At 45.8% G+C, this 144,179-nt stretch overlaps 1 protein-coding gene across 2 annotated transcripts; it reads left to right on the top strand.

Moving 5' to 3' along the window:
* Window positions 1-31,634: 31,634 nt before the first annotated feature.
* Kctd1 (potassium channel tetramerization domain containing 1) lies at window positions 31,635-135,377 on the top strand. 2 transcript variants are annotated; one of them, XM_036204643.1, is made up of 5 exons: window positions 31,635-32,300; window positions 85,612-85,790; window positions 112,702-112,846; window positions 129,851-130,156; window positions 134,792-135,377. In XM_036204643.1, the coding sequence occupies exons 2-5, from the start codon at window positions 85,627-85,629 to the stop codon at window positions 134,948-134,950; spliced, it is 774 nt and encodes a 257-aa protein (XP_036060536.1). In that variant the 5' UTR covers window positions 31,635-32,300; window positions 85,612-85,626; the 3' UTR covers window positions 134,951-135,377. The 2 variants fall into 2 exon arrangements, with proteins under 2 accessions (XP_036060536.1, XP_036060535.1); XM_036204642.1 differs by lacking the exon at window positions 31,635-32,300 and adding an exon at window positions 32,327-34,438.
* The last annotated feature ends 8,802 nt before the right edge of the window (window positions 135,378-144,179 follow it).

Raw genomic sequence — 144,179 nt, 5'->3', positions numbered from 1 at the left:
CTGCAAGCCCCGCTCCCCTAAGCCCCTTCTGCATTCCCAGACTTGCCTAACCTCTGCCATCATTTGCATCCTGGTGCTCAGGACAGCTGATCCCACACCATAAATTAATGAATTTCTGGTGGTTCCTACTGGACTTGGTGTGAGAACTAGGTCTCCTTTACTCACTGCTTGGTGTCTGGAACTCGGCTGGACATCAGGTGGGTTGGAAGTGTGATTCATTTCTTCCCACATCAATGACCTGTCTTTAGACTGGTGGAGCCTGAACACTCATAAATGTAGAGAGCCTCACTAAAGATGAAGTGTACCGAAAGGTTGACAGGCAACTTACAAAACCCTCTCTCAAATTTCTAAAAGGTTTAAAAGTTAAAAAGCTGAGAGTGGTGGTGCATGCCTTTAATCCCAGCACTTGAGAGGCAGAGCCAGGTGGATCTCTTATAAGTTCGAGGCCAGCCTGGTCTGCATAGTAAGTTCCAGGAGAGCCAGACCCACAGGGTGAGACCCGGTCTCAAAACAAAGGAACAAACAAAACCAAACAAGTAGCAACTCAGGAGCAGAGCCCTGCACAGCATGCTTGAGGGCCTGGAACCATCATTGCCAGCACGTAAATCAACAGCAACAAAACTGTAACAAAACAGGGCTGGGGATACAGCCCAGTCTGTAAAAATCCTTGCTTTGCAAGTGTGAGGATCTAAGTTTGATCCCTAGGACCCATCTGGATAAAGCTCATACCCGCAATCCCAGAACTAGGAGGCACTGAGGAGACAAGTGGATCCCTAGGGCACCTGGCCAACCAATCTAGTCTATTTGGTGAGTTCCTTGGCCAGTGAGAAATCATGGGTGTTTGTTTGTTTGTTTGTTTTGTTTTGTTTTTAAATGGCTCAGTGATATAAGTGCAGGAGAACTGGCCCCCTCCCTCGCCAGCAGCTGCAATAGGAGAGTTGACCCCAGCTGACCCCACTCCTCACTTTGCTGCACCAGGAGAGCTGGTCCTAACCCTCACCTGAGGGGTATTCTACTGGAGATCTGGACTGACTACCTCAGCTACTACCCAGACCCCTATCCAGGGCTTTGAGTTGGCCCACCCTAACATCTCCTCTGTCAATGACCTGCTGGAGCAGTGAAGGGCCTGGTCCCAGGGAAACATAGCCACAGGATCTCCATGACTGCGGCAACAGCTGGATATCTGAGAGAAGTTTCAGTGAGGGTCCAGTGATGTGCACGCACGCACACACACACAGAGGCACAGATACAAAAAAAGGCAAATAAATTAATGAATAACATCTTATTTATTTATTTATTTGTTTGTTTGTTTGTTTTCAAGATAGGGTTTCTCTGTGTAGTCCTAGCTGTTCTGAAACTCACTCTATAAATCAGGCTGGCCTCAAACCCAGACATCCACCTGCCTCTGCTTCCTGAGTGCTGTAATTAAAGGTGTGCACCACCACACCCAACAATACATAGTATTTTAAACACGGACTCAAAGAAACCACACAAAGACCGAGTTACTGTTCGCCACCTGTCCACATGGCCAAGTAGACAGAAGGTGCAGGTAAATGCTCACATTCATCATTGACCCACTTGCTTCTGTGACTCAAGAGGTAAACAGATCCCTGCTGGAGCATGGAAACCCATTAGCAAAGGAAATTGCCCAACAGGAGAAAAACTAAACCAAACAAAAGCTAACTACCCAGTCCATCACATTATCCTTGGCCAATCCTACACTATCTCATTATTGTTCATGTTTCTTCATGCTAACAGGAAAGAAATGGGAAAATCAGGACTTTCCACAGAATTTACATACAGCTGACCTTTTATTCCTCGGATATTTCTTCTGTCTATGTGTGAGTGTGTGTGTGGTGCGTAAGCATGTGTATGTGCACATCCATGAATAGGCCAGAGAAGGACATCATGTGTCCTGCTCTGTCACTTATTGTGGGTTTGGGGTCAGGTCCTCTCACTGAACCTGAAGCTAGGCTATTGCCAGCTCCAGCAGTCCTCCTGTCTCCTCCTCCCACAGTTCTGGATCACAGGCTTGAGCCACACCCAGCTGTTTGTTTTTACACAGCTTCTAGGGACCCGAACTTGGGTCCTCACACCCAGGGAAGCATCTGCTCTTACCCACTGAGCCATGTCCCTAACCCTTCCCCAAACATTTCTGTGTAATGTTTTCATTTGTAGAGAACATTACTAATATGTATACTTTAAGACAATACTACTAAATTCTCAAAAGGCAGCCAGGCATCTTAGGAGATACAGTACAAAGTCCAAGCTAACCTGAATTGACCTAATCACCTTGATTGGAAATCTGTTTCTCTCCAACACAACACTTCATGTAGCCCAAGTTAGCCTCCAACTTGTTGCATAGCTGAAGATGACTTTGAACTTCTAACCCTCCTGCCTCATCTCCCAGTGCTGAGATTCCAGAAGCTTGTTTCCAGGTCTAGTTTATGTAGTGTTGAAGCAGGTAGAGACCAACCGAGCTACATCCTCAGCCTCTGACTTGTATCCTCTACAGATATATATCTTGATATCTCTATAGAGGATCTGCCAAGCAACTGCACAATCAGTTTAAAATATCACACAAAATAACCCAAGTGACTAACCCTCAAGTATATTTTGATTGCCAAGTATGTAAGGTAACATTTCAGGACACTGACTGGGACAGGGGAAATAATACGGGTGAGGCTGGACCAGACAGAAGAGGTATGTTTGATTCGGTCCTGACCTACAGGGCAGTTCCAGTGCAGGACGGGAGGAAAGCAGACTGTTAACCTGGGAAAGAGGCTCTTTGGCATGCAGCCACACTGTCATACAGAACCTTGATCTTACCCATCAAGAAATCAGGAAAAGATCGTTCATCACTAAAGTAAATACGAGCTCTAAAGCTTTTTGTAAACTTAACCACTACACCAGCACATTCAAACCTCTGGATGAATTTGTGTGTGTGACAGCAAGAAAGAGCTCGTGTTATATAAAATTAGCTTTCTTTTTACTGGAAGTGTTTCAAAGATCCCCCAGGTCTGATCCAGGCCCACGTGAGTGTTAAAAGGACAACCGGGAGAGATGAACAGAGAGTCTGCAGTCTAGTGTGTTTCCTACTTCCTAAGCCTACTTCTCCCGTGTGTGTTCAGTATCTGGTAGAGCGGGGGAGAAACAGGCAAGAACACATCCTGTGGGAGCTACATGGGCCACAGAAAATAAGCCTGGCTTTGTTGAAAAGCAGCATTCTTATTTCCTATGCAATTGGCATATGGTAATTATATTTGCGTTTTCATTCCTAATGAGCACCTCTTAAGTAATTGGCACCTTGTCCGTTTTCCTGTACACTGAAAATTACACTGGATTGCTTCCACGGAAGTGTGTGTGTGTGTGTGTGTGTGTGTGTGTGTGTGTGTGTGTGTGAATTACACTGGATTGCTTCCACGGAAGTGTGTGTGTGTGTGTGTGTGTGAATTACACTGGATTGCTTCCACGGAAGTGTGTGTGTGTGTGTGTGTGTGTGTGTGTGAGAGAGAGAGAGAGAGAGAGAGAGAGAGAGAGAGAGAGAGAGAGATCTGATGAATGGGAAGGGGAAGCACCCATGATAATTGAAATCAGTTTCCTTGGTACATTTAATATTGGCATACCAAGAAAGGGAAAGGAAGTCGTAAAACTGTGATTAAGGGAGTTTCTCAGCATCTCAAGGGCTACTTCATGTAGTTATCTATAGACGAAAGGGGAAAAACATGACACTCTCATGACCTGAAGCCCAGAAGTCAGCATTGTAGAACCAACAGGAATTGTCAAGGTGGGTTCAGGGGAGGCTAGCTAACCCAACCTAACACCACACACAGTGAGAAAAGAACCAGTTAAAAACAAAGAAAAACGGTTAAGACGTAGCCCCAGCAGATCTTTATGAACCTTTTCATAGCTCACTACAGTTGGGAGGAGAAATAAGTGACAAGTTCAGTTGCTTGACAGACACCACACCTAGTGGTACAGCCTGTAATCTCAGGAGGATTGTGAGCTCACAGCTGGCTTGGGATATAGAGCAAGTTCAATGCCATTCTGACAACTTAGCAAGACCCTTCATCAAAAAAAAAAAAAAGGGTGGGGGAGCTATGGATGCAGCTCATGGTAGAGATCTTAGTGATCGCCAGTTGCTGAGGGGGGTGGGGAATAAAACAAATAAACAAAACAAAATATTGACTTCCTGGAGTGTTCTGTGATGGTTTATTGCATTTGTTGAGAGAGAGAGAGAGAGAGAGAGAGAGAGAGAGAGAGTGTGTGTGTGTGTGTGTGTGAGTGTGAGTGTGTGTGAGTGAGTGTGTGTGTGTGTGTGTGTGTGTGTGTGTGTGTGTGTAGGTCAGAGGATAACCCGCAGTAGTTGCTTCTCTCCTGCCTTGTGGATCCCAAGGACTGAACTCCGGTAGGAAGGCTTGAGGGCCAGTTCCTTGACCAGCTGAGTCATTGCCAGCCCCCTTCAGAGAGTTTCAATTTCAATTGTAGAAGTATTTCTGTTAAAGCTAGTTTGGATCTTTTACAAACAACAAACACTCCCTGTATTTGTTTATTGGACTATGAAGTCATTGTTCATAAAGAAGTCCCTTGAGGGTGGGCTGCAGTGATAACATTGAAAAAATCATCTCCGATGGCTTCTTCCCAGGTCAAACCAATTCAAGCCACAGATATTGTTGATTTTTATGGGAAAGCAGAGTTTCTACAAAAAAAAAAAAAAAAAAAAAAAAAGCTCATTAACTTTCCTGAAAGGATCACATTCAGAAGAAATCAGGGACCCAGTTAAAATGGCAGTCTACACTCATGAATTTATCCCTGTGACTCCCTGAAGCCTGTATAACAAACACATCCTAGGATGAATGAACCCCAGGACAGATGTTATTTGCAGACAAGAAATCTCAAAAGAGCCAGGCGTGGTAGCTTATGCTTGTAATCCCAGCTGAGTCAGGAGGATTACCATGAGTTTGAGGTCAGCTTGTACTACTGAAGAAGACCTTACCTCAGAAACAAATAGAAGGAGAGGGCAGGACTGAGGGGAGGAAGGAGGGGAGACAGATGTGAGGGAGGGAAGGAAGGACAAATTCTGAAACCCATAAGCAGAGGCATGGCAGAGAAGAAATGGAAACTGCTAACGGCCGGATGTAAGCATCATAAACCGTGACAGTGATAAATGAGAGAGAGAAATGTGGAGGCTGGAGGGAGCTTGGCTGCTCTACCATCTGCAAGGCACCCAGCAGGGTACTAGGGGCTGCTAAGGTTGATGGAACCACATAGAATGCTAAGTGCTTCGCATAATGTTGCCAATGTAACCACCAAAATAGCTAAACAGCACAGCAGAAAGTCAGGAGAGAGACGGGTAGAAAGAGAATGGGATTAAAAACACCAAATTCTCAACTCTGCAAGGACCTGACAGAGCCTGTCTAATGTTGACACATTAAGAAACAATGTAAGACTGGAGAGCCGTCTCAGGGGTTTGCCCAGCACCCATGTTAGGTGGTTCACAACTGCTGCAACTAGCTCCCTACCATCTGACACCCTCTCTGGCCTCTTCTGTTTTTTTCTCGCCCGCTGGCGTGTGCCATACACTCTCTCACACACACATACACTTCTTTCTTTCTTTTTTTAAGAAATAGTTTGAACTTGTGGGGATAACTACTCAGCCTATTAAAAGTAAGTATAGCCAGTATATTGGCTCATGCCTATAATCCCAGCACTTGGCAGACTGAAGCAGGAAGGTTGCCCTAAGATGAGGATCGAGACCAGCCCCAGGTACATGAGTTCCAGGTCAGTCTAGACCGTATGTAAGACTCTCTCAAACAAGTAAACAAAGTATGTAGGAGTCTAAGCATTTACCTCTGAGGTTTGAATGAACATGGAACAATAAGTGGGGCAATTTTATATCTTATTTCATAATGATGACATTAGAATAGATAAGTAGATAAACAAATATCAGAATGAATAAGTATTCTGAACTTGTATATATGAAGAATAGTTTAAATGTTGTTTGAAAAACGAAGGATGGAATATACCTTAAACGTCATAATAATAATATTTTTTAAAAATATTTGGCTGATATATTAAACACATGTTTATAAAGGTAAAGAAAAGGCTTTTATGTTAGTTTTTCTGTAGAGAAACCTCATGGAACTTGTGGACAGAGATTTGGAGAAACTATTTTTCCTCTAAGTGTTCTTCTTGTTGTTCAAAATAGTTGCCAGGAGCTCCTGTGACTCTCGAAGGTGTAAACACAGTTTATAACAACTAATAAGCCAGTGGTGAGATGGCTCAGTGGGTAATGGCCTGCCACCAAGCCTGGTGATCTGAGATCTACCCGAGAAGAGGAGAGAAAGGACCCCTGACAGTGTCCTCTAGTCTGCTCAAGCACTATGGCATGGATGTGACCCTCCCCCCTTCCCCCCAGTAAATACATAGACAGATCTTAGTAGTGAAGATAAAGAAATAAAGAGATTGGCAAAACACATGAAAATATCAATACACATAAACACACATGGATACCCATTCATTTACTTCTCAAGCATATTGGACTCCTCCATCTCTCCCATGATGCGCTGTACTCAACAGAGGAGTAATGGCCATAAATGATGTCATCCATGACTTTGAGGAGTTCTGACACTATGATAAATGATCTGATAGGTGTAGGCATAGAATAGTGGCAAATAAATAAATAAGAAAGAAAGAAAGAAAGAAAGAAAGAAAGCAAGCAAGCTAAATGTGATAGCACACACCTGTAAGCCCAGCACATGGGACTTGGGAGCAGGGGGATCAGTTCAAGGCCAGCCGGACAGTAGTGTTGTCCAAAGAGTTCCAGAGAAAGCCATGTGGAGGGATATATAGGGCATGTCGTTCTGTAGGGGTGTAACTGAATATGCCTGTGTATCTAGGGTGTACAAGCATTCGGATGACACAAAAGTGTGCTAAACAATAGCAAGGGAATGTCAAACCTTGTCACAGCTGATGATTAGAGCCTCCGTCTTTGGCTCTGCGCCACAAATGCCAATAATAAAACGAAGCTGGTCCACTGAGAGCCCAAGGGGAAAGCCAAGACGATCTTGTCAAGTTCCCAGGCACGCAAACTTCCAGGGAGGTTTGAGGAGCATCTTAAACACTGAGCTCCTAAAGGATGATCAAACATCCAAATAATCACGACAGGGATTCTCCAAGGTCTACCTAGCTAACCCAGGGCTGAGCAAGCCATCTCCCAGGACACAGTGACAGTGAACACTCGCACAAACACAGTACGCAGAGTCTGACCGAAGGGACCCTGAAGAAAGTTAACAAGGTTCTACCCAGGAGGCCGCCGTGGGTGGGGGGAGCCAGCCCTGCATCCCAGCCAGGTCCCCACGCACGCACACACCGCGCTGCACGTGGCCTTGGGGGATGCAGGCCTTGGCACTGGCTGGACCAGTTCAAGTCTACACGAGTCACCGCAGCCCGGCAGAACCTTCCTGGCAGGTTCGTTATGCCCTGCAGTACTTTCGGTTGGATTTTATGGTCTTTTAAAGCCACCGTGAAAGTCAGTGGGCCTGGAATTCAAACTTCTGACATCTTTCCCCTCCATTGGCAGGATTGGAGTGGCCCAACCTGTTTCTTTTTGCAGCAGGAGCCTTAGCGTTTAAGACAAGATAAATGTGATGGGACAATAGCAGAGGAAGCTGTGGTTTATGTCTCCAGGCGGGCTAATTTCCAAATTACACTGGAGAAAACTGCTCAGGATAACTTCACAGATTTCCTCCCTAGTTCACAGTAGCTGGGCTGTTGCACCTGCAAATTTTAATTACACATTTGTTTTTTTTCCCTGCTGCCAAGATATCACCGTAATTGGAGGTTGCTTGTGTTAGCTGGGCTTGCTTCTTGGGGGAACCTAGGAGAAGCAGTTCCATCCTGAGGTTGAATGATGATGACGCAGGACTATCTAGTGTAATTATGCTGCAGAATTCAGGTGACTTCACTTTATCTCCAATGAAATCACTGGTTCAGCTACAGGAAGAGTTTTGATGTTCCATGACACCCATCTGTGTCTCCCACTGAACAGAAGACATACTCTAACTCTTGAAGCTGTGTGTCTGGAAGCATTGGCACTTGGATGTTTTGGTTAACTTAAAGAATTTTTTTAATGTATGTATTTTGCTTGTATGCGTGTATGTGTACCACCAGGGTGCTGGTACACACAGAGGCCAGAACGAGCATGTCCCTCCGATCCCCTGGAACTGCATTGACAGGAATTTGTGAGCCCCATGTGGATCCTGGAAACCCAAGTTGGAACCTCTGCAAGAGCAGCAAGTGCTCTTAACTGCTGGGCCATTTCTCCAGCCCTTGATTAGTTTAATATCAGCAGTTACTATAAATAGCTCATGTGGACAAATTGAATTCATTTCGACAGATACATTGAAAAGAGTGCCCTTTATGTATCTCGAGAAGTTCTCAGATACAGAAAGCCCATCCCCACAGCACCTGCACTCTGGGGAATGTATGTGTGCCTATCTAAATACCAGTGTTGGGTGTGTTTCCTGGGACTGATTTTGAATGTGCCTTAGTCTCTGTCAACAAAAATAGAAACTTGTCACATACATCAAGACTTCTTAAATTCTTTTATACTTGTGACCCATTGTCACCTAAGAATTTTTTACATGATCTCGGGATAGACAGGTCTTTAAGACCAGTATAGAAATCAAATGTCTAATGTTGATGAATCATATAGAAATTTACTTTAAAACAAGTCTCTGATATCTAAAACTTTACCCATTTATTAAAGAAGAAAGCAAATTTGCATACTAATGAGATGAACACTTGTTTTATTTTTACACAAAGAAGCAAATTTTTACTGAGCATTTGATGCTGGGAGTCATGGAGCAGCTTCAGTGTCCTTTAGAATTTAATGATATTTCACTATTATAATCCTCAATTCTGGGAATTCTGCTTCACATAAATACATAGCATATGACAGTAGAAGTATGTCTAGTGCTGTTTCAGAGTTTGTTATGGCCATGCCAGAAATTTTGTCCTCATCCCCAGCCAAAATTCATTTAATGATTTTTTTAATGAGCAACTCAAATAAGAGTTTTAAAAACAAACATTCTAACACAATATAATCTGAAGATATATTGCTGTAATAGTTACATGCTGAGGAGTGATAGAAAACTTTTCAAATATTTGATTTCTATAATTTATTGTGTTTTATAGAGACAGAAAATGTTGTGTATACAGTATATGTTTTTTGCAATTCGTACAGTAGTCTCAATTCCTAGTTAAGGTGTTGGGGATAGCTTGTTGGTATGGTTTGGTAGGATGGCATGCACAATGAAAAGTGTGTGTGTTGTGTGTGCAGAACCAAGGCTACCATCACTTTGTGTGGTACAACACAGGTGAGTACACCCGAAGCAGGAGTCATGTCCGTTTAATTTGTGAATTATTTTTTGGTTTTCGTGCATTCACCTTTTACTATTGATTCCCTTTCCTTCGGTAGCATGATTGCACATGAAGTTCTTGCCCAAATTAAGAAACTGGTCCAATTTATTTAGGAGTATACCACCATGACACCACTCCTGGATAAATAATGGTTGGTTCGTTGAAAGATATATTAATGAGAAGGAGCCTGGTGTGGCTGGGAACCAAGCCATGAGGTTTGTCCACATTCCATTTAATGGTTTCTCCATCTGGAAGAACCCAAGCTTTGCACCCAGAGTCTGAGCACCTCACAGTGATCAGCTCTGATGGGTTGGTTATAGAGCACCTCATACTGATCAGTTCTGATGGGTTGGTTATAGAGCACCTCACACTGATCAGTTCTGATGGGTTGGTTATATTGCCGACAGTCATCACAAAGTTCAGACACATTAGCATTGCCCCATCTCTGGCCCCAACAGAGCTCTCCTAAAGCCAACAGAAAGAATTGAGTAAGGGAAGGTATAGGTCGGTTGGTAGAATGTGTGTCTTACACACAAAAAAACCTGTGAGTCCAGCATTTGAAAGAGGAGAGGATTGGTAGTTCAAGGTTGTCTTGGATCCATAGCAAGCTCCAGGCTTGGGATACATGAGACCCTGACTTAAAAAAAAAAAAAAAAAAAAAAAGTGCCAGTGGATACGATCTGATCCATGTGCTGCTTAGCACCAAGCCTGTGATGGTTGGTTTACTTCCCTTGAATTATCTGAAATGATTTTCTTACACTGAGAGAAATCTTATTTGTCATTCCATAGCAGTGCAGGCTATGAATAAAAAATTTTACCACTAGCATGAGGCCGATTTAAAAAAAAAAAAAAGAACCTGAATTAAATGTCATCAGTCCTTTTCATCCCCAGTTCACTTGGTTCCATTTGTTCCTCTGCAGCTTTTCTTAAGCACATTGATCTGAAATGGGACTGTTGGGCAATGTGGACAATTGTCACACCTGAGTCCAAAATGCCTATAAATAGTCAGATGTGGGCATGTTTTAAAACTGTAATTCTGCAGTGTTCTTAAATAGTTCTTATCTTTTCTTTATTGTTCTTAGGATTTTGTCACCTTCCCAAAGAGAACCAAAGTGCAGCCATCCTCTGCTCACTGACCCATCTATCCATTCCCTGGCATGGACTGTCCAGGTCCAATAAAAAACAGTCCTGACTCCACCTAATGCAATAAAGGATGGAGACTCAGTTCTGGTCCTCCAGCTTGTGAGAACACATTCCCACATTTTATGTTTACTTGGAAATAATATTAGTAAGTCCTTAGAGTCCTAAACAAAAACGGAGGGAGTTTAGATGTAATGGCTATGTACCAGCAAAACTACGTTATAATTAGTGGTAACAATAGAAGTGAGGAGTTTGGAAATGGTGTGTGCTAATATGTGCTTGGAATACAAGCAAGACGTCTTTGCAGAGAGACGGCACTATCTATGACCTGGGCTTTCTTGGGGAGCTATGGAGTTCTCTTCAGAGTACATGAGGAGGGTGCTCAGCAAAAGAATTATAATGATAGAAAAACTGGAACATTCCAGGACAGATATTGAGTTGTGTTTAGCGTATGACTTGACCATCCTTGGACATTATGGAATCATAAATCTCTGAAGATTATCTTCATATTAAATTTCTTTATTCTTTATTTTCAGTAAACTGAAGCACGATTTCCCTGTCCCTAAATTTTGAATCATGGGACTCATGGAATTCTTTAATATTCAAGAAAGAAGGCAATTTGGTTGTCTTCAAAAGATGAGGCTGAAATCTAGAAAGATCAATTAGCCTGAAGTCATAAGTCTCACCAGGAAAGTGTTCAAACAGAGCCCAAGGCCTCTAATGAGGATTTCTACATTGGATTCCGAGCCAACCACAAGTTGTAGAAGAAGCTTGTTACAGTGGCCCTTAGGTCAGGCCTATCTTCAAACTCACTCTGCTAGGCATCCTTCTCTGAATATCCCTGCATGCTCACAACATAAACAGTCTCAAAACACAGCTCTCTCTGTGTCTTTAGTATCTCCTGGACTTGATATTGACAGTGGCCTAACCAATGCTGCAGGAGACCCCTCCTATATCCACACAGCACCTTGCATTATTCCAGTCATTCAGCTCTCCCTGTTTGGAACTTAGTTGTCTTACTTAGAGTGTGATTGACAGCATGATTATGTTGGCTTTTAAAGTCTTTGCTCAATATTGAAGCCAAGGATCTTCAGTGACAACCAGGTTCCAAACCAATTGGTTGTTCAACTGGTGAACTTGCCCTTTACATCCCCTGTGCCCTTGGTCTGCGGGTGGCGTAGATGAGCCTTGGTGCCCACATTAGGTGTCTTTTAACTAACAGGCTGTTGCTGTCTAATTTACTCACACTCTTGGACAGTATTGCATTATCGTTATACATTTTATGTGCTATGTGCCTTTCTATCTAAAATAAATTTCCAGGAGATGGTGTTCTGTTTGAAGGTGAAGAGTTTTTAAAACGTCTTTCTGACCCTAGGTAAACTTGAAGCTACATGTTCTTTAAGAATAACCCTCACCCTGCTTCCCCCTCAACAATTAATCCAACAGCTCCGTTGCTGTCACTGTCATAAAAATCCAGGCAACGTGTGCCTCCCTCCTTCCCACATGAGTCCCAAATGCTTTCTGCAAGAAGACTCTGACAGCCTGAATAGGAGAGTGTTGCTGGGGGTGGGAGGAAGGCAGAGGAGAGGGAGGAAGTGTTTCTTTTCCATGACATTTGAGCTGGGAGTTGTCAGGAAGGGAGGGCTCTGAGTGGGCTTTCATTCCATACTTAGTGAGGCTCTAAGAGGAGCAGAGCAGCGAGCTGATCCAGCCTCCTGTAGCGCTCGTGTGGAGCTTGGCGGCTGCAGTAGCACAGTGATGGGGCACAGCGTTGGGAATCCGAAGCCAGGGCTAAGTCTTTCACCCTGCACATTAAAACCAAATCCACAATAATCTTCATATTACATTTGTTAATGTAATCATGTGCAAGACCGTGTGTGTGTGTGTGTGTGTGTGTGTGTGTGTGTGTGTGTGTGTGTGTATACATGCCACGATGTGTGTGTAGAGGTTTGAGGACAGCTTTTGTGAATCAGTTCTCTTCCCCACCACGTCTGTTCTGGGGACAGAACTCTGGTGGTGAGACCTGACGGCAAGCACCTTTACCCACTGAGCCATCTTGCCAGCTTTCTCACCCTGCATAAGACCTGGGTCTTCCGTAGCACATTGCTGATGTGCCTCAGTTCGAATCAAGTCGAGGCTAACAGAAGAACTTCCTCACTGTGTGTTGTGAAGTGTAGTTAAGTAATACATGCAAAGTGCTTTGTAAACTGTACTCCACTGCACAAAACTCAATTCCACGTTAGTATTTGAGGTGTTTTCGCGCAATCCTGTGTTAAATATTACTTCGGCAATGGAGATGGAGTCAGTTAACAGGCCAAGCATCTTTAAGAATATTCAGGAGTAACTCCTATCTCTTCCCTCCAATTCAAATCAAATATTTACACCCAAAATTGAAAAAGAAGAGAAGGTGGATGGGGGGCGGGGCGGCGGTGAATGGTTTCTTTTTCACAAGGAAAATATATGTGAATGCAGCTTTAGAATTGTTTACTTTAAAACAGGTCTCTTGTAGCCCATGCTGCCCTCAAACTCATTATGCTTATGTAGCCAAGGATGACCCCTTCCTCTGCTTTCTAAGTGGCTGGGATTACAGGCACCCACCTCTGTGCCTGGTGTCCTGGTGGTTTTATTTGTTTGTTTGTTTGTTTGTTTGTTTTTCCAGAGCTGAAATAGAACCCAGGGCTTTAAGCATGCTAGGCAAATGTTCTACCAGCTAAGCTACATTTCTTTTTCTTATAATATTTAAAGATTAAATATAATATTTTAAGGTGTTTTACCTGCATGTCTGTCTATGTACTTGTTTCATGCCTGGCACCCTCAGAAGCCAAGAGTGGGCATCAGATCCCCATGGTTGTGAGCTGCCATGTGGGTGCTGGGAATCAAACCTGGGTTGTCTAGAAGGGCAACTATGCTTTTAACCACAGAGACATTTCCCCAGCCCCTCAATCTTTAATAGTACCTACCTACAAAGGTCGCTTTAACATAAGGCAGCATTGGTGCAGAATGGAGACCATCAGAGTTTCCTTCCTGTCTTCAGAGCTGGGTATCAAAAGCCTACCAGTAGGGGATCAGCTACAAATCAGCTAGGAACAGAAAGTCAGCCCTGAATGAGCTCGAAATGGATCACACTAATTCGATTTTTTTTTTTAACTTATATTATTCTAGGGTGTATTCAGTAGCTGCAAGGTGATGTAAAAGATTGTCTTTACGGCCTATCACAGGTTGTTTGGGGTTTGCTTTTTGTTGTTGTTTTAATGTCAAAAGTAAAAAGTATTTAAGTGTGATGACTGAACCAGCCACTAAAGGTGGAGTGCTTGCTTAGCATGTGGGAAGCCACAAAAAGGGCCGGATGCAGCCTGAGCTGGTGGGTCCACCACTGTCTGCTACTTAGTCTGTCTTTCACTTGGATGATTTACTTCCTTCTTTTGCCGTATGTGGACTTTCTTTAACATCACCTTCTGGAATACCACCACTATGCTTCATTAAGCACATAGAAAACACATTTTCTGTTGCCTGTAGAAGAAAAGGCTCTCAAACATTCTCACTTAAAACCCCGCAAATGTTTAAGAAAACAGGCCTTTGATCATCTTGGTTTTGATTGCATAGATAATATTCCTCTGAAAATGTATGATTCTACTGCTGTTTGCTGCTGACAGAGAGGCCGTTCTAGGTGGAAAAGCTGCCTAGGAAAAGCTGGAGAGGCTTTGAAAGGAATTGAAGGGAAATCTCAGGCACCAGCTTCAAAGCTTGTGTCTATTTCTTGTTTTGATCACCAAGTCTCAGGCCTCTTGTTTCTGCATGAGAACAGGCCCTAGAATTCCAGGCTCCCCTCAGAAAGGGACCTCATCCAGAGCTACAGAGATGAATGTATCCTTACTCTGAAGAAGTCACAAGTAAATGCCATAGCCATTATTACATAATTTTTATGTAAGTAACTTTCCGCTGAATTGCTAGCACATTGCCTGACGCTCTGAGACATGCCTGGGGTTTCTTATCCCAACATAAGGATTAGCAGAAGCTTTGCAATCCCCTGTTTAGGGAAAAATACTAAGATAGACTTGAGTGGCGTTTGCCTGGATCTGTTGGCAATATGATTTATGGCAGATTAGGTAGCTAGTATCAAAAGAAGGATGATGGGGATGTGAGTTCCAGGAGGAGGTGAATTTGACCCTTTAAATTATTTCCTCTCATTCCTCCCCTACCAGAGTCCCCTGCAGCCAGGGAAAATGTGTCCTGCTCTTGTATCAGTGAGCGGCCCCAAGTGGCACTGACCTCCACACTGATACCTCCACCAGCCTGGGGACACCAGGGACAATTCTGGAAGAAAAAAATTAACAATTAGACAAACCCTTCCCTTTCTTCTTTAAGATCCCACTTCCCAGACAGAGATTTGGGGACTGTAGCCTAAGGTTCTGGGAAGCAGCAGAGAAAATGCCTGTTGTCTGGGCTGTGACCGGAATGAGACCACAGGGCCTGTAGAGTCAAGTTGAACTCCCAGTGCCAGACTCTGGGATCTCATGGCACACAGGCTGCTCCACATAATGTTCCAGCAGATGCTCTGTGAACAACCACTCTCCCAGGTTGCAAGTTCAGACTCCCTGTCAAGTTGGAAAAGACTCATGGAGCCCCATCATCACCCTTGGTGGGCATAGACTCACTCTCTGTGAATTGTTAACTAGCTCCGAGATCCTGGTGGTGTGGTGGGAAGGGCAAGTTCTAGCAGTTTGTTTGGGGACAGAAAGAGCTTGATGGAATTGGCCTGGTGCCTCTGAGGTGCAGGTGTGAGGCTGGCAGTGCAGGAGGCACAGCCAGGGAAAACACAAGGCAGAAGGCTGGGCAGACATCACTGTCCTTGTGGAACCCAGCTCCCTACCCTGTCCATGCCAGGGTCACAGATAAAGAACCCAGGGGCCCTGGGCAGATCATGAAACTTAGAAAAGTCAAATCCCTGTGCCCAGGAAGTAATTCAATGGTAGGACACATGCCTGGCATGTTTAATACCCAGAAGAGAAGGAGCGGGGAGAGAAAATGAGCAGGAAGAGAGGACCGGGAGAGGAAGAAGAGGAGGAGAAGAAATAGTAATACTAGTGGTAATAAATAATAATAATAATAATAATAATAATAATAATAATAATAATGGTTTAAAATGCCCAAATCTTGCTTGAAATAGTTTAGAAGAAAACAAGATTTAATTACAGCATTGAAATGGCAAGCCATTGGATTTAGTATAGTTCACAAAATGGTTCTTGACCATTATGCACTTGGCTCTGTGTGAGGCACTAGGTATAAGACAACAGAACCAACCACAGGACTCACACTGGACCGGACACAGGTTACAACAGAACAGACCACAGGACTCACACTGGACCGGACACAGTTCACAACAGAACAGACCACAGGACTCACACTGGACCGGACACAGTTCACAACAGAACAGACCACAGGACTCACACTGGACTGGACACAGTTCACAACAGAACAGACCACAGGACTCACACTGGACCGGACACAGTTCACAACAGAACAGACCACAGGACTCACACTGGACCGGACACAGGTATTATCTTGGGTAAGAAATCTAAAGAATACTTGTGAAGAAATTTTTTTTTTCTTTTCCTTAAGGGAAACTTAACATCATAAATCCAGAGAGAACATGATCCAAGCATAAGAACATCTCTGAATGGGTAGTTTCCCAACAATAATAATGAAAAATAGCAATGATGCATGTACTTAGCACAGATCTTTCCCCCCCTTTCATCTACTGATTTCAAAGACTTTAGCAGACACGTCTGAGTTAATCCTCTGGTACTAAAGCTGGCTCTTCCATGCTTCTTTAGAAGAACAAAAGAATTAGCATGCGTATATCCACATCCTACAGGGAAGAAAATTCTGGAGACAATGTGTGCTCACCCTATATGAGAAGCATCGAGCAGCTAATTTAAGGGTCCTATTAATTCATCCAGAAAAGCAAGGTGGGACTCAAAAAAAAAAAAAAATCAACCCCAATGCCCACAAAATGCAAGCTACTCAGAAGAGAGGTGGGTGGTGTGTAGGAAGCTATTTTTAATGCACCTTTGGGCCTTCTGATTTTTTTTTTTTCTTCAGAGCTAGGCCTTGAACTCAGGGCCTTCCACATGCTAGGCAAGCATTCTGCCACTACGCTGCATCCTCAGCTCCCTTAGGCACTCTTGCTGGGCTTTCCATATACCTCAGAGACTTCCCAGGTATTTTCTGGGAAGGCTTGTTTTGGGAAATAGAAGTGTGCTGGGGTTTTAGCTCTCTGGACAGAGTGCTTGACATACAACTGTGCAGACCGAAGTTCGGACCCTCAGCACCAATGTGAGAGCCATCCCCAGCAGAGTGTGGAGACAGAAGCTCACTAGCCAGCCAGTCTAGCTGAAACTTGGTGCCCATGCCGGTCACTTTCTCAAAAACTTAAGAGAAACAATTGATAAAAACAACCTGGCCTGCAAACACACCTGCATGGGCAAGAGCAGCTCCATATGCATGTGCATATGTGCATTACTATACATCCCTCACCACACACACACACACACACATGAAGAGAAAATCAAGATTGCATTTCCACAGTATGACCGATAGAGACAGTAAGACAATTTGATGGCTGACTCTATCCAAACCCTTTGGTGGATCTCCTTAGGAACCTAGCCATATGAAGAGGAAAATTACAAATGCAAGAATTAAAGGGTTTGCAGAATTGAAGTGACCAGGATCCCTAATTATGTAGCAAACATACCTCCTTAGCATTCTTGCCCACATTTCCATCTTCAGATTCTCCCTCTCACTGATAATGGGATGCTACACCTCCTTCCCTCTCCTCTTCTCCTGGACAGCTGTGACTCAGAGGAAAGTCGGTTGAACTTCAGGCTTGACTCACTCAGTCCTGTCATCCGAGGAAACAGTTACAAGTAGCTGCTGGCTAGCCGGGCGGTGGTGGCGCACGCCTGTAATCCCAGCACTTGGGAGGCAGAGGCAGGTGGATCTCTGTGAGTTCAAGGCCACCCTGGTCTACAGAGTGAGTTCCAGGTCAGGCACCAAAGCTACACAGAGAAACCCTGTCTTAAAAAACAAAAAACAAAAAACAAGTAGCTACTGGCTTTTGGCTCTGGGGTGTCTCCTTGTGCCTGGTTTTCAAGAAATAGTGTATCATCCATGGCTTTGCAAAATTCCTTTGAATACTCCCTGCCCGCCCCCCCCCCAACTCCACAACTTCTCTGCAGAGATACAGTTATAGAATAATACACAAGCATTGCTATTGCACATAGAGTAGAGATGAGGACTGGTGATGTAGGTCAGTTGGTGAAATGCTTGCCCAGAGGGCTCAAAGCCCTGGATTCCATCTCCTCCATGGCACACAGCAGCTAGGTGGCCCAGACCTGCAATCCCAGCAAAAGACAAGAGGATTACTAGTTCAGGGTTATTCTTAACTGTATATCAAGTATGAAATTAGCCTGGTTTAGGCCCAGCCTCAGAAACAGAACTACAAAGTCAAGTATTAGAGGTGGTTTTGTGAAGCCATCGGGGTCTTCACAGGTAATTAAGAACATGTCAACTATTCCAGACAGTAAAGCATCCAAGGCAGAGTGAGGATACTTGAACAAAGGTTCCTGACATTAGCATTAGCAGACACAGACGGCCCAGTTCATACAGTCGCTGCAATGAGCCCAGTCTGAGTGTATCAGTGGAGTTCCTTGAATTGAGACTAGAAACGTGACTTGAAAGTTACACAGCCAAGAAGTAGTGATTGATTTTAGCAAGGCGGTTGGCTCTGGGTCCAAGTAACTTGCTAGCCCTCTGTCCCTCCTTATACAGAGAGAAAGATAGAAACAGGAGCTCATGGGCTACATGAACGAGTTAAGGTCACAGCTATACACATGGATACAAATCTGTTGAGTATTTTCTACATGCCAGTCACTGTGCCAGGCAAGCTCAGCACCAATACAAAGTAACAGCTCAAGGCAAAGGACACCAAGGCATCCATGGCCATCCAAAGACAAGAAGAGGAACAAAGCCCGGGCACAGTGGGAAGCAGTGTGCTCTCCTGGGGAGGGCACCCTGCTGCTGTTTGTCTTTCCTCTGCCCCAGGATTAGTGACAGTCGTGCTATTGAACAGGAGAGCATGAAGTGAATGGGACAGATTTGGCATGGATGCAATAGGACAAAGAAAACTTCCAGGTTCCTGGTTTGGAGGCATGTGAAGCAGGGAGTATAGGAGGAGATGGTCTGGGGGGACTTAAGTAAGCACCCCATCCCAACCAATTTGTGCCTTGGGAGTGACAAGCCCCAGTGTGACTCTGTTTAGGTATACAGTCTTTAAGAAAGTAACTATGATAAAATGAGGTCTTGAAGGTAGGACCCTAGTCTGGTAGAGCTGGGGTCTTTGGAACAAGAAAGACAGAAAAAGATACTAGAGATCTCTCTACACCCTTTCAACCAGAGAAGAGTCAGCCAGCGCCTACTGGCACTTTTATTTTGTGCTTTTGGCCTCAGAAAGATGAGAAAATAAAAGTCTGTCATTTAAGCCACCCAGTCTCAAGTATTCTGTGACGGCAGTTAAAGTGGATGGACACAGTGGGAACCACAGTTAATGATGAAGTAATGACACTTATTGATGAAGGCCCACTATGGACTGAAGGCAAGCCATGGGCTAGGCAGGGCTTGGTTCTCCTGTGAAGGTGAGAGACTGAGAGGGACCAGGCAGAGGAGCAGAGGTTGTTTAAAACCTTAGATAAATGACTTGTGGTGGCTTTCCTTGAATCTGAGGTGCAGCCCAGACCTGGGCTGAGGGTAAAGCAAGAATTAGCATTTCTTTTTTGTTTTTGTTTTTTGAGGCATGGTTTCTCTATAGCTTTGGAGCCTGTCTTGGACTAACTCTGTAGACCAGGCTGGCCTCAAACTCACAGAGATCCACCTGCCTCTGCCTCCCAAGTGCTGGGATTACAGGCGTGAGCCACCACTGCCTGGCTAAGAATTAGCATTTCTTAAGCAAAAGGAATTTAAGTCAGGCGAGATTCACAGTACAGGTGTCATGGATCTATAATGGAAGTAGAGGATTACTGAAACCCAAGGTCAGAATTCTAGAGTGTATCATCTTGAAGGCTAGCCTTAAAGTTTCTGAAACAGAATGTCCCCAGCACTGTCAGCTAGAGTACACATCACAGGCAGTATGGCTAGACTCCTTCATGGCCCCACTGTTCTTCCTTCTCTCTATTCCTAAGAGACAGGCTCAAGTTTCTGGTTGTCCTAGGGACTGGTTATCTCAGACACCCATCCTCGGCCATATGACAGACCCTGCGCCATCACCAATGGCTATGAGTGAGGTGTGGGGTTGACAGGCACTTTCACAGAATCACTTCTGGTGGAGAGTAGGACACTAAGATCATTAGTTTGAGTTTTAGTCTTGCTTGATTTAAATGATGTTTAATTGAGAACACAGGACTTTGGGAAAATCCAGCAAGTATTTGAAGATGTGGACTACTCAGCTGAGCAGGGAAAGCCATGGAGACAGGTTGGAGGGGGTGATAAACACCCATCTCCAATTAATGAAGCAAGAAGAGACCTCATTTCTGGGATAAAAAATTAAAACAATACCAAAACATAGTTTCTGGGAAATTAAAGTCTTTCAGTATTTGTTGAAAGGGAGGTCACGCCCCACCCCGAATCGGTACAGCACATACTCAGCACCAAATTCTTAGCACAAAGGAGATTTATTAGTGGGAGAGGATGAGTAGGGGATGAAGAAGAGGCTGCAAAGGCAACAGCAGCAAGAAAGGAAGGAAGGAAGGAAGGAAGGAAGGAAGGAAGGAAGGAAGGAAGGAAGGAAAGAAGGAAGGAAGGAAGGAAGGAAGAAAGAAAGGAAGGAAGAAGAGAGAGGAGAGCTAGAGAGAGAGAAGAGAGAGAGGAGAGAGAGGGGGAGGGAGAGAGAGGGAGAGAGAGGGGAGGTTCTGCAGGAGTGGATTTTTAAGGAGAAAAGGGGAAGTCTGGGCTAGGTTGAGCTGGTAAATCCTGATTGGACATGTTCACCAAATAATGAATGTTGATTGTTGAGCTTTGGTGTTTTGTCTCAGGAATGAGTCGGTGGCCAAATAAGGGAACAGACCTTGGGAGCTAGCTTTAGGAATGGAACCGTTTTCAGCAAGGGAGAGAAAAGGGGGAAAGGGAAGACCTGTCGCAGTGTTTGCCAGGCTTGGGCTGCTAGAGCGCCTCCACCTGCCTTCTCTCAGGGTCACCACTGTAAATGGTCACGCTTTATCCCCCCTCCCACGTTCACATCTGCAAAATTTGTCCTTATCCTTTTAGTTCAGTTTTTTCATCAAAAGTCTTAGAGGCAGGTGCACTCAATACCTACAAACCTATGTTACTCCCTCCGCAGTTGGCATTCTGTTGAATGGATCAGACATTATTCACTATCCACTTCCAAAATTAGATTCAGTCCAGCTATTCTGAATTAGAAGCTGTGCTTCAACAGCATTCTGGAACATGTCTGAATACAGCCCAGAGTCTTCGAAATAAGTTGCTGGGTTGAAAGAGTTACACATTTTGCCACTGGCTTCACTTGCCATCCATCCTCTATAACAGTGGTTCTCCCCCTTCCTAATGCTGTGATCCTCATGCTGTGGTGACCCCTAACCAGAAAATTACTTTCGTTGCTACTTCATAATTATAACTTTGCTACTGTTATAAGTCATAATGTAAATATTTGATACGCAGGATATGTGATATGTGATCCCTGTGAAAGGGTCATTTGATCCCAAAAAGGGTCATGACCCACAGGTTGAGAACCACTGCTCTATAAGGTGGGACCAATATACACTGCTAGCAGTTAAGGAGGATATATGGTTATTATCCCACATCTGGACTTCTTAAGCTATTTTGGGTCATTGACGCCTTTAAAATTTTGTGGATCTCTGTTCTAGGAAAATATGCAGTTATATCATATACATGCTGCAAATAGTTTCCGTGGGTTTTTAGCCACCTGGGAGCTTGCCCCTTAAACTCTGAATACACACATGTGAATGGGTCTCCATCTTTAACTGCTTACAAGAATCACCTGCAGAGCTTGCGCAAGCCCCCAGGCCAGACCACTAACCAGAGCAGGTCCATCAAGCTTCCTAGGACAGAGCTCATGGTCAGCAGATTCTGCGGTCTATACATGGGGTTTAACTCATAACCAGACTCTGTTGTCGAGGAGAGGCTGAGGGAACTAAAGAATTAAGTGGGACGGTGCCACGGCTCAGCCGGTAAATGTGCTGGCTGCTGAGCCCGATAGTCTGCATTTTCTCCTTGAGACCTGCATAGTGGAAAAAGAACTGGCCCTACAGGTTCTTCTTTTGACCTCCATATGTATACCCTGGCATGCATTCACGTGACCCACCCCTAACACTAAATAAACACAATTAAAACTTTTTTTTTTTTTTTTTTTTTTTTTTTTTTAAGAATGAAGACAGGCCTGAGGAGATGGCTCAGCAGGTCAGGAACACTGATTATTCTTCCAAAGGACCCAGGTTCAATTCCCAACACTCACATGGCAGTTCACAACTGTCTGTAACTCCAGTTCCAGGGGTTCCAACACCCTCTTCTGACCTCCATGAACCCTAAGCACTCACATGGTACATAGACATACATACAAGCAGAACACCCACTCATATAAAATAAATAATAAAAATGTAAAAATAAATCAATAAAAGAACAAAGGCAATGTGGGTCAGCACAGGAGAAATGAGAAAGAAAACTGGTGTTTTAGGGCAGGGCCAACTCAGATTTCGGCATTCTCCCAGCTTCTCCCACACTGGCTGAGCCATGGATGTGGCCTGAAAGACACTTTAATGCAGTCCTGCCATGCCAACCTGAGCAGGCTTCGCGCCCCTGACCCTTACCCCATTGCCCTCCTTCGCTGAGCCAGGAAGGAGGTGTTGTCTCAGCCCATTATCTGCTGCCGTTACAAAATACCGAAGTCATCAAGAAGATGACTTCAAGGAGAGACATTTATTTTGGCTCATGACCCTGTAGGCTGGGAATCCCACAAACAGGGTGATGGCATGGGCCTACTTCAACTCATGATAGAGAGCAGAAAGGCAAGCAGGTTGGTGCAGAAGGGAGACATACACACACACACATACACACACACACACACACACACACACACACACACACACACACACACACACGGTGGCCTCACTCTGTAACAACCCAATCTTGGAGAAACTAATCTAGTCCCTGGAGAAAGGTATTAATGTCCCATGGGCTCATGGAAGGTAAGCACTCACTACCGAGTTACATCCCCAGACCTTATGGTAGTCCCTCCGGATGATAAAGTCATCAAGGCTCCACCTTCCAACACCATTGCAACAACAATCAAATATCCCCAAGTGCTTCAGAGGGGACACATGACATTCACACCAGAGCAGCTATGTGTACCTACCTTCTCCTTGGCCTGTGGTTCTCAAGAACGAAATGGGGAGCTGGCAGCCGTCCCTAGGAGTGTGAACCCCCTTGTCCACCTGGGTCTGGTTCCATCAGACACCTGGAGAAGGCCCAGCACTCTCAGTTCCCATCGGCCTCCTGACAGGGAGGCCCAGGCAAGGGCCAGGATCAGTCGGAACTGCCAGGCAGGAGTTGGCCCAGTATGTGGACTTTCTAGCATTTTTTCTTCAGAGTTCTCTTACACAGGGGAGACGAGTGTCAGGGAAATCCCACAGAGGATGCCGAGTGAATAGACTAGGGTTAAATCCTGGAGAAGTTAGGCTTGGATTTAAAGCAACATGCTAACATTTGGGCCAGGGCAAGACGTACTACAGTGCTGTTGAAAATCAGGGCTTAGGCAGCCTTGACCCCAGCCCTTCCCACTTCCCTTAAATGATTGACAGGTCACATTGGTTCAGCATGTGGATCTTCTAAAGAAGAGGTTTCATAATTTTCATCCGATTTTCCAGGGGATTCACAGTCCCAATGTGGTTAGTTACCATTGCGCGAAAGGAAATTGCTTTCTGGTTTAATAAATTCTATTAGCTTTAGAAGCAGTGTTCCTTGTGGTGGGGTCAGACTGGTATTAAAATTGTCTGTGCTGAGTGTAGCATGCACATCCTTGAGCCACATTCCTGACCTCTGGAGTTGACATCTGAGAATCTGCATTTTTAAATAAGTTCTCCAGGTGAATGTGGACTGCTGCAGCCTTGGGCTCCAAATCTAAAAGCCAGCAATGCTAGGGCTGGGAGATAGCTCAGTTGGTAGAATGCTTGCCTTGCATGTTCAATTCCCAGAACCCAAAGAAAAAAGACAGATGAGGTGTAACCTACTTATAGCTAATTCTAGCAGTGAAGAGGTAGAACCCTGTGCATGCCTGGGATGCCCCAACCCGTCACCTAACCTATTTTGTGAATTCCTGGCCAGTGAGACACCCCTTTTCAAAAGACAAAGTGAACAGGACCTAATGAATGACACCTAAATCTGACCTCTGGCCTGAATACACACACACACACACACACACACACACACACACACACACACACGGTGGGGGGGGGAGTTCTAAGAAAGCTAAATTAACTATGAATTTAGAATACACATTAGTCAGCAAAAACATGGTGCTAAGGTCTAAAAAGCCCTTGCTATCAATCCCCTAAATGCTACCAACACCAGGCTCCTCCTTCCTAGCCCTCTCTCTACATGAGCCTGGCTTGGATATTGTCTTCAAACCCCAGTAGCTCAAAACAGCTTCTCAGGATGGGAGACCTTCAAAGGCACGCTGAAAGAGGATAGCAGGAAGAAAGGCCTAAGAAAAAACTATTAATAAACACACCAGCCTACCTAAGCCACATCCTCTCTAGTGCCAGGTGATGTGTGTTTCCTGGAACACCTCCCCTTCCTACCTGCTTTACCATGTGCTTGTTACATTTTACCAAAAATCCATCATCATAGTTCGTTTCCTCTCACGGAACCTCACAGAACAGGCCATTGATGAAGGAACAAGATTTGTTTCTCGCAGTTCTGGAAGCTGGGAAGTTTAAGAGCAATGACAAGGACAAACTAGTGAGCAGCTTTTAACTGGTGAGGCCGATGCGGAAGCCTGAAGCGGCACAGGGTGTCTGATGCAAGAGAGGGTAACCGTGCCAGAGAGAGCAGGCTTCTATGACAAAGCCACTCCTGCCATCACCCATTAAGCCATTAATCCCTAAGTGAGTTAATAGGTCCATGAGGGCCAAGCCCTGGTGACCCAGTCAGCTCCTAAAGGTCTCACCTCTCAAGTGTCACTAACATATCACTTTAGGGATTAAGTCTCTAGCACATAAAATTTGGAAGATTCATTCAAACTGTAGTATCCACTAATGGCATATTGTGACTTCTGAAAGTTTAAACATCTAATACATAGAACTTAAAGAGTAAACTCTACGGAGTTGAATCTGTGGGAATATACAGGAATACACGCTCCCACCCCCACCCCCCCACAGACACCGGAAAAACAGAAAAAGGATCAAAAGAGACTGGCCTAGAGAATTGTTTAGAAAGTGTGTGTGCTCTGGAGTTGGACTAGCTGGCTGGGAAGGTGTGGGAGGAGTTATTTAATTCCTTCAGGTTTCCACTCATGTATAACACAGGGACCAGCTTTACATGTATTTGTAAGAAAGAACTTAGTGCTCCAAGCTTCAGGGAAGGAGGCGAAGGACAGAAATGATAGCAAAGTGGATGCCGTCAGTACTAGAGGAGTCTGGTTCTGTTTGGAGAGCCACATGTGATCCTGGGTTGTGTCAGTCAGAAGACAGACTGTAGAAAGAGTGATTGTGAACAGCTAAGACTCTTTCTTCCTCCGTAGTAACGCTGCCCCCTCTCTGCACATGTGGCTCACAGGACAGAGAGGCTGGACACAGTGTTTCTGGATTCCCTACCCGTCTCTACTGATGTCCTCTCTGGCAGGTGTGAAGCATCCCCAGCATGAAGTTGAAGAAATGGAACAAACTCATCCCAGGGCTTCTTTAAATATTCAGATAGACCCATGTGCCCCTATTGGTTAAATTAAGCCTTTCTAAGAAAAAAGTAAGTCAATTAGTTCAAAATGTGGGTTAGTGCTTCTGGGTATTTAAAAGGGGATTTTTTTTTCTTTTTTAGTTCATTAGAAACACAGCCACAGGGCAGATACATACCAACTCCTCCTCACATTCTGTGAGGAGCCATCAAACACCTTGATATCAGTTTCTGCTATCTGGAGCTTCAAATGCTGGACCTTAAACTGTCTCAGAGCTTTGAACATATCATTAATATTTAGCCCTTTTATTTAATATCTTCAGTTTTATTATCAATAGTCACCAGGAGGAGCCTGACAAGGCTACTGAGAAAGTATGTTTTCATCTTCATTTAGGAATACTTTTTGAACTTTTGTCAAAGAAGCCAGGCCTCTGAGACATCATGAAAAATCACTGTGGAATACACTTTGAACATAAACTTCAGAATCGGTTAGTCCAAATGGCCTAAACACAATAAACCAAATGAAACTAACTAGAAATAAAAGAAGATATTTCTTAAGAAAATGGCCTTCTGGAAGTGATTTCTTGGCCAAAGACTATGAACATTTTCATGACTTGTGGTCACCTTTCTTAAAAGGCTGTCCTACCTTGATAATGACAAAGAACATGAAAAAAATTTATATCAATATATTGTTTGTAATTTTCTTCATTTTGTTTTGATTTCCCTAGCTCAATAAGCTATTTGAATAAAGCAAATAGCTTCAGAAATATTTTATATACTGAAACCATTATAAAGAACCCCATTACTCAAAAACATTTATTACATGACATTAATGAATAGCATTAGCTCTTCTTCCGATTTCACTAGTATTGTGATGAATGAAAACATGTATCACTTAACAACAGTACCGATGGATGCTTCAGTCGACTCTAAAGAGGCAGAAGGTAAGGAAGTGGTGCTCCTTGTTAATAGCAGGTTTGACTCTCTTTACACTTGAATTCTTTATAGGTCAAGTGACATTTTATTGTCCAGATATTATAATAAAGGGAGACAGCACATTTTCAGATTTCACAAACACACAATTTGCTTATGGAAAACCATATTCCTTTTGTACGTTATTCATTTAAAAAACACCCGGGAAACTGGTAGATAAGTACTTAGCTGGAAAGGTCCAGAGCTACAGTCACCTGGTAGTAATTAGAATCTAAACATTCCACTCCTGTCAATCACTATGTTAAGTTTACTGTGACCTGTTTTTCTGGCATAGAATCAAAGACAAAACCATGCAATATTCTACCTTGCCCCCCAAAGACACACACAGAAGAGCCCAGGACTTGAGTAGATTGTTTTGCAGGCTAATCTGGTTGGGTGAGTGAGCATTCCTTTTGTCTCCAAATTCCTCTATAACACAAATGTGTCTTTACTTCCAATAAGCTAGGAAAATAGAACCACTGTCTGGCAAAGATTATGCTGTGCTTAGACTGTTTCTACAATACTCAAAGTCCAGGACCTCAGCCTAGCAGCATCCTGCCTCCCCAAATCCCTAAGTCACAGGCACAGAAATCTGAGTGGCAGGGAATCATTTCCTTAAGAGTGAGTGCTGTGTATGTGTGTGTGTGGGGGGGGAGATAGTGTGTGTGTGTCTGTGTGTGAGAGTGTGTGAGTGAGAGAATGTATGTATGAGTGTGTGTGTGTGTGAGAAAGACTGTGTGTCAGAAAGTATGTGTGTGTGTGTGTGTGTGTGTGTGTGTGTGTGTGAGAGAGAGAGAGAGAGAGAGAGAGAGAGAGAGAGAGGTGCTATGCAACCAGTTTACCTATGCTAGTGAGGTCTGGAAGATCTGGGCCACATGGTTTAACTTTTTAACTTTTATTTTCAATGTTTCTGCAATGCTGGGGATCAAACTGAGGGCTTCTTGCCTGCCAAGCTGGTTTTCCTTCACTAACCATACACCACAGCCTTGGTTTTCTTGTGTATAAAGGAATGTGGGAAATATTGGAGTTTTAATAGCTGATAGCCTTGTGCAGTTCAGCATGTCTGGCATTCCAGCACTTGGGAGGCTGAGGCAGGAGGATCTTGAGTTTGGGGCCAATCTGAGCTACAACATGATTCCCTGTCTCAAAACTCAAAACAACAACAAAAATAAAACAAAAAAATGAGCCAACGGTTAAATGTTTACTAGTGTTTCAGAGACCATGTTAAATGCTTGGATGCATACTAACCTATTTTATTTTCAAAACAACCAAAAGTTGTGTCCTAGAACATAGAATAAGGAGGTCGAGGCATTAAGAAAAGCAGCTGTAAGGTAAAATGGGGTCCCCACCCCCCCAGACAACCTGGGTTCAGACAAAAGGCTTCAGCAGTTCTGCTCCACAGCCTGCAATTAGCCTCTCTTTCCCTACACATGAGCACGTGCACTATTACTGTGTTTACTACAGGCCAGCCACCTTGCTAAAATATTTGGGGAAAGTAAGCGTGGTTACAGTCACAAGACAGATTTGTCCTTTCGGAGTTATTTCTCGACCACTTTGCAGAGTTACATTACGTGAGTTCAAACTTCATATGAGTTCAAGAACATTACTCAAGATGATCTTCAATTGAATGCAACAGAATTAATAGTGAAACTGAAAAAAAAGACATGTCAAAATAGCTTTGATTTGAATTCATATTTAGCCTCAAAATCACTTTATGAATCCTTAAGTAATCAAATCAAGAGAGCATGGTTTTCTCTTTTGATTTGTTTCTTTAAAGTGATCAACTAAATGCTTTTTCTGGCCTCTGCCCAAGAGCCCACAAAATCCTGTGGGTTTACCAGTGTAAATCCTCTCCAACTCACCTCTCATAACACACACACACCTCAATTCCAATGGCTCTCTCTCTAAAGAGTCCATAATAAGCAACTCCACTGGGTTGGGGAGGTGGTCCCTTCCTCTTCTGCTGTAATCACTTTCTACAGAACGTTCCACCAGAGAAAAAATTTGATGATGGACATATTAACCCAAAGCAGTCACTGAATTCTCTTTAACTCCCAGGGACTGGTGGTGTCAAATCATTCATTTTTGTCCTGATTTTGAATTGTAGAATATGATTCATTAGCTTTTTCAAATTAAAAAATTCTAATAAATATAGAATTTAACCAAATGCTACCCTGATTGTTCATGTGTTCATTCCTTTGTAATAAAGGGCTGGAGAGTCCCCCCTGCTCTGGGCAGCATGCTGGGACACTCAGGTGTATTGGGTTAGTAGAGGAAGCATGGCAGCTAAAGGCACTTAGACAAAGTTCCTAGCAGATGAGCCTCAGAAGGCTGGAAGCAATATCTCAGTAGGAGTGTGAACGTTTTGATGGCTTTTGGAAGAGTTTGCCTGGTGGTTTTTTTTAAAAGCTATCCAAATTGATATTGACAACCAAAATGAGAATCTGGAATGGGAATCCATGGTTTATAAAGCACGTGTGTGAGGGGAGTCGGATGATCCCCTCCCCCAAATAACCTTGTCTCTACTTTCTGAGATAGGGAAAGAGATACATAAGTGGTATTTTTTGATGATGTTGGTAGCTTATGTGCACAAAGCATCTTGTGGAAGCTGCTCAGATCTTCGGGTGGCTTATGGTGAAGAATCTAAAATTGGATGGTTGCAGCAAAAGTTCCACATTGAACTGGATTGCTTTTTGTAATAAAGAAACCACATCTCTCACACAGTTGTAAGTGGTAAGCAGAATAGTCTCCATGATGTGAAGGACTTAGAAAACAGATAGGCTAAACAAATAATATTGCCTCTACAAAAATAATAAGAGAGCATTTTAAATTTTTTTTCGGTTTCAAATTGAGTATATGTAAAAGATCATTTAATAAACCTGGAATTGAACTCTTTTATGAGTTCAACTGTAATTTTATGTTACTGGGTTTTAACAATTTATTTGATGGGAGCAGTGGAGAAAGAGCACATATTTCTCGTGTTTGTTTGGTTTTGCTTGGCAGTTCTGCCTGGTAACTATGTTGGTTACTAACATGACGAGGTCTTTTCAGTATCTGATGAAGTATACTTATACATATAAAATTTTGGTTGCGGAGCAGAAGCTGATGCGATGCTAGGAGGTGGAATAAACAAGTGACAAGCAAGCCAATTCATACCTTCCAAGGTGTGTTTTTCATCCCTATTTTAAGTTCGGGTCCTGCCCGTTGTTCCCAAAACGTCGAGGCAGTTCCTGAAACTGCTATTTCTCCAAGTCCGTTAAAAAGTGATTCGTGCCTGGGTGGCATTTCCCCCTCTTCAGCTCTGCTATGCCCACCTCCACTGCCTGGCTTTTGCCAGTAGGGACTTGCCCTGGGGGGTATTTTGTCCTGGGAACACAAAACTGTTTTCTTTTCTGGAAATACGTTGACGTCAACTGGGAGCTGTTTTTGGTTGCTTTGTTTCCCGGAGCGTCCAATCCAGCATACAGCCTCAGGCAAACTGCAAGCAATTGGAAGCAGCTCCCTCAGAGGGGAATGGAGTCGGTGTTGGAGAGTGGTTGCAGCCGGTCTGCTGCAAAAAAAAAAGGGGAGATCTAGAGAGCTACTCCCTCCCGGGCCCAAGTGTGGAGCTGGATCCCCTGGCAAAGTCCGGGGCGCAGCTCCGAGCTAGGGTGGACCCTTGGTTCATGGCAAGTCTAGAGATCAAAGCCACTAATACTAAGGTGACTTGCCCGGGGCCCAACTGAGGTCTCAGCACCCGAGCAATTCTCAGAGATTCCAACATCTGACAGCATCCCGGGACCAAAGGTCCACTCTCCAGAAGAGGCCGCGTGCGACTAGCAAGTGCAGGCTCCTGAGCTGAGCTCCGGGCCATGTGCGTCCGTCCACTTATCTGCCCACGGCTCCAAGGTCTAGGAAGGTAGTGCATCTCACAACATGTTTCCAGGGGCTAAGACAGCGAACAGAACGCTGTGACAAATCCGACCACTTCTCTAGTAGGACCTGCGAAAGTAGTCCCTAGAAGTCCAACCCCAAAGACCCTTTTCTCCTCCTCCTCCTCAGACGGATACAGTTTGTTTGTGATGAGAGGGCGCGTGGGCGCCTGTGCGTGCATGTGCGTGCGTATGCGTGTGCGTGTGTGTGTGTTTCCCCCAGGAGCTTGAGGAAACCTGAGAGGCAGGAACTTGTTACAACTTGTTTCACACCTGGCGTGCCTTCCCCAAGGCTCTGTGGTGTCCAGGGCTGAGGAGGCTCTCAGAGGAGGACAGAAGATGGCTGCAGAGAAGCCACTGTCATCTCCCTCTCAGATGCCCACGCTGCCCGGACTTAGCTTTTCTTTCTTCTTACTTAACATTCCTTGTAAATTACAATGTGATGGCTGGTTTCTATTGAGGCACAAAATGATAAACGCCCGAAAAACAAACAAACAAGATAGGCAACAGGAAAAGAGGGAACAAATAGTTGAAACAGGACTCCCCACAGCCGAATTGAGACTTAGAGGCAAATTCCAATGACGCCATGCAAGGACCTAGTGAGGCTGCCTCCAGGGAGGCCCGGCCTGGCACATGGGTACACTACTGAGATCTGGCTCCATTGGTTTTCCATGGCCTTGAGTCTCAGACCTCGCTGGAGAGTCTGGGGACAGTTGGGCATCCTGGGGAGCTGGAGAAAGTTAGGATGCAGCTCATCTCTGGAGACCGCCCTGGCTATTGCCACCAAAGAACAGTTAAGGTCCGGTTGGCACTAGGGCACTGCCCCCCAGGGCCGGGAGAGAACGGGAGGTGGTGACGCGAAGACGTGCCCAGAGCCTGGGCGCGCCGAGGGCGGGGGTTTGGCTGGAAGTGGGACAGTATCTCCTATGGGAAAGCGGGACCCAGCGAGCTCTTTGGCTGTCTTTCCAGTTTCCGAGGTGCCCGCCCCCACATGCCGGAGGCAGCGCAGCCCCGAGGGCGAATGCAGGCCAGTTGGCAAACTTAAAAGTGAGAGCGCACTCGAGATCCACATTGCCGGAATTGTGGCTAGAGCGGGGGCGACCCAAGCCCAAGTTCACTTTTTCCAACAGCCGGCTCTCCCGTTTGTCCTTTAGGGATCCGCGCTGCTTCAGTGCCAACCTTGGCATTCCTTGCCCCGGGGTGTTGTGCCATTTTGCTCTGAGGCAAGGAGGACGGCGGCCCGAGTAGGTGGCGAGTGGGTCCCTGGGGTCCCGGAAAGCTCCTCTTCCCACGTCTCCCCTCCCACCAACCCCTCCCAGTCTTTCTTGCACTTTCCCGGGGCTGGCTAGACCGGCGCGGACTTGCCCCAGACCTTTGGGGAGCGCCCCAGGTCTTTAATGACAGCTTAAAAGTGGCAGTTGGAAAAGTCTAAACAGATGAGGCTGACGTGGGGCGTGTTCCGCTCCTTAGCAAAAGTCGGGATGGGAGCTGGGAGCCGCGCTGCTGGCCCCAGGCCCCCGCGCCTCGCCGCCAGCAAGTAGGTGGGGGAGCCGCTGCTGCCGCCAGCCCCATCCCGCTCCCAAGCCTCGCCCGCTGCGCCCTGGCCGCGGGCGCAGAGAGGGTGCAGGGCCTCCTGGAGCCTCCTCCACCCAGCTCATTAACCTGCCTGCTCCGGGCGGTCCCGGACACCGGCTCCTCGCAGCAGCACCCGCGGCTGGCACACTGCAGCAGCGGCCCGGATCCCCCGGCTCCGGGGGGCGATGAGGGGGCGGTGGAGGGGGCACTGCTCCTCCGGCATTACCTAGAGAAGCGACACCGCCCCGCCCTCCCGCCGGCCCTCCCTCGCGCCCGCCTGGGCCCGCGCGCCGGCTCAGCTAGAGGGTAAGTTGGGAGTGTTTCGCCCCCACCGACAGCTCTCCCTCCCCTTCCTATGTTTTCCCCCCAAAGTTTTCCTAGAAGTGGGGATAGGGCTGGGGAGAGGACGAAGGTCCCGCTGGGCTCCCTCTTTTACCCTCTCCAGGCCACAGTTACCCTCACTTCCCCTCCCTGGCATCCCCTCGCCCCTCCCGAGTGGCGCTCGGGAATGACAATTGGAGCGCGGCTCCTTTAAGAGCCCGGCTTTGCCTCCCGGTAGCTGAAGGTCATTAAACACAAAAGCTCTCAGCGCTGCGGTCCAATATAGCGCATGCGCCCTGCCCGAGGACTGGCAGGGAGACGGCAATATGGCGAGAATGCCTGGCAGCGGGGACTGTAACACCAGCGCGGGCGGCAGCGCCGCCGCAGCGGCGGAGAACAATGGGGAGCGGGGTGAGGGCGAGCGCGGGGCCGGGGGCCGCGGACGCCTCCACGGCCGCCCGCACTACTGCAGCGCGGGCGAGGAGGAGGAGGAAGAGGAGGAGGAGGACGAGATCCAGGAGGTGCAGATAACGGGGGACGAGGAGGAGGACGGAGGTGGGGGGCTGGAGGACGAGGAGGAGGAGGAAGAAGAGGAGGAGATGGGGATGGACTGGGAAGAGCCCCTGGAGCCGGAGGACTCGGCCGGGGAGGAGCTGGAGCCCGAGCCGGTCCATATGATCCATATGGACCAGAGCGCCGCGCTGGAGCCCGAGGCGCCGCCGCGTCTGCTAGCTCCCCGGGCCCGCGCGGGGCCGCCGGGGGACAGCGCGGAGCTGGACCCCGACGTGCTGCAGCGCCCCGAGCGGGCCCGGCTGAGCGAGAACACCCGGCTGGCTACCCGCTACGCGGTGCGCATCTTCCGGGAGTACCTGAGCGAAAAGGCTCAGAGCCCGGACTTCGAGACCATGGACAAGGGGGCGCTGTGCCGCGTGCTGCGCTCCTTCTACGCCGAGGCCCGTTCCAAGAGCGGCCAGCTCTACAGCAAGTCCTCGCTCATCAGCATCCGCAGCTCCCTCAACCGCTACCTCAACGAGCCCCCGTACTGTCGCACGCTCGACCTCACCAAGGACCCCGAGCTGCGCAGCGCCAACCTGACGCTAGCCGCAGTCATCCGCAAGCTCGAGGAACAGGGCGCGGGGCCCGTGGTGCAGAAGCAAGCCATCACGCGCGCGGACCTGCGCAAGCTCTACACCTCCAGCGTCTTCAGCACCAACACGCCCTTTGGGCTGCTCAACAAGGTCTGGTTCGAGACCTGCATGTACTTCTGCACGCGCGGCCGCGAGAACCAGCGCGAGCTGGAGGAGGACTCCTTCGGGCTGGCCATGGACGAGGACGGTCGCAAGTTCGTCTACTTCAAATCGCTCGGGCCCTACCACAAGTCGCGCTCCTCGTCCTGGAGTAAGAAGCGGGCGGAAAGCAGCGACGAAGAGAACTTGCCGCGCATGTACGAGACGGGCACTGAGTTCTGTCCCTATGCCAGCTTTGTCAAGTACCTGTCAAAGCGCAATCCCCTCTGTAAGGCATTCTTCCAGCGGCCCCGGGACCACTGCAGCGAGGGCGATGTGACCTGGTACGAGAACAAAGCCATAGGCAAGAACTTGCTGGGCACCAGGATGCAGATGCTCTCCAAGGCAGCCAAGCTGTCCAAGACCTATACTAACCACTGCATCGGCGCGGTGTCCATCGCCACGCTCAATAGCATCGCGGGCATCGGGACCAAGCTAGGCTCCCCGGCCCCGCAGGGCTGCTATACCGAGGCTCTGAACGGGTCAGCTCGTCACCACTCCCACCATCCCCCGACCCATCCTTCCCACCACCACCGCTCCCAGCCGCCCTCGCTGGGGAACACGTATATCCTCCCCAAAGACAGCCAAGTCGGGCCCGACGTGAAATCCGAGGCTGCGCCCAAGCGCGCACTGTACGAGTCCGTGTTCGGGTCCGGGGAAATCTGCGGCCCTTCTTCCCCCAAAAGACTTTGTATCCGTCCTTCCTCGGAACCTGTGGATGCGGTGGTGGTGGTTTCCGTGAAACATGACCCCTTGCCTCTTCTTCCAGAAGTCAATGGGCACCGAAGCTCCAATTCTCCCACCATAGTTTCACCTGCTATTGTTTCCCCTACCCAGGTAACCAAACCAACGTCTATGCATGGAAATATTTGGCTGGTACTACTTCGGGACTAACTTTTGTGCTCCTGTCGGTCGGGGTTGGGGTGGGGGCGGGGGATTTTCTTTTTTTTTTTTTTTTCTTTTTTCTTTTTTCTTTCTTTCTTTTTTTTTTTTTTTTTATATAAGTGGTTGTTATACCGCACCGGATTTGATACAGTTCCTAGAACTGTACTTTGGCGTGCTTTGGCGGAAACTCTACCCCAACCTTAAAAGATGCCAGGGATCCTTAGCTTCCAAGTCTCTGCAGCGAAGTAACGCTAGAAACCTCGAGGTTGTCAGAACAGAAGGTTTAAGCTCGCTCTTGAAGTGCCTCTCCATGATGCCTGAGTTTTATAAGGCAAGGATTGCCAGAGCGCGGAATAGAGGTAGTTATCTTAAATAAATTAGAATGAAGTTACTTTTAAAATGCTTCATTACATACTCGCCACAACTTCTGAAGGTAGAAAAAATACGCTTCTAAATTATTAAAAAGAAAACGTGCCAATTTCACTTCCTGTAGATTGCTTTTGTTGTTGTTGTTACAGAAAAGGGGCGGAGACTGCCGCGTAGGCAATGGAGTGCCAGTTTATTCTTTTAACCTGCAGCGGCGTGTAACATGACCTTTGGGGTGTCATTCCACTAGTGTTTGTTAACATTACTCAGATGAGAAAGTGATGTCTGAGCTACGGACATGATACACAGATGATGTGCAGCTGTGACGTGCCAAGCTGGCTGTGGGCACTGAAACAGGTTTATTCATCCCTAGCCCAGTTGAGGCTCACTACCTGGGGCCCAAACAAGGAAGAGAAAGAAAGTGGGGGGAGGCGTCACTCCAGAGTAAGTAAACAGTCACAGGAGGATTGAACTTGGGCAAATCAGTTCACCTGCCTGGGCTTTAGGTATGGTCATTAAACCAAACGCGAAATTACCAGTAACGGTAGTGAGCATGCAGAGACTAGGGCCAGAAGTGTCGGAGGCTCTTTCCCCTGCTGGGTTGCCTGGAGGAACCTGTTTACCAGCACTGTTGCGGTTATGTTCCTGTCCTGGATGCTTCTCCAGAAGGCAGATATAGGAGGTCTCTTATGGCCCCGTTTTGCTGGCAGGAGCCACAGGAAGTTTTTACCATCTTGACCCCCTCCTCCCTCATCAGCAGAAATAGGAATTCTGCCCCAAGTCTGGAGAAATAATGAAGGCCCATCATTACCTCTGTGCTCTTTCTCCAAAGTGGAAATTCCAGTTTGGGACAAGCTGACCCTTTCAGAGGCTTACTAGCTAATGGGCATGCCTCAAGGCTGCCAGGAAGGGCTGTGAATAGCAGTATAAACACCACTGGCTTCTAAACCCACAGAGCCTGTAGGCTGTGTCCTGTGCTTCTCTCTGTATGTGGTTCATTCTGTAAGGGGTTGTTTAAAAGAATTTTAAGGATGGAGAGTTGGGTTTGTGTTCTTTGAAAGCAAAGCAAAATTGTTCACAGTCTTCTAATAAGTACCCTTAAAATGCCCTGGGTTAGAGGCACGCCTGATTAAGAGCTCTAGCACCTAAGAATGCTGGATAAAAATGAAATGTCCGTTCTGGATATCCGTGTCGAATAGATGTGAGACTGAAGAGTCCATAACAACGTTTTGTTTTTCTCCTTCTTTCCAGACTTTTGTTTTCTGATTGCATTCTCCACCCCATCATGGTGTTTCATTTACCCTAGTGAGCTAAATCAGCCTGTAAAACTTTATGCTGACACTTTTATTATCCTCAAGTCGTTGTCAGGCAACTCCCAAGTTGAATGTAGACCTTGGTATATTTTGCTTATGTGATTACTAACTGTGGCTGTCCAATAACATTTTAGCTGTTCCACTTTTAGCTACAACTACAGAAAAGGCATTCTATTTGTGCTTCTTTTGGGGAGGTGGAGCGATTCCTAAAGATCAAGCCCTGTGCATGATAGGCAGGTGCTGTACTATTTATTGAACTCCACCCCCAGCTTTGCATGTATTTAATAGTCAGCTTATCAGTTAGAATACAGTAGAAAACATTTCTTTTTTAAGAAGCCAGTGGTTTTAACAGCTGGCTTCTGCAGCACCCACTTGAAGGGCCCTGGGCATTCTCCTTACGAAACACATTTGCTTTAAGCAAAAAGATCGACTAAACTTTTACCTTTGGCATATATTAAAAATCTCTGACTTTTCAGATTCATGATGGTCGAGGTTAGTGGTCAGTGGCAACATGGGAGGCATCCATTCTTCCCATCGCCTCAACCCCCTGGAGATGCCTGGCGACTTGAACTCCAGCTTAATGCCACCCTCCCACATAGCACTGAACCAGGGGTGTGCCCTGGTGTTTTCCCTAGACATACACACCTGTCATAAAGTTTGATTTAAATATCAGGCACAATGAGAGATGGACAATAGTATCTCCTGATAAAAATGGAACAAGTACAATATCCTACAAGACACCTTACCTAATGCTTAGGACTTCTTTATTTCTGGAATTTTCCATTTAATATTTTTAGACCATGGTTGACCTTGGAAAGGAGAACTATGAGTAAATGATGGATACTCTCTTTCCAAGGATGTTAACTGGTGTCTTCATCCATGGGAAAGGTAGGAAAATGAATAGGAGTATGGAGTCTGTGAGTTTCGGTGTAGAGTGTCTGTCTGCTTTGCAGGGGTGATGGTAGTTCTAACTGGTGACTGATTCTTGTTAGTGGTGTTGGCAGTCAGAAGTGCTTTATGTTCCTCCCCAACCAGTCACGATGGCCAAGTTTTTGGTAGTAATCGTTCTTTGCATTTTACTTGGTTGTTCATTTCAGTGTCTGGGAACTGAATCCAGGGCTTTGTTTATGTTGAAGACATACCTGCTGTGCTCCATTTAAAAATATGTTAACCCATCAAGCGTGGTGGTACACACTGTAATCCCATCACTGGGTAGGTTGAGGCAGGAGGGTCTTGTATTTGAGGCTAGCCTGTGCTCTATAGTGCAACCCTACCTCAAAAATAAATAAATTTTAAAAAATATTAAGTTGGAAAAATAGGTTTAATACTATATCCTACATCTTTATTCTCTTTACATGAAAATACAGCATTTTACCTATTTAAGTAGATGATAGAGATTTATAATTCATTTGTTAGTTGTACTGTGATAGAACCACAAATGTTCAGTATGTTCAGTAGACCCTAACACTGAGCTGTACCAGGAATTTTATTTTTCATAACCCAAAGGAAGTATTAATAATTTTACGTTCTACTTGCCATAGTTTTTTGTTGATATGTTTGTAGATGATTTGCAACTCTAATGTGAAATAAAAAATGGGCAAGTTAGTGCACTATAAAACACAATTGGGGCTGAATATGTAGCTCAGTGTTAGAGCTTAAAGTTTGCATGCACAGAGCCCTAGGCAGCACCTCCCTCCCCCACCTCTCTCTCATGTATGTGTGTCCCCCTCCCTCTTCACCTACATCCAGAGTACTTGCAACTTGTGACCAAGGTGTCTGGTTACACTTGCTTGACCCTAGCCCAGGTTTATTCTGGAAATACTTTTAAGGAATTCCTAAGTAGAAGTTGAGTAGCGTAAAGGTTCAGATGGGGTGAGTCCCTCTTTCTGTTTGACCTGCCTCACGTGTGTTCTCTCTCTCTCTCTCTCTCTCTCTCTCTCTCTCTCTCTCTCTCTCACACACACACACACACACACACACACACACACACACACACACTCACCTTCTGGAAGAAGTCAGAGGATAACATCACTGTTGCTTTTGGGGAGTGCAGTGACATTGAGAGAAGGTTGTGCTTTGTAGCCCAAGCTGGCCTAGAATTGCTGGTCATCCAGCTTTGCTCCTAAGTGCTGGGATCATGGGGGGGGGGGGGGAGGCTCCAGGGGCCATTCTCCCACGCATGTCCTGCAGTGCTGGAGGAGCTGCTGCAGTGTGCTGTGTATGTATTTAATGGAAAGGAGTGTGCATTTGCTGTGCTGAAACAGTCTCCAGGGCTGTGTGATGGGTTGGAAGACTAGGCAGGAGAAATGCTGTGTTCTGAAGGTGAGAGTTTGCGCAGGCGTCCAAGAGAGTGGAGGAGGCGAGGCTTCTTTCGCTGACTGCTTGGCAGTACCAGGCTTCCTTGCCTCGCTCATGATGGGTGCTTTCCTGTGTGTTAGCATCGGTTTGTGGCTACACTCCTTTTTCTACAGTAAGAGGTTTTGCTCTTTCAGGGGACCTTCAAACTGGCAGAGGAACTCCATGTCTTGTGCATAAGTATGGAACTGTTTTGTTTTGTTTTTCCTATTCAGAGAGTAGTTACTGCGTGTTAACTGTCTCAGCTTTATGCCAGGAATTTATACATTGATCAATTTTCTACTTGGCAAGTAGTCTTGTTGGCAAGATTTCAGCCTCATTTCTTATTAAAACCAGATTAAAATTTTAAAAAGTTAAAAGAAATTGTCCAGGATGGGCTATAAGGCCTCATGTAGCCCAGGCTAGCCTTTGACTCCTAATCCTTCTGTTTCTATCTCCTAAACTCTAAATTACAGGTGTCAGCTGCCTGGATGATAAACTCAGTGTTTTGTAGCTGTTACTGGAAGAAAGTAATCTAGTTTTATATCCTCTTTTGTGTACTCCTACATATTAATATTATTATCAGTATGGGGGGATATTATTATTTTGTTTTTATTACTACTGGAAAAATAGCATCTCACTGTGTTACACAGGTTGGTTCCTATTTTCCTGTCTCAGCCATTTGAGCAGCTAAAATTACAGGGGCATACTACCACACCCAGAACTTTATTATTTCAAATGTATATAAATCAACACCAGGGGCCAGTTCACTATGCATTGAAGCAGATACATGGAATAGAAAAAAAGTACATGCTGAGAAACAAAAGCTTGGGTGTCATCTATGTAAAATTGGAATGTCCAACCTTTGGGGCTTCTCGAGCCTCGTGGTCATCCACCAAGTTCATGGTTAGCCCTCCCAACCTCTAAATCTCATAGTATCTTAAGTAAGTTTATGCTGGACTACATTAACAGGTATCCTGGGCCATCGGCTGGACACTCCTGATGTAAAATTTAAATATTTTTATCACTCTGATTTGAAATCAGATACCCCTAAAGACACCTACTTGTTATGATTAAAGTAGATTTTGAACAGAGAGAAGCTCCATATCCCTCTTGATTTTCTGAGACAGGCCTCATGTAGCCCAAGCTGGCCTTGAATTCATTCTGAAGCTAAGAGTAAACTTGAGGCTCCTGGGTTGGGATTACAGTGATACACTGCTCCACCCAGTTTATGTGACCTACAGCTTGATGCGTTCGAGGCAAGCGCTCTACCAACCGGGCTATATCTCTAGCCTGAGGAACTCTTTTGAGAACTGCTGGTTGGACTGGAGGTCACTTGGGGTTCTGGAGGCAGTGCTGGCCAGTCACAAAGCCACTCGAGCTCTCAAGTTCTTGGTTCAGATTATTTTTTGGTGTGGTACTGCCATTTCAAAAGGTGACAGACGCTGGAGTTCCTGGGTCTACACTACAGCTCTTAGAGCAGGTATGTAAGCCAGCATTCCAATCCGAGCCAGGCTTCATTCCTATCAGCTGTGCGACCTCTCTCCACCTATAGCCCGCTGCACTCTGCTGATTGGTGAAGTGATGGTTTAAAGACTTCTTTGGAGAATATACGTAATTGAATTCAATGTTCTAGACGGAATATTGATTGATAAACTAAAGTGGAAAACACAACAAAACAAAATATGGTTTTAGGTCTTCAAAGTGGCCCACCGCGTGCGTGTGTGTATGTGTGCGTGTGTGTGTGTGTGTGTGTGTGTGTGTGTGTGTGTGTGTGTGTGTGTGTGTTAGGCCAGAGGTTGACTTTGTTTTCCTTGCTTACTCTCCATCTTAATTTTTGAAATCAGGTCTCTCACTGAACCTGGGTTCAGATTTGGCTAGCTGGCCCTCCAATAACATCTAGGGGTTCTGTTGTGACTCCCCCTCCAGTGCTGATGTAGACACACCTGTCCTGGGCCAGGCTTTTCTGTGGGCTCTGGTCCTCATGTTCATGGCAAACACTTCACTCAGCCATCCCTACAGCTGAAGGGCCCCAGTTTTATGTAATCCTTTTATGTTCTACGGTGCTGAATTCGCTGCAGTTGTTGTTAATTTAGCGTCTTGCTGTGTGTTGCAAACACAGTAGAAATGGGTAGGCTCTTCAAGCCTGGCCTCTGGAAACTTCCTTTGGACTTCTGTGCTTAGGTAGCTTTCTCTCGGCCTGCTCTTTTCCACCTTCCAGAGAGAGGTCAGACTGAGCAGTGTGAAGTGGATTCTGTGTGGTCTGTAAATACATGAGCAGTGATGCCCTGTAAGATGCCTCAGGACAGCACAGGCCATGATGGACTCAACACGGATCTGTGGTGGGATCTGCTCATGCCTGTGTCTGTCACTGGGTAGGAAAGCTTGCTGCAGTGAGCTACAGAAGGCCAGAGCCCATGAGGGGCTCTGAAGGTTTTCAGTAATTTCGCCAGTTCCTCTAACCCACACTTTCCAACCTGAGAGAGACCTCTCTGTATTTAACAGTTAACTTAGTGACTTTTTTTCTTCTATCAGAGCTTAAATTTTGCTCAAGTCCTAGGTAATGGCTTTTGTTGTTGTTGTTGATGTAATTAAAAAAGTAGGAGTAGAGTGTGGGCAGCATTGATTAACCTTGATCAACCCCGAGAACCGTGCTTTGTTTTTGCACGGGCCTTTCCTGTTGTTAGTCCCAGGGGACTATTCTTTTTCTGGAGACCCTCTACATTCTGAGGTGTGTAATTTGAGCTCCCCCTCTCTGCTAGGCAATGGGACTCTGGTTGTTTTTAATCCTATGAAGCACAGGACAGTGAGGATGGTGTCAGCCTCTCCTGGTGAACCCTTCAGAGACACCCCAGGAACTGAGAGAACTTGAGTGACCTTGAAAGGAAAAAAGGAGAACAGGCTGGAAGAGCTGTTTCGTCCCTGCCCCAGGCCTTTCAGCCTCCACCTCCAGCTCCCAGCCCATCCCCCTGGGATACTGAGCAGGGCTGGTGCTGTTAGAAACCCCCTTTGCAGGGCAAACCTTGTCTGGGAGCCTCACTCCCACCAGGAACAGCTGCCTTCCGCTGGCTGGCAGTGACCTCTGGAAGACTTGTGATTGGGTCTGAGAGGAGAGGCTCAAGAATGTGCCACAGGAAGGGGCTGACAGATTTAAGATGGCTCGTGGGACTGAGAAGAATAGGCGGCAGCCTGACCCAGGACGGCACTTCCTTTATGAGGTGTTCAGTTACCAAATTAAGATGTCAGGACAGTTTGGGGAGCTTGTAATTGTCAATTTTTAGTTTTACTTCATGCCTGTTATCGAAGTTAATGTAGCTGCTTCAGTGTCTCCCACTTGGTTCTTTCTGGACACATGGAAAGGGAGTCACTATTGTGTTCCCATCTGGAACCTTTCCACTGTGTACCAAGCTAGGAGGCGACATTAAAATGTGTATATTCATCTATTTAACATGATAAATATAGTAAACATTTAAAATCTTGTATTATCTGTAGATTTGTCTACCTTATTCTTTTATAAAAACATTCATCATCTTTACACACTTGCAAATACATTTGGTTGTGTGTGTGTTTGTGACAGGGTTTCATGATGTATAATCCCAAACTGGCCTGGAACTCCCCGCAATGTAGCACAGAGTAGCCTCGAACTTGTGGCTGTTCCTACCTCAGCTTCCCGAGTGCTGGTTACAGGTGTGCATCACCACACCCAGCTTGCATTTGATACTTTAAAAGAATAATCCTTCATTGTGTTATAGTCTGGGAAGTAATTACTTAGGGCAAGCTTCCTGAACATGATTAATTCCGATACCCTTGCTTGCTCCCGTTTCCAACATGTAGTTTTAAGGGCTGTAATGTAGGCATGTGAACTGCTTCCACGTTCGCAGCTGTCATGGGTCACAGAGTAGACGAGCCAACCAGATCTCAGCAGGAGGGGAAATGGGTTCTTGTTTCATTGGGCTGTAGGCTGCAGAGACAAACGGGGCTCCTTCACTGCCATGTCCTGGTATAAGTGCTCACAGCCTTTCATTGAGCATAGTCAGCAATGGCCTGTCAGTCAGCAGTGACCAGGGTTCCACCGGGCAGCATGGAGACACAGTTCAGGAGCTTGTTGGAAATGCAGTGTATTGGTCAGGCTTTGCGGGTGTGTGTGTGACAGAATACCTGAGAAAATAAGGGGAGAAGGACTTCCTCAGCCTGTGGTTTCACGCCCTGGTCTCCATGGTGTGCAAAGCCTCCTGGTGAGGAGCATGCCCTAGCCTGCAGTTGCTCACCTCATGGCAGCTGGGAAGCAAAGACAGACAGGAAGGGGCGGGGTAAGATGTAGTAGCCCCAAGGCCATTTTCCCAGTGACTCAAGTGCAGCCCTACCTCCTGAAATCCCAGCACCTCTGAAAACCAGGCTAAGCATCTGAAGATAAAGCCTTCAGCTGGTGGAGTTGGGAGGGAGGCAGGCATTTCATATCAGACCGTACAGTGTGGATTGCCACCATGCCGGCCTGGTCAGCGTCTTCATTTTGCAGGAGCCAAACTAGTTTACGATCACTGGGGGTTTTGCTGGTCTGAGTACTGAGTACTGAGCTGGTCTCTCATCTGAAGCTCACCGCCCTGAGTCATGGCCCTGCATTACAGTTTACTGTGGGGACAAGGCTAGTAGATGCTGATTTACCTGATGACTTTCAGGTAACTGGGATTTGAACTCACAGATTTGAATATATGGTCTATTGGTACCAAATTTCTTATCAACTGTTCAAATAAAATGATCTGAAAGAAAAGAGAATGGCACATCAAATCACATCTCAGACTTAAGGGGTTTCCCTTGACAGCTTGTTTTTATATAGCATTAAAGAAATAACTACATACAGATGTAGAGAATACAAATATTGCTTCCTGTGGTTGGCAGGTTCGTGTAGTCCTGTGGGACCTCAGCCTTTACTGGATTTGGGGACTGGAACAAACCCTTGAGAGACCAAATCACAGAGCATTTAGGAACAGTCCCCACAGTTAGACCCTGACCAGCCCTCAGCTCTGCCTCCCACTCCCTGAGGATCATCTCCCTCATTAAGCAAATGGGATGCCCATCAGTATTGAATTAGTTACTGTCTGAAAAGTTTTCTGTTAGGTTAGGGATGTGGCTCTGTTGGTAGAATGCTTGCTTAGCATGTGTGAAGCCCTGGGTTCAATTCCTAGCACAGAATAAATTATGTGTGATGGCACATGTTTTATAAAACCAGCACTTGAGAGATGGAGGCAAGAAGATCAGGGGTTCAAAGTCACCCTCAGCCATGTAGTGAGTTCAAAGCCAGTCTGGGCTTGGTCCTTTCCCAAAAACAAAACAAAACACAAAAAAAAGAAAAAGAAAAGGAAAGAAAGGAGAAAAGATTGAAGATTGATCTCAAGACAGCCATTCTAGAAAGAGTTACTGTCATTTTGTAAGCCCAAAGTATTAACGTGTGGTGGGGAAATGCAGTTTTGAGTAAGCCTGGCTGTTCCAGGGGCTGGGTAGGGGCTGGAACGGTTCCCTCTCTATGGACTGGGCCGGGATCACTGGAGACCATGGGCCTCCTAATAGACAGTGTGTTTTGTTGTAGCCTGTGACTCTCTGGTCCTCTCGGACCTCTGCTCTGTTACCTCACAGAGCCCATCTTTTAGCTGGATTGATTCCCAAACTCCATGTTGTCTTTCTCTCTAAGATTTGCCTGGGCAGCCTAAGTGGAGATTCACTCTGCACCTTCTGGGCTTGCTCTGAAGGCCTTTCCTGTTTCTCTTTATAGGATTGGGTGGAGGTGTTAAGGCTGAAGGGGGTTGGGGAACCATGGATGGATATAACTGCTCCAAACTTCAATGATTAAGCAATATGGGCTTAGACAAAAGCTTTTCATAAGACAGAAAATTTTATCTGGAATGCCTTGGGGGATAGAGGTTTATCATACTGGGAGTCTTTAATTTTTTTTTACATTTATTTGTGTGTGAGTGTGCCTGTGTGACTGTGTGCCTGTGTGTGTGTGTGTGTGTGTGTGTGTGTGTGTGTGTGTCCGTGCGCACGCGCAGGTCAGAAGATAACTTGCAGGAATCTGCTCTTTCCTTCTGCCTTGTGGATTCTGAGGCCTGAACAAGTGCCTTTACCCACTGAGCTGCCTCGGCAGCCCCACCGGGGGGTTCTTTGTTTGTTTGTTTGTTTGTTTTTATTTTTTTGTTTGTTTTTCGAGACAGGGGTTCCCTGTGTAGCTTTGCGCCTTTCCTGGAACTCACTTGGTAGCCCAGACTGGCCTTGAACTCACAGAGATCCTCCAGGCTCTGCCTCCCGAGTGCTGGGATTACAGGCATGTGCCACCACCACCCAGGTCCCACCCGGGTGTTCTTAAAACATGGAAAATTGTTTCATCAATCACTTCCATAAATCCTCTACTTTCAGTACTCTAGAAGTGGGGTTTCTGTTGATTTAGATCTCATGGTCTACCGCGTGCATTTCTCAAATGCATAAATGGACTACAGTTTTCTAATTGAATATTAGAACTAAATCCGCATTCCGCCTGGATACAATGTAAATGAGGAAGTTGCAGTTGATGTTTGCTGTGTCCTGGGAGTGTTGTGAATAGACTCCAGAATCAGGGTGAGGGGTTTTAATGGAACACTGCCAACCAATTCGTGACCCCTTGTGACTTATTTTTAGTGTGACCAGATGTGCTTATAAACTAGAAGTGATTAATGTGACAGTGCAGGGGTTTAATGCCTTCAGTTTGCCCTTCAAAAGTCCGTGAAACTAGTGCAGTCCTTGTCGATAAGTTTGTGGGCTTTTAGGTATTAAGTTTTATTAGGAAGATAGCTCATCTAGAATATTAGCTTCTAGTTTTTGGCATCCTTTCTGATAAAACTTATCTTAATAGGTTTTAGATATTTTAGGCATTTTCTTCCATCTTGAATGAAGATCTTATTGTGGATTTCTCCTTCCTCTAGGAGAGAGGGAGGGATGGAGGGATAGAAAGAAGGAGGGAGGGATAAGAGAAATGGAGAGAGAAACATTCATTTTTTAGTGGAGTGAGATAGCAATTCAAAACATGTTGCTGTGGAAACAGACCAAAATAAAAGCCTTGCAGGAACTTTAGAAAGCTGATTATGATCGTATCGTTTTCTCTTCCCTACAACCTGGTGTCTGTGCACATGTTGAAAATTAATGGCAGACCATCTATAGAAGTGTTGATTTCTCTCTCGGATACTTTTTCAGACTGGGGATGACAAAGTTTCAGGAATTTTCCTTAGGTCTCTGTTGTTTTAATGTTTTTGACGTGTATGTGTGTGTGTGTGTGTGTGTGTGTGTGTGTGTGTGTGTGTGTGTGTGTGTCTGAACTCAGGTCCTCAGGTTTGGCAGCGAGTGCCTCTGCCACTGAGCCACCTCCCTGGCCTTTTTCAAAGAGTGGAATCATGAATCCCATCCTGGCCTTGCCAACTGTTTCTGTTGACATTTTCTTGAAATGAGAGCTATTATTGGAGCATAGAGAAGTAAGCAATGGTGACTCTTACTCAGGAAAGCTCTGAAAAGTTGATTTATTATTTTAAGATAGGGTCCCAAGTAGTCCAAGCTAGCCTAGAATTTCCTATGTAGCAAAGGATAGCCCTGAACTTCCAATCCTCATGTCTCCACCTCCTAACCACTGGGATTGCAGGCAAGAGCAACGCCCAGTTTTATTTAGTGTTAGAGATGGAACTGAGGACTTCATGCTGGCCAGACAGGTGCCCTTCCAGCTAAACTGCACCCTCAACCCCTGGATAGTTTACAAATGTGTTTGTTGAACATGTGGTCAGAGTTTCCATTGCTGTGAAGGAGCACCATGACCCAAAAGCAACCTGGGGAGGAGAAGGTTTATTAGGCTCACACTGCATCGCTGCTCATCATCGAAGGAAGTCAGGACAGGAACCCAGAGGCAGGAGCTAATGGAGAGGCCATGGGAGGGAGCGTTTTACTGGTTAGCCTGCTATCTTATAGAACCCAGGATGACAAACCCAGGGATGGCCTCACCACAATGGGCTCTCCCATCAATCACTAATTAAGAAATTGCCTTACAGCAGGATCTTATGGAGATGCTTTCTCAATTAGGCTCTCTCCTTTCAGATACCCTAGTTTGTATGTCATAAGATCAGTTGACATGCGACCAGGCAAAACACTTACTATGTGCAAGGGTTGGAGGAGTTTGGAGTAAGAATTTAGACGTGCTTAAGAGAAGGCACTGGGGCCACAGTGTGCACGTGGAGGAGCCCAGTAGGCTGGTGGGGAGGAAGGCCACCTCTTGTTTCATGACTGACCACAAGTCCTAGAGTAGAGAGCCAACGGTTGGTTTGTGCTAGTCTCCAAGAAACTCTACTGAAGGCGCCTGACAGAGCTGAAAGATTTTGCCATTAGTGTGTATAGTATGTGGAAACTCAGGAAAAAAATAAATAAAATATCTGTAACATCAAACCTGTTCTTTTCAATAACATGTCAGCTTCGTACCACCTGGGTGTCCTTTATCTAGGAAGTTTAGGATGAGAAATATTTCTAGTTTCAGATTTTCATTTTGGCATTTTAGAGTACTTTCATATACATAATAGGATCTCTTGGGGGGATAGTACTCAAATATATACGTGAAATTCACTTATGTTCCATATGTTCCTTATACATACAGCCTAGAGCTGATTCTGTAGTGCTGTTTCATGCCAGTCTTTAGACTGCGATCCAGCACATGAGGTAAGGTGTGGAAGGAGGCACTCAGAACAATTCAGATATTCAGATCAAGGATGCTCAGCCTATATGTACACTAGAATTGAAGTGCTCCGACGCAGAGTAAACTGCCACATTTCACAGAATACCAGTCACTCTAAGTGCTCACCATGTCATTAATCTGTATGTTGTATGGTTGAAAGAAAAATGAAGTCCTCTTTGGAGGACTTAGTCGTGTGTATCCTGGGCAGTAGAAACATAACCAGAGTCGTAAGTCCTGACAGTGTGATGAGCCTGTGGTATTTTGTGAGAGGATTGGTGAGGGAGAGGGTAGACCCATTCAGCAGGTAGAAAGATCTGACTTTGAAGAGTTCAACTTCTCAACTTCCACCACCTGCCAAAAAGCAAGGGGAAAGTTCTAGTTCCTGGTTGAGGTCTTATACAGTGGCACTTTTTTGTTTTTGTTTTTGTTTTTCGAGACAGGGTTTCTCCATGTAGTTTTGGTGCCTGTCCTGGATCTCACTCTGTAGCCCAGGCTGGCCTCGAGCTCACAGAGATCCGCCTGCCTCTGCCTCCTAAGTGCTGGGATTAAAGGCGTGCGCCACTGCTGCCCGGCCTGAACAGTGGCTCTTTTTAAAAAGCACGGTAACTAACATTCTAAACATGGTAGAAGTAGACACGAAGGTGGAGGGAGCTAGACCTGGTGGTGCAGGCCTGTGGTCCCAGCTCCTCTAGAGGCTGAGGCAGGAGGGTCACAGCTCAAGGCTAGCCTGGGCAAATTAGCTAGCTCCTGTCTCAAAAGTTGAAAAGGGAAAGTAAACGCTGCCTATAGCTCAGAGGTCAAGTGTTGGCCGGGCATGTTTGAGAAATGGTTTCATTCTCTAGTACCAAAAATAATGGTGGGAGGGGGGAGGGGAAAGGAGAAAGGGGTGGGGAGAAAAGGATGGACCTCAGGACACACTAGGTATGAAAGCAATTGGATTTTGGAGATTATAGAAAACAAACATTATGGATTAGGATGGAATAGCCCGGTCACACTTCAGCTGTCAGTGACCGGAAACTGGCATCTTAGGTTGATTGGGTGGTTTTGTTTGTTTGTTTGTTTGGTTGGTTGGTTGGTTGGTTTTTTTTTTAGAGACAGGTTTCCCTGTGTAGCTTTACCCCTATCCTGGAACTCACTTGGTAGCCCAGGCTGGCCTCGAACTCACAGAGATCCACCTGCTTCTGCCTCCCGAGTGCTGGGATTACAGGCGTGCGCCACCACCGCCCAGCAATTTTTGTTTTTATACAAAGATGAGCACACACACTCCCAACCCCACCTTTTCGGCAGTGGTGGGTTGCTCACTGGATATTCACTGGGAGTCAGACACTCCTGGTGACCAGGCCAGTTCTATATTGGCAGCTGAGGACTCACTCCCCAAATCCTTTTCTTTTCCATCTCACTCGGAGCATTTAATTAAAAGAAGGTTAAACACACACACACACACACACACACACACACACACACACACACATACACACACACAGAGCTCTGATGCGGAGTTGTAACTAGTAAAAGCACCAATAAAAATGACCATAAAGTGCCTGACAAATAGAAAATGTTTAATAATACCACAGTGCTTTATGGGCAAGAATTTGCCTCCTGGCATGGGATGACAGGCCCTCCCACCAAGGCCTTCCTCATGCCGGCTCTTGGCAGGCAGTACTTGCCCTGCAGGAACAGGCTGGTGAAGGGGTACAGCTCTCTTGGAGTCACCTGACCTGTGACTGCAAGAACATCTCTGGGAAGTGACAACCACAGGCATGTAGTCCTTTCCGTTGTAATGACAGTACACATGGAATAAAGGCCACGTTGGTGACCCATCTTGCTAGAGAAAAGAGAAACCCTGGGTTTTTTCCCTAGTTATTAGCAAAGGATTTCTAACCATCATTTTCCCATCAGGCTGTTTGAGACTAGCCCGTGGAGTCAGTCTTCTCCTCATGCGCAAGGTTCTGCACTCATCAGGCCTCTCTCATCCTAGACAGGCCTATCATGCCACCCAAAAAACTAAATGAGTCACTTGGGGGGTGGGGTGGGGGCATCTTTCTCTCTGAGGTGCTTCTTCCTCAAGTGCTTCTGCTTTCTCTCAGACTCCCGTGAAGGAGAGCATCTGAGGTGTACCTGTGGGATCAGCAGCCGGCAGCATAGGGCTACGTTCCTACTAAATGCTGACTCATAGTGGAGTCATGGGATTAGATTCTGAGAAGGAGAGATTGGCCAGGATGGGTGCTAAGTTCCATCATGCCCTGCCAGGCTGTCAGATGACCACCAACCAGGTAGGAAGCACTGACCAGGCTCATGGGATCAAGAAATGGTATCTGGCCAGGTGATACACATGGAATCTCTCCCTTCCCTGAGAACCTATGATTCTGTCTTGGCAAAATATCTACAAATAAAATGTTTGCAGATTAGGTCAAAACAAATACATGAAAGGAAATTATTTTTTTAAACCTCCGATTCGTTGCTTACTTTGGAAGCTCATATACTAAAGCTCCAATTTGTCTGTCCCTGGTGTGAATTTCAGTATTAGGTTCTTTAATACCAAATATGTCTGTGTGTGCTCTGTGACATGGTGTCTGTTGCTGTTTCTATTGTCATTCGTATGTTGAGAGAAGGGTTTGTTTTTCTTTGTTTGTTTTGTTTTGTTTTGTTTTGAGACAGGGTTTCTCTGTGTAGTTTTGGTGCCTGTCCTGGAACTCACTGTGTAGACCAGGCTGGCCTCGAACTCACAGAGATCTGCCTGACTCTGCCTCCCAAGTGCTGGGATTACAGGCGTGCGCCACCACCGTCTGAACTGAACTTAACATAGTTGAACCAATGGTTGAAATTTTCTAATTATTTTTCATTTGATGTATGCAGAATAGTCCTTAAAAGGAAAGTGGTCAGTGAGCTGGTCTGGTGGTATAAGCCTGTCATCCCAGCTACTTAGGAGGCTGAGACAAGAGGATCTTAACTTTAAGGTCCACTTGGGCTACAGATTCAGCTCCAGACCACCTGTGCAATTTAGTGAAACCTCATCTCATAATAAAAAGTATAATGAGGGCTGGGAGTATAATTAGTGGTGAAGTGCTTGCCTAACATGCACGAGGCTCTGGGTTCAGCCCCAGGAACCATGAAAAGGTTGAATAGTTTTAAGTATCATTTAACGCTAATTCATTATCTCTGCCCATCCCCCAGCTGAAAGCTAAAAGGTCCCCTAAATGTTCCATCCTCTTCTAAAAATATGAAAGCTAGTTCCTTGACTGTGAAGCTTAGAAATAAAAAGCTTTCCTAATGGCACAAAAAATATATTGTTCCTTAAGCATGTGTTGCATACTGCCTGGGTGCCTGGCACAGCTGTCCTCTGATGGACCAGGGGTGAGGACAGATCCTGAGATTTGTCACGTTCAATATTGCATACGTTCGATTGCATTTGTTCTCCTCTTAGTTCTTAATGTAGAACAGAAATCACATACAGCCCAGATACAACACCAGCTATGGAAGTGCTCTCCTGGTTAGAGGATGGCTGGTCGGCAAGTTGTATCTAAGCCTGGATGAAAGCCAGCCGAGATGGATTTGACCAGAGTCACCAAGACTTCCAGTCTCACGGGTGTTTTTTCCTGTATAGAGTCTTTTCATCTCTAGACCTCACACTTTTCCCTTCCTGTTCTTTCCCATAGCCCCCATTTCTCCAACATCCTTTGCTTAACTCCAACCCATAGCAATACAACCAAGAACTCTTTCACAAAAGTAACCATTTTGTCTCACTCAGTCATCCAGTGTGTAGCATTTTCTCTAAGGATAGGCACACAGAGGTACTGGGAATATTTTAGGGAGCCTCTACAACTTCAGCTGGGTCAGTGTTATGATTTTGGTGTGGGAAACACAGCTGTAAGAATTCTATACATGGCTTTAGAATACCAAGGGAATAAGTACCCCCCATGAATCCATTTTTTATTATAACTTGTTCATATTTTGTTATTCATATTTTGTTCATAACTATAGAAATTAAAGTCAGTGTTCTGAAGGTGATTTAATATTTGGAAATTTGTGCTTTGTTCTAGTGTAGCTACAAACAACCTTGGGGAGTCACCTCCCCCACTGTGTGTGTGTGTGTGTGTGTGTGTGTGTGTGTGTGTGTGTGTGTGTAGGTTATTGTATGTTTATGGAGGCCCGAGGACAACATCAGTGTCATCCTCGGGACTACCACACACCACTTTGAGGCAGGGTCTCTCATTGGCCTGGAGCTCACTAATTAGGCTAGCCTGACTGGCTAGCAAGCCCCGGATACCCTCTATTGCCATCTCCAGAATGCTGGTATTACCAGTCTGTGTGTGTAGCCACTCCCATGTACAATAATTTTTGTATGGATTCTGGGGATCAAATTCAGGTCCTCAAACCCGTAAGGCAAGTGCTTTATTGACTGAACTATCCCCCAGTCTTGATATTTCCTTTTTCATGTAAAGAATGACATCTGAGCTGTGGGGATGCCCAAGCCTGTGATCTCAGCACTAGAGAGGTGGAGGCAGGAGGATCAGTTCAGAGTCATCCTCAGCTACTTAGTGACTTTGAGACCAGCTTGGGATGCATGAAAACGTGCCACAGTTCTACTCCTCCATATATAACAAATAATGCTTTCTATTAATATGATATTTAATGGCATTACCATTTATTATATTGCCAACATATTACACTTCTTTTTCTTTATGACATACTCTTTGTTTTCACTTCTGAATGTTCAGAGAGGGAAAAGGCAGGAAAAAGGATCTTGAACCAAAAGACAAGGGTGTCACAAAAGAAAGAGCATGAACATTCCAGAGCAGAGGGCTCTGATCTGAGAACACAGAGACTGATGGGGAACTGGTGAGAGAGAAAGCCGGAGGGTTGGATAAGGGTCCCGTCCTATGTCAAGGTCATGATGTAGACGTTCAGACAGCACAGAAGGCAGGGGCCAAGGAGAGCAACTTGCTCCTCTTCTGGCGGTTTGTGTTTTACAAGTTCTAGCTCACTGACATATGAACTGAGTTGCAGAGAATCAGGTCAAGGGCCCGGGTTAGGCTAGTGGAGAGGTGAGAAGTCGGCAGACCTTAGGTAGATATTGAGGGTTGAAGGGGTGCAGAGTCACAGGTTTCAGGCACGACGAGGCAGGCAGAACAGGAGTCACTTCTAGGAACTGAGCTGTGTCTGGGATACCCACATGGGCACATTGCTAAATGTGTGGCATCAGGTCTGGGGAGGCTGGGCTGGGCGGCCGGGTCTGTAGTCCCTCAGGATGGTTATGAAGCCATCAGCATGGATTGTCCTGCTTGATTAACGACAGGAGGGGAAGAGAGAGCAGAGCAACTAACTGGTCATGCAGGAGCCTGGGCGAGACGAGAAAGGAGGAACCTGACACAGAGCTGCAGCAAGGTAGTGTTAGAAGCAAAGCAAGGGGCCAGTTGCTATGTGCAGCCAGAGTTGTAGGAGGATGAGGCACACAGTGTGTCTTTTGGATTTTCTCAGGGGACCTGTAGTCAGCCATTGTGGCAAGGGAGTTTTAAGGAGGGATAGGTGTGTGAAATAGGGGTTGCTGCAGGGGGAGCCATGGTGTAGTCCAGGGAGGTGAGGCAATACAGGAGGGTTCTGTACCTTGAAGAAGAGGAACTGAAACACTGAATGAGAAATCCGGAGTCAGGACCCAGCAGGATTGTGAGGGTAGGTAGATTGACTGGCTTTGGATTGTCCTACTAACTCTTCAATGTACTTTTCAAAAGTGACAGGCAGAAAAGATTAGCCCAGGCTAGACCTGTACTGCAAGCAGCCCCTCCACCCAGCAGGACTTGTATTCAAGAGGTTGGTGGAGGAGGCAGGGGAAGAGTGGAGTTCTGTCAGTAAAGGATCCTGGCTCCCTATTTGTTAAAGAAAGTTCTCGATTAGCGTGAGTTCATCTGGAATTTGAAATGAGCCAGAGCCAAAGCTGAAGGTCCAGTTCTCCCTTGAAAACAAAACTCAATAAAATGGGAACACTGAAGCTGGCACGATGCCTGTTACCCTGCTACCTAGAAGCTGAGGCAGAGATCTTCCGGAAGAGAGCCGAGAGTTCAAGGCCAGCCTGGGCTACCCAGCGAGACCCTGTTACTACCCAGATATGTAAAGAAACACATAAATACATAATTGTTGGAAAATGTTGCTGAAATAGAGAAAGCCATTAGCTGCCTTCTGGGCAGCACACTGGGCCCGGGCTTTCTCAGAATTAAGATCGGCTTTTGGTCACATTAACTGACTTTAAGGAAGATGCCTATGTGCAAAAAGGGTCATTGTGTAGGTTTCAGGCTGAGCTGGGCATGTGTAAACTTGACATATAAAGGGAAAAAGACAAGCCTCTAGTTACTCCTCAACCTTTTTTTTCTGGGAAAAAAATTACTGTGATTTGCAACAACTGTAGTTTTTTATTTATTTTATTGGCGTTTTGAGACTGGGTTTCTCTGTGTAGCCCTGTCTGTCCTGGAACTCCCTCTATAGACCAGGCTGGCCTCAACCTCAGAGATCCTCCTTTCTCAACCTCCTGAGAGTTGGGATTAAAGGCATGTGCCATCGCTGCCCAGATTATTTGTTTTCTTAATAAACCCTTTTAAGAGCAGCTTTGGGTTCACAGAAAACTGAATAGAGAATTAGAGCTTCCATGGATCTCCTGTCTCTATGCAAGAAGATGCCCCCCCAAGCTAGGTTTGGGGGCCCATGTCTCAGTACTTAAGAGGCAGAAGCATGAAGCTTGAGGATTCAAGGCTTGTTTGGGCTGTATACAAAGTTTCCAGGACAGCCTGGGCTACATAAGGGCATCCTGTCTCCAAAAATAAGATAGGAAACAAAGAGAGAAAGAACAAGAAGAGCCCCCCCCCCCCATCTCCATTTCTGGAGATGTACACTGGTTCCAGCTGAGATGCCAGCCTGGCTGTCACAGTGTCCACAGCCTCCATGAGCGCTCACTCCCATGCATGTCCTAAGTTTGGATGGACGTGTCCACCGAGAGCATCACACTGAATAGCGGCTCTCTTCCGAAAGCCCTCTAGTTCCTCCTGTGCATCCCTCCCCCTCCCATTCACTAATCCATTCATCATCTGCTGTAGCTCTCTTCCATGTAAACATAACAATTTGTTTTCCCATCTCACCGTTCCGGAAGATCCTGTGGTGCAACCTTATTAATAGGTTTGTTTTGGTTTGAGTACACAAAAGAAAAATTTAGTCACTGACCTGGAATTAATGACTTTAAAGCAGCAAGTCCCTTAATTTGTGTAATTGTCCTTATCTAATGCCAGCTTTGTTCTCTTCTCTGTCATTATTCCCACTCCCTTTTTAAAGCTCTCTCTCTGTAGTTAACATTTCAGCAGAAACTTCTTTCTCCTTCTTTGGCCATGAAGGGAAAAAAAAAACTGCCCTTGGCCTGCCCCTCCCCAATGGCTGTAGGCTGGGCACTCCCCCTACCTACCCCACCCTCCTCACCCACCCCGCACCCCCACCAACTCCCCGTCTAGTCTAGGAAGATCCCTTGGCTTTTTGAGAAATCTGCTATAACACAGAGGCAGGCACAGCAACATTAAAGGTTAGCAGAAAGGCGACGTGTGGGGACAGAGGCATTACGGCGCTGTGTTCCTCACTGTGCTTACTGGCGCCTCGCTGTGCACACACACCAGTGCATTGCTTTAGAGCCAGGGGAAATGGCATTGCATCACTGGGTGCTTGGGGGAGGAAACTCAGAATGTGCAAGAGCTGAACTGAGATGCCAGTTTGTCAGGGAAAGGTCTTAAGCTGCTTGATCCCTGAAGCTATGAAATGGAGTCTCTCCCAGGCTTTCTTCTCCACACCTTGAAGCAAAGATGGCGAACGGGGAAACTGGTTCTGGGACCCCAGGAGCACCTCTGGCTTGGCTTTTGCTTTTTCTCATTTTACCACTTGCCTTTTTAGGGAGTATTTCCTTTCTGGTAAGCAATATCAGCAGTTTGGAGGGATATTTAGTTTTCCAGGGCCCCTGAAAACCATGCACAACTATTTGGAAACAATTGGACACCTCCCTGCAGTGTTACTGGGTGTGAATCCTCCCGGGGGCCACCCATCTACATCACAACCTCAGGTGGAAAGGACATGGAGAAGCTTAATTTCATGAATTTGTTGGGAGCCCAGGTAGCTCCTTGTGTGGGTGATGTGGTCTTCTCAAGTTGCTCCAGGGTCCCCAGGAATGAATAACCAGCGCGTTTCATCAAGACTGGGCTGGTTTCTAACTGGTCCCTTTTCTCACATGTAACTGTCACAATTCCATGCAGATTGTCTTTTCTGTCTGTACCTGGCCTCCTGCCTCAGCAGCATAGGATATGTATTCCAGGACAGCAAGAGTCCGGGGCTGTGGTAACTCAGATCAATAATTGGCACATTCTCTCTGCTCCTTATTGAACACCCTCTGTGGGGGCCGGAAATGATAGCTGGCGGCTAGTGACCAGACTCCTGCCCTCTTGGAGCTTGACTCCGAAGAGTTAGATAGAAACAAGGGAGAACTAGGCAGCAATAAGGAAATACAACAAGGCAGTAAGTGTTCCACAGAAAATGAAGAAAGGGCCATGACAGGTGGCTGGCAGAGGAGAGGGCCGTGGAGACCGGCTGTTAGGTGAGGAGTCCCAAGATGATGTAGCATCTGGAGGATAGTCCAACCAGACAGTGGAAATGGCTTGTGGAGGCTAGCCTGAGCCCTGTTTCCGGCAGACTGGGGGAGGTAGGAAAAAGAAAGTGTTTCCAAAGCTGGGGTAATTCAACTCAGTGCCACTGTCCAAGGAGGCCTTTGAAGGCTAGCAGCTGGGATTGGTGTCTAAAAGACAGGGGGTTTGGTTTTGTTGTGGGGGGAAATGAACTTTGATATTCAACCTCTTTGTGGACCGACCCCCCCTTTTAAACACAGCTCACCTGGGCAGGCCATAGATACAATGAGAACAAGTTGGGTTTTGTTTTTGTTTTTGTTTTTCAGAAGAAAAATGACCTTTGCAGCTCTTAACAGCTTAGATGGTTTGCGTCTTGAATTGTTCAAAAATGAAAAGAGCCTTAAGCTTAACGCATATCCATGCTAAAATGTCAAAGTATACCATGGTATGAGCCTGCCCCTGGGCTCTGCCCGCCAGTCCTCATTTTGAACTCTTCACAGATCAATTCCCATCACACATGGTCTCTAAAAGGCAGATTTTATCAGAAGCTAGGGTGTGAGGCCCCTGCTTATAGGTTCAGACCAAACAGAGCACTGTAGAACATACTGGAATGGTGTATATGGTGAGTTTGGAGGTTCATTTAAACCAAAACCACAAACAAAGCATGGTGTGGGATAAAATGGAAATAAATGTACTGTGAAATCGAGCTAATTCTGTCTCAGAGACATAATGTTGGGAAATAAAATGAGACCTTGAGTTTTCTTGTCTTATATGCATGAGAGGAATCATTTGGAGTCCTTTCTTCCTTTTCCTGCAGACTGGAAAGTGAGAAGGGCCTATAAACACTGCCTCAAGGGGCACCTTCACTCAGGCATGTACACACCCAGCAGAGAAATGAAAGCCCAGGCTGCCCCCAGTGCCAGGAAGGCAGGCAGGCAAGGCCTCTGTCCCAGGTTAGACCCTGACCTGGCTGTTCCGGTCAACCCTGCACCTCCTCAACCCTCCGTGGGATGGATGCTCTAGTGGGTGATTGGGCGCTGCTGGCATTAGAAGTCACCAAGTAGCAGCCAAGCGTCCCCTTCCTGCCCTGTTTTCTCCAGGGCCACTGCTGGGAGCGTCCCAAGTAAGTCCTGCTCAGGTGGAAGGGTTCCACAGAACATAGGTTCTAGTTTGTGGTTTGTTCCATGTTAAAGCCATGTTGGCCACAGTGAGCATGCTCAGACCCCAGAGCCCAGGGGTCTGTGGAAATAGTACCCACAAGAGTCGAATGGCTCATGCCTTCAGGGTGTCCCACATGCTGTGTGACATGGCTGGCGGATTTTCCTACTTCATAGGAGAGGAAACAGGAAGAGGTTATAGAAGGCCACCCACAAATTGATGAGGTTTTTTTCCCCTCACAGTACTGCACACAGCTTTTTCAGATTTTCGTGTCTTTACACGCCAGCCCTAGAAGATAGTAGGGGAGAGGTGCTATTATTTTCATTATATTGATGCAAAAAATTGAGACTCAAAATAGTCAAGTCCTGCAACAGTTTCATTGTCTGTGAAAGTTCACCTTAGAGGAGACACTAGCTCTACTATATGTAAGAATTATTTAATTAAGTAGGATTTCAAGGTCAGGTAGGTTTGGGGAATGGTGCCATCCTCTTGGTTACCCAGTATCCATTGTACACCTTACATTGCACACTTGTAGTCCCAGAGCTTGTTAGGTAGGGCAGGATGACCAGGAGTTTGAGGTTGCATAGTGAGTTCAAGGCTAGCCTGGACTACATGAGACCCTGTCTGAGAACAAACAAACAAAACAACCAAAGAAATAGTTAACAAAAAAGAGATACCTCTTTGACTTGTTGGTAATGGGGTGTGGTCGGGTGGTACAGTGTGTGCTTAGCATGCACAAGCCCTGTAGTCAGGTGGTACAGTGTGTGCTTAGCATGCACAAGCCCTATAGTCAGGAGGTACAGTGTTGTGCTTAGCCTGAACAAGCCTGTAGTCAGGTGGTACAGTGTGTGTTTAGCATGCACAAGCCCTGTAGTCAGGTGGTACAGTGTGTGCTTAGCATGCACAAACCCTGTAGTCAGGAGGTACAGTGTGTGCTTAGCCTGAACAAGCCTGTAGTCAGGTGGTACAGTGTGTGTTTAGCATGCACAAGCCCTGTAGTCAGGTGGTACAGTGTGTGCTTAGCATGCACAAGCCCTGTAGTCAGGTGGTACAGTGTGTGCTTAGCATGCATAAGCCCTGTAGTCAGGAGGTACAGTGTGTGCTTAGCCTGAACAAGCCTGTAGTCAGGTGGTACAGTGTGTGTTTAGCATGCACAAGCCCTGTAGTCAGGAGGTACAGTGTGTGTTTAGCATGCACAAGCCTGTAGTCAGGTGGTACAGTGTGTGCTTAGCATGCACAAGCCTGTAGTCAGGTGGTATAGTGTGTGCTTAGCATGAACAAGCCTGTAGTTAGGTTTAACAGTGTGTACTTAGCATGCACAAGTCCTGGCCTCAGTCCTTGGCAGCAAGCAAGAAAGGCACCTGTTTAACTGAGTGCTTTTCAGATTTATTCAATTTTTAACCCTCCCTTGCTCCCACTTGGCAATTCATAGTATCACAACTTCTAACACTGCGAGAAACCCATTATCATAGGGAACATGTAACTTTTCACAAACTTTCAAAGAGTTCTTTAAATTTGTACTGCTTGAAATAATTACAGTAATAATGCAGAAATTCCAAAAGTTCAGAAGGCTGCTTATGAATTTTTTGATTTGGCTGCATTACTTAGTCTATATAAACTTCTTTTGAAAATGATATAGTATCGGTTCATGATACTAGAAAGACAGTCATGGCTTAAGAGCACTGGCTGCTCTTCCACAGGACCCAAGTTCAATTTCCCCACCTCCTCATGAGAACTCATAACCTCTGTGACTCTGCTGCCAGGGGATCTGACACCTTGTCTGGGCTCCATCGGCACTGAATGCACATGGTGCAGAGACATCCAAAAAATACATATAAAAATAAATTCTTTTTAAATTTGGGAAATGACATAGTGTTAATTCACACATTATGCTCATTGACCAGGTTAGATGGGCCAACTTGCACAAAGCCCTTGACCCTGTGTTTAGACAGGAAGTACTCAGAAAGCTCCAGTGTGGATGATGTAGTTCATGAACTCTGAGCAGATAACGAGATTATTTCTGGGCTTCTATAGCAAAGTGCTGTGCTGAGTGGTGTCTACTGCCAGAATTTCTTGTCTCACATGTCTGGGGCTGGGAGCTAGAGACTGAAGTGCTGGCAGGGTGGTTCCTTCTGAGGGTGGTGAGGGTGAATGGCTCTCTCCTGCCCTTTTTTTAAAGAGATGTGGTCTTATTAAGTGTTGTTTAGACTGGACAGCAATTTCTCAGTCTCAGCCTCCCAAGTAGCTGAAGCTACAGACATGCATCACAGCACTGGCTACACCAGTGGCTTTCTGGTATATGTCTTAATTATATACATTTTTTGCACCATCTATGTCCAGATCTTCATTTTTTATAAACTTTATTAGGCCAGGCGGTGGTGGCACATGCCTTTAATCCCAGCACTCGGGAGGCAGAGCCAGGTGGATCTCTGTGAGTTTGAGGCCAGCCTGGGTCTACAGAGCAAGATCCAGGACAGCCACCAAAACTACATAGAGATACCCTGTCTCAAAGAGCCAAAATAATAATAATAATATTAGTTTTATAACTAGTTATTTTATAAACTAATAAACTTTCTCAACTCTGTGAGCAAAGACCTGGCAAGAATCAACTTAAAAGAGAAAGGGTTTATTTGGTTCCTAGTGTGAGGGCATGCACTCAGTCATGGCAGGGAAGGTGTGGTGGTGGATGGCTGCATGCTGCTGGAGACATGAAGCAGAGACTGCTGGGTGGGACCTGGAAGGGCTAGAGCTCACAAGCCCTGTCCCGGTAGACTATGTATTTGGTCCCACGTCCAAGGTTCTCACAACCTTCTAAAATAGTGCCACTGTAGTTAGAGAGCTTCTCTCCAGGTTCTACCAAGCCCCAGCAGTCCCACAACCCATGTATAAAATAATCATACAGACACTTATAATTTAAACTGCTTGGCCATTAGCTCAGGCCTACCATTGTCTAGCTCTTACTCTTGTATTTAGCCCATTTCTGTTAGTCTATACTTTGCCACATGCCTTGTGGCTTACCGGTGTCTTTACATGTTGCTTGTCATGGCGGCGGCTGGCAGTGTCTCTTCCCAGCCTTCCTCTTCCCAGCCTTCTCCTCTTCCTTGTCCCACCTACACTATCCTTCCTGCCTGGCTACTAGCCAATCAGCACTTCATTTATACAGAGTGCTATCCACAGCATGCCACCAACTAGGTCCTCAGTTGTTTAAACACTTGAGCCTGAGGGGCACATGTCATATTCAAACTGTAGCATAAGCTGCTGAATTAGTCTTTAAAAATATGTTTGTGTGTATGTGTATATGCATGTGTGTATGTATGTATATGTGTGTATGTATGTGTGTATGCATGTGTATATGTATGTATTGTGTGTTCCAGTGAAGGTGTGGGTGCAGGAGTCCCACAGTGCACATGTGGAGGTCAGAGAACAGCTTGCTGGAGTGAGTTTTTGCTTTTTACCCTCTTGAGGCCGCCCCTTGTGTTTCTGTCACTAGCTGGCCTGAGAGCCTCGGTGTCACCACGGGAGTGCTGGGATTATAGATGTATTCCACCACGCCCAGCCTTTCGTGTGGGCTCCCTCCGTGGGGCTTGGGTCACGGGACCTGCACGGCGAGTTCTTTGACCAGCTGAGCCATCTTTCCGGCCTACCCTACTCTTACATGACCGAATCGTAACAGTCACATTTACTGCGACTGTTTCCAAAGGTCCCACTCTGAGGTTGGGACTTCAGTGGATGAATCTGAGAGATGTGATGGAAACATCAGCATGGACACTGGTCCCAGAAAGAATGTGCGAGAGAAAAGGGGCTTAGTGGAGGCTGAGTCGTACTTCTTTAAGCTTGTTTTTTTTTCCCCTCTTCAAATCCAGCTCTTTCAAACACTCTTATTAAGGTGTATGCCAGTTAAAATGGACCAGTTTCAGATAAATGCACCAAGTAAACAGCTCAGTGGATTTTTAAAAATAGCCCCATCTCTCTCCTGTTCCCTCCCTCACCCCAGGGCCCGCCCAGCACCTGTTGCTGACCTGTGTCCTGCCATAGGTGAACCGAAGCTGTGCCATCCCCAGAGTTTCACATAGACAAAATTATACCACAAATATTTATTGTTTGGGCTTTTTTGTTTATGTCTGCTCTCTGTGTGTGTGCAGGTGCATAAGCTTTTCTGGGTACAAGTGCACATGTTTGCAACATGGGTGTGGAGGCCAGAGGACAGCATCATTTGTTCCACAGATGCTGTCTGCCTGGTTTTTTAAATGGCCTAGAACTCACTAAGTAGGCTAGGCTGGCTGACCAGGGGGTCTCAGGAATCCAGCTGTCTCTGCCTTCCCAGATCTGGAATTACAAGCAAGTACTACCATTTACTTACTTACTTAGTTTGTTTGTTTATTCTCTTATTCATTTATTTATATTATTTTGTTTTAAGCATGACTTCTTAGAGACCAAACTCTAATCCATGTGCTTACAAAGCACAGAGTTTGCTGACTCAGCTGTATCCCCTGCCTTTAAGGTGACCTGTGTGCGAGTCCACAGGAGTTAGTACCAAAGTTTCTAATCACCATAACCAGCTCTGAGACAATGGTTTCTTCACCCTGCCCATGGCTCTGTACTCAGCACCCATGACCTAGGTCTGCCTGTGAGGAAAGTATTCTTCCCCTCACCTCCCGCTCATGAAAGGAACGTTTGTTTGTTTGTTTGTTTGTTTGTTTGTTTGTTTTGTTTCTGAGTCACAGTCTAGACCCAGACTGGCCTTGAATTTGTGATCCTCCTGCCTCAGCTCCCAAGTGTAGGGGTTATAGACATGTACTTTACAACTGACCAACAATTCAATTTCTTAAAACAGTTAACAGTAAAAGCTCGGAAAATGAGTTTAACTGAGGGAAATTCAGCTCTTTGTCAACATTAGCCTCTTGAGGTATTGGAGAATGCCTGAGGTTGTAATTTTAGTGTGGTGTCACAAGGTCATTGCAGTGATTAAATGAGATATCACGCGGTAATGGCTGAACATGGCTCATAGTACCTCCCAAACACTACCTGTCATAACTGCCACCAGTGGACTCACAGGATGTCACTGTGGAATCCCGGTGATGCTCCCCTCAGGATGTCACTGTGGAGTCCCAGGGATGCTCCCCTCAGGATGTCACTGTGGAGTCCCAGGGATGCTCCCCTCAGGATGTCACTGTGGAGCCCCAGGGATGCTCCCCTCAGGATGTCACTGTGGAGCCCCGGTGATGCTCTCTTCCAGAGTACTTTAGCTGTTAGAATTCTGGCATCCTATTCAGCTCCAGGAAAGGTGGTACTGTCCGCCCTAACTTCATTCCTTATTGGCTATTAAAACAGTACTTTTCCCTTAAAAAGAAGCTCTCAGAAGCTGGGTACATAGCTCAGCAGGAAGAGTGCTCGCCTAACGTTCACAAAGCCTGAGTCTGCCTCCCAGAACCACACAAATTGGTGTGATGGCACTTGCCTGTAGTCCCAGCACTCAAGAGTGGGGACAGGAGGACCAGGGTTGAAGATTTAGTCTGAGGCCAGTTTAGGATCTATGGGTCACTGTCTCAGAGAAGAAGCTAACAAACAAACAAACAAAGACTGAGAAGGTTCTACAGTGAGTCCACGTGGCTAGTGTCCTATCATGCTTCCTGCCCTGATGGGCAGAGCAGTGGGCTGGCAGCAAGTGTCCTCAGCAGCCCTTGAATCTGGCTCCCAGATGATGGCCAGCCCAGCACTGAGATAGTCCATGCCATGCTAATTAAAACAGGGGCTGTCTTACAAGCTCAGCTCTCTAGAACCTGCCAAGCTAGAGTAAACTTTCTAGAAAACACAAACGAAAAGCTGACCATTTTAGTCTAGTGTTTGGGACATATTAAACAATTTAGAACAAATGTGTGAAATTACCTGGCACCATCTTTTTAGTAGTTATTTTTGGGGTGATATTTAAAAAAATTCTCATTTGTTACAACTTTTCCATCTTTTTTCCTTCATATCATTTTAGAAATACGTGTGAATTAAGGTCAATTAGCTTGTGTGTCGACATCCACCTCACTCTAAATCTCTAAATTATCTTGGTATCAATCATGAAGAGGTAGTAATTTCAGCTTAAGTGGCAATTAAAAAGTAGGAATTAAACTTAATAACCTCCAAAGGGCTATCTAAGGTCTTCTGCTCTCAAGCCTTAGCAGGTCTTCTCAGTCAATACTGTGGGTGGGTGTCATCTCCCTCTCATGAAGGGTGACAAGGTTCCATGGGCTCCTCTGCACCATGCAACGGTAGAAAGAAAACACCCAGCATATGAGGCATTGAAACCCAGCACCCCACTTGCCAGGCACTTCTCAGCTGACTTCCCTGAACCTCAGTTTCCCTCTTTTTTTTTTTTTAAGATCTCAACCCTCTCTTTTCCAGCCTCACCCTCACCAGCTATTCATTATCAAAATGTTAATATGCAAATTCTGTGTCAGAGCTGCTAACTCAAATATGGTTCTGTGTTAGGAGCTGAACACGAATGTCGTTAAGTGTATTGTCAGACTTGACGTTGAGGACATACTCATGCTAATTAGAACAGGTACAGTGAATAGACTCCTGCTCAAGCTGTCTCATTAAAATTGAGCAGAATTGATTTTGATGCTTTCTTACAGATTTTTAAATTAAGAGTAACAAATGGCAGCAATCGGCTCTGAATACATAGGCTTTTACCTAGGGCAGCCACATCCCTTTCCACATTTACTTTTTACATTTGGAGTATGTTAATGTCCTACCTCCTCCTCCTCCTATCTCTCTCTCTTTATTATCATTCAGCCAAATTATATTAGAGCAACTGAATATAGCTTCACAAAGAGACATGGCCATCACTGCTTAATTTGTTTAACATTTTAATAGCTGTACATCAAGTACATGGATCAGGATAGCAAGTATATTATTAAAACTATTCCAGTGATAGAATTGGAGTCTTGGTTTATATAAGTAGTAGACTGAATATTAAATCTTGGACCATCTTTTCCAAATGGTGAAGAACAGACCAGAAAATTACAGCCATTATTGTTAACTTGATTAGATTACCTTTTAGCTAGAGACAATTAGAGGGCCATTGCATTTTCAAATATGAAGATTGAGAATATTTAAAAATTGGTCTCAATAACCCTCTTTTCAGAAGTAACGGGGTGGTATGTAAGCAAACCGTTACTATTTTAGCATCACTGGAGCCTCAGGTTTTGCTTATTTGGGTATATAATACCTAGCAAGGAGACAGGTATTTAATGCATAGAAAGGAATAGGTATTCTTAGGAATAGGTTCATGCCAATAATCACAGCTGGTAGGAGCAGGAGCCTGGAGGATCGTGAGTTTGAGACCAGCACGGGCTTATATGGCAAATGTCTAATTTAAAAATGATAAGTATACCAAGGAATTATGTTCTATATTTCTGAGATCATTTCTATTTAAATGAGAATTCCTTATACAGAAATTCTCTAAGGTCATCATTGTTAAGAGTTTTCTGAATACAGACAAAAACAATACTTAGGAGATTTAAGCATAATTCTGGTTTTTAGAGGTGTGTGTGTGTGTGTGTGTGTGTGTGTGTGTGTGTGTGTGTTTATGAGTATGTACACAGGAGCCCTTGTTGTTAGTGGAGGCCGGAAGTAGCTTCAGGTTCCCTAGAGCTGGAGATTACAGGTGGCTGTGAACTTGGGTCCTGTGGAAGAACAGCGTGTAGTTCTGCCGAGCCATCTGTGCTGGGTAGTTTCATGTTGACTTGACACAAGCTGTAGTCATCCAAGGGAAGGAACCTCAACTGAGGAAATGCCTCCTTACGACCTGACTGTAGGCAGGTCTACAGGGCATTTTCTTAGTTAATGATGGGGAGGGCCCAGGCCATTGTAGACAGTACCACTCCTGAGCTGGTGATCGGGGTTCTACAAGAGAGCAGACTAAGCAAGCCCATGCGGAACAAGCCAATATGCAGCACTCCTCCGTGGCCTCTGCATCAGCTCCTGCCTCCAGGTTCCTGCCCTGAGTTCCTGCCTCGTCTTCCCTCAGTGGAATGTGATTCTGAATATGTAAGCCAAATAACCCTTTCCTCCCCAATTGGCTTCTAGTCATGGTGTCTCATCACAGCAATAGTGATGCTAAGACAGCGTCTCCTGCCCTAAGGATAACTGTTAATTGATGTGGAACTTGTATTTAAACAGCTTTGAGAATGAACTAAAAGCCAGAAAAAGAATTCCTTCACTCCATATATATTTATGCAGGTTTTTGAGAGAGGGTCTCACTGTGTAGTACTGGGTAACTTAGAACTTGCCATATAGCTCAGGCTGGCCTGAAATTTTCATCAGCTCCTCTTGCCTCTGCTTCAAAGTTCTGGGATGACAGGCATGTTCCCCCATATCTGGCTCCCCTTTTTATTCTTGGTGATCAACACGATCAGATGCTCACTGGTGCACACTTTGTATCAGCTACAAAGGGGTGACCTTTTGAGGTGTTTGGGTCGCAACTGCATTTTATGCAGAACAGAAAATGCTGGGATTGCACATCCTAGCACCCCCTAAAAACAAAAAGAATAAGGAAGCAACATGTGAGATTGAAATTTTATACCTCTCAAAAGTTGTCATTAATTTAAAAAAAAAAAGATCATTTGCAAAATTTTGAAAACCGATTTTCAAAGTGACAAATTTTTGTTTTGTTTTGTTTTTTTGAGTTATATTCTAGGCACTAAACAAGTATTTTTCATGACTTGTTACTATTGTCCATGAGGTGTTTGTTTGTTTTAAATAGTAATCATAAAAGACATGCTGATTACTTTGCCATGGTGGGGAAACTGAGGTATAATGTGTGCGCCGCACCCAGGGTGAAAGAAGGGCAGCGTGTCCCCAAGGCCAGCACTGTCCACTCTGCCTCCTCCCGCACTGCTCAAGCGCTGGCAACCGTTTTCCAGATAGAGACTTTTGAAGCGTGGCTGCCAGTTTGCAGTATTATACCTGAAAATAGTTCGCGCCATTGTAAGAAGACACTACTTTTATCACAGAGTGAACGTCCACCCCGGTTCCTGTGGCCTATATATCACAACCATATATATATATATATATTGCTGCGTTCTGTTTCTTGAGGTTTTGCTTCTCTTCCATCCCGGGGTTAATCTTGTGGTTCCCCTCTCTGCTTCTGTCCTCTGTATTGAAGTGGTTCTGGCCCTGTGTGGTTGTTGAAGAGAGAAAACCACCTCTGGGAAGAAAGGTGAATGACAGGGTGCCACAATGCAGCGTCCTTTTAATTCCCGCCTGAAAGCCCACATTAGGTTGTTGCATTCCACAAACACTTATTTTGTACCTACTAAACCCAGCTTTGTGGTAAAGAGCGTCCAGCAAGCAAAACTCACAGCTCCTCTCCTGGATGAACCTCCATCCTGGTTTATTTCCAAGCCTGATTTTGGATAGTACATTTCGTTGGTGAAGACATCCTGGGTGAGAACTGGGATGAAGTTTGGCTGTCTTTTCTGTCTGTCTGCCTCTCTCTCTCTCTCTCTCTCTCTCTCTCTCTCTCTCTCTCTCTCTCTCTCTGCTGTAGGGGTGCAGAGTCATCCCTGGTTTGGCCCTCCTTGTCATTTTTTAAACCAACACAAAACTCCGTTTCCTAATAGTCTGCTCTGTCACCAAGTCACCCTGGGTGATTCCTGGGTTAGGGCAGGCTGCCCAGTTCCTTGTGACCACGTTGTTTTGTCCTGGGAGGTGTTAATCTCCTAACTTATTTCCACAGAATCCGAACTCTCATTACTGTGACATTTTCGCTAATTGACCTGCACACCATGTGACATGGGAACACCGTGAGACTGTGAAGCTAGTCTTTTTGTTTTGATGGGTGAGATGGGGTAGAAGAAACCAGAAGCCATTTGAGGGCCAGTACGCTAAAGGACGAAACGCTGTGGTCGTGTTTTGGAAGAAGGTCAGAACACCCAATCACAGAGACTCTGGATGGGTCCTCCCACTGACGCTTTGTTCATTTTCTACTGTGCACAAAAAAGAAACAAGAATGTAGTGAAGTTCTGTGCGGAGCTTACCGCAAGTGAGGGGAACTTACTCCATGGTTTCACCACAGTTGTACCTGGGCTTCTGACTGGCTCTTCTATTTGTCAACATTTATCCACGAGTCTCTGCATCGGCAAACTTCCCTCTAGGGCCCATTTATCTACGTGTTTTTCCAAAATCTTAGGCTTCTGTGCTATAGTCTTGAGAAGGGTCATTCACATTTTTTAGCAGGTGACAGGAGCAAATTGCCAGACTGGGAAGACCCATACGTTTCTAGGACAAAGTAGGAGCCTGCTCTAGAACAAACAGGGGAATTGCCCACAGCGAAAGGGCAGCAGACATTGACTTCCAGAATTACGGTGTGTTTAGTGGTTAGGGATGCAGCTTAGCTGCTAGAGTACCTGCCTTGAATGAAGCCCTGACTCATGCCACATAAATTGGGCATAGTGATGCATGCCTATAGCATTTTGGAGGTGGAGGGAGGGGAATCAGAATTTCAAGGTCACCGGTTAGGGAGGTGGCTCTCTAGTCAGTAGCATGTTCACTGTGTAAGCATGAAGACCTGGGCTGAGATTCTCCCACCTACATGAAAGCAAACCCAGGACAGGAAGGCAGAGACAGGGGGAACCTGGGGGCTCACTGGCCACCCAATCCAGACAAATCTGTAAGCCCCAGATTCACTGAGGGACCCTTCTCAATAAAACAAACAAACAAACAAACAAAAACAACCATGAAGGACAATAGAGGAACACACCACACCCCACGGTGACCTCCAGCCTCTGCATATGCATACATGGGTATATTCACACACACATACATTGTTGTCTTAAGGTTTTATTCTGTGAAGAAACACCATGATCACAACCACTCTTATAAAAGAAAACATTTAATTGGGGCTGGCTTCCAGTTCAGAAGTTTAATCCATTATGGCAGGAAACATGGTATCATGCAGGCAGACTTGGTGCTGGAGAAGGAGCTGAGAGTTTTACATCTGGATCTACAGGCAGCAGGAAGAGACAGTGAGCCACTAGGCCTGGCTTGAGCTTCTGAAACCTGAAACCCCTCTCCCCCGCCCCAGTGGCACACTTCCTCCAACAAGGGCACACCTCCTAATAGTGCCAGTCCCTCTGGGCCTATGGGGGCCATTTTTATTCAAACCAGCACAACTATACATATACACCAAGAAGTTCAAGTCATCCTCAGCTACATAGCAAGTTCAAGACCAGCCTGGGATATGTGAGACTGTGTCTCAAGAAGACACAAACAAAACGTAAACCGCGTCTATCCCAGCATACACTGTTCCTCGGGTCCTAGCTTCTTTTCCTTTTCCTCCATTTCCCTTCCCATCTTCCTCCCCCTCTCGGTCTTTGCTCACTTCCCGCCTCTCTTCCTTTACTTCTCATTTCTCCTTGCTCTCTTTCCTTGGGCTCTTCTGGCCTTTCCCATTTCTCTGGCCACGGTTCTTTTCATCCTCACATCACATTTAACCACCACTGTCCTACCAACTTGACATTTTTTACTGGCTTGTGATTAAATAACTGTGTCATAAAACGTAGCTGGAAGACTTCACGTTCTGTTATCTGGGTGGCAAGGCTCCCTTGTGTGGACTAATAGGAGTGCAGTCCAGGTCTTGGTGGGCAGGACACTACCGCATCGACCCACAGAGACACCGTGTCTGAGACGGGAGGATATGAGCTTCGATCCCAGAGTCCTTGCTACTGCTGGCCTCAAGCCTCCGACCCACAGATGGCTGCCTTGCTGTTCCTTTTCTGTAAAAGACAGTAACTGACCTTGTCTTCCTCCCTCTCAACCCTCTAATGACATAAAGGTCATGGTTATTCATAGTCCTTGGGGTTCTTGGATCTCATAAACAACTTCTCTTTCGATAAGTCAGTCTGTAAATAGAAGGCATGGTATTTTCATTCTCATAGTGATTTTTTCTTCCCAATCAGGTTGATCTGTAAAAACATTTTTGCAGGAATGGTGGCACATGCCTGTAGACTCAGTTCTTAGTGGGTAAAGGCAAGGAGAGTCTAGAGTTTAAGATCATAATCAGTTACATAGTAAGTGAGGCAGCCTGGGCTCCATGAGACCCTGTCTCCAAAAAAATTTTTTAAAGTTGGTTCATTTTTCAGTCCTTTTGGTGTTTATTTTAAGCAATGTCTTCTAGAACACAGATGTCTCCTGTTCAGTGTGAAACTCATAAAGAATAGCTCATAAAGTGCTGAGGGCCAGGATGACTTCACTGTGTCCCTTTTCCTAATCTCTCTCTGCGTTCAACACTCTCCTAAGCTAGAAGTCCCAGAGACCTCTGTCCTCTCCAAATGATCCCTAGAAATGTGTCCCCTCTATTGACACAGGGCCAACAGTCACACTTGGCTGCTGGCAAACCTGTGCCCACCACACCATAAGTGGCCAGAGGAGCCCATTCTGTTACCTCCACATTTATTTGCTAGGTGCCAGGTCCCATTTGGGGATGAGCCACTAAGAATCAGGATGACCCAAGCAAGCAGGAGAAAATAAGCACCTGTCTCCTGAGAGCAAAGATCCCAGGAAGCATCAGATGTCTCCTGTGAGAAGAATTTTGGTAAAGCACAAGGATTCAGGCATGCCTCCCCACAGGGACACATGGCCCATTGGATCTAGTGCGTAAGCATTAACACATCCCTCCAATGCCCACTTACCCTGTTTTTCTCACCTGCTAGGTAGCTTGGAAAGATAAACACTGACTCTGCTTATAAAGGATACTTGTTTTATTCTACTTCATATTACTAAAATAGATTTCTTGCATCCTGTTGAAGAATTTCAGACAAGTTCCTTAAGACTGCTCTGGGCTTGGGGAGACGGCTCACTCAGAAAAGTGCTTGTCGCTGGGCGGTGGTGGTGCACACCTTTAATCCCAGCACTCGGGAGGCAGAGGCAGGAGGATCTCTGTGAGTTTGAGGCCAGCCTGGTCTACAGAGTGAGATCCAGGAAAGGCGCAAAGCTAATAATCCAGGACCGGATTCTAATCCCCAGCTCCATGTAAGAGCTGGGCATGGCAGCATGCATCTCTAACCTCAGCACTAGGGAGTCACAGACAGGAGGATTCCTGGGACACACTGCAGTCAGATTAGCCACAGGTTTCTAACTCTAAGGCAGACAACAATTAATGAAGACACTTGACATCACTCTATCTTTGACACCTGTACACACACACACACACACACACACACACACACACGTGCACACATACATATGCTGCGAACACACACATGTACACATACATACACTGCAAACACACACACACATGCACACATACATATACTACAAACACACACACATGCACACATACATACACTGCAAACAGAAGCATACAAATTGTCCCCTGTTTTATTTATTTGAGACAGGTTTTCACTATGTGGCCCAGCTTGGTCTCTCAACTCATAATCCTCCTGCCTCAGTTTCTCAAGTAGTGGAATCTCATATACAGCCTGAGATTTTAGAGCAATCAATGATATAAACAAACCACACTGCCCTACAAGGCTACTCAGAAAAGACTTTCCAAAGTAGGCACATTGCAGTCGAACAGCTTGATTAGCTGTTCCTGTAAGTGAGAGCAAATCCAAAGTCATTCGGTGATTAAACTTTAATCCTCCCCATCAGCTGGAGAAGATAGTATGGTTGCTGAGAACTCCTGGGCTGGCTTCCTCTTCTGCCTGGGCTATTTGGGGAATGTCTTTCATTTGATTGCCAGGTCTTCATTCCTGCAGAGGGATTTAGAGCTCTCTTTATTCTGACCTCTCTAAATGCAAGCTTTCTTAAGATGTTTGAGTCTCCAAGTTTTATACTTTTTAAGATCATACAGTAGTGAAATTCAGAACTAGAAAGAGCGTCCTAGACCATCTGCTCCAACCGCATGTATGTGTTATAGCAGGGAAACTGAAGTAAGAGACGGAATCACTGTCCAAGGCTACATTGGTGATGTGGCTTAGGTGGAAACGTAGCTGCTGCTTCACTGTGCCCTTGGAAAAACAGGTCTGAGTGTAGGAATCTTTATTGATATTTGCACTGTTAGAGGCACCAACTGAACTTCCCCTTTCCAAGGTAACTGGTGCTGGGGAAATGGCTCAGCAGTTGGTCAGGTGTTTGTCTTTCAAGCATGAAAACCTGAGTTCAATCCCCAGAACACACATAAAAAGGTTTGGACATGGTGGCACATGCTTGTCATTCAAGAACTGGAGAATCTATGACAGACCTTGTCTCAAAGGAGGTGGATGGCATTCCTTCAGGTGATGACACCCAAAGTTGCCTTCTGACCTACACACACACACACACACACACACACACACACACACACACACACACACAAACACACCTGCATGCTCATGCACACACACACACACACCTGCATACTCATACACACACACACACACACACACACACACACACACACACACACTCACACATACTCACATACCCATAAAACAAAACATTATAACTGGAAAAGTAATTGGGTCAAAGTTAGAAGACTTGTGATGTGAAAATACTAAATATAGGTATGCTGTATTTTAAAATGATGTGCCCTAGATTTATGAAACCAAGAGAAGTACGTTCTTCTCAGTACCGAATGAAGTATTGTTTGCCTTCAAGGGGACTCAGGTAATGGTACCTAGAAGTAGTCCTCATAGCAGGCATGTCCAATTGTGGGCCATGGCCACATGCATCCCAGCATAGATATGAATACGGCCAGACATTTGGTGATGACAATGTTATGTCAAATGTCAAAGGCTGGACATCCCTGATTTAAAGCATGACACTTAAAAAGGCTTTTATATCCATAGGCATCTTTTGTCACCAAGAATTTCTGAGCATGTAGCCAGTGTTCAAGTAATCTCTTAACTCCCTGGAAGTTGATGACCACAGTGCCTTGGCCTGGTTCCAAATACAGTAGCCAGTGAACATTTTCTAAATGAATGAGTCAGTGAGCTTTTAATGAATACATAAATTTGCATATCTTAATTTTTATTCTTTGAATTCAGATAGGGCAAGCAACTGAGCATTTAAAATTCTAGCAGGGGTAGGGGGTACCTAGAGACTCAGTTAGGGTTTAAGGAAACACATTTAGCTTTTGATACTCTACTGGGCAAGGGGTGGGTGGGTGGGTGGTGGTGGTGGTGATGATGATGATAGTGGTGGTGGTGGTGGTGATGTGGGGTGTGTGTGTGTGTGTGTGTAGATCAGAGAGCAATTGTGGGTGTCATCCTCAAGAATGCCATCCATCTCCTTTGAGATGTGTGTGCCAGAGAAGGCCTATTTGGGTGCCATTCCTTGGGTGTTACATGCTTTGTTGTTTGAGACAGGGTCTCAAACTGGCTTGGAATTCACCAGGTAGCGAAGGTGGCTGGCCAGTGAGGGGTATATCTGCCTGTTTCTTCTCAGTGCTGGTTTTACAAGCACTCACTGTGAGCCCAGACATTTGTGTGGGCTCTAGGGGATAGCTCATGGGTCTCCATGCTTTTAAGGCAAGCGCTTTCTCAACTGAGCCATCTTCCAGTCCCTGGACAAGGAACTTTTATTGGTACATATAAGCAGTCAGTAGGCAGTCATACCAGTGTCTATTTAGAGTTAGATGTGGCCCGTAGGACTATGAACTGGGGGTAAATAGAGTGCCACTTTCCTGTGATGGGGAATACAGAGTCTGTGGAAGACTCTGGCAGAGGGTGTCTACTGCCTGGACAGCTGCCTCCTGCCTCCTCTGTGACCAGTCACGACCCTTACTTATACTTGCTATAGTCCTCCCTAGACAGAGCAACAGAAGGAATGTAGATGGTACAAATGGCAAATCCACCCCTTCTGGGAAAAGCCAGAGCACATGGGTAACAGGAGAGTGGCAGCCTTATCTCCCTACACAAAGGCCAGCATGTAAAATATCACAGTAAATTCATTACTAGGTAATTATAGGCTAAGCCACTTGACCTCAGAGTCCATTTCCTTCTCTGTAAAAAGGCGATAATGCTTAACATCTCACAGAGGTTTCTGGTTTCAGCCTAGAAGGCCTTGGTGTTAGACACTGTGCCACAGCCAAACCCTGATGGTACTCACAGCTTCCCCTTGAGGCCTGCAGAGAGCCCTGACCTGCAGGAGCATGGGAGATTGTGTCTCACCCTAGTCTGAATCATTTGCCCTTCCTGAGTCTTAGAGCCTGGAAGGCAGGCTTCTGCAAAGGGGGACCAGACAGCCAGAATGGTCCCAAGAGTGGGCACCATGGGCTTTTGCCTCTAGCCTTCAGGATCAAACTAAATAGGCCCTGTGTTTGCTGGATATGAGCTTACCATGACCTGAGGCCTATTTGGTTTTCTGTTCTGCACATTTCCTGTCTGGCAAGAAAATAAAGAGGAGGAAGCAGTTTCCCAAAGTTAGTTCCATTTCTGAATTTCGTCTTCCCGTTCTATGTTGTTAAAAATCTCTCTTGCAGAGATAGGCTACAGCGTGCACCAACAGCCTTCCCAACTGATGTCACAGAGCAATAGCATCCTGATTTTTCTCCCCTTTAAAAACAGGATTTTAAAAAATATTCCAAAAGTGATAGCTGTCCATTTCTTGTAGTATTAATTTTTTTTTTTTTTTAACGAGGCCAGCAGATAGCTCAGTCAATAAGTGAGTCCCTTCCAACCTGAGCCCTGATTTCGATCCATGGAGCCTTTGTTTAAAAATCTAAAGACATTCATTTGTAATCTCATTGTTGGGAGGTGGAAAAAGGCAGGCTCACTGGCCAGTTGGTCCAGCTTGCTTGGTGGGTTTTAGGCCTGTGAAAAACTGTCTGAAAAAAACAAAACAGTCAGGATGCCTTGGGAAGGATGCCTGAGGTCTCTGACCTCCATGTACATGTGCATACATGTACATATGTACTCACACATGCATCTACATTCATGAACACATACATGCATACATATACACTTAATGCTTACTTGTAGCATTATCACCTATTCCCAGACTCCTAATATTTTGATGCAGTAATTCCTGGGGCTTTGTTGTTCATATACTTTAAAAAGCAAGCAAACAAACAAACAGCCTTTTCCCTAAAACTATTATCCTGGGCCCACTCTGCCACTTTAGTGCTACATTTGTATTTGTAAAAATATATATATACATACAGGTGAAGCTGTACATTTAAAAAATATTGTATTTTAAGTATATTACAAATATCTAACCAATATAATTTAAAAACACTTAACAAAATTCCATCAGTATCTTGTTTTTCTCAAGTTCATCTCCTTTTGGAAAAAAAGAGAGAGAAAAATATTGACAACTGGGCATGCTTTTCCTAGCTCCAGTGTGGTCATCTAATAACGGAGCTCTCAGAGATGCATTTCACTATTCCAAAGAACAAAGAAAGGCACACTGAGGGTGTTTAGTCCATGTCTGCTAGACACCCTGTGCCCTGCAGCACAGCAGTGGCCCTCTTCCTGGCCACGTGCCTAGCTTCACCTTAGGAAAGAGCTGCACATTCGTGTAATGGGTTAGAGGTCATTTCAAAACACCATATTTTTCATTTCTTTCTTGCAGTGAAATTAAGATTTTTATCTGAAAAGAAAAAAACTCAGCGGCAAGGCCGTTTCACTCCAGGAGCTGCGGTGCAGACTTCTGTCTCTCCCCACACTCTCCACACGCTGCACTTCGTCCAGTGTGTGGTGAGCTCTGGCCTGGGTCCTCTTCCTCCATAGCCGGAAGCACCACACTCAGAGCTGCAGTCCTTTCCATGGACTCTGCCTCACAGACGTTACCAAGTTCCCTGTACTTTTGCTAGATCTGCAGAAGGCTCCGGGCATCTGGGCATCGGGGTTACTGGTTTGCAATATTCAGTGTGTGTGTGTGTGTGTGTGTGTGTGTGTGTGTGTGTGTGTGTGTGTGTGTAAGGAAAGAAAGGCAGAATCCCTCCACCTTGGATGGTTACTCTCATGTAAAATGATAGTGTCTTCATGTAATCTGTACACATCTCACAGACTTTAAATTACTTATTATCCCCAACACAATGTAAACACTGTGTAACTAGTTGTTGTTCAGTATTGTAGTGATGGTGATGAGAAAAACATCTGTCTGTGCCCAGCATGGATTTCAAACAATGCTTGTCACCTTCCTTCACTCTTCGGGTGTGTCCCCGCAGATATCGAAGGTGCTGTGCCTGCCATTTGTCCCTTCCCTGTGCAAAGAACCCACCATGCCTCTTCAGAAGTGCCATCTCATCTTCCGTCATAGTTTTCAGGTTTTTGAGACATGATCTCATGTATCCCAGTGTGGCCTCTAACTCACAATGTGGCTGATGATACATGACCTTGAACTCCAGATCCTCCTGCCTCTGGCTTCTGAGTGCCACCACACCTGCTTCTGCACAGATAGGGAGGGACACAGAGCTTTATATGTGTTAGGAAACACTGAACTACATCCCCAGCTTGCTCTGTCTCTGTCTCTGACACACACACACACACACACACACGCACGCACGCACGCACGCACGAGTAAGAGAGGGAAGCGGGGAGGGTTCATTGAAGCCTGGCCTAGAGCTCACTATGTACCCTAGATGAGTTCTGTGGCAATCCTCCTGCTTCAGCCTTCCCAGTGCTGGATTACAGGCATGGGTTCCTATGCCCAGCTTCTCATGACGTCTTTACCTGTTGGAAGGTTGGAAGGGTCATCCCTGTCTGACCTCAGAGAGGAAGCTGGAAGCATATTTCTCCAGGATTGTGCCGAGCATGGGGCTGAGCCTAACCCAGGTCCTCAGGCTCCAGATACGTAGGTTCTCTCTCTTCACACTAATTATACCCTATACACAGAGCTTTGTCAGATATATGAAGATGGCCTTTACTTAAAAATAAAGTGATTCAGTGCAATTTGGGGATGGAAATGTGTTTAAACTATACTGTAAGTCTGCACCCAGTCTCAGCTTTGATTTTCAAGTGGTTCTGATAATGAGCTACAAAATCTGAGATTCTTACATCCCCCCATCCCCGCCACAGAGACGTGTTTCTCTGTGTAGCGTAGTGCTGGTTGTTCTGGATCTCGCTCTGTAGACCAGGCTGACCTCAAATCCACCTGCCTCTGCCTCCTGAGTGCTGGGGTTAAAGGTGTGTGCCACCACCACCCAGCCTGAGATTCTTACAGTGTGTAAACTCAGCGTCACTAGACTCAACAAGGTGCTGTAGAGATTGGCACATGCATACGTGTGTGTGTGTGTGTGTGTGTGTGTGTGTGTGTGTGTGTGTGCAGACTTGTGTGTGTGTGCACACACAATTAAAAATAAAAAATAAAATCTTAAAAATATAATAAAATAGGCCCTAGGAATTTGAAGAAGGAACCCATGAGTTGAGTAAGTGGAAGTTTTGACATAAAATGTGGATACTCAGAAGATTTTGGGGGGCTAATTCCTCTCTGTCTTCCAGATGGTTGAGACGGATGGAAATGGTCCTCTAAGTAAATTATGAATACAATAATCATCAAATTTGAAGCACTCTGGTGCTTGCTGACCTTTTTTTTTTTTCCTGTGTAATGATTGGGAATGATTTTTGTTTCTCTCCCTGGGTTCAGGTTCATTTTGTTGTTTATTTAGTCAGTGGAAAGCAGAGTTAGTGTCTGGGAAAGGCCTGGTAACCAGTGCTGGAGAGAAAGGGGCAGGGGTTCCCTTCAGTACTCCAGCACTGTGTGAGACGCTTGGGATAGGGTTAGGGACAATGGCCGGCAGAGTGGTGCTTTTAACAAGAATCACCGACAGTCCCATAGAGGTGTGTCGTTCCTCAAATAAATGCCCAAGTCAGATTCCATCACAGGGAGCGGGTCGTTGGCCACGAGACTCTGATTATAGTTTGCTTGCTGTCTGAAAGAGAAGTCAGAGTGCTGCTTTCCTGGGTGTGCCATACATAGTGTATAAATGTTAGCGGGGTGCGAGTGTGTGTGTGTGCGTGTGCGTGTGCGTGTGTGTGTGTGTGTGTGTGTGTGTGTGTATGTGTGTGTGAGAGAGAGAGAGAGAGAGAGACAGAGAGACAGAGAGACAGAGACAGAGACAGAGACTGGATCATACATCTTAGCTGAAACTGGGGAAAGGTTTGAATCTACACCAGATTCCTTTCCTACTCTGTTGTACACTGTAAATTAAAGCATAAAATAATGCAGTAATTTTCCCTGCACATACCTTTCTGGAGGTGTCACTGGGAAGCCTGTCTTTCCCCAGTGAAAGACCTCAGAGAGTCCAGCTTGAAAGTGAGCGTGCTTAAGGCGGAGGCTGCATTCTTAACAGATAAAGTCATTCAAACATTCAGGTTAATGTCTTTCATTTGTTTGAGGCTGTGCCTGGGGGCTCCTGTTTGAACAGCACACAGCCAGGTTAGACCGAAGAGACAAATTTTTCATTAGCTTCTCTGGGAAGCTGCCTCAAGTGAATCCCTTGAAGGATTCGACTTCCCCCAAACCATTGCTGGGTAGGTGAGATGGATGATTATGCTACTGCCAGGCAGCAAACTGGAGCAGCTGGGAGATGCCAGTGTAGAGAGAAACCAATTGACATGCCTGGGAAATCTGTGTGGGCCGGATACGGGCAAGGGGGAATTAGAAATGGAGTCCCAGAGGGTTGCTTCATGCCAGAGTATTTTAGTTAGGTTTAGCAAGTTCTGTGAAAGGAACTAATAAACTCCTTTTTACCTCCCCCTGCCCCCCCACACACTGGTAGGAGTGGACCCCAGGGCCTCTCCCATGGAAGACAGGTGCTCTACCACTCCAGCCCTTGTTGGTTGGTTTTTTCTTTTGTTCTGTTTTTAGGCAGCATTGCACTAAAAATTAAGTATTTGATCAAGAGAGTGTTCTGACTAGAGTAGGTTTCTTTAAAGATTTTATTTTTGGTTAAATTTGCTGCATTTAACTAGGATAAAGAGAAAAATCTTGAGTATGCATATGTCTTAAGTGTACCTGTGCAACACCCAGATTAGACAGAATTTTCTAGCCCTCTGGCCTTCCTCTCCATTTCCCAGTGAATGGCCTCCAGAGACTGCCAGCATCCTGACCTCTGTCGTCATGGATGCCTCCTGCCTGTCTGCCTGTCAGTCCCCATGGACAGACACACAGCGTGGGCTCTTGTCTGTCGGATGACCGTCTGTCCCATCCAGAAGGCCTGGTTCTTTCCTCCTTTTCATTCACTGTGTGGTTTTTCTTTTCTTTTTTCTTTTTGCCATAAGGCTGATAAAAGAAGGCAGAGGTGCTGTTGGAAAGAACAGGAGAAATGGGTGCATGGGAGGGCCCTGCACTCCCAGGCGGAAGATCTTGAGTTCCAGGCCCACACTGAACTACATATTAGGACCTCGTCTCAAAAGCAGAAGACAAAGTAAAGCCAACCAAGCCAAACACAACAAACAAACAATAAGCCACAAAATGCCCTTGCTCCCTAGCCCAAGGACAATAACTTTAGATTTATCATGAGCTGCCTTCCCCAAATAATAAGAAAATGTCAAGCATACTTTATTCTGTTATCCAAGATGATAACCAGTGTCTGCAGATGTTATTTAAGTTAAAATTCAAATGAATTCAAATTCATGAGAATTAAAAACTCAGAAGCTGAGCTTGGTGATGCATACCTGTATTCCCACAGCACTCAAAAGCCTGAGGCTGGAAGATCAGGAGTTCAAGACCAGATGTTGCTTTTTAGTGAATTTAAGGCCAGCCTGGGATACATGAGGTCCAATCTCTGAAAAGAACCAAAAAATACCTGTTTCCTCCACGGCACTGGACATGCTTCAGATGCCTAGCTGTGACTATCAGGTATCACAGTGAGCAACATTCCCACTGTAGCAAACTCTTAGCTCCCTGTCTCTTCTTCCACATTTACAGATGTTAGGTGCTTTATTGAGCCTTTTTTGAGTACTTAAACCTCTGCTGTTCTGAAATGGTGACTTCTAGGACATGCCTCCCCCCTTGGGACCTTCGTGAAGCTCTTTGGAGCCCCTCGTTCTCCTATTTGTCAGTCTCTTATCCACTGGGTCCCAGCTTAGACCGTCCCTCCCAGGCCCACACCAGGAGCTCAGACTTTCTTCTGTACCTCCCATCCTCCCTCCGGAGCCCTGCCAGGGTTAAGTGATCTTCTGTGAAGCTTCATGTCATCTGGCCTTCTTGTTCCCTAATCATAGTCACCTGCTGATCTCTCCCAGGGACCCCCACCCAGGGGCTAGCCTTTCTCCTTCACTGTGTGGTCGAGCACCTGGTACCATTCTTGACACTTAGGAGGTGTTAATTAATACCAAGGAAGGAAGGGGCTGTGGGCCACAGGAGGACAGATCAGTAACTGCCTAGCTTAGAGTGGGGGCAGACTCTCTTATCTTGGGGTGGAGGCAGCTCCATGAAAGATGTTTCTGGAAACAGTGCTCTGTGTGACCAGCTTTCAGAACATGCTCCCGTGCCCTGAGCTGTTTCTTCAGCAGAGCAGCATACATCTAAGTCCTCTGCTCTCATTCTGGTTGAGTTTGTGGTTTTCCTGTCTGGAGAGATCATGCTGACTACAGACTATGGGGCTGGCAGGTGAGTGATTCTACAGAAACACAGATGGAAAATAGCACCGAAGAAGGATGCTAGAGAATCCTCCTGCATCTGTGGCAGGAAGCTGTTCTTAGCATGACAGGCCAAGTCTCCTGGGCCAACCTGCGTCGTAAGGAGGTGTTCCACCAGTACAGGTGAGAGAAACTACGACTCATTCAGAAATTCACTCACCTGAGTAACATGCAGTCCAGAGACAAGCTCAGTGTGGCAGATTCCAGGCCTCGGTTTGCGCCCCTGGACCCTGGCTTCATGTTTAGGCTTTGAGGGAGACAGCGGTAGCAGTAGTTCTAAGTATTTAGTGTCTACATGAAGGGAAGGGAGTATCCACTCGGTCACGGACCACCGCTGCCTTGGATCGTATTGGGGGCTGGGGAGTTGGTTCAGCTGGTAAAGAAGTTACCTTGCAAGCCTGAGGACCTACGTCTTAGTCCCCAGAACACACATGACAAAAAAGCCCACTGTAGTGGGGCACACAATTGTAACCCAGCACCAGGGAAGCTAGACAGGTGGAGCCCTGGAGCTCGCAGCCTCCTCAGCACAGGCCAACTGGCAAGTTCACAGGCGTGAGAGATCTTGTCTTAAAAACTAAAGTGGAAGATGTCTGGGGATGGCACCTCAGGGTGATGTCTGGCTTCTATGTGTGTCTGCACACATGTGTGCACCCTCACACATATACATGCACACTGATACAAAAAGCTGGAAGCTGCCTTAGAATGGGGCAAGAGTCTAGAAGAAAACTCAGGAAAGTTCAGGAGACCAATTCTAGTCCTTACTCTTAGGGGCTAAGCCCTGGCCCCTCCCCGTGTCCAGCTGAAGAAATGCTGGTTTCATTTTAAATTTAGCAGTAGCCATCCGTTTATGATTTATAATGTAAATGTAGCGATCTGGAGAAGTAAATGTAGATATCTGGAATCCTCAACCAATCAGTTATGCTTTGAATTTTTGCTCTTTCTATGCAGACCTGGCAGTGTTGGGGCTGCGCTGAATGAGGTCACAGACTAACTACGGTATTAACCCTGCAAATCTGTTCATTTCCGCCCGAGCACCCTCAGGCAGGATATAGAATGTGTCCAATTGAAAAGCTATTACAGACTCTGCGGTACAGTGATGGGCTGAATTGTAACGGGGTGTGTGTGTGTGTGTGTGTCGCTCATACAGCCAGGAAGTTGTTCAGGAAGCCACATAATAGGTATTTCTTTTTAACATAATTTCTTCATTAATTCTTGGGGAATTTCACATGATGCTTACCTCCCAGTCTCCCTATACCCTCCCCTCATCCCTGCAGGGCCCCACCAAAAGAAAATTTAAAAAATCAAAACCAACCAACCAACCAACAAACCACCTCTTTTCTACCGCTCCATTCCTCATGGTGGCACTGGGAGCCGCAGAGTGTTACATAGTGTATGTACTCTTGTCCAGTCAGCTTGACTAGTAAATGTTCATTGCAGTGAGTCACTGGTCTGGTTCCAGGCCTCTGGTTTCTGGTTCACCATCATCACTGGATCCTCACCGGAACTCTTCTCAGATGTCCTGTGGCTGCCTCGAGTCACGGAGATCCTGTAGGTATCATTCCACAGGATCAGTTCCTTCATCATCTCCAGCAGGTCCTAGAGGGGTAGATGTTAGGGTGGGCCAACCCCAGGCCCATCTGTGTGCCTGGGTGGTGGCTGAGCTGGTCAGTCTGGACACTGGGGCCACCCACCTCAGGTGAGGGGCTGAAGCCAGCTCCCCTCAGCCATGCCATCAGGTCAGTTCTCCCTCACTCGTGGTGAGGGGTGGGACCATCTCTCTTGAGTGTCATCGGGCCAGCTGTCTTACTGCAGTGTCCAGTGAGGGACAGTGCCAGTGAGGGGTGGGCCTGCTCAGCATGGACCTCTGATTTCCTCATGTATGGTTCCTATGGTCCCCTGTGGTAACACAGGCCACAGATATCAACACAGACCCCTGACTGCAGCAGGACCACAGACCCAGACAGGGCCTTCAGCAGCAGCTCGGGCCCAGTAGGTATTTGTTAAAAGTGGTTTCTTACTGCTTTGTGAGTGTGTGGGTGTGATATGTGTGTGTGTCTGTGAATGTGCACACACAAGTCACAACATACATGTGGAAGTCAGAGGGCAACCTAGGGAGTCGATCCTCTGCCTCCAGCCTTGTTTGAGGAAGGGCCCCTGTGCTGGGGAGTTTTATGTAAGCTTAACATAGGCTATAGTACTCAGAGGAGGGAGCCTCAATTGAGAAAATGCTTGCCTAAGATTGGGCTGCAGACAAGCCTACATGGCATTTTCTTGATTAGTGATTGATGTGTGAGGGTCCAGCCATGTGGGTGGGGCTACCCCTGGGATGGTAGTAGTAGGTTCTATAAGAAAGCACTTCTCCATGGTCTCTGTTTCATTTCTTGCTTCCACGCACCTGCCCTGACTTCCTTCAGTGATGACCACGATGTGCAAATAGAAGGCAAAGACACCCTCTCCTCCCTGACTTGCTTTTGGTCATGATGTATCATCATAACAGTAGGAACCCTAACTAAGACAGACATTGGTACCAGGATAATGGGTATTGCTGTAACAGACTTGACCATGTTGCCTTGGGGAGGACTGGGGAAAGACTTTGGAACTTTGGGCTAGAAAAGTCATTGAGTGTTGAGAGCTCAGTGGGCTGCTCTGTAGGAGCTCGGGAGATAACTGTGTTGAGGGCAGTGCAGCCCTTGGAGGCCTGGCTTGTGAGTTTTCAGAGGGAAACAAAGAATCTACCAGGCCATTTGTGTGAAGAATCTGTGGCTCTGGTCAGCTGGAGCTGAAGAATTCGCTGTGATTAACGAGAGACCAGAACCACTGAACCTGTCTTTGCTGGGACAATAGATGCTAGTCCGCTGGGACTGGAGAATTGGCTGTGATTAAGAAGAGGCCAGCGTCATTTCATTGAAATCTTCCGGGAAGTGTTTTGTCAGGGTCAGCACACAGAAGCTGTATTCCAGAGTCGGCTGAGGTTGTATCTCGTCCTGGCAGCTGAACTTGGTAGTGTAAGCATCACCCAGGTGGTACTGGGTTTGAAGGCGAGAAGGGGTCATGGAGAACAGCTGAGGCTTGAACTCCTGTGGCAGAGCTGGGATCCCTGAAGAAGCCCAGGAGAGGCGACTGGTGAAAGTACAGCTCAGTTGCGGCAAGAGACCCCAACATTTTGGAGATGCCGGTACAGTGGGATGATCACCCTGAAGAGCAGCAGCAGTGGAATGGAGCCAGCCGGAGCCTAGAAGACAAGCTGTGTGTGCTGCAGAGGATGGAGCCAGAGAAGCGACCCAGGCCCTTTGGAGGAGCTCAGAAGATCGTGAGTGAATCCCAGGCACTGGATATTGAATTATTTACACAGTTGGAATTTGGTTTTGCTTTGATTTTTACTGTGCCCTGGTTCATTCTTCTTGAAATAAAAAACTATTTAATTTTTTTTTTTTAATTTTATAGGAGCCCACTTTGGACTTTAAAAGAGAATGAATTTTTAAAAGTGAGTTTGTATGACTTGTGGGACTTTTTAAGTTTGAAAATGTTTTACGTTGTGACGTCAATATTAATGTGAGATCTTGGGGATGAACAAGGAAGGGAAGGTTGTGGCTTAACAGCGATGTGTTTGTGTGTTAAGCTGACAAGGGGTCATTGTGCTGGCTAGTTTTATGTCAACTTGGCACACTCTCTAGTCATCTGAGAGGAGGGAGCCTCAGTTGAGAAAATGCCCCTATAAGATTGGGCTGCAGGGAAGCCTGTAGGGCATTTCCTTAGTGATTGATGGGGCCGGGTGCTCTGAACACTGTGGGCGGTGCCACCCCTGGGCTAGTGGTCAGAGGTTCTATAAGAAAGCAGGCTGAGCTAGCCATGGGGAGCAAGCTAGTAAGCAGCTCTCCTATGGCCTCTGTCAGCTGCTGCCTCCAGCTCTCTGCCCTGTGTGAACTCCTGCCCTGCCTACCCTCAGTGATGGACTATGATGTGCAGATGGAAGCCAAATAACCCTTTCCTCCCCAGCTTGCTTTTGCTCATGGTGTTTCATCACAGCAATAGTAACGCTAACCAGGACAATCGCTTTGTTGATGGGTTGTAGTTGTGCTTCGTACACCAGGCAAGCTGACTCAAAGGCTCCCGTGTGGTCAGTCTTCTGCTTCTACTTCTCACTGGGCAGTAGGAACACTGGGATTACAGGCCCATGCTCCTGGGCCAGGGTGTATATGAATTCTGACTCCAATCCTCACACCCACACTGCTAGCATTTCATTTACTGTACCAGTCCACAGCTCTTGATCAGTTTTTAAGGGTAAAGTGTGTTTTCTGTCATCCAGACTTGAAAATGCTACTTCTGGCACTTAATTGATATGTTTTACCATCTGTGACTTTGCTTAGTTATCCCCCTACCCCCCCCCCCCACCCCTACTGCCTAATAACCCTTTCAGCTCCTTTTCTTTGTGTGTTCCAAGACCCTTTTGTGTTCTTAATTTCTATTTGGCATTATTGAAAAATACAGTGAAGAGTACTCTAGTGAATACCCATGAATTTGCCACCCGATTTAGGAACTGAAAAATGAACTCTCTTTAAGTGACAGTTTCTGGGCTCTGTTTCATGCGCCATGCAGAAGAACGCCACACAGATGGTAAACATTTTGTGCAAGGTCCCATCACCTCACTGTTCCTAGTGGCTGCCTGGGAAAGCTCGTCCAGCCGAAGTCTCGGTTAGACTTGGGCTTAGCCCTAAGTAGTCTAACAGTTGAGCCCCAGGTAACTCCTCAAGCTGTTCCAGGATCAAGAAACCCATGATGCTTTGCAGATTTATGTTCTCACTTGCACTTTAGGCACAAGACTAAGCAACTTTCCTTCTGTAATCTCTATCAGAGGCTTTTTTTTCATGTAGCCCATCACTTTTTTGGCATATATGGTGAGTGTGTTTGAAAACAGTTTCTGACTAAATTACAAATCTGAGAATGGAGTGTGTGTGTGTGTGTGTGTGTGTGTGTGTGTGTGTGTGTGTGTGTGTGTGTTCAGTCTTACAGAATGCTCTTTTGGTATATTCCTCAGTTGCTCATCAACTGAGCCATCAAATTGATGCCTCTGAAGAGCTGACCCTGGTGGAGTGCCAGAAACCCATCCTGACTTGCCTGTGGTTTGGAATCACCCATGGGGTTTAAGCATTTATGCTGTATCCTGAGACAACTGGCGTCTCTTCTGTTCTTGGGAGTGCAGTTCTTGAATGTGTACCTGCTGCTGCCACACACTTCCTTCTTCTGATCCGGTTGCTCATGTCACCTCTTCTGTTGTTGGGACTATACATCATAGCAGCAGCAGGTACCTCATCTTCTTCTCCTTGGAAACTTGATCTCCTCAGAAGTCAGGCACATGGCACGGATGCTGGTCTGGGGTCTGCAAGCACACATTCATCACTTGAGGGTTCTGTTGTTTTGAAACATCCGAGAGCCACACAGTCCCAGGAAGAGAACTGGGGAGCAAGTAACTGGCTTTTGATTTTTTTAAATCTATTGACTGATAAACCCGTGGTGTCTCTTTGAACAGTGGATGGCTAGAACTGTGTAACATTCTTTTGTGATTAAAAAAACCCAGAACCTTAGGAAACTGTCTTACAGAACACACATGGCTAAGATCTGCTTTAGTCCCTCTGCATAACAATGAGGAAGTTTTCAAAGAGGAATATAAACCACACATGTTTTGTTTGGGTGCGTATTGTCTTAAGCATTGATTATCTCTTCATTTGAAATGAATAGGATTTCTCCACAAGCCACTTGTCATTTGCATAATATGAAAATTCATCTGTATAATAAGCCCTCAGAGTCATCAGATTGGATCCCGAGCACATGAAGTTTTCTTTCTCTCTGTGGCAGGGTTTGCTTCCCTTATAATCATTAAAACAACAGTGAAAGAACCTGCTGATTTTCCAGATTTTATTACCAAGTGGTTATCATTGGTACTCACTCCTCATTTCTTATGATCCATGTTTTCTGTTTGCATTAACAACAGAAACCATATCTAAATGTGCTTCTCTCTCTGTAGGACAGTCGGCCCAATATGTCAAGACCCCTGATCACTAGATCCCCTGCATCGCCACTGAACAACCAAGGCATTCCAACTCCAGCGCAGCTCACCAAGTCCAATGCACCTGTCCACATTGACGTGGGCGGCCACATGTACACCAGCAGCCTGGCTACCCTCACCAAATACCCAGAGTCAAGGTAACTGCAAAAGTGGGGATGTCGCTCTCAGAAGTGCATGTGTTTTGATGCTCTTGACTCTTTTTCCTTTGATCAGAAGAACAATGTGGCCTGGCCAATGTCAAGTGTAGGACATGACCTGCTAAGGGCCAACTGTATGGCTTCTACAGGTTGGGGCATAGAGTACATTTCCAAATGTCACTTTCTGAGTGCCGTGGTATACGACTGTAATTCCAGCATTCAGGAACCTAGGGAGAGAATCATGAATTCAAGGCAAGCTGATGCTACATAATGAGTTCAAGGCCATTGAGGACTATAGAGTGAGACTCCTTTTCAAAATAAAAATGGTGGGGGCAGGTGAAATGGCTCAGAGCAGGCCTAATGGCCTCAGTTCAAACCCATGTCAAAGTGGAAGGAGAGAATCCAGAGGGTTGTCCTCTAAGCTCTACACATATACTGTGGCAAGAAAGAGACAGACAGACAGAGAGACAGAGAAAATTGTTTTGTTTTGTTTTTTTTCTTTTGGGAGACCTGCCAGCTAGTTCCCAAATAAATCACTCATAGAGGCTCATTTTTACTTATGGAATCCAGCCTTAGCCTGGCTTGTTGCTTGTCAGCTTTTGAACTTAAATTATCTTGTCTACCTTTTGCCTCTGAGCTTTTCCCATTCTCTTACTTCTGTAGATCTCACTCTTATACTGTGGCTTGCTGTGTAGCTGGGTGGCTGGCCACTGGAGTCCTCCTCCTCTTCTCGCTCCTAGATCTCTCCCTCCCATAGTTCTCTCGATATATATTCTCTCCATCTGCCAGCCCTGCCTATCCTTTCTCCTGCCTTGCTATTGGCCATTCAGCTCTTTATTAGACCATCAGGTGTTTTAGACAGGCACAGTAATACAGCTTCACTGAGTTAAACAAATGCAACATAAACAAAAGTAGTACACCTTAAAATAATATTCTACAACAGATAATAATGTTTATAGCCTAAATAGACAAGATAGAATAAAAATCATAGCTACCATATAAAAACGTTATGAAGACCAGCATTTTAGCTTTTCAGATCTCTCTTGACTGCCTAGTACTTTTTGAAAGAATTTGAAAATCTGAGTAAAAAGGATAGAAAAAAATTGTTCTCTTGATTTCCAGCTTTACTTTCCACAAGAAAAATGAAATTGTTAAAATAGAGGTTTATAAGGAATCCACAAAGCTGTGCATTTTACAACCCCGCCTCTCAGGTGTTAGGGTAGGTTGTGACTCAAAAATTCTAAGAAGGCGCTACAAAAGCCCATGGTCACAGTGGCTGTAGTTTTCAAGAATATGGCTCTATAAATATTATTTTTTAAGTGTACCTATTTGTATTCCTTCCCACCTAACATCAACTACAGGAAAACACTGCTGACCTTTCAGATGAGACATTAAATCCTGGGTGAAGTAAAAATACATACAAAGGTCCAAATCCTGTCCTTAAATGTAGGGTAGGTTAGTGGTCTGGTCTGGTGGCCTTTGCTTTGGTTAACTTTTAAAACTTCCAATATAAGGGGGAGTTAATGCAGCTTGAGGGGCCTCCTTCTGAAGTTCATAGGACAGAAGCATTTCTGATTTGGCATGTTTTCAAATTGTAGAATATTTATCAATAAATAATGAGAAATCTGGGGAAAGAGGTCCCAAGTTTGAACATGAAATTCATTTATGTTTTATACACACACACACACACACACACACACACACACACACACACACACACACCAAGGATCATTCTGTATCATGTTTTAAATAATTCTGTGGATGAAACCAAGTTTCCATGTAGGATGTTATGTTGTTACAGAGAAGGTCTTGGGGACTGGGGAGGTAGCTAAATTGGTAAGGAGCTTGCCACAAAAGCATGGGTCCAATCCCCATAACTCACATTTTAAAAAAAGCTGGTATGTCCCTATAATTCCAGCTGACCCACTTAGCATTTATTGTGAACTTGGCATACTCTAGTCACCTGGGAAGAAAGGACTTCCGTTGAGGAATTGCCTAGATCGGGTTGGCATGCCTGTGGGGTACTGTCTTGATTGCTAATGCATCTAGGAAAGCCCAGCCCACTGTAGGCATTACATTCCCTAGGTAGGTGTCCTGGGTTGTATAAGAAAGCTAGCGGTGGTGGCGCATGCCTTTAATCCCAGCACTTGGGAGGCAGAGGCAGGTGGATCTCTGTGAGTTCGAGGCCAACCTGGGCTACAGAGCGAGATCCAGGAAAGGCGTAAAGCTACACAGAGAAACCCTGTCTTGAAAAAATGAGAGAGAGAGAGAGAGAGAGAGAAGGAGAGAGAGAAGGAGAGAGGAGAGAGAAAGAAAGAAAGAAAAAAGAGAGAGCGAGAGAGAGAAAGAAAAGAAAGAAGGAAAGGAAGGAAGGAAGGAAGGAAGGAAGGAAGGAAGGAAGGAAGGAAGGAAGGAAGGAAGAGAAAGAAAGTAAGCTAGGTAAGCCAACGGGCAAGCAGCATTCCTCTGAGGTGTCTACTTAAGGATCATGTCTGGTTTCCTGCCTTGACTTCCCTCAGCGCTGGATTGTGACCTAGAAACACAAACTAACTAAACCCTCTCCCCATCTTCTGGTCAGGGTATTTTATCACAGCAACAGAATGCAGCTGGGGTACTAGTACCAGGGAAGCAGAGATAGGAGCATCCTTGGGTCTCACTGGCCAACCAGCTAATTATGCAAGCTCTAGGCCAATAATGGACCCTGTTTCCAAAAACCTGATGGGCAGCTCCTGAGGGGTGATGCCCAAAGTTGACTTTTGGCCTCCATACACACATGCATTCCTCCAAGCCCCACACACATGCATGAACACGTATGTGCACACACTTGAGTAGATGCCCACGCCAAGGTTCTGGACTTGGGAGCATTTTGGATGTGGGTGTTAGGACCATTGGCCTGTGCCTTAGGCAGATGGTTGTGCTCTGGTTGCTCACTGCAGCTGCGTGGGGCTTTCCATAGTCCAATGGAGGTTCTAATGGAATCTGAGGCTCAGTCTTCTGTAGAGTTCTGGATTCACTTAGACCTTGGGCCGGGGAGGCAGATTAAAGGGTTGATCGCTCTCCTCCATTCTGTTGCTGTCTCACATAATTTTTCACTCCTCTTGTTGGTACTCCATATTTTAGAAACAGACCTCAATTCATGTCTCATTAGGAGACTTCCCTGGTCTACCTTTCCATGAGTGTTCCTCAAGTCTGTGTTTTGACCCTCATTGCTCATATCCTGAAACATGCATCAGCTTCCAGATTCCTTCACCCTCTCGAGCTGTTTGGTCTCCTAGTAACTAGCTGCCACATGTAGCTAATGAGCATCCAGAGAGCAGACATTCCCAATTGAAATCCTCTCTTGCTGTACATTACACACTGAAATTTGAGGCACACACACACACGCACACACACACAAAGGTCTGAACTATTCCAATGGTTTTCATATTACTTCCTTTTCTTGAAGTGATAAGATTTTTAGTGACGTAGAAATATATTTCAGACAAGTTTGGTTTCTTTTCACTTCTCCCATGTGGCCACTAGAAAATGTAAAATTGCTCATATGTCGTCTTCCCTGTATGGCAGCACTAAACTAGTAATACGTGTTTTTATGAAAAGAATGAAACCTGCCCTTTCCTCATTCCTGATGCCTGCATATATCAAAAATTGAATTTTTTCCCGTTAACCTAATTAGAAAAGGCAGAATTGTTCAGCTTGCCTTCCTACGTTTTCTTGTCATTTCCAGTCACCGCTCACCCATAGTATAGTATCACAGCAGCAGCAACAACAAAGAACTGTTCTCCTTTCCTTTGGGGTTTCAGAGGTCAAACTGCGGGCCTTGTGCATGGTGAGCCATGCTCCATCACCAAGCCTCACCTCCAGCCCAAGCGGAGGTGATTGAACTCATGCACCTGGGCTTAGATGTAGGCCTGCCATCCGCCTGGCAGTTATTCAATAGGTTGGTAGGGTCCAATGACCCAACACCTGCCTTCTCTCTAATATAGCAGGTACAACTGCGTCTTCTTGTAAAGCTGTAATGAGTGTGGTTATAGAAATCTCTCCCTAGCCCCGTGTTTGATGCATAGTAATCTGCCAAGCCCAGCAGTTGTCTCCTTTCAAACTGCCTTCCTAATTCTAACCGGACCCCACTTCTGCTCCCTACAGCCAGGGGACAGCCTGACATCGGGGTCTCCTTCCTTGTATCTGTATTGTGCCTTGAGCTCAGTCTTTCCAACAGGAGAGAACATTAAGCTTACGTCAAGTTTCAAAGAAACTTCTGTTCCCATGGCTTATACATAAAGCAAATGACACTGGTCAGATAACAATGGCTCAGTGTTCAGTTGGCCACCGTGTGCTGCTTTGCTCCTTCTTGGTTCTTGTGATACTTTCATAAGTAATTAAATATTCATCTCAAAGAAAATTCAGAAAGGGTACCCACACTCTGATTTTAGCAGTCAAACATATATAGAAGAGTAGGTGGTTGTGATATTTCCCATAGGTGTCAAAGGTCCCTTCAATTTCTGTGACGATCTCTGACCTAGTCAACCCTCTGTCAATAAAGCCCCAACAGATCAATTGGGTTACCCATGACCTTCAAATTATTAGCAACTCTGGTTAGCCTTCTCTAGTCTAGGGGCTTTGAACTTTCCTTTCCCTGAAGGACTCCCCAGGTCCCTTAGAGCCCCCGGTTCTTCTCCAGCTCCCTCTTCTGGTGGGGTGGCTCAGAGGGCAGGGAGACTTCCAGGCTTACAGGGAAGACCTGTAGTTAAGAAATTCTGATTTGTAAGTAGCAGCCTTAAAAGACATGAGGTGTAGGACGTGAGGCATAGGGCGTGAGGCGTAGGGCGTGAGGTAGGTGCACAGTTTGGTGGTACAGCACATGCACAAGGACCTGAGTTTGACCCAGGCACTGATGGAGGAAGGGTGACTGCTCTGAATCTCCAGCTGGGGCTACTGCTTGGCCTTGCAATCCGTAAGAACACCTGGTTTGGATCTATAATGAATTTACACCCACAAAGTTGAAAGGGAAAACAAGCCCCACAAACAAACACCAAAACCAGTCCGAAGACACCATGCACACTCTATCTTAGCACTTGGGAGGCTGAAGTAGAGGTATATTGAGTTTGGGGCTAAGCTGGCCTGCAAACAGAGGCACTATGGGAAAACCAAACCTGTATAGGGATAGGAGACAGCTGTGTGCATGTAAAGATGGGCGGTCAGGGGTTAGCAAATGAGCACTCATGGATCTGCTACCTGTTTTTACAATAAAGTTTTACTAGAGACAACAACAAAGGAAAAGTCAAGAAAAATAATGCCACCATCAGATGCTTTCAGATATTTACAGGCTTATAATCTGAGCTGCTCAGGAAACAGAGGCAGGGGGGTTGTGAGTTCAAAGCCAGCCTGGGCAACTTACCTAGATTGTGTCTCAAAATAGGTTGTTTTTTGTTTTTTTTTTTTTTTAAGAGGGTAGGGGGCTCTGGAAATATAGCTCAGTGGTAGGATACTTCCCCAACATCCCTGATCAACCCAGCACCACTTTTTAAAAAGGAAAGAAAATAAGCGGACATATACAGATCCACTCACTTGATTTGTAGTGTGAGCATCTGAGGGGAGGTGGTTGTAGATATTGTATTTTTTCTCTGGCCTGGGCATATTTGAAGGGCAGATCTGATTATGACTGGCTCAAAAACATTGGTGACACTTTATTAACACAATTGATAATGAAACATTTAAATATTGCAATAATTTGTTTATTAAGCCCCATGCCAAATTACAGGGCATCCTGAAGATCTGCTCTTGGCATATGTGTATGAAGAACATGCACTCAGTAATCATTTTAAGAAAGACTTGTCTGAGTTCAAAGTTGGGTCTTCCGCATCCATCACTGTCCCTTTTAGCAAAAGTAATTTTAGTAGTGCTGTGCTCATTCTGATTTGAACACTTCCACTCGGGGAAGTGGACTGATACTACTAATCAATAGGACCTACTGGGTGGTAACAAAGCGAGGGTCTTGGTGGAAAGAGCTCACTGCCTCAGGTTTCAGTCCCCTGAGCCATCTGAGCTGACGGCTTGACAGTGCTTTTGTATATTTTAAACCTGGTACATGAGTTAACTCCCACGTAAGTAGATTATGCTAAATGGATGTCTCCAAAATAGCTGTGGAATTACTAAGCACATGGGGATATGTAGGTAACTGCAAAACTCAAGTCCCCCTTTTTGCAGCCATGGGGTTGATGCCCATGGCCACCCAAGGGTGTACATTCAGAGCTTCAGGATGGAGGAGCCACACGTGGGTGCCTGGCCAGCAGAGAGCAGGCATCTGGCATGCATCACTCTCACACGCATTGGACATTACAGGATCAGTGCAGCAGAGCTGTACTGAGGGGAAGGCCGATCAGTGTCATATGAGACGGTTAGGGAAGCCAGGATTGTGAGTTCTAGGCTACTCCGTGTTACATATGCACCCTGTCTCGAAACAAAACCACCTAAAATGGAGCTGGACAGATGGCTCAGTGGTTAAGAGCACTTCCTACTCTTCCAGAGGACCTGAGTTTGGTACCCAGCACTCATGTCCATGTTGGGTAGTTCATAACGAGAGGATCCAACACCCTCTTCTCTATTCCCAAATACACCTGAACTCACATATGAACACACATACACAGAAACACAGGCATATACACATAATTTTAAATACAGTAAATATTTTTTAAAACCCTAAAATAAATAGGATCTTTAAGGCCTGTTCTGAAGACAATCAAATCCAATGTTTGCATTTCTGTCCACTTGTATCCTGGCCTGGGGAGCTTTCTAGACTCCTGTGTTAGGCCTGGGGTTCTGTGACATCCCCTTTCCTGCCCTTTGCTTCCAGTTTAATGCTGTCACTCCTAGATGCAGGTCCTACCATGTTATCACGTAAGCCCATACGTTAAAGACCGCGGGTCCTACCATGTTATCACGTAAGCCCATACGTTAAAGACCGCGGGTCCTACCATGTTATCACGTAAGCCCAGACGTTAAAGACCGCGGGTCCTACCATGTTATCACGTAAGCCCATACGTTAAAGACCACAAAAGCTAAGTGCTGCCAGAATGAATGCATCTGATTTGCCAAATGGTTCACTGAACTTTTCTTCAGAATTGCTGCATGGAGCCAGGCTCAATGGTGTATATCTGTAACCTGAGGTCTCAGGGGGCAGAGGCAGGAGGATCCCAGATGAGGCTTGCCTGGGCTGTGCAGAGAGAATCTATCTACAAAGCAAACAGACAAACAAAACCAAAAAGCATGCCAATGACGAAGCCGTTCTGTTATATCCAGCTTTTTGATCCACGCATTGGATAATCCAGTGCCCATGTTAAAGTGTCGTGGGGTAGGTCGGCTGTGGAAGGTCACCAGAAAGGGAGGGGAAATCGTACTTCTGCTGTGAGAGGACACACACCCATTGACTGAGGAGCGAGGTCTGGCGAAGCCTTAGACTTTGGGAGAGGCAAGGCCCTGGGAATGGAAGGTGTGGAGTTCCCCAGGGCTGACAGGAGGGTTCTTCCTGCTCTCTCACCCCTCTTCACTTTACAGTCATGGCTGCTCCTCTGGGATGCAGGCAAACAACTGAAGAGCCCCTGTGTTTAAACAGGGGCCTGCTTCTCTCTTTAGTGCGGGGAGAGTATCCTTTAGTAACATGGACTGTACAGCTCCTGGGTTCCTCTGTCACAAGAGAACAAGATCGGCCTTGCTTTCGGTGTGGTTGGACTTGGAGTATCTTGTCTTAAAATATAGTTTAGAGGAAAGGCCACTACAGTGTCTGTGCTTTTCCCCACCACACACTGACGTTCACTGATGCATTATTGTGTTTTCCTTTCCACCAGAGCACGCAATGGCCTGCAGAAGTCCTCACTCTCTTACAGCGGCCTCTGTAGCTCATCAGACAGAGGTAGCAGAGAAATCAGTCAGTAAGCAATATTCACTAGATAGTTAGTTACTACGAAGAAAGATAATAGCTGGGCATGGTGGGGCATACCTGTAATCCCAGCACATGGGAGGTAGAGGAGGAACAACAGGAGTTTATGGCCATGTCTGTTACACTATAAGTTTGAGATACCCTGGGCTATATGAGACACTGTCTTAAGAAAACAGTACTGCACAAGATAAATAGGCCCTCTGGGGAATTAACTTGCCGACTGTATTAAATCTAAAGATGATTTTATTTTCACACAGTTATTTCTCTCCCCAAGAAACATATTCATTTATATGAGAGTAAAATTAAGCCAAAAGTCCAGTTTGCATTTTAATTTACACTTGGAAGCAGAATTTTGCTACTGTGGCATGCTGAGTCTTACCCAATCTGTCTGTCTCCTGTGTCCTTTGATGCATCCAGCAGAGGAGGCATGGGGAATCACTGCATAGGCCCTTTGTCCCAGTGGTCAGGAGCACACAGGATGTCTGTGCTGCAGGCCCTGGGTGTGGCAAAGCTCCCCTCCCTGCTCCGCCCCCCATAGTGCCCTTTGTGACAGCATTTCTTTCAGTTTTGCATGTGAAGTTGTTTGGTTTTGACTGAAGTAGTAAATTAAAAGCTGTTGAAATCAATGTGTGTAGAAGCTTTGTGGAAGCCAATAATGCTTTAGCTTACTCCTCATCCTTCCAGGTTAGACCCGGAAGGAGGCACAGACCCCTTACATGTATGCACCTGCTGCCACCTTCATGTTAGAGTCACTTGGGAATAACAGAGGAAAATGGTTCCAGGCAGAGCTGTGGGCCATATTGTGTATGTTAATTATGCCTAATTTGTCAATAACCCAGCTTCCCATTGGACATCTTCCTGTTACCTTACAAAGCTCTTTCTGCTTACGTTCCACCCATTTTTAATTGCTTTCTACATTATTTTTAATACTATTTTTATTTATAATTTCATACAATATATTTGATCATATTGTTTCTCCTCCCCCAAATCTTCAGGTCCTCCCCCAGCCACCTACCTATCCAACTTCATGTTCTATCTCTTCCTTAAAAAAACGAAACAAAAACCCATGGAGTCCAGTTTTTGCTGGCCGATTACTCTGGGTGTGGTGCCCACTCTGGAGCATGGGAAATTGGGTAACTGTCTCTTCACTGAACTGACTTTCCCTTATCCAGCAGCGATCCAATGTGCCTTCATGCCCACTTCCTATTCTCAGAGCTGTGATGTTGTCTGGGCTGTGCTTGCTCGGGTCACCCACGGTGTCTCAAAAGTTCCCTTGGAGTCATCCACCACCTGTGGCTCTTACAGTCCTTCTGCCTCTTCTACATAGATCCCTGAGCCCTTCAGAGACAGCTGTGATGGAGACACCCCAGTTAGGGCTAAGCATTAAAGTGACTTCCTCTCTGTTCATTGACCGTGTGGGTCTCTATGTTGATTACTTTACTGCAAGAAGAAACTTCTCTGGTAAGGTTGAGTGGTACCCTGAGGGGTATAGCAATGTCATTAGGAGTCATTTTGTTGCTGTGTTTATCTGGCAGAGTAATGGCAGCAGGTTTTCCCACAGGGCCCATGACCTGTCTAGCCTCGGGTTCTTTGAGACAGGGTCTCTCACTGAAGCTGAAGCTGGCTATTTTGGCTCAACTGGCTGGCCAGCAAGCCCCTTAGATCTTTGTGTCTCTTTGAATCCCAGCACTGGAACTGCAGCCATGTGTGCCGTGCCCTGCTTAATGTGAGCTCTGGAGATGAAACTTAGGTTCTCCTGCTTGCAAGTCACATGGTTATCAGCTAAGCCATCTCCTCAGCACCCAAACTCTCCACTCGTAGTAAATGCCCCTGGATCCTCATGGATCTCAGAGTTTGGGCACCTGATGTACAATGACAGGTACAAGTGTCCACAGGCTGTTCAGAGCATGCTCTGGTGTGGCCACATACAGTCTGTCAAACCAGGCTTTTCTTACTAATTATGCCGTGAATCATGCAGGACAACAGTTCTCAGTTCTTGTCTGTCATGATGAATAGTGTCACCGAGAATGCCAGATTATTTTTACTGTTTTCTGTATCTTCGTGTTTCTTCTCATCATACAAGAAAGTAACAAATGCCTATCTGTTCATCTGTTCGAAAATTAATCCATTCGGGTAATTTCTTACAAGGTTAATATGTGAAAACTATGCTCATCTCCCTGAGTTCGTGAGAGCAATTCCGTCAGAGGAGCATCAGTTTTTAAGTGGTTCCTTCATGAGCTCAGCCCACCGGTTTTGGACGTTGCTTTTCAGGGACCGACTGCTGTTCATACAAACCCAGTCATTTCTGCCAGCCACACACGTGGTTTGGGGGGGGGGGGGGAGATGTAGTTTTTTTTGTTCTTTAAAGGCCACTATGAAAGGATTTAGGACCAGTGAGGTCATGATGACCTGAGTTCAGTGCCCAGAACCAGCAATGAAGGAAAGAGCTGCCCCCCAAAGGTGTCCTCTTTAACTGCTGGCAGCTGGGAGCTTCTGAGGGAGGGAGAACCAGACTTTCCTAAGGACGTGGCTGCTGATAGGACTACCCTGTTCTAGTGCCCATGCACATATGGGCAGCACTGGCTGGACCTGGCAGGTTACAGGCATGTGTGTGTGTATGTGTATAGACATATATGTACAGACTCACACATACATATTCTATATATAAATATATTTTACATATACATGTTTATAGCTATTATATAATATATGGTAAAGTTGAGGAAGGGACATGTTGGGGAGATGAGGGGGAATTGGAGGAGAGAAACGGGGTATAAATATATGAAATTCTCGAATTAAAAAAAACAGTTGTAAGCTGTCCTCTGACCTTCACGTGCATTCTGTGACATGGATGTACTCATTCCACTCTCTCACACATCACCACATACACACAACAGTAATGAAAATAATGAATATTTATATAGATTTCCAAAAACCCAACTGTCCTATTGGAGCCTGGAACGTAAGACTTATCATACCTGCAGCCTTGTTTTTGTGTCTTCTGGTAGTTCTGATGTCATCCTCCCAGGCCACCACAGTTAATGTCACACAGGGGACCTCGTGGGTGAGCAAGCACACTGCCATGTCTTCATGGTGAGTTTGTCTCACATTCATGCAGAAGTCAAATATTTCTTAACTGAAGCACTTATTCACATCCTAGCATAACTTAAACTTCATTGAAAATTTGAGTTTCTTAGCCAGGCATGGGGTTGATGCCTGTGGTTCCAGCTTCTGTCGAGGCTGAGACGGCCCAGACATTCATAACCAGCCTTTGCAACATAGTGAACCTAGTCTCATGAAAATAAGTAAATTAATTAGAGTACTTTCAAAAGGAAATCTCCCATAGGTGGTATCAAAAAGTGAGATTGAAAGCATCTCAGGGGTCCCCTGAGTGTGTACACAGTCAGTGTTCTCTCTCTGCAGGATGGAAACAGATTGTTCCACTTGCAGATAAGTACATGTTTTCCATCATTGTGCTTTCTGGATTTTGTATACATAAAATCTTGTTATGTGTGTATGGTTGGAAAGTAAAGGCAAAACTTTACCCTCAAGGAGCAAAGGATAGTAAAAGGAAGGCAAGGTGTGGGGTGGTGAGAATGTGTTCAGCAAGGATATAGCATATCCTCGTGGACAGCGCTCTTAGGTAATATTGTACCATGCAGAATTGGTATAGACAGTAGAATTTTTAGAAAGGACTAAAGAAAAAGACAAGACCAGGCACATGCAGGCTGTGAGGGAACTAGAGAAAAAGAAGCATGCTACCCCCTACACCGGCCAGATAGGTGTCTGTTATGTATGTCACCCGCTAAAAACCATTTCACTAAGTATTTAGAATGCCTTGCCTCAGTTGGATGTGTTATCAGTGCTCTGCTTTTAAGAGATTAATTGCAAGATGCTTGCAAAGTGGCAGCACTTTGTGCCAACATCTAACAGAAGTGGGTACACATTGCCCTCCATGCTCCTGGTGGGGGCCCTGAGAGAATGGGAAATCAGGCATGCTCTTACAAGGTGTCTTAGTTAGGGTTTCTGTTGCTGGGAAGACACTATGATCACCGCAACTCTTAAAAAGGAAAATATTTAATTGGGGCTGGCTTACAGTGCAAAGGTTCACTCCATTATCATCAGAACAGGGAGCATGGTGTCAGGCAGGCAGATGTGGTGCTGGAGGAATAGCTGAGAATTCTACATCTTGCAGGCACCAGGAAGTTAACTAAGACACTGGGCAGTATCTTGAGCACAGGAAACCTCAAAGCCCACCCCCATAGTGACACACTTCCTCCAGCAAGGCCACACCCACTCCAACAAAGCCACACCTCCTAATATTGCCACTTCCTGTGAGATTATGGGGGCCAATTACATTCAAACTGCCATATTACATGTTTTCCATGAAACTTCATCCCAAGGGAGAGCCCCCAAAGCGTATCAGTGAGTTGTTGAATTGTAATCAGGAGAGCACACTGGGACCTGGGGAGAGGGGACTGTGGGTAAAATGCTTTCTTTGCATGTGTGAAGACTCGAGTGTGAGGCCCCAGAACTCACGTTTAAAAACACGTGTGGTAGTTTGGGTCTTAATCTCAGTGTTTCTCCTGGGAGAGGCAGAGCAAACATAGGAATCCAGGGGGCTGTCTAGCCATATAGCCTGGCGTACATAGTACATAGCAGCAGATAACACAAAGAGACCCCATCTCAAATAGGGTGGACTTGAGCACTAATGCCCAAGGCTACCTTCTGGCCTCCAGTGCATACTCCCACTCCACATGCACACTGAAACAAAACAAAAACAACTCCATGGCCCCAGAAGTGACATTGGCTTTGGACAGTGGCTTCATGTTGCTAATAAACGCCAATGTCAGGCAGCTTAGAAATGACATTGTACCTTAGCTCTTTTGATTCTTTGTATTGAGAGGCTTAATTGAGTGCCTCATGAGTGAACCATGGCTTTTTAACAATGCAAAATGTACAGGCTGGAAAGCTTTACCACAGAAAGCTGAACTCAAGCTCACTCCATCTTGTTTCTTTGACTTGAACTCAGTGAGCTCTAGGATTCACCCCTAGCCTCATTAAGCTCTCGATGCCCCCCACCCCCAAAAAAATTGATCTTTGAAAAACAACCTAGAAGGCCCTGAAGACTTCTGAGCTTGCCTAAAACCTGAAAACTCCCCTGGCCTCAAAACAGCTCAATCCATAGAAAAGAAAAAAGAAAGGTCCTCTCCAACTCCTCTCTCCTCCAGGTCTCAGGCAAACCAAGCTGTATAGCCTAGATACCCCCAGCCCAATCTTCCCACCTCTACGTGAGTGTTGGGATTACAGGTGTGCACTACACACTCAGCTTAGGGCTGGGATTGAACCTAAGCCCTTGGGAATGCTAGGCAAGCACTCTACCAGTTGAGTTATATGCCGAGATGACCCCCCCCCCTTTTTCCCCTCTAGTTCTGTCTTTAAGGAATAACCTAAGACTGGCCCACTAGTCTATAATCTTAAGCGCTTTACGGAAGAGGCCTCACCCAAACCCAACATGTTGCTAATATACCATGTAAGGAATGAACTGGCATGCAGGAGAATTAAGAAAGAAAATCATTAGATATATTGAATTATTGGACTAAAGGTCATAACAGCCAAGCTAACCCATGAAACTTTGTTTGAACGAAGCACACTCCTTTCTTCCCACTGTGAGGTGTCTGCAGTTGTCAGAAAGCGGTGGCTTGTCTCTCCAAGAACTAGGTGTGCTGGGTGGGCTCCTGAGGAGCTCCTCTGTGTGCCCACCCGAAGCAGGAGTGGAGTAATGACAAGTTCTTGTTCCTAGCTGGGAATGTTTACTTCTTTAGCTGATCTGCAGGTCGGTGCCTGGTTCTGTTTTTTCTTGGAGAGCATTGGGAGAAACATCTAGAGATATATCTGTTGTTTTCAGTGTGCACCTCTGGGGGAATGCTTAAACTATGCCATCCAAGCATGAGCCTGGCAGGGAGGGGTTAATTGCCTAAGACAGACACCTCCAGAGTGACTGCTCTTGGCCCTGCAGCTACCAAGGGCAAAAGAGCTGTCAACAGCCTTTTTGGGAGTTTCCCAAGCACACAACAATAAGAGTGGTCTTTAAATCAGGGACAGGTCTGAACTTTCTGTGAGCCGGGCAGTTAACACAAGGTCTTAGTAGCCAACACCAGTAGAACTTGCTGTGTACCTGAAGCCTGCCTCCCAGTGCTGAGCGTCCAGGCATGAGGCACCATGCCTGGCTCTCCGGGTCACGTCGTTCATGTGATGCTCTCAGTTGGTGACTACTAAGCACAGGCGAGCATAATCTAGAAATGGGAGGCTTCAGAGAGCATGTAGCCAAACAGGCACATTCCGTGGTGATCCACAGAAACAGACATTCTGAGAGGGCTGGTGGGTGACAAAGATGTCCGGGTACGCCCTTCAGCGTGCCTGTGTGCTACTGACTCTGTGGAATGAATGTCAGTGTTCAGCTTTTTTCTCTTCGTCTAAGGAAGCACAACTCACAGTCCTGAGGTGGTGTCCTGGGACAGCTCGGTTTCTGGGTGTGTTTTAAACTCCGTCACTCTGCAGTCATAGTCACAGGATGAATTCTTTTCCGTTCATTCAGCCACCTTTTGATGCTCTCAACACCTGCTTGTGACTGTTGCTGTATAAACTCTTGACAATGATGGTCGTAAATGTTCAGTGTGTGTATGTGTGTGTGTATGTGTGTGTGTGCTGGCTAGCTTTATGTCCACCTGACACAAGCTAGGGTTATATGAAAGAAGGGAACCTTCTTGAGAAAATGCCTCCAAAAGATGCAGCTGTAGGGCATTTTCTTCTTTAGTGATTGGTATGAGAGGCCCAGCCCATGGTGGGTGGCACCATCCTGGGCTGGTGGTCCTAGGTTCTATAGGGTACCTGGCTGAGCAAGCAGCATCCTCTATGGCCTTTGCATCAGCTCCTGCCTCTAGGTACCTGCCCTGTTAGAGATCCTGTCCTGACTTCCTTTGATGATGAACTGCAAACCAAATAAACTCCCCAATTTGCTTGGGTCATGGTGTTTCCTCACAGAAATAGTAACCCTGACTAAGACAGTGTGTGTGTGTGTGTGTGTGTGTGTGTGTGTGTGTGTGTGTGTGTGTACGTACACTTGTCTATATGTGTGAATTTGTATATGTGTGTGGCATATATGCATGTGTGTATGTGCATTTGTATATGGCATGTATGCAAGTCTTTATACATGCATTTATATATGTGTGGTGTTTATGCATATGGAGTGTGCATCTGTGTATGTGCATGTGTTTTTGTATGTGTGAAGTGTTTATGCATATGGTGTATAAATTTGTATATATTTGTGTTGAGTATATGTTTGTGTATGTGTGTGACATGTATGCATTTGTGTACATGTGTGGTAATAATGCGTATGGTAGGTGTGTGCATTTGTTTCTCTGAACATGGGGTAGAAAGAAAGCAGTACAAATGAGTCAGGGTGGATTCAGTTATTCTGTCCATCTTCCTGAAGATGTTATAAAAGCATTGGCCTGGTCTTTTGGTAATTTCATGTTCTTTTCATTAAACTGTTAAGCTTCTAGGTTTTTCACTTAAATACACTAAGGAAAGATTTAAATACTTTCATTATAAGCCACTGTTTTGCTGGCATGATCGCAAGTGGGGAAAACTGTGAAGTTGAAAATGGAAATGCTGGCTTGGCCATCGTCCTCTTGTATGATCAATATAATGCGCGCTTATGTGAAGCAATGACTGAGGCATATTGTAAGTGATCCCAACAGTCTGGAGTAGTGGGACAACAAAGGAGGTGTGGGCACACTCCACTCCCCAGCCTGTCCTCACTGATGGTCACAGAGTAGGAAAGAGCGGGCCAGCGGCCACCTGTGAACTGCAGTCTGGGGACAGACCCAGGGGCTTGCTAGACATTGGGGAAGACTCGAGAACGTTCTGTCACATTCTGTAATCTGACAGTCAGTTTGTCGTGATGAAGAAGCCCGGGAATAAGGGTAGAAGTCAGGTACAACTCAGATTCACTCAGAACACACTCAGGAGTTTCCTGTCACAAGAAATATGAAGGCCTAGGGATGTAGTTTGGTGGTAGAGTTCTTGGCGAACATGCAGTATATGCTGGATTTGAGGATTTGCAGAGAGAAAGGAGAGGGAGGAGATGGACAGTCCAAGGAAGGAGGGAGGGAAGAAAGGGAGGGAGGGAGGGAGGGAGGGGAAACCACAGCCACAAGATCACAAGATGGCAGGTGGAAAGGGCCAGAGCAGGGCTCTGAGACAGGCGGGCAGACTGGGACAGTACTGTAGGCCTAAGCTTCTGCTCTTTCTTGTCTTTTGTTTGTTTTGTAGTGCTGGGAATTGAACCCTGGTCCTTGTACATGCTGACAAGGACTCAACCATGGATCTTCATCCCTGACTTGATGTTTTAGTGTGCTTGGATGGTTTAGTAGCAGAGGGACTTGGGACAGCTCAAAGGTGGACTGGCCCTCACTCTCAGGCAGGCAGACCTCAGCTTCTCAGCATCCTCAGCAGGCTACTTGATGGCACTACAACCCAGTCTTCACTGCCTCAACCAAAATGTTCCCTGTACTAGGCATTTTTATACTCAGTATTACCATAGTGAGAATTCAAGCAGATAATCTGTAAAATTTCCAGCAGAGTGTTGAACACACTCTCAATAAATGTTAGCTATTATAGCATTTCCCCCCTCTGAATAAGGATTATTACTCGAAAATGGAAAACATATTCTAGAGTTCTTAAATCAAGAGAAAAGCCTAAGGAGTGTGTCAAAAAATCCCTCTAAATATAGAACCCACTGTTGGGAGGAGGAAGGGGGTGGCTGCAGAGGCAGGCTCATGCGCACATGTTCATGCTTGCCTGCTCACACAGAAAGCAAGACAAAACCCTGAAGAGACTGTGTTCACTGAAAATACCCAGCTGGGCTCCAGGAAAAGGCAGGATGATTTCGTCCTGGGCTCATCTGAGAAAAATAGCCATTCGTTCTAGAAACCATTTAAAACAGACACTTGCTTGACCCAGGTGTATGCCCACGCAGTCTTAATTCTTTTTGTCCAGTTCAGCCCGATTGATTGGGGGCACAGCACTTAATTGTTTGAGGATGAAAATCTGCCAGCAGTTACTGAGTCTGTGGCAGGAGGGCACGGTGCTTTACAGAGAGAGAAAACAACTCTTGGGCACTGAAGGAGAAGGTCCAAGCCAGGCCTTTAGTCCAGCTGCCTATGGGAGTCCTGTTAACATCATCTATCAGCTTGCTGCAGTAGGGGGCCTCATACAGCCCTGTAGACTTGATACCATGTACCCCAAAGAGAAAAGTGAATGTTTTACTATGTGTCCATGTATTCCTTATAAAAATTCACTGTCTGCTAGGATCCCATTTCTCTAGTTAAAACAATAACAACAAAATCAAAACTCAAGCTAATGGGCTGGGGAGAGATGGCTTAGTGGGTAAAACCTGTTGTGCAGACATGAGGACTTGAATTTGGAGCCTGGGCACCCACATACAAAAGCCAGTGTGGTGGTGCACACTTGTTCTCCTTGCATTGAAAGGTAAAGACAGGCAGGGCCTGGAGCCTGCTCCCCAGCCAGCTGAGTCTGTGAACTCAAGGTTCCCTGAGAGACCCTGTCTCAAAAAGTCAGGTGAAGAGCAACTGAGGAAGACTCCTGGCATTTACTTTGTACTGTTACCCCCACTTTGCAGGTGGGGACACTTTTGGCACGTGCATGTGCATGTGAACACAGACACAGGACAGTACTAAAAGCATTAAAAACTTCCTGTGGTGTCTCAGTGGCCTTGGCCTAGCCTGAGCCATCAGCATCAAGACAGATTGTCCAGACTGAGCCCTGTGTTGGCCCTGCACACACCCTGTTATTTACATTTGAAATGCTTCTTTCCTCCCCCACTGGCTCCAGTTCTATCTATGCCAGAAAACGATGCTGCCTCTGGGAGAGGTGCTCGAGGCACCCCACAGCTCCCCCATACATAGATACAATTCGCTTTGGTTTTTACTTAAGAAATTATTTTCTTTCTTCCCTTAAATTACTTCTATCCATTTCTATAACAAGCTCTAAATCAATTTTTATCTGTAGTCATGAAACATGAAATTTCCCAAGACTGGAAACATTAAAGAATTATCCCAGAACCCTGAGTGGTCATAAAAAACATTCTGTTTGCTTGAGATTAGATGTTCTTTATGATCATTCAGGATTTTTTTTCTTCTTCTTTATTTTTGTTCACAGTTTTGGGAATATAGTCCGTCATGGCAGAGAAGGTATCATGGAGTCCATTCTCTGTGAAATAACATTTCTAACATACTCATTATTATTGTTTCTCTTCATTTACTCCTTTTCCTTCCTCTGTAATCTCAGCAGAAAAGAAGAAGGAATCCTTTGACAGGTTGTCTCTTGCTTATCTCTCTGATGTTCTGAGGCCAGATAACATCTGTGGTGATAGTTCTCCCTATACCGGTAACACACACACACACACACACACACACACACACACACACACACACACACAGCTGTGCATGGACACACAAGTGTCCTTATCCATCCTTCTACCCTGTTTGCCATCTACCTTAGATTTCAAATATTAGGGAAGAAGTTCGGTCAGGACGCCAAAGTAGAAGACACAAAGAGTAATAAGCTGCATTGCCTGCTCATAGCCTCACTTGCCTGATGCAGAGTGCCTGACCAAATCCTCTAGGATGGAAGGCTTATTTGGCTTAGGTAGCTGACCCCTTTGTTTATAGGCTGAGGACAGTCCCAGATCATAGCGAGGACCATGTGATGGAACAAAACTGTCACCTCGTGGTACCCAGGGGGCAGAGAAAGACGAGGGAAGGCCCAGGGACACACTTCAGAGCCACGTCCCCAGTGATCTGCCTCCAACAAGGCCCACCTCTAATAGCACATTTAGCTGTGAACTCATTAATACATTGATGAAGTAGCATCCCATCCATCCTGCTACTTCTCAATGGTACGTCACCAGCTGGGGATGAAGCCTTCAACACATGCACTTTTGGTGGGATGTGTGTGTGGGGGGAGTACTTTTCATATCCAAAGTGAGATGTTTTTTAATGCCCCATTAGATGGTAGACTCATGACAGATTTTCTGTTCAGCTACATTTCTACCCTCTATACCTCCCAGATTTTCAACTGATAGGTGTCACTTAGAACTTTAAAATATCCCCCAGTGCTAACGAGATCATTTGAGAGTTGCCTCTGAATCTGGTAGCCAGAAAAAAAAAAAAAAAACTGGACCAGAAACTGAATGGAGTCTTTCCCCCAAGTCCAAGCCATGTTTACCTTAGAATGTAAAGGTGTGTGTGTGGGGTGTTTATTGGCAGAAAGCTCCTGCATGGGTGTAAAGGCCCACCTGGTATCCTTCCCTCCTCTTCTCCCCCTTGCTTCTTGGTCAGTCAGCATTTCATTCCCCAGGGTTTCCTCATCCTCCCTGGTCATATCCATCCTACAGAAGCTGCAGGTAACCATGCCCTCTAGTTTCCAGGGCACTCGGGCCGAGGAGAACGGGGAAGGCTATTCCATTTGTCCCTAGGTAAACAACGTGTCCAGTTCCATGTCTGGAAACAGGATGTGACCAGGTGACTACCAGGCATTGTGGGAAGTAGAGGGTGTTAAGAACTGGAGACAGAAGGTGGCCAGCTGCAGAAGGCATGGGAACCCTCCCCCCACACACACACACATACCAGCTGCAGAAGGCATGGGAACCCCCCCCCCCCACACACACACATACCAGCTGCAGAAGGCATGGGAACCCTCCCCCCCCACACACACACACACCAGCTGCAGAAGGCATGGGAACCCCCCCCCCCCACACACACACATACCAGCTGCAGAAGGCATGGGAACCCCCCCCCCCACACACACACACCAGCTGCAGAAGGCATGGGAACCCTCCCCCCACACACACACACATACCAGCTGCAGAAGGCATGGGAACCCCCCACACACACACACACCAGCTGCAGAAGGCATGGGAACACCCACCCTCCCACCCACCCACACCCCCCCCTACACACACACCAGCTGCAGAAGGTATGGGAACCCCCCCCACACACACACACCAGCTGCAGAAGGCATGGGAACCTCCCCACACACACACACCAGCTGTAGAAGGCATGGGAACACACACATACCAGCTGCAGAAGGCATGGGAACACACACACACACACACACACACACACACACACACACACACATACCAGCTGCAGAAAGTATGGGAACCCCCCCACACACACACACACACCAGCTGCAGAAGGCATGGGAACCCCCTCACACACACACCAGCTGTAGAAGGCATGGGAACACACACACACCAGCTGCAGAAGGCATGGGAACCCCCCCCCACACACACACACCAGCTGCAGAAGGCATGGGAACCCCCCACACACACACACACCAGCTGCAGAAGGCATGGGAACCCCCCACACACACACACCAGCTGCAGAAGGCATGGGAACCCCCCCACACACACACACACCAGCTGCAGAAGGCATGGGAACCCCCCCCACACACACACACCAGCTGCAGAAGGCATGGGAACCCCCCCACACACACACACCAGCTGCAGAAGGCATGGGAACCCCCCCCCACACACACACCAGCTGCAGAAGGCATGGGAACACCCCCCCCACACACACACACCAGCTGCAGAAGGCATGGGAACCCCCCCACACACACACACCAGCTGCAGAAGGCATGGGAACCCCCCACACACACACACACATACCAGCTGCAGAAGGCATGGGAACCCCCCACACACACACCAGCTGTAGAAGGCATGGGAACACCCCACACACACACCAGCTGTAGAAGGCATGGGAACACCCCCCCACCCCCCCCACCCCCCCACACACACTCACACACCAGCTCGGAGTTTCCACAGCTGTAAAGCTATAAATCCCAGGAGTGTTCCAGATGCAGTGTAAGGACACAGTGGGTCGGGGATAGTAGTGACAGAGTAGGTGAGTCATGAGTCAGCTGTGTGCTGCTCTCCAAGGAGCTCTGACCACTCTGCACATCCTCAGTTCCCAGCCTTCCTTGTACTCCTTCACAGTCTACCAGCTGCACTGACAGTGACCTCACAAGTCTCGCATGTTTCCATTTGGTTTGGGTTGACTCAATTGTGGCTTCACAGCACATCATTTCTTTCATTGGCCTTGACTAGAAGCCCTAGATCCTCTGCTTTTTCTATCTTGCTATCAAGTAAATTATTTTCCCTACACAATAATTACCAGATAACATATTATCTTGTACTATCAAGCTTTATCAAACTGTAACGATTGTACATTTCCTAGAAGAAGCTGTTGGCTTTTTTTTTTTTTTTTAGCATAAATGAAGAGGCAGTCTATCTAATGATCAAGAAAAGCATTTAAGTCAGACTGAGGTTGTCGTCTGATTTCCATCATTTAAATACGGTCCCTTCAGCCAAGTGACTCAACATGTGGGCTTACTCGTTACCTGCAAGGTGAGGAGCTAAGGCCGCCTGTGGAGATCAAGACGAACCAAGACCCGGCTCTTAAGACATTAGAGGGGACCCACTTGTCGTAACTAGGCTCAGTTGCCCTCTGAGGGCTAGATGTGCTGTCTCTGCTGGCCACCACAGGGCAGCGAGATGAGATTTAGAGAAACCCTGTGTGGCCGACTGTGTCTCTGGGAGGGCATATTTATGATTATTGTTACATTTATAAAACAGAGGTTGACCGGGTCAAGTCTTTCATTTCTGAAAGTGTGGTTGGCTGTTGAGTGGGGGCTGCCGCCGTTTAACCACGTGACCAAGTGAACCGCTGCGGGTGGGTTGGCTCACCCTCTAGTCTCTGCCCCTCCCCCTTTACACTAATTCTCACTTGGTGAGACCATCTGTGGTGTGCACACTTGTAATCCTAGCATCTGGGAGATGGAAGGACATTCAGAAGTTCAGGATTGCCCAGTGTGGTGGTGGTGGCGCACACCTTTAATCCCAGCACTTGGGAGGGGAGGCCAAGTCAGGCAGATCTCTGCCTTCAAGGCCAGTTTGGACTACATCGTGAGATCCTGTCTCCCAACCAAATGATCACACAAACGTAGGAAGCTTTTTCAAACCGTAGCTGTTTAGACCTTATTCCTAACTGCATCAGAATAACTGGGGACCCTGAGATCAGTTTTTTTTAAAGGCTCTCCAGGGATTTCCATTGTCAGCCAGGGCTGAGAACCAACTCACCATGCACAGGAAATGGTGAAAAGCCCAGGAGACAGGATTTGGTTGAGCCGTGGCTGTGAGGAGATGTCACTTCAAATATGGTGTCTCACTTTTGCCTCGTTTCTAAATTTGCTTTCTCTTAAGATTCCCAAGAGAACAATCTGCCATCAGTTCTCATCGCCCTCAAAACCAATCTACGTTCCATCACCTGATGGACCAGGCTCTTCCCTCTGTGTGCTTCAGCCTAGTTTTCAGTCGGCCTGACTCAGCACAGCGTCACACGGGGAGCCTTTTCCCGCCCAAGGTCCTGAATGTCCTGTGTCCTCTCCTACCCTGACTGCCCACCCCTGTACTCAGCTACTTCCTCTCCTTCACTCCAGTGAGCCTTTCTTTCTTCCCTGATAACCCACAGTTGAGTGTAATGTGTTAGATGCACCTCCTTTGTATCTCTACTGTCCGCTCCACACAAAATGATTCACTCTGTCATGCTACAGTTGAGCTGTGCTTCTAGCCACAAAGACTATGAAATTCCACAAAAGCAAGGATTGTGCCCTTTTCATGTCCTCACATCTGTTACTGGTATAGTGGATACTGAATGAATAACTAAATGATTACATAAGAATGGAGGAAAGGGAAATTCCTAACAAACCGACTCAGTAAATTACAGAAACCAAGACTTATAGATGAGTAAATACAGAAGAAAACAGTTTTAAGGACTGACTCCTACAGAGCTTGGTAAATCAGATTTTAGTCCTCTCATATTCATGTGAGCCCTGTGTCTAACACAACTATGCCAGGTAAAAGGGGAGCCCATTATAACAGGAAACCAGACCAACTCCTCACCCAAAGGAGCCTGATTTCCACAGCACGTTCTCCCCTGAACAATAAGCAAGAGGAATCAACAATGTTCTTGTCAAAAAGTGCCAAGGAAGAATAATATTCAGCATCACTTACTTCAGATTTTAGCAGACTTTTATAATGCTAGTAATTAATGAAATATTCAGATAAAATGATGTGCTGTTCGAGATTTTTTTCAAAACTCCCAGTAGGGGCAGTGAGGCATGAATGTGGACATGCAACAAGACTAGTTAAGAACTCATAGATTTTTGAAACCAAGGTGGCAGTGTATTCACTTAAGAGATTCATTTTATTACTTGTCAGCTTTGGTGTAAGATTGAAATTATCCAGAGTAAGTTCATTTTAAGGAAGACATAAGATATTAGCTAGAATAGTTATTAGCTTTTAAAACATCATGGAAGTCTTTCTCAGCATTACCATTTGGTTCAGTGAAGATACATTTGTAAAAGGGAGAGAAAGAAAACCTCAGCCATACATCATCTGGAGCCAGCTCGGTCTTGGTCAGTTGGAAACCAGGAATGTTCTCCAAGGTCTGTGCCCTGCAATCAGCCCACGTCGTTTCCAGGCAGCAGCGTTTACAGGTCTCTGCAGTGGGACTTGTACTCCCGTTCATGTGTCCACGAGAAAACTTCTCCCTCTGTTTGTTTAGCCAAACAATACTTTTCCACAGCACAAGTTACCCCATCGCCAACCCCACCAGGAGACAACACTAATGGCTGCTGGCACCCCTCCTCTTCCCTTCTGCTCTGTTTTCACGAGCCTCTTCCTCCAAGGCTGGCAGAAAGGGGCATTGCAACCTCTTCTTACTTCTAACATTTGCTGCTCAGATAGGGAACTTCCTGCCTCTCATGAGGGCTTTCTCTCGGTCAGGACTGTGTATCGATGCCCTAGGCCCCTTTCTAGGCCTCTCCCGTTCTCTCCACAGCCCTGACCCTCTCTCTGCAGCCCTTTCCAGCCCAAGCAGCCCAGGCTTTCCATTCCCTTCCTCCACCCAGGAGCTCATGCCTCTCTTTGCCTCCAGACTCCTGGGAGCACATCCATTAGCCTTGTCTTTGTAGTTCCTAATCCGTGGGGTCACTCCTGCCCTACCTGGTCCTTCCTAGTAGCGGGCCTATTCCCTTAGGGTTCTGGTTGCCCAGTGCCCCTCCATGGTCATAGGTCATATGTAGTAGTTTTTGTTCTGCCCATGACCTTGGGCTATAAGGCCCAAAGGAGGCAGTTGCTTCCTGCCATTGACCTCTGATAAGGGGTTGGAGAAGGGTCACATGCCCCTTCTCCCTGCTCCTGCCTGTGAGGTGGATTCACTCCCAGTCAGATCAGAGGACTATTCTGCTGTCTACTCCGTTCTGTATTTGTGAGTGTGTTTCCTCAATTTATATCTTAATAAATTATGTGACCCATTTAACAGACTCACATGGGTTGATTGGAATAAGTGGCACCTGACCCTTCTCTAGCTCCTTATAAGAGGTCACGGGCAATGGCAGGAAGCACCTTCTCCTTTGGGCCGGATAGCCCAAAGTCATAGGCAGAGCAAATACCACTATAGTCCTAGGGCTGGACAAAGGTTCCAAGCCAGCATCAGGTGACTTGACCATTATTGGAGGTGTCATGAAGGGTGAGCCTTAGTGCTGGGCTTGGGTCTTTTCCTTGGCCCTTGCAGCCCTGGCTGGGTTTTCTCTCTCCTGCCCTGGGGGTCAGTCCCTCCTGCTCTCCATAGAGTCAGTCAGAGTCTCTCTCTCTCTCTCTCTCTCTCTCTCTTTCTCTCTCTCTCTCTCTCTCTCTCTCTCTCTCTCTCTGCCCATGCCTTGCCTAAGGCCCAGCCGCCTTTCGAGTCTGCACTGGCTGACTGGAGCCCTCCCTCTCTATAATGTCTCATGTTCCTCGGATACCTTTTGTGAATACTTGCCACATTTTCCACATTTTCTGTTTTATTTTTTACACCATAAAGACTATTTCAGTGACACCTTTTTCTTAATTTGGAGAGTTCAAAAGCCATCAATGTCTTAAATCGAGCTTAATAAACTAATAGAAATTTATGTAGGCTCCCCTGGAATACCTCTATTCCTGTGCTCCTTGAGCTCAGGATGACTTTGCTCATCAACTGTGAGGGGAAGAAAAGCTTATTTTAGAAAACAAATGAGACAATTTTATAAAAATGAAGTGGAGCTACAAGGAAGGCATGCTTCCAGAGTACAGGTAGGAACTGGCCAGGCCACATTGCTCTGCCGCTCTGCTCTCCTCATACAGGAGCAAGCAGTTCCTTTATGGCTCCGCTTGGCACGTATGAACTGGTGGCTCATCCTGTGACCTTGCCCTGCACTAGTGGCTCATCCTGTGACCTTGCCCTGCTAGGTGTAAGCTTGCAAGTGAATACTCAATGATTCTGGAGCATAGGACTTAATTAAAAATAAAATGCTTTTCATCTCTGTTTAATAGAGTGATTAACACTGGTTTGTTTCAGGCCCCTAAATTAATCAGTATTGGGGCTTGGGTTTCATTATATAGTTCTTGTTTAACCAATATAGATAAAACAGCTCTAACCGAAAGCTGTCATTGCACAATGGCAATTCTTTTCATTCCCATGAGGGTAAGGAGGCCCCTTTCCAGTCAGCCAAATCCCTGTTGCTACTTAACTAGTTGGGCCAGTTCCTCATATTTTCAAGTAAATTTCTTCATCACTAAGATGAGGATAATGGACTCGTTACATGAAGAAAGTGCTGAGGACGGTGAAAGACACCCACGTCATTAATACAGCCTCCACTCTTTCCCTGCCAACCAAGCATTTACCATGTTATTAAGTGAAGAGTAAAATGTTCAGTAGGAGCAGACAAGTCTCATTCCCTCCCGTCCTCCAGCAGGCTGTCCTGGAAAGACTACGCGTAAGTGACACGGTGGATTTGTCTGATTGATGTGTCAGGGAGAAAGGAACGAGAAGTAACAGACAGTGAAAGAATCCTGGGGTGATTGTAATCTGCACCCTAAATAATCACGTTTAGTTCATGGAAAGTTCAACAGAACACTTGCTGAGCTTGAGAAATGCAACTCCACTGTGGCTTTCTTTGACCCACCTTTGGGTAGGGTGAGTTTCAGAATTATCTTTAAAATATTTTTGTTGAAACAAAAACTCACAGGAATGATTTCAGAGGAGAGGAAAATATGACTTGTCATGTTTAAGGGTAGAATACTTGATTTTCTGTGACCTTTGTCAGATTTCAACATAGTATTAGACAGTGCATTATTTCAAAATAATCTCTAAAGCAATAAATAGCATTCCAAATTATGGGGCAAGTTATGAGATCAGTTTAAAAACTTATATTTAAAAACTGGGGTGATCCATTCACCCATACCATTAATGAGAAGCCAGATGAGCCTCTGGTCAAGGAAAGAAGTTTCCTGATGCCTCTTGTCACTGACCAGCCCTCACTGGCTCTCTCTACTGCCGTCCTGGTAGAACCCTGGCATTCATGAGTGGGGAAACTGCTGAAACACCTTTCTTAGAACCAGAACCCCTTTTTCAGTAGAAAAGGTTTAGAAGACACGTGGGAGAAGGGACCCTTTGCAAGTAGCAGAGAGTAAGGGGAAAGGCAAGGTCTCCCGTCACAGTGACGCCCTCGCCCTCGCCATGTCCTTTACAGGTGACAGACAGGGAATACAGGCTTGTGCCTTAACTGACGGAGACTATTCTTTGGAGCTTTCTCACCCTAAGATATTTATCAAGTAAGGAGCAGCACATCTCAGACCCATCACTGCTGAGTAGACATTTTCGCAGCTATGTGGAAGCATGCAGGACAGTGACACAGCTGGAGATGTGAGTCTCGGTGGCCAAACAACTAATTGTCTTCACTCTCCCTCTCTTTCTCTCTCTCCTTTTTTTTTTTTTTGTTTTGTTTTGGTTTTCGTTTTTTTTATCACAGAATCGGAAGACTGTTTGATGGTACAGAACCCATTGTTTTGGACAGTCTCAAACAGCACTATTTCATTGACAGAGATGGACAGATGTTCAGATATATCTTGAATTTTCTACGAACATCAAAACTCCTCATTCCTGATGATTTCAAGGTGAGGGAATCCATGTTAACAGTAAATTTGTGATTTGTTTTGATGTGCTCCAAGAACTCTTTCTAGTTCCCTGCCCCTGCCCCTGCCCCTGCCCCTGCCCCTGCCACGCATGCCAACTCGAACGGCATTAGCTACCCCCACCAAGGCTATCCCATCTTTGTGAAGCAGAGTATGTGGGCATTTAAGCTTTATAGGCCCTGGAAGCGTTCACCTTTTATTTAAATAACTGAATTATACTTCATTTTAGGAAAATGAAAAGGAGTTGGTTAAATTCAAATTTAATTTCTGCTATGTCTTAGCAAGCTAGATAGTAAAAGAACTTCTTAACTCAATGAAAATTTGTCTCCCAGAAATCTAAGGTTAATATTAGCAATGTGCTTTTAGAATTGTTCCTTTTGAGCGAAGTAGCAAGTATTGGCATCAACCACAGGAAGGGAATCTCCGCAGGCAATGGAATTTATTAGAAGGGAATACATGGAAATAGAATTTTTATGGCTGGTAATGTCTCTCCAAATAGGAGATTTCTAAAACTACTAATTCTGAATACAATTAGAACTAATAGAGAACTAACTAAAACATCTGAATTCAGAACCAATGCTCTGCAATCAATGTGTTGCCTGTGGAACAGCAAGAATCAGCCGTAGCATCTAACAGAAAAAAGCACAACAGAAATTGTACTGTCCAGGTAGCAGTAAACCTAATGAGATGTGTGCAGAGTGTATTTTAAAAGGGAATTTCTGTTTTGAGGCAGAAAGGGTATATTTAAGACTTTTATACACAGGAATTTTTAAAAAGATCCGTGTGAAGCAAAAAAGATTGTATTCAAATAGAAGATGTCTTAGTAGGAGAAATATTTGCAACAAAAGATTAATATCCATCATAAAAGAGTTCCTCCAAATCTATAAAAATATATAAACAATTTAGGGAAAAGTTTTAACTCTAAACAAGATTTTCCCAAAGGGAGAGAAAGATTCTGTCAGTAAATATTTAAAGTGGCGTCCATTCTCCCTCTAGTATCAAAGGTACAAAAATAAAATGATATAATCCTTTTTATAAATTCATTCGACACCGTGCTGTGGGAGTGTACAGTGTGGTTGGGAAGGAAAGTGACTAAACCTTCTTGGAGGACAATTCAGCAATAAATTTATTAAAATTTCAAACATGCGTGCTGTCTAGCAGTTCCATGCTTATGAATCTATCTTCTGTAAATACTCACAAGAGCATGTAAACATGTGTGTACATAGGATGTCTGGTAGTTGTGTTTATAATAGGAAAACTTAACATACCTAAAAGGAGTTTAAAGACAACAGATGGTAGGAAATAATAAAGACTATCGATATAATGGAATAATTTTAAAGAGTATGGTTCATGTATATCTGTTGATATATGGGGCAAAAACCGAATTTTTATTATTTGGTGACAATAGCAGGTTATAAAATGATATGCATGTGTTTCTATTTATGTAACATATCATGCATATTGTGAAGATCTGAAATAGCATCTTCTCAATACACAGATGTAATTCACTTACCCTTCAGAGCTGTGAGGTATTCACCAAGTCTTTAGAATCTGGAGTGTAAAGTGAGGTGTGCACCCTTGGGAGACCCACAAAACTTATTGCTGGCCCATGAGCAGCAGGCTCATGGATCCTCCTCACGTTCATTGCAGAGGTGCAAGGGACTTGCACATCCCAACAGCGGCCATTACTCTCCTATGTTCTTAAAAAGGTGCATTGTTGGGTTGGGGATTTAGCTCAGTGCACTTGTCTAGCAAGCGCAAGGCCCTGGGTTTGATCCTCAGCTTTAAAAAAAAAAAAAAAAAAAGGTGCATTGTTTTTCATCTAAAATAAACATACCCCGATGTAACTTCTCTGTACTCTATTCCATTTGACTAATAATCCTTGGCACATGCACACTGTTTCGCGTTCAGGAAAGAGAGGATGATGGAGAGGCCCCTGAGCCCCTTATTGACTTGGGATCTTCTGGTTTACAGCAGTTCACCTAAAAGTTGGTCATATGGGTTGGGGAGGTGGCTTGCTGTGCAAGTATGAGGACCTGAGTTCAGGTCCTCAGTTTCCACATAAAATCCAGGCACAGAGGAGCCCAGAGAGAGGTGAATAATGGGGCCTCAGTGGCCAGCTGGTCTAGCTACCATGGTGAATAGTTCCAGGTTCAGTGAAAGACCTTGTCTCAAAGACTAACAATAATAATAATGTAGAGATTGATAAAAGACAACTATCATTGCCTTCAGACTTCCATGTATACACCTCCACACATACACCCACATGTGTACACACCCACACAAGCAGTGAGTAAATCAATACATTCCAGCCAGATAACCTTCTGAGTCTGACCCTAACCTTGCTGCATGGGAATATTCTTACAGACAGAGACACATGTTTTCCTAAAGGATATTATATACTGTGCCCATGACAATTGCTTATTTAATGACAACAGCCACAGGAGGCCAGATGCTGAGTGTCAGTAGACAGTACACGTCTCTTAAAATCATATAGGACTGACCTGAAAACAGAAAGCTTGCATCTATATAACGGCATCGTGTGTGACTCCCATTTCTAACAGGGATGTGACTCCAGGGGACCATAAGTTAGTAAATTGGGAATTACTGTTATAAAATAAATACAGCCATTTATTTTTAACGGCAGCATATTTCAAGAAAGGAGCTTGGTATTTTAAACACATACTTTGGCTTAATCCTCAGTCACAAACTTCCATGGGAGGCTCTGTTCTGTCTCCAAGAGCATTCAGATTAGATGCTGATATAGCCAGTTCCAGAGGCCATGCTCTGGGGACTCACCAGGTTACCTAGGATTGGGCCATTTCCTTCACCACACCTTTGGGGTGTCCCCTGAAGATTCCTGAACCCCAAATATCTGCTGTTCATCAACTCTAAGTACAGAACACAACCTTTAGTTGATCATAGCTCCAAAATTGTCAAAAGAGACACACATATCCTGGGGCCTTAAAATGCTTCCTTTGGAGCTGCTGGGGGATGGGTTGTACATCACAGTGTTCAGGACTGAGAGCGAGCATCAGGGAGAAGGGTGGAAGCTGAGATGGTCATTCAGCTCTGTGGCCCTTGATAGAATTAAACCATGAAGAGCAGTTCAGTTCTCAGGAACCACACATGCCCATGTGAGCTGTCAGAATGCCAGAGTTTTCCTTCTGACCCTGGCAGTGGGACATGGCCTTGTCACGTGGAAAGAATTGCTTTATAGGTTTGCTAGGGAGAATGATTATTGATTGCTTCCTCTGGCTCCAGCCATTTAATGGTAGCAGACATGGGTGTGAAATCTTACAATTAACATCCATTAACATCCAGTTCCACAAACACATTGTCTGTGCTAAAAACCCACTTAACAATTATGATAATTTCAGAAGCTTGTGTCCTGGTTTCCATGGAAAGCCAGTTATCAGTGTACATGATTTCAAAACTTTTCTGAGTGTTTTTATGTGCATGTAACTACCCTTCCTGTCTGATTCTGTCCTCAGTTATAACGATTTGCTCATTTTGACTGCAGTCCGCGCATGCAAACACAAATGTGTGTTTTTAATTCTCAATACTCCAGACATCTGACACACTGCTCTGACCTTTCTTAAGGACCATAAGAGTCTCTCCCTCTAGCATGTTATTTTTTAACATCTTTGATAACAGCCCTGCTGTGATAGCTCTCTGTGAATATCCACTCTTCCTAGATTTATACAAATCCACTACCAGGCAGCCTAGCTTATCAATCTACACTGTATCCAAAACTCTAATACTTTTTAATATTATAGAAGTATGCATTTACTGTAGAAAAACTGAAAAGATAAAAAGCAAAGAACATTGACACACTATATTCATTCCCCCTGCCAGAGTTAAAACCTGCCCTAGCTTGCTTCTCTGCTGCTGTGATAAACCCATGAGCAGGAACAATTTGGAGAGGAAAGGTTTGCTTGGCTTACATGTTAAATCCATCATGAAGGCAAGCCAAGACAGGAAGTCAAGGCAGGAAGCTGGATGCAGGACCTGAAGCAGAGACCACGGAGGGATGCTGCTTACGGGCTTGCCTCTTCTAGCTTACTCAGCTTATACACCCCCAGGACCATCCACCCAGGGATGGCACTGCTATGGTAGGGTGGACCCTCTTGCATCAGTTAGCAATTGAGAAAATTCCCCCAGCCCAAAGGCCTGTCTGACGGAGGCAGTTCCTCATGTGAAGCTCCCTCTTCAGGTATGTCAAGTGGGCAATCAATGAGAACTGACAGACCCTTACTTAGCCCCTTGGAACTTTAACAATTTTCTACCATCCCTTTTTCCTAAATAGTGTTTCGTGAAATTCCATAACCACACTGAAGTTTACTTGGTTGATCCCCAAAATGTCCTATACAAGTAGTGTTTCTGAGATACTGGCTGGCCACATATTGAGTGAGAATTTCCAGCTCATCGCTCTCTGAACCGCTTACTTAGCAATGAGGCTGGGCCAGCCGCAGAATGGCATGTCATCTAGATTTGCCTGTTTGCCGTCCCTACATTTAGCTCATCCAGTCTTCTCCTGATTTCATTTGACCTGGAGGTCGTATCTGAAGGCCTTGTAGGTTCAACATCTCACCAAGAACACATGCCCTGTGACAGTGTGTGTTTCGTGTTGCCGCACATGAACAAGCTTGTGGCCAGCCTACGATGCTAGGGTTGAACTTTGCCAGATACTGAGGCAGGCATATGCCCTTGGGCTACGGGAGAAATGAGCTCTGTGAAGCCTACTTTTCAACCTCTGCTTGGCCAACATTTGCGGCCAAGTGATTCTCTGGGTTTGGGCTGTCCTGTACAATGTAAGACTTTGATCAGTTTTCCTGGCCTCTCCCCACTAAGAGCCAATAGTGCCCCACCCCCCAGTTAGAGCAACAAAGAAGTCTCTAAGCCTTGCTAAATGCCCTCAAGCAGTAGAGTCGGCCCGGCTGAGAACCAGCAGTCTAGCTTATGGAAAGAGTGTTTATGGGGTAGAGACTTTTGCTAGTTTATCTCATGGAATTATGGAAGCCTTCTGCCATGGGTAGAAACAGTAGGACAGTTGTGAGGGCCACAACTGTTAGGATTTTCTGAGTTCTCCAAAATCACTGTCACTGCCCTGGCTCCATCCACCCAGCAGTGACCAGAGTCTCTCCTCGAGTCTGGTTCCATTGAGAGACTCTTCAGTCAAGTCCAGCACCACAAGCACAGCTTCTACTTATTCCAGTTGTTAGAGCTCTCTCCAAGCTGAGGGCCTCACTCCCACTTAGGGTACCTGGGCCAGGCCATCGGCTGCTGCCACCTTGCATGCTGCTCCCCGTTACCTTCCATATTGTTCCCCATTCCAGAGACTGTTAGTTACTCTTGCCCATGCCTACCTTTTTCCTCACAAGGATGCTCCCTCGGAGGCAGAAAACTAGCCGCAGCAACCCAGGAGGACAGAGAGGGGCAGGCAGCAAGTCCCAGCCTCAGCCCTTTTGACAGGGCCTGGAGCCTCTCCCTTCACCAAATCCTCAATCAGGCCTGTCTCCTCCAGTGCCATGTTCAAGTGACTTGCCAGCCTGATGGTGTCTCTGCCTTCAAGGCTGTCATCAAGCATCCAGTCTCTGTTAGATAAATTTGGTCTAGTTTTTTCTACAGGGTGTACAGGGGTGGGGACCCCAGCAAAGCACAGAAGGGACACATTGCTGTAGCTATTTCCTTTATTAATCAGCAAAGATAAATACAAAGCTGGGTGCCATTGCTCCCCAAACCCAAGAGCTGTCAGGAGAAGCTGGGAGTCCCCTTGCACTGGTGAGGGGAGGGGACTTGTGATAAGAAGCCATGGGTCAGAGCGGGAGAACAGGAACAGGGGACCAGATGCTCAGGCTCCGAGAACAGAAAAAGCAAGCCCAGGGCTGGAGAGATGGTTCTGTAAGATGCTAACGTGTTGGTCACACATGTACCAAGACCTGAGTTCCATCCCACATGAAGAAACTGAACATACACTTGCAATATCAGCACTGTGGAGGTGGAGACATACGGATTCCGGGGCTCACGGGCCGGCCAGCCTAGCCTACCTGGGCTAATGAGAGATCCTTGAAAAACAAGTGTAGAGCAACTGAGGAATGATACCCGTGGTTGCACATGCATATACAGAGAGAGAGAGAGAGAGAGAGAGAGAGAGAGAGAGAGAGAATAAAACACCAGAATGCCAGCCTAAGAAAGAGTTGCAGAATGAGGACAATGATTAACTTTATGGGTCCAAACACTGCAAACCATGGTGGCCACCCCACCCCTGGTACGGAGAAAGTCTTTAAAACTAAATGAAGGTAAGTCTGCAGAGGTCTGTCACTTCTGATGGTTGTGCAGGGCACCGTTTTAAAGCAAAGAATGGTGCCCTCTATGACATCTCTGTGATGTCCTGCTGTTGAGAGCCAGCATTCCCCAGGGTCCCAGGGATCCAATCCCACTGTCCTGAGGACTGACTGCATTCCCTGTAGGCAATCTCCTGTGCTGCTGGGGCCCCGTGCGATGTTTGGCACAGACATGCTTTTTAAGGTGAATGAGTGAGTGGTTCAGTTGCCCTGTAAGCAGGAGGATGTGTCAACCACTGCAAAACATCAAGTGCATCAGGAGCCAAACAAGACTTTGAGGGCTTCTGAGGAGACAGAGATTGTGGAAAGCTGAGTTCTGAGGTCCGGGTCCAGTGAACATGTTGCCACTGTGCCAGAAAGGACTTTGCAGAGGAGGTTAGGTCACAGGGTTAGAAGAGATTTTCTTGGAGAACCCAGGTGGGCCCTTAGGGCCTTATAAGAGGGGACAAGAGGCTCAAAGGTAGATTGTGACTGAATGGAGTGCTATGATGGCCGGGAAACAGCTACCCCGAGCATCTGCAGGAGAAGGGTCCTGTTGACCTCCTGGTTGCAGCCCAGTGACATCATTTCTAACTCCTGACCTCATAGGAGAATGAGTCTCTGTTGATTTAAGCCAGCAAGTTTGCAGTCATCTCTTAGAGCAGCAGTAAGAAACTAGTGCATTGTGTATTTACCCCACCCCTGAAACATGTAAAAACATTTTTCTCTAAGATTTATTTTTATTTCTCTGTGTGTGAATGTGTTAGTGCAATTGTGTGTGTGTGTGTGTGTGTGTGTGTGTGTGTGTGTAAGCCACGTGCACATGTGCAAACAAGTGCCCGCTCTGTGTATGTGCAGTACCTATAGAGGTCAGAGGAGGGCATTGGATCTCCTGGAGCTGGAGTTACAGGCAGTAGTAAGCCTCCCTCGTGGGTGCTAGGAACTGAACTTGGGTCTTCTGGAAGAGCAGCCAGTGCTCTTCACCACTGAGCCATCTCTCCAGCCCAAGAAATACATTTTAAAAATCTGATTTATTGGCATTTTGGAGTCCATTCTCTTTTACGTGTTCTCCTGTATGTATGCTTGTCTTCAGGTCTTAGGAAAGCTCACCTATAAAGTAAGGTTTCCCTCTTTCTATCTCAAAAACTTAGGATAAATCTCAAAAAAATAAACGCATATTCTCAGAAGCTCAAATCACTGGAACATGCTAAGTCTGTGGAAACTGTTGCCCTTTGCCAGTGAGGAGGTGGGCACTGGGGCCCTGGGCTCTTGCTGCTGTGTCGGTCTTCACTGTTCTCCAGTCGCCGTACTGAAAGCTTCTCACTCACAGGTGAGGAAAAGCAGATGATGTGGGATCATCTTCCCCAGAGGGGCTGGAGCTCAGCCCGCTGTGACTCTGACATCTTCTCAGAGAGGCTGCAGCCCGGCCTGCTGCAGAACTGACATCTTCTGCCTGTTTCCACCAAGTGTCTTGAGATGAAGAGAGAAGTAATTTAGAGTCTGTACAAGGCAAAGAAAGGACATTGTTAAATCAGAAAAGGGTCAGAAGGATTATTTCAAAAGATCTAGAGGCAACAGGGGGATGACCCTGGGACCAGAGAACCCCAAAATAGCCATACAAAACTCTCAAGGCAGGAAGTTAAAATCATGGACTTAAACAGGCCTGCTAAAGGATGGGACCAACTTTTCTAAAGAAAAAGCCAACAGGACCGGCTCCACATTACAGGGAGTTCTCTGGTGAGCCAAAACCAGAACTGTGTGCTAGGAAGTACAGAAAGACAAACAAACCAACAAAGAGCTTGCTGAGAAAATGAATGGCCAGAGTAATCCTAACCGTGCAGAAAATGGTGGCATAGTGAGAGGGCCTGTGCCATGATCAGGCTGGCCAGTGCCTAGAGGCATGCTGGCATGATGAGCCATCAGTACGGCTCAGCAGTTCTCCAGTGGTACCCTTTGTCTCCACACAGCACAGAGAGCTCATCTTCCCTAGGAACCAGACAGCGGTGGGATAAAGGGACGCACAGCCAGGGTTGTTAAGAGGGAGAAAGACACACAGTGGCTTGGCACCATTCAATGCGAGGCCCACGGGATGCCATGCTAGGGCTCCAGATGAAGGGGTAGAGGACATTCTACACCTTCATTAGCAGCAGAAGTTACCAGGAAAGGCTCAAAACAGCCAGTTTCTCTAACATTCCAAGAGAAGATGATAATGATGAATTCAAGCATTAGAACAGGAGATGTGCTGTCTGTCCATGGAGATGCGTGGTCCATCCATGGCCAGGCTGCAGAGTCATTTAAAAATATGTGACTTGTGTATTAGAGAAAAAAAAAAAAGGTAAAGGCTCAGTGATTAAAGAGGGACTCTAACCCCAAGTCCTTCTAGCCTCGTTACCTTTTAGTTTATTTATGCATGTATTTATTTATTATTTACAGTGCTGGGTCTTGAACCCAAGGTCACACCCTGCCAAACACCATCAGCTTTATCACCTTTGGGTTATAAAATCTCTATCCTATCACGGTTTTGCTATAGATGCAGCGTTTTAGGGTGGGAAGAAGCTGTAATATTATTTGTTTCCCTCAGTTTTCAGACTGAGGCTGAGGTCTAAATGGTGAAGGAGAAGCCTGGGGCAGTGTGGAGATGTGACCCCATTCTAGAATGCCATCTGTCCCCTCGAAACACTACTTTAAACTGTAACATTCCAACAAGACCCCTACCAAATGCCATTACCATAAGCTCAAGATCTTAGAATGACGGCTTCCTAAGTGCTGGACAGCCGAAGTCCAGCCTTGATTTATTGCCAGAACTCTACAAAGTGCGGTATCTAGCCCTGCTGTCTGGATATTTTGTACAGTGATTCACAAAGAACAGACTGCTCAGTTAGGAGTGATACAGGGTGTTGGATGAGGGAATCAAAGTTTTCAGTTAGAAAACAATTAAAGCCCCACAGCATGGAAGTTAGGGTGGGGTAAATTCTGGAGGCTCTCAGAACACTCCAGACACCAAATGAGGACCTAGACCACAGCAGCCTTTGTGAAGGAGGCTCGGATAACCCTCTGTAAGCAGAAGGCAAACCAACAGAGCGATGGGGTGCCAAGAGGATGACCTTTGCGCTGGTGTACGGAGCAGGCAGAACGGCAGCATTGACTGCCAAGCCCTAACCCCTGCACATGGCAAAGAAGGACTTCCAGTTTGATTAAGCTAGGCACTTGAGCTGGGGAGTTGACCCATATTACCTGGGTGTGCTGCGTTACAGGGGTTCTTAAAAAATATAAGAGGAGGGAGGAAAGCCAGAGTCAGAAAAAGATGTGTGGCAATAAAGGCAGAGGATGGAGTGAGGCACCAGCCAGCCTGTGGGCAGCCTCTGGAAGCTGGCAAGGGGGAAGAAATTGGTTTCTGCCAGAGCCTCTGGAAAGGCTCACCTTAATAAGCCATTGTAGATTCCAACATAGCCTTTGACCAGGACTATGAGAATTACTTACTTACAATGTTTGTTATTTTTTTAAGGAAGTGCTTTAGCTCATGGGTTTAGAAGGCTGCATCCAATGTGGTGGAGAATGCATGGTCCCATTCCCATCATGCAGCTGGGAAGCAGAGAAAGGGAATGCTGCCAGCCGTATGGCTCTTTCCGTTCACCTCTTCCATTCAAGCCAGCACTGACAGGAAACAGTGTCCTTAATAGTGGCAGAGCTTCTCTCTGAGCAGAGGCTGTCCTGTGTGTTCTTGAGTGACACCTTCAGTGTGCTGTGCCACTGGGGTGTTAGGAGCATATCAACAATGTCAAGTACAAGTGGCCATTGAAGCCCCTTGGAGCCACAACAAATGAAAGACTGGAGGTTAATTTCAGCCTGTGTGACGCAAGGCTACAGTGTTAGAAGGGAGGCCAGCAGAAGGTAAATCACAAGAGCTTGGACCACAAGGCTGTAGAACACTTTTTCTGCTTTTCTGACCATTGAGTTTTGTTTTCAGAACTATGTACTGGGTTCATTGGCCCATTTGTTGATTTGGATTGGGGTATTTAATTTTTGTTATTTTTTACTGATTCTAGGTATTAATCCCCTGTCAGATGTATAGTTGGCAAAGGTTTTCTACCACTTCCTGGCTGCCCCTGCTGTCTTCTGGGCTGTACAGAAGCCTTTGGTTTCATGCGTTCCTATTGGTCAGTTCAGAGAGCCCTCCCTATGCATATCTGGAAGGTTCTTACCTGTGTTTTCCTCTAGCAGTCTTAGAGTTCCAGGTCTTGCGGTCAGATTTCATGCATTTTAATGAATTTTTACAAGATACAAGATATTCTTTTTGAAATCCTATTCAACATCCTGAGCTGTCAGGGAAATACAGTTAAAAATTGCTTTAGAGTTTCAGCTCAGTCCTGTCAGAATGCGGGTCAATAAGAAAACTGATGACAACAAACATTGGTGAGAATATGGGGGAGAGGAGCCTCGTATACTGTTGGGAAGGCACACTGGTGTGACCACTGTGGAAGTCACTGTGTGCGTGCCCAAAAGAGAAAAGAAAAAATACAAGCATTGGACTTGCATAAGCAGCCAAAGGAATCTAAGTCAGCTTACCACAGATACTTGCTCATCCATGTTTAATACTTCATGGTTGCCAAGATACACAGCCGGCCCAGATGCCCATCACAGAACTGATAAAGCTCCATCCTCAAACCCACTGACTCTGCAAAAATTGTCCTCTGATCCCCACACACATCATGGTACACACTGGCCCATACACATACATGATACACACACAATAATAAATAATTCAATTTTTAAAAAGAAAGCATAGTGTGTGGACACAATGGAATTTTATTCAGCTGTAAAGAGACACAAAACCATGTAGTTAGCAGGAGGACAGATGGAAATAGGGGTCATCCTGTTAAGGAAATTAAGTACAAATATCACATTTTTTGTTTGCAGGCTCTAGGGGTGTGTATGTAAGAGATAGAGAGCAGGAGGGAGGTAAATAAAAGAGGGACTTTGGGGGAGGCAGGAGGTCTGAATGGAGTGGAGAGACTGTGAGGGAAATGGAAGGGAGGGGGCACCCCATTTGTTAGGAAGGGAGGGGTCCAGAGGAGGGCCATGCAGTGTGCAGAGGGTAATTGGGAATGCAGTGGTAAGGAAAAGCCCAGCACAGGGAAACATCTTCATGGAAATGTCACAGGGAAGCCCATGACCTTTTCTTTTCATTTACTATTTATTTATTTACTTACTTATTTTGGTTTTTCGAGACAGGGTTTCTCTGCATAACAGTCTTGGCTGTCCTGGATCTCACTCTGTAGACCAGGCTAGCCTCAAACTCACAGAGATCCCCCTGCCTCCACCTTCTGAGTGCTGGGATCAAAGGTGTAAGCCACCACTGCCCAGTCCACTAGTTACTAAACTAAAACATTTTTTAATCACCATAACTCCAGAGAGAATTTTTTTTTAAAAAAAGGAGTTGGTAGCATGGGAAAATTCAGGTCTTTCTAATGCCGCCATTTATAACAATGAAACTTGCCAACACCTGTAAGTGTTGACTAGAGTCAACTTCCTGTGGCTGGAAGCATTCAGCCAGAGACCCAGTGGTGTGGGACAGATTTCTCCCGGGGTCAAGCTAGGCAAGCAGGCTGTGCCCAGCATCTTTACTTGGTTGGAAGGCCTGATGGCTCTAGGAAGCCCATGTGCATTAATAGATCCTTTCTCAAGCAAAGAGCACTCCCCTCTAATTGTACAGCTCTCAGTTGTGTGTGTGTGTGTGTGTGTGTGTGTTGCAATGCTAGAACTAGAACCCAAAGCCTTACACATGTTAGGCACATACTGTGCTACTTAGTTTCATCCCTAGTCCTTAAGTTTTCCTTTTTGTAAAGGCAGGATCTAATTGAGTTGCCTGGGCTAGCCTTGAACTTTCAATCCTCCTTCTCAACCTCCTGAGTTGCTACTATTATTTATTCTGGGTTTTATTTTGGGGGCATGTACATGTGTTCATGTGTGTGCATGCACAGGAATATATGTATACCACTTGGAGGCCAGAGGTCAGCCTCAGATGTTTTTCCTCAGGACTCCATCCACTTAATTTGTCATTAAGACAGGGATCTTACTTCCTGAAATTTGCTGTCATTCGGCTGGCTGGCTAGTGAGCCTCAGGGACCCACCTGTCTCCACATGCCCAGAGCTTGGATGACAGTGCTGCCCAGCTTACTTACTTGGGTCCTGGGAATGAACTTGGGTCCTCACACTTACATAACCATTACGTTCCTGGCTGGGCTTCTCCCCAGCCCTCCACTCTGTTTTTAAATCTCTTTGAGAATGTTCATCTTAATAAGTTATTTTAGGTCAGTATCTTGCAGTCATTAGAATTTAAAAATGACAGAGCTCCAGAGTGGAGAGCCTGGGTAGTCAGGCAGAAAGCCAGGTCTGCTGTCTCCTGCCCTGAAGGCTTGGCATGGGGGGGCCGAGATTTTGTCATTATTGTTCATTTGTTCTTGTTTGTTTGTTCGTTTTGGTTGGTTGGTTTTTTGTTTTTTTGTTTTTTTTGTTTTTTGGTTTTTTTGAGACAAGATTTCTCTGTGTAGCCTTGGCTGTCTTGGAACTCACTCTGTAGACCAGGCTGCCCTTGAACTCAGAAAGCCTCCTGCCTCTGCCTCCCAAATGCTGGGATTAAAAGTGTGTCCCCCACATCCACCCTGTTCTTTTGTTCTTATGTCTTGACACAGAGTCTCATGTGGCCTAGGCTGGCTTTGAACTCCTGATGCTCCTGCTTCCACCTCAAAGATCCTGTGATTATAGGTATGTAAACATACCCAGCTTGATTCTGCCCTGTTTTTAGAGTGGACACATCTCAGCTAATTCTCAATATCTTAAAACCAAACCGTGTCCCCAGGGTCAGGAGGCCATGCAGATAGAAACACTTGCAGGAGAGTTATCAGGGTCATGGCTCCCTTTGCTGGGGAGGTGAAAGGCAGAGTAAAGAAGCATCAGATTCTGAGGGATGAGCATCCCTGACAGCATCTTACACCTGGCCTTTGTTTCCCGATATGAAAAGTGGACTGTCCAATGAGAGGCCCACTGGTACCGACCATTGTACCATTCCCCTGGTCTCTCAGGAAGACATGAATGAAGCTGCTGCCATGGTTACTGCTTCTTGGAGAGAGAGAGAACTGTCCATGTAGTTCTGGGCCATCTTCTGCTTCTGGGCTGTGCCTTGCTCTTAGAGACACAAGGCCATGTATTTACAGAGCTGGCTGTCATGTGACTGGCAAGCACCACCTGCAGCTCACAGAAGGAAGGCAGAAGTGACTCGTCAGTTGATTCAAGTGTTCTCAGTCAGCATGTCTGGACAAGTATCCACTTATCTCACACCCGGGGATGATTGTGACCATAGCTACACTGAGACCTAACATTGACCTGCTTGTCAACATGACTGCGTCTCCATGCCGTCCTTGGCCCTGTTCTCTGTCTTCTCTTTCAGTCGCTCCTATGTCTACTCTAGTACCTAGTCCGTAGAGCTGGCCATCTGTGTGCAGCTTGAGGAAAAGCCTTTCAGAAATGATAAGTCCCCTTTCTCACCCGGTTCACAGGAGTCCGAGTTGCATGTTGTTGACATCTGTGCTTTGAAACACCACTGACAGGTGGCCAGGGGCAGGGTGAGAACCTTCCAAATCTCTATCAGCCTCGCCTAAACCATCACATACCAACACCCAAGTTTAAGTAAAAGCCACATGCACATCTTCTAGACACCCACTCAAGCCTGTCCCCAGGCTGTTGCTTCCTACACCTTCCCACGATGAGTTCTGGAGGTGGCAAGGACTACAGGCTCCTATGAGTGTATCTGCAGCTGAGCCTAACTGCATGTGTGTTCCATCAGAGAAGATTAAATTTGGATTCCCACCAACACCATCCAGCTTGAAATGCCCAGGTGTATTTTGGAACTGAAAGAAGAAAGTGAATCCTTTCACATTTCAGTTTTTCATTTGTGAAATGGGAATAATCATGGTGACTGATTTCGTAGGTGATTTGAGGACTTAATTCATGAAAAGCTCTTAAACAGGCCTATCTGCCAGCCCTTAATCCCCTGTATCATTAACAAAATTAATGAAAGTCTTGGTTAAGGTTTCTACTGCTGTAATGAAACACCAGAACCGATGTAACTTGGGGAGGAAAGGGTTGATTCAGCTCACACTTTCATATCATTCTTCATCCCCAAAGGAGGTCAGGACAGGAACTCAAGCAGGACAGGGACCTGGAGGCAGGAGCTGATGCAGAGGCCATGGAGGGGAGCTACTTACTTGTTTGTTCTCTATAACTTGCTCAGCCTACTTTCTTATAGAACCCAGGACCACCAGCCCAGGGATGGCACCACCCACAATGGGCTGGGCCCTCCCCCATTGATCACTAATTGAGAAAACACTCTGTAGGCTGGCCCACAGCCCAGTCTCCCCCCCTCCTTTTTTTTATTATATTTGTGTTTTAATTTTACACATCAGCCATGTGTTTCCCTGTCCTCCCCCCTCCCGCCCCCGCCCCCACCTTTCCCCCACCCACTCCCCTCCATTCCCATCTCCTCCAGGGCCAAGACTCCCCTGGGGATTCATTTCAACCTGGTGGATTCAGTACAGGCAGGTCAAGTCCCCTCCTTCCAGGCTGAGCAAAGTGTCCCTGTGTAAGCCCCAGGTTCCAAACAGCCAGCTCATGCACTAAGGACAGATCCAGGTCCCACAGCCTGGGAGCCTCCTAAACAGATCAAGCTATTCAATTGTCTCACTTATCCAGAGCACCTGATCCAGCTGGGGGCTCCACAGCCTTTGGTTCACAATTCATGTGCTTCCATTCATCTGGCCTTTCGTCCCCGTGCTTTTTCCAATCCTGGGCTCAACAATTCACGCTCCCACAGTCCCTCTTCCTTCTCGACAACTGGACACACAGAGCTCCACCTGGGGCCTGGCTGAGGATCTCTGCATCACTTCCATCAGTCACTGGATGAGAGTTCCAGCCCGACCATCAGAGTGTTTGGCCATCTGATCACCAGACTAGGTCAGATCAGGCTTTCTCTTGACCACTGCCAGCAGTCTACAGAGGATGCATCACTGTGGACCTCAGGGGACCTCTCCAGCACTCTGCCCACTCCTGTTCTCATGTGGTCCTCATCCATCATGGTCTACCATTCCTCGTTCTCCCTTTCTCTTCCTGATCCAGCTGGGATCTCCTGGACCCCAAGCCTCCCTCCCCTCAAACCTTGCCCTTCATTTCTCCCACTCTTGTCTATGTTGTTCATGTAGATCTCATCCATTTCTCTGTCATTGGGTGATCCCTGTGTCTTTCTTAGGGTCCCGTTTTCTAGGTAGCCTCCCTGGAGTTGTGTAGCAGTCTAGTCATCTTTGTTTTACATCTAGTATCCTCCTATGAGTGAGTACATGTTCGTCCTTCTGAGTCTGGGTTACCTCATTCAGGATGATTTTTTCTAGATCCATCCATTTGCCTGCAAACCTCATGATGTCATAGTTTTTCTCTGCTAAGTAGTACTCCATTGTGTATATGTACCATATTTTCTTTATCCATTCTTCTAGGTTGTTTCCATGTTCTGGCTATTACAAACAATGCTGATATGAACATAGCTGAGCAAATGCCCTTGTGGTATGATTGAACATTCCTTGGGTATATGCCCAAGAGTGCTACAGCTGGGTCTTGGGGGAGATGGATTCCCAATTTTCTAAGGAAGCACCATATTGATTTCCAAAGTGGCTGTACAAGCTTGCATTCCCACCAGCAGTGGAGGAGAGTTCCCCTTGCTCCACATCCTCTCCAGCATAAGCTGTCTTCCCACAGCCCAGTCTTATAGAGGCATTTTCTCAACTGAGGCTCCCTCCTTTCAGATGACTATAGTTTGTGACAAGTTGACATAAATCTAGCCAGCACAATGAATGAATGAGTGAGTGCAAACTGAGTCTTTACAAATGTGTTGTAAGTGAAGTGTTTGCATTTAGATTTGATTATTGAAATACCACAGAAGTGAGCAAACATGTTTCTTTTTTAATATAACATTTAAAAGTAGTTATTTGATAATTTCATACATGCATACAAGATTGTACATTGATCCCCACTCCTTGCCCCAGTTCCTCATAAATCCACCCCCTACCCCCTACTTCAATTTCATGTCCTCTTGTTTTAATAACCCATTGAGTCCAGTCTGTGTTGTCCATATGCTCATGAACATGGAGCCATAACTACTGCCCAGCTGACCATCCATGGGGCGAGGTCATCCTATGGGGCCACCCTTAAAGAAACGGACTCTCCTGGCAGTCATCAGTTGTCACAGCCCCTCAGCTGGGGGGCAGGAGGCTCGTGAGTGCTTCTCCCTCCTTACTAGAATGTGCAGACAGCCACAGCTGCTGTGAGTTCAAGACTACAGTGTCTGTCATGTCCAGAGTATGACACATACCTGTAGTCGCAAAACTTGCAGAAGGTGGGGTGGGGAGGTGGGGGTAGAGGGGTGGAGGGCCATGAGTTCAAAGCCACACACCTGTAGTCCCAACACTTGTGGGGGCAGGAGGTGAGGTAGAGGACCATGAGTTCAAGGGCAACCTAGGCTACCTAGGAAGATCCGAAGCACAACAAAACAGGCATGGCTGTTTTGGGCACTGTATATATGTGTTTTCCACCGTGAAATGCCTTTTTATTCCCCTAGGACTATACTTTGTTATATGAAGAGGCAAAATATTTTCAACTTCAGCCAATGTTGTTGGAGATGGAACGATGGAAACAGGACAGAGAAACTGGCCGCTTTTCACGGCCCTGTGAGTGCCTCGTGGTGCGTGTGGCCCCGGACCTTGGAGAAAGGATCACACTCAGTGGGGACAAGTCCTTGATAGAAGAAGTATTTCCAGAGATAGGCGATGTGATGTGCAACTCTGTCAACGCAGGCTGGAATCACGACTCAACGCATGTCATCAGGTTTCCACTAAACGGCTACTGTCACCTCAACTCAGTACAGGTATGCCATCCTCTCCCGTGTGGCACCAGTGCTGTTCTCCGTGCTGTCACTTATGCTCCTCCAGGGAGGGGGCGCTGTCGTGTGCAGTGCTTACATTGGGTAGGTGGTTTCTCAGCTTCCACAGCATCCATCCCCTAAATCCACAAGTCGTTGTTGAGCACCTACTATGTGCTCAATACTATGTGTACCTACTATGAGTACAGGTGATACAGAAGAAAACAAGACAGCAGTTCTGTGTTTATGGAGTTTGTGTCTCAGAAATGGGGTGGGGGCAGACATTAACCAACATGAATACTGCCCCAGTAGTGGTAAGAAGACGTCTGAGGCAGGCACAGTGTTTGTGTTAGTGTTTGTCTTTGTAACACATATCTGAGGGAAACAACTTAAGAATTGATTTTTGCTCCTGGTCTCAGGGGTGATCACTAGGTTCCACTGTTTCCTGGGCTGTGGTGAGGTAAAACATCATGACTGACAGGTGTGGCAGAGCAAATTGATCACTTTATGGTGGCCAGGAAAAAAAAGAGGGCAACAAAGAGGAAGTGGCCCAGGCAAGCTGTGCCCCTCAGAAGTACACCCTCAAGTGGGCTACTTTCTGCAACCAGCCCCCACCTCTAACAGCCATTCGTCAGGAAGTCCTCAGGGAATCACGGAGTCTATTCAGTTAGTGTCCTCGATGACCGAGTCCACCTGCTGGAGGACAGGCTTTCTGCCCAAGCCTCATGGGGTGCACTGCATACCCAGCCCCTGGGGTCTTCCAGGAGGAGCGGTCAGGTTGTAAAGAGTCCACAGCGGCAGTGCCCTCGGCATGTGAGTGCTCTAAGGAATGCCACTTGAAGTAAAGGGATTGGAGGGAGGGAGTTTGTGCCCGTGCACGAGGTCGGGGATGATGGAGACAATCCTGGTGAGCCTCAGAGAGAGTGGTCAGCATTCAGGCTTTTCCTGAGTAGTAGGGTTTTTTGGGAGAGAGGTTGTTGTGTTTGGCGTTAGGTTCATTGGCCTGTGTGAGACTAAGTGGAAGGAAGTGGAGGATTTTGAACAGAAGAGGAAACTGCTGTAACTTTGTTCTAAAATAAATACTCCAGGGTCCAAGAATGTAGATCAGTTGATAGAGGGCTTACCCAGCATGCATTGGGCACTGGGTCTGATTCTTAGTACCCCATGAGCTGTGGTGCATACCTATAATTCTAGCACTTTGGAGGTAGAGGCAAGAGGATCAGAAACTCAAGGTCAGGGCTAGAGAGATGGCTCAGTGGTTAGGACCACCTGGGTTCAGTACCCAGCATCTACATTGGTTGGCTCACAGCTGCCTGCAACTTTGACTCTGGGGATCCTCTCTCCTGGCCGCCTTGAACAACTGTATATAAATGATGCACATATTGACAAGTAGACATGCATATACATATAAATAAAATTAAATAAAGAAATTCAAGATCATCTTCAGCTAATTAGCAAGCTCAAGGCCAGCTTTGTCTACAGGAGACCTTGTCTTTTTTTTTTTTTTAACTGAACAGTAGATGATAACAGAAATGAGGAGGCAGGTTACAGAGCAGATGGTCTCTGTCTGAGTGTCTTAACTGCTGGTCTTACAAGCTTTTCTGACTGTGGCTGGGGGTTCTAAGAAGCCAGACAGGTTTTTGACAGAACTGGAGTGGAACTGTCATGTTTTTAGGTGGAAACATCTTTGGGAGAAGAAAACATCAGGGTGGGACTGAGGATTTGGTTTAGAGCATGTGAGGTGTGCTGTTTGTACTTCACCACAGTGTGCTGAACACCTGTTCTGCCCCCCTCCCCAGGGCTGTGGCCAGTGGGTCACTGTCCTCTGACAGCAGCTCTAGCAGCCAAGCTCTGCTAGTGCGCCTGCCTTGCTGGGGAAAGGCAGAGGCACACCTGAGTTCCCCCAGAGCCCTGCCACACTGAACTCTGTCAGAAGGCAGCAGGCTGAAAGGGCCCCAGCTCTCTGCAGTTGGAACTGGCCCATGACTTTGTTCACTACTTAGACATAGGTCAGTGGCAAAGTGCTTACCTAGCAAATGCAACCCCATCCACATTCTGTCTCCAGCACCATTAAGTGCTCTCTGAGAGTTCAAAGGCTAGAAACACTCACAGGATCATGCTGCCTCAGGGAAATTGTTCCACACTGTTTATAAGTTTTCAAATGTGTGAGCAGTTGTCCCAGAGCAGAACAGCAGGAAACTCAGAAAAATGAACCTTGCCAAGCACCAAGAGAAAGGCACCCAGTCCCACTAGGGTTCAAGAGGGCAAGAGCTGCATTCTCACCTTTGTGGATAGCAGCCCCTAGAGGTGTGAGGTGGTCATACAAGGCTACACACACACACACACACACACACACACACACACACACACACACACAAAGCTGTGTTACCTCTAAATGCTTGTGAAGCCTCAAAGTCTTTTTCCTCCCACACACCCTGCCAGGTGCTCATAGAGCCGACCACAGCATCCAAAGCCAGAGTAAGAAGGTCTCAGCCTTGGCCAGTGAGTGCCTTCCATATGCCTGATGCATTGACCAAATCAGCTGTGGAAATTTCACCTGTATCACCTTCATCCCTTACACAGCCCAGCCCATTCTTGCTTCCCGCTCCACCCATCACCAAGAGGTAGACACTAGTCTGTCAGTACATAGGTACTTAGGGACAGGGCATCAGATACCTGCAGATCCACTCAAGTCATGTAAACATTCCTAAAAGATTTCTAAACCCAAGGAACTTTGCTGTAGACTTGGTGTTTAACCAGCCTGTGCCTTAGCTCAGCTGGTAGAGGTGGGACTGGGTGTTTGACCAGTTTAGCTCAGCTGGTAGAGGTAGGACTGGGTGTTTGACCAGCTATGAGTTAGCTCAGCTGGTAGAGGTGGGACTGGGTGTTTGACCAGTTTAGCTCAGCTGGTAGAGGTAGGACTGGGTGTTTGACCAGTTTAGCTCAGCTGGTAGAGGTGGGACTGGGTGTTTGATCAGTTAGCTCAGCTCGTAGAGGTGGGACTTGGGTGTTTGATCAGTTAGCTCAGCTCGTAGAGGTTCTTGCCTTGAAGCCAGATGACGTGAGTTCAGTAGCTGGGACCCATGTGGTAGAATGAGAGAGGTGACTGACTGTCTCTCTCTCTCTTTTTCTCTCATACATGCACACACACAGAATACATATGTAAATAAATAAAGGAAAAATTAGAAAAAAAAAAAAAAGCAATGACTTCCTAAGCTGTTTACACAGCATTGGCCACATGCAAGCCAGCACTGGGTCATACCAGATACTTGTCATGGTGTGGTAACCTCTGGGCAGGAACACAGCAGTGTCCATAACACCTCTGGGGAATAAGCATCAGACTGGTTTGTCGCTGTCTGATGGCTCCTCCTGCGCATATGTCCTCTCCTAATGGGGCAGAAGATCCTTTCGAAACACACCGAGGCAGCTCTCACTGACAGGTTCCCTTCCTTCCTCTGCTAGAGAGTTCTGCTCAGAGAGCTGTCCTCCACACACATTGTATTCACCAGAACTTAGGGAAGGGTCCCATCACCCTGTCATTAGGTCGATGAGCACTGATGTGCACAGTGAGTTCACCTGTGGAGAGAGCCAGCCACTGTTCTCAATATGGGCTTTGTATTTTTGGAGTACATACACTTGTTTTCCCAGCCTCTTCTAATACATTATTTTGCCTCTTTATTTCGTATAAAAGTTGGTGATAGGAAATGATAATTAAGAAGCAAGAGGAGATGTAGTTCAGTGGTAGAGCGCTTGCCTAGCATGCACAAGATCCTGGGTTTAATCCTCAGCACTACACTTAATTAATCAGTTAATTATAACTAGGATTGCCTTGCTTAGTTATATTTAGGGCTTTGCTTGCTTATTTTCAGCCAAGCTGGCACTGTGTAGCTCAGGCTGGTCCCACACTCTTGATCCTCCTGCCTTTCCCTCCCAAGTGTTGAGTGTGACACCACACATGGTCCACTTTATTACTGACAGTTTGAGAGTTATTTAGCAGCATTTCACTCCACACACACACACACACACACACACACACACACACACACACACACACACACAAATAAATAAATAGATAGATAATAGATAAATAAATAAATAAATAATTTTTTAAAGTTTTTGAAAAGGTTGAAGTGAGCTTATTTTTAAAGTTATGTTTTATGGTGCCCCTTTCCTTTAGAGATGGTGGGATTTGCTTCTATCTGGTGAACCATCTGTTGGATTGTCAAAGAAACGGAGTGCTCTCATTTAGCATCCTGCTCCCCTGTCTCAGATTTGCAGGGTGGCTTCCTGTGTCGAAGTGCCCAACATAGCAAATGCAAGGATCTAGCTAGCATTTGACTTTGGAATTCAGCAACATTTAATTAAACAGCATCTAGGCTGCACCAGACCTCTCCAGTGTCTTCTTGATTGTTTGTGGCAAGAGGTCAAAGTCAGGGCCTTGTACATGCTAGACGATCACTCTACAGCCGGGTGGCAGCCCCAGCTCTAGCTGAGCTTGATTTGGGGTATGCTTTCTAAGGAAAGCCCCTTGCTTTCACTCTTGAATGTACGTGACTTGAGCTCTGGAACACATCTTTGGTGTGCTTATGTGGCCGATGACTCGCCGTGCCCCTCAGTAAACACCTGTCTTGTTTTTCATAGGTCCTCGAGCGGTTGCAGCAAAGAGGATTTGAAATTGTGGGTTCCTGTGGGGGAGGAGTGGACTCGTCCCAGTTCAGTGAATATGTCCTTCGACGGGAGCTGAGGCGGACACCACGAGTACCCTCGGTCATCCGGATAAAACAGGAGCCACTGGACTAAACAGACCTATTTCTTATGCAAAAAGAAAACACACACAACCAATAACAATATGCGAAAAGGAACACTTGTGTGCAGCTGGGACAGTAAACCAAGCTCTGAACCTAAAATTGAATAAAAGACATTTATATCCACTAGAAATCACACCTGTATTCATATGGGAACAATTGGAATCATGATATCCTCAAGATGTAAAAAAAAATATATAAATATATATATATATATATATGTCAAAGGTAGGAAATGCAAAATGAGAAAGTGGGCTAGGATGGATGCTGTGAAGGCCATGAGTGTCCTGGCCTCTGAGGTCTCTGTCCAGTCCATGAGCCATGAGCAGGGAGGGCAGTCTCCTAATACTGCCCATTGCCAACAGCCATCCATTGTTTCTTTTCCTTTACCTTTCTTCCTTTTCCTTCTTCCTTCCTTCCTTCCTTCCTTCCTTCCTTCCTTCCTTCCTTTCTTTCTTTCTTTCTTTCCTTTTTCTTTTTTTAGCAAACAAAACACCTCGGCTGGTGTTTTCTTTGCAAGCGGAGATTTCATGTCTCTTCACGTAGGGACCAGGAGGGAATTCAGAGGACCGCTCAGGAGCACACTGCATCGGATGTACGTAGACAGGCCGTTCGAACTGTAGTTTGTACAGGAGTGCCCTTTCCTTTGTTTTTCCGCTGACCGTTGACCGTTTGACAGAGGGGCCAGAGCTATTTCTTGCTAGAGATCTCCAGTTTCAGTCTGCTGCTTTCCTACAATTTTTTCAGATTTTATAATGTATTAAATACAATAAATGCTGTTTAAAAAAAATGGGTTCTGTGTAGAACACACTTGTTGGGATACGGATGAATTAAAATGGAAGTTTTCCTTTTTATTTTTTTCTGTGTTGAGCATCAGAAGAGTTCTGGACAGGTGCGCCAGCTTTAAAGGCAAAGCCCAGGACAAGATAAGGATGTGGGTCTGTCCCGACAATTCTCTCCCAACTCACAGTGCTCTTCCCAACTTCCTGTGCTCTGCTACTCTGCCTGTTGAATAAGAGAAATCACTTTGTTTCTTCTTGATGAGGAGGGGGATGATAGAAACCGGAGCCTCATTCAAGCTAAGCATGAATTCTAAAGCTGGTGCTTCCCAGGCCAGACTCTGTGCCCCCTCCCTACACCCCTCCCTCCTTAAGTCCTCCATTCTTACAGTCCTCCCTCCCTACAGTCCTCCCTCCCCACCATCCTCCCTTCCCACAGCCCTCCCTCTACAGCCCTACCTACTTACACCTCTCTTTTTTATACAATCCTCCCTCCCTACACCCCTCCCTACATGACCCCCCCCCACACACACAGCCTTCCCTGAATCTCAGGTAGCCCATGCAGGGCTCAGAATCACTGAGTCCCCCTCAAAGTTCTGACTTCTATCCTCTTGCCTTCACCTCACACTCTGGGATTCCAGGTTTGCACACTGCCTGGACTCTCTTCACCTCACACTCTGGGATTCCAGGTTTGCACACTGCCTGGACTCCAGTCTTTATACCTACAGACTTTTCAGTGACACTTAGATTATCTTGCTGCAGAGGGAACCAAACCAATATTATGTGCCACGTTCTGGCTTGTGATTCTCAAGTACACACTGGCCTTGGCTGGTCTGCTCCTGTTCTATGATGCCATCCAGGGGGCAGCAGGGCTGTGATGTCCACAGCAGCTTACCCAATCACGTGGCTGTCAGCCTCCCTGTGGCCAGGACCCCTTCAGCAAGGTGCCACTGTGAGTGATCTGAGAGGCCACCAGTGGAGTGTGCAGTCCTGTGAGAGGCCACACCCCAACCTGTGCTGTGGCTCTGTTCTGTTTCCTGAACAGACATAACCAGTTCAGGCTAAGGATAAGTTCATAAAACCCACCTGACCAGGACAATAACAATAAATTCGTGGCCAACTTAAATCCACTATAGTATCAGCCAAAAGATCTTCAAATAGATCTAATACAACTAATAAGGGAAATGTTGGTGCCAAAACAATCACTTTCTTACCAGTCAGAAAGGTACAAAACCTGAGGTGTCCATCTTACTTTAGAACTAAGTCTTCAGCTTTTTCAGGACCCTGGTGGCTCTGGTCTCTCTTTCCCCATGCCTTTCTTCCATCCTTCCAGACACCCCAAACCAGCCGGTATGCTGCTAAGATTGACAGGTAAGGTACAATGCGTTTGTGGTGCAGAGATGCTCCTGTGGTGATGGGCTGTTTCCATCCTGAACTTACCTTCCTGTTTTAAATTAAAAAGCTGTGCCTGAGGACACCAGTAATGAAAATATCATTGCTGCTGGAACTAAAAGTAAGCTGTTAATGTCTGCTGCTCTGAAACACAGAGACAGCCCAAACACTTCATTTCTTTAGTGACTGCCAGCCAGGCTGCACATTCTGCCACAATGTCCCCTTCTAGGAGACTAATAAAGCACCGCATTCAATTCAGACAGCCAGGGCTGCCCCAGCCAGCTGCTGTGCCATCGCTGTCCTACCGAAAGGAGAAATCTGCTATGGTTTTTACTAGCAACTGGATTTCAGTAGACAAGATACCCCCAGATACCCCCAGATCAGCACAGCAAGGCCCCACTCTGGGATTCCACCGGTTACAAATCACGTTCACATTTAGATCCGGGGAGATGGCTCAGTCAGGAAAGTGTGCAAACATGAGGATGGGTTTGGGCCCCAGAACCCATGCAAAAAGCTGGGCTCGGTGGTGACAGCGCACGCTGGTGAGGTGGGACGTGGAGACAGGCAGCTCCTGCAGCCTGCTGGCCAGCGAGTCTAGTCTATGCATCAAAGTTCCAGGCTATGGAGCAGCTCGCAAACCAAAGGCAGAGGGTGCCTGAGAAATGACACACACGGCACACACGTGCACCTGTACATACATGAACACAAGAGTTGATATTTACCCAGCACCCACTTTGTGCAGTTGGAACTGTCCCCCCAAAGTATGCTTATCCCACAGAATTGTGTGCCCAACTGCAACTATTTTGATCAGCTCAGTGGAACAAAGATTCCTTTTGTAAAAATCTCCATGTTCAGACACTAAAGGACTTCAGAAATGGTGCGCCAATTAAAACACAACTGGGCCACAGCCTCAACTTCTCACTACCTTTTCACTATCCAATATATAGTTTATATGCAAATATGACCAGCTGTGCTTATAGCAACCTGGACAGCTGTACTCCTTCCCTCTGAGGATCTGATCAAGGATTGCTTACAATAGTTATCAGTAACATCTCTTCAGAGTCCTTCCTGGACAGTTTCCTTTGAGAGGAGGGTGCCCCCATCTGGACCCATCTGAAGAGTACAGCTCACTAGTTTTGTAACACAGCACAAAGGCTTGGATCTGCCTAACTGGCCCCTTGTTGGTAGAGTCACAGGAGGTGAATTTCTGTTTCTGCAGGAACACTGAGTAACTCATGTTGGGTCCTTACTGCCTCACTTCAGAAGAGTTGCCGTGGTCTGTGTTAATGATGACAATTTGTTCTTGTTCTTGTTCTTGTTCTTGTTGTAGTTTGAGACAAGGCCTCACTATGTAGCCCTTGCTGGCCTGGAACTCACTATGTAGAGCCTGCCTCTGGCTCTTGAGTACTGGGAATAAAGACATGTGCCACCATGGCTGGCCAGTTTTTCGCCTTTTACATAAAGTGATTTCCACCAAATGCAAAACTTGATTTTTCTCCTTATAATTGTTAATTAATCCATAGGGTGATAATATAAGACTCCTTTTCTTCCACATACATATCTGATGGTTTTACCATTCATTAGCAGTGTTTTCCTCAATTTTACCTTGTTGGTTACAATACAAAAATCTTAAAAGTGTTCTTCTTTGAATGGCTAGACCATTCATCCTTGAAATAACTTTTTTTTTTCCAGAAAAATACATTTGTTTAGCCTGGGGCAGACAAGCCACAATCTCTGACCTGCTCTTTCTTAAGAAATACTTTGGAAAAACAGAACAAGCCTAAACCAGTTTCCAAATCGTGGGTGAGTTTCCACATAGGAATAAGAGCCATGCCCTGAGCAGGCACTGTGTAGCAGGAATGTGCTGAGCCTTTTAACTCCAGTGGTTCATTTCATCTTCATGAGCACACAGGTGTTACATTGTTCCTCATGTAACTACGATGCTGAGAAACCATGTAAGCAGCGAAGTGGAAGTTCATGTTCCCTTACGCTTTTACAGGAAGGTGGAAATAACCACACTATTGAGGGAAAATGAGTCTCAAGTTACAACAGCAAAGAAGTACAAACAGATTCTTTTAAAAAAAATTACTATGTGTATTTATTTATATGTTGTTGGCAATGCTGTGTGGAGGTTGGTGGAGAAATTGTGGGAGCCAGTTCTTGCCTTTTACCATGGGGGTCCTGGCAATTGAGCAAGACCTGGGTTGTCAGGCTTGGTGGCAAGTGCCTTTGTCTGTTGATCTGACTCTCTGATCTTAAAGTGGATTCCTTAAGAGTTACTCTGTGTGTGTGTGTGTGTGTGTGTGTGTGTGTGTGTGTGTGTGTGTGTAAGTGCCCTGAAAGGCCAGAGAGTCCTTGAAGCTGGAGTTATAAACAGTTGTAAACCACATAATGTAGGTGTTAGGAACCAAACCCTACTTTTTTGCAAGAGTAGAAAGCATCCTTAACCACACTGACCCATCTCTCCAGGCCCTGAAGTAGATTATCAATGTATCTACTCGTTAGATTGGAAATGAGTTCCTAGAGACAAATACTTCAAGCATCCCACTGGTCCCTTGGTTGAAGTCAGAATTTGATGACTATGACATGGTTACCCTTGGTTACTGTGGTGTGATGAGCAGGGTTCTCATGTCCAATGGCAGAATGAGTATATTTACATATCTAACCATAGTCCAAAGCACACGGAGATGTGCATAACTTCTTTTTTACAAACCATGGGCTAGAAGAGTGCCAAATTATCAGGGGTCATATCCAGGAGAAAAAAATCAGAGAAAACATCCTCAGGGAGGTGCCATTTGGGAAATGTGTGCTAGTAGGGTTTGCCAAGGGCATAGAGGAGAGATGTCTCTGAGCTTGGGATAAAACACTGTGTGGGGTACAGCTCAGCTGTACTGCAGACAAAACACACGCTAGAAAAGATAAGTCTAATCCACTGGGAGAGGTGGAGTTGAACTTGAGCCCAGACCCCACCTGCTGGAGAGTCCCTGAAGGTGTCTCTACAAATGTTCCTCTAGGAATATCTGTTGATGGGAAGGACAATTAGGTGGCTGCCTTCTTCATCCATTCTCCTAGAATCTACAAAACGGACTAAGAGCTGGCAACTATTAAGATATAGGAGAAAAGAAATAATTACCTTGAATGTCAGGGCGACACTCAGATGCCTGCAGGGGCCAGGCAAGCCACTCCAACTATTAAGCCTGCAACATGCACCCCCATTCAGAGAGCCTCCCCAACTCCAGGAAGCCATGGCTATAGGAGAACTGGGGGTGCACTTCAAACTGCCTTTCTGCAAAACCTAGAAATCAGGGCAGGAGAGACTGCTCAGTAGTTAAGAGCACTGACTGTGCTTGCTGAAGACCCAAGTTTCATTCCTAGCACCCACATGATGGCTCACAACAGTCTGTAATTCCAGTTTCAGGGGACCTGGCACCCTCTTCTGGCCTCCATGGGAACTGCACATACAGGGTACACAGACAAACCTGCAGGCAAAACACCCATAACTCATAAAATAAGAATAATATTAAAATCCCCAAAAATACTTTTTAATACCAAGAAATTTATTTTTGTGTGAAATATCTAGATAAGTAAATATATGAACGAACTCTCCTTTAAAATATACAAGCCAAGCAAGACATCTGCAGACTACCAGTTTGTAACTCAGAGTTATGAAATTAAAAAAAAAAAAATTTTTAGACATTCCATTCCATTTCAGTGGAACTGCATGGTGATAGCATAAGAACTAACTTGTCTAAAGATATAAGTTTCATAAAAAGATGAAAATTTGATGCTAACTTTTTATCATGCTACGTAATCATAAAGATTTGAATCCTGTCCTACTATGACAGCAATAATAATCTGCCACCCCATTAGATGTTGTGTGCCATGAAGGCCTGTCCAGGGGATTTGCAGATTTGTGCTCCTTCAGTCTTCCTAGGAATCCCATGAACTTTAGCTTTATTATTTCAATTTTATACATGAGAACATTATTATGTAAAAAATTGCCAGAGTCTACAGGAAACTTGGAACAATACTTAAACATACTCACACATACACACACACACACATACACATATCACATACACACACACATTCACACACACACACACACACACACACACACACACACCTTTTGAGTAGCACCTTGGACTTAACTTTGGTTTCCCCAATTGTGCAAAAGTGATTTTTCTCCTTTGCTAGCAATTCTGGTATATGCCTCAGTATGACACTAGACAAAAATGTCCGAATAAGAATTACATCCTTGACCAATAAATGTGAACCTGTAATGAGAACTTGGAAAAGTCTTGGCATGGACATTGTCAAGCAGCTATCTTTGGTGGTTTACAAAAGGTATATGAGTGTTCCAAAGTGATGTGTCTAAGACATGGAGAGTTCTAGGTTACAGCCGGGCACCACCAGCACCCCAGCTCATGGATTCCTGAATCCCAGCCTCAAAGCAGCCAGAGATTCTCTTAACCACCAAGCATTGTGATGCTTGGATCAAGGAAGTGTGGGAAGAACTGGAGAGCAGCACTGTGCTGTAGTGGGTAGCTGTTCCAGCTTTGACCTGGAAGTACTACCTCCATTGTGGTTTGTATCATGCCTACAATGCAGGGCTGAGACAGGAGCCCTTAAGACCCAAGATCCGGATGTGCCAGCTCTCTTTGATCCTGGATCCTGGACACTGGAGGTAGACCAAGTGGAGTTCTCCAGAGAACACTGCTGGGCTGCACTACACCTTTCCGGGACCCTGTAACCTATCCCTTTACTTGTAAGTTACTGTACTTAAATAAACCTGCCTTTTAACTATGTGGAGTTGCCTTAGTATGGAGAGTCTGTGAGGATCTTCTCCTGTACTTTTGTGATGTACCTTTTTCCTGACATCATTGATGTTTCTTAGACAATACTTGGTGCACTAGCTTTTCGTGGCTGTAACAAAGTACCTGAAACAATCCACTGAAATAATCCACTGTAACTAAGTACCTGAGACAATCCATTGTAAAAAAAAAAAAAAAAAAAAAAAAAAAAAAAAAAAATGTACCTGAGACAATCCACTGTAACAAAATACCTGAGAAATACTTTGTGTCACAGCTGAGAGATGTTAGCTCATAGCGCCTGGCCCTGCTGCTTTGGACATCACAGAGGGAGCTGGTCATCTGATAGCAGCCAAGAAGCAAAAACAAAGAGACTGTGTCCCAACATCTCATTCAAGTGTATTCCTCCAGTGACCCAGCTTCTTCCCACCAGGCTCTAACTCTTAAATGCCCCCACCATCTCCCAACAGTACCACAGACTGGTGACTGAGTTGGCAACACATGACCTTTGGGGAACACTCAAGTCAGCTGGTCTCTTTCATTCTTTTGAAGGCCATATTGAATTGAGTGTTTCCAAGGGCGTTTTGGTAGGGGGCATGATTTGGGGAGTACTCAACCAAAAGTTAACCCAAGAGCCTTCATCTTTTCCAAACTAGGAAGACAGCTGACTGATCATGAAGTGATAGCCTCATTGCAGAATGATTCCATCTGCTTGGAAAACAGCATAGAAAGGACTCCCAAATGCCTCTACCACCTGACAGTAGGTGAGAAGGGATCTGCCTAGTGCCATCTATTTGGGGTTTCTTTGAAACTTAAATACTACATCAAACTTTCAGAGTTTGCAGGGGTATATAAATCTATAATTCTAAACTTTTACCACAAACTCCTTTGCTGTGCTTTCACGCACTTTGGAATGAGAGTGCTCCACCCCTCATCTCTCACAGATCCACCTTCACTCTGTCTCAGCCTTTCCATTCCCCCTAACTCTGAGCATGACGCACACAGCAATTTGTCATGATTCCCAACACTCTTGTCAGAAGAAAGAACAGAGTGTGAGGCACTAAATCACACTGTTGACTAATGAGGCTGAAAAGGCTAGAGAGAAACCAAAGTACGTTCTATTGTAAACCTGGGAACGCAACGGGGAGAGCAGGTCCTAGAAGCCAAAGATCAAATCCTTGTCATGGAAGACTTGAAATAGTTGTATGGGAAGCAAGACCAGTAGGGACAGTTGACTCCGTCAAGTGTGAAGGGGAATTAAAGGCTCATCAAAGGTCTGAAACTCAGCCAACACAGCCAGAGTCATTGTTAGTCAGCAGTGGTGAGTAGCTGGTAAGAGACAGTGGTAGGATGCAGTGGATCAGAAATGTATATTACATTAAAAACGTAATTTTTTAAACTATTGCTGATTTTTTATTTTTAAAAAGTTTCAGTATTTAAGATAGTGTTCTGGCTTGGCATGGTGGTACACACCTTTAATTCCAGCACTCCTGAGGCAGAGACTGTCAGATCTCTATGAATTTGAGGCCAGCTTGGTGTACATAGTGACACCCATCACACACAGAAAAAAAAGAAGACATTGTTCTGTAAGTCATATCCTCAACTATTTGGACTCTTTAGGATGTACATACAGAGAATTTGAAATTCTAAGTTAGCTGCATATTTGTGAAAACAACTCAGTTATGGCTTTTACTTTAAGCAGAGTAGAGGTGATCTGTAACAGAATGTTGACCTGCATTACTTTTCTCTACTGCCATTATAATGTCAAAGTCAGGGTGTTTTTTCTCATAGTTCTAGGTGGGAGGGGAAAAACTGAAAACACACATACACATACATGCATATGTGTACACACATGAGCTCATGCACACATACACACACATGCACACACACACACAGGTACACAAACACACCCTGAATCCTCCCAGTACCCATCTGCCTCTGTCCAGAGTGTAATAAATCAATCTCTACAACCCAGAAAAGCAGCAAGGATGAGATTTCCTCAACCCATGTAGACCAACATGAGAACATAAGGTTACAGGCTCACTCACTTCTCAAACTGTTACTCCAGTGCGAATGTCTTTTCTTGATCTCAAAGCCTAGCCCCCTGTCCCTCCTTGGGTGATCTTCTGCATCTAGGACCTCCCATTTCTGCAGCTAGGACCTCCCATTTCCTGTGCTTTGGTCAAACTGAAGCCAGAGCTTCAGGCATGGTACCCATCCTGACGATACAGAAATGAGATTT

Source organism: Onychomys torridus, chromosome 13 (genome assembly GCF_903995425.1).
Source record: "Onychomys torridus chromosome 13, mOncTor1.1, whole genome shotgun sequence".
NCBI classification, from domain to species: domain Eukaryota; kingdom Metazoa; phylum Chordata; class Mammalia; order Rodentia; family Cricetidae; genus Onychomys; species Onychomys torridus.
This window is presented reverse-complemented; position numbering and strand designations above follow the sequence as displayed.

What these genes read in the sequence shown, in the direction of transcription:
- Kctd1 (XM_036204642.1), top strand. Translation starts at nt 32,642, where the DNA reads ATGGCGAGAATGCCTGGCAGCGGGGACTGTAACACCAGCGCGGGCGGC. An exon ending in TCATTCCTGATGATTTCAAG is followed by an intron (nt 112,847 to 129,850) that starts GTGAGGGAATCC and finishes TTATTCCCCTAG; the next exon opens with GACTATACTTTGTTATATGA. An exon ending in GTCACCTCAACTCAGTACAG is followed by an intron (nt 130,157 to 134,791) that starts GTATGCCATCCT and finishes TGTTTTTCATAG; the next exon opens with GTCCTCGAGCGGTTGCAGCA.